Here is a 144,179-nt window from a genome sequence, read left to right as displayed (position 1 = left end):
GTCAGGAGAATGGACCAAATCCTTGGAACAAAGCATGAGAAACCTCTCTCAAGTTTGAAGACTTCCTTGTCTATGGGAAAGCGAAATAATTTTTGTACCCATTGCAATTTGAATGGGCACTGAATTGAAAGATGTTGGAAAGTTCATCCATAACTTCATCCCAAGAAGGAAAAAGAGGTCATGTGATCCATTACAGGGAAAGAGATAGGTGGCAAGGAGGAAACAAGTGTAGTTCCTAAAGCAACCTTCAAATCATAGTGGGTGCAGAAAGAGAAATAATAAGCTTGAGACAGGAAAGGGATGGGTAGACTATTTTGTACAGATTATTTGCTTTGTGAAATTGTAATTACTTGTTATAAATTTCCGTTGGGTACTCTGTAAAGTGAAGTCATATACAATCACTTATTTGTAACAAGTATGTTCTCTTTGACATGTCAAGTTATTTTGTCTTGATGATGATTCCATTTGTTTGAGGACTTTTTGGGATAAGCATTTGTATTTTGTCTAGTATCTCAAAAGTTGTGTCAATCATTCACTGATACAAGTGTTTTCGAAATGAAGCTTGTTTGTGAATTTAATCTTTTATAAATATGGTGTGGAAGATGACCGTGATTATTTGGACAAAGGCAAGTATTTCATTAAAAAAATGCAGCCAGTGTACCTAAGAGTACAAATGCAGCTTGAGGATAGTAAAGCAAAGTATGAATTAGTGCATGGAAAGCATTGAGTTGCTTATGATTTCTAGATTGAAGATCAAGTTTGTCTTTAGAAAATATGGAATTCAGGATGAAGTTTGTTTGAGCCAAGGAAAGTTTATTTTCGAGAGAATGTTCATATTCCATCCATCAAAGTTTTTGTTCCTACATGTTTAGAAGAATTGTGGCTTAATTCTTGGCAGGAAGATAAGGAATTCACACAGAGGCAAGGTCGAGTACCTTGATTGAAGCTTTAAGCCCCCAAGTCAAATAGGACAGAAAGGATTGAGATTGAGAAAGTTAATGATATTTTTCCTCACTTATTTACTGATACAAGATAAAATTTTGGGGTCCAAAAGTTCCTAGTGGGGAGGTATGATCCAGAGATCAAAAATAGGCTCAAAAATGAAAGTGCTCAGACTCTCCCAAAACTGATGTCAAGTCATAGTGTCTATCATCCTGATTCCAAAAATTCATGAATCGCCTCAATGCAAGGTTGCATGATGAAGTTATGACGTTCTAAATTTTTTGATCATCAACAAAAATTATGCAGATGGGCTGACCGAGCTACTAATTGGGCAGTCCGTACTACTAACATTATGTTGATGTCAGCATACCAACTAGGCGTACGAAGGGCCAATCAGAGCCCACCAAGTGTTTCTCCATATAGGGTGTGTTGGCATGATTTTATTGGTCGAATTGTTTGAGGTGGCCCAATAGGAGGCTCCATATGGCACCTCCACATTGGTAAAAAAAAAATCTATAGGCCTGAAGGCCTCAACTAGGTTCAAACCCTAGACTTTCCACACACAAAATCCACTCTCCACCATCATTCTACAGCTTTGGTTCTTAACCATATGGGTGTGGGTTAAATTTAAGTTTGATATGTTTCTGCATTGGAGGAGAAGGGTCAGGCGGTGAGCCCCGGCCCCTAGTCATCTCCACCATCCATATGCCTAAGGTGGAGGAGTAGTAGTAGAGAGGGGGCATGGCCCCTCTCTAGCCCTTGGTCATGGAAATTGGATACAACCATGATGGAGGTGCTACCGAAGGGGGGCAAGTATTTAGCCCCAACCCTTGGTGTTATGGTCTAGTGTGTAACTAACCGTGAAGAGATAGGGAGCTAGCCCGGCACGGGCAGGTGCTTGGCCCTAGGCTCCCATCGCGTCAGCTCCACATGACCACAACCTAATGGATAAGGAGCCAGTGCCAATTGGGGTGGACTTTTGGCCCCAGCCCCCGGCCTCATGCGCTCCATGTGACCCTAGTTTTGTGCATATGGGTTATTGGACAATTTAATGAGGAAACAAAATGCTCCATTTACAGCCAAAATTTTCACTCACCGCACTTTGAAAGGGGTGAAAATTTCACACAATTTGCAAGTTTGGCCAAATTGCAGGATAGATAGCAAAGCTTGGCTTGGAGAAGCATAACTTGCTCAATTTTTAACCTTTTTGAGCTTAAGAAGAGCCTAAATGGGGGTTTTTGAGCGTCTTAAACTTATTGGCAACCTAATTTTTTTATTTGATTACTTTATGATGGAATTGTTTTAGAATCAAGTCTTTTATTGCTAGAGACAATCACTATTTTGGAAGTCGTTTGAAGGAATTTTGAGGATGGAGAGAACCTATTCAGTGGTTTTCCAACCTTCTAATTTCATCGGCAGTAGTTTTTATTTCAGTAGAATAACTATTTTTAATCTTTTCTCATTATGTGTTCATGAGATAAGCTCTTTTCAGTTCTTCAATGTAGAATTGTTGTATGTCTTTATGCTTGGATTTCAGGAGGAGTACAAGGACCTGATGTGTGAGTCCTTTTTATGTTGAACTTTTCATTACTTGTTGTAGGGAGTCATTTAATGAGAATTATTTATAGGAGAATGTTTCTTTGTAGGAGAAACAAAAAACTCTAATGTTAACGATTTGTATGTACTCAGTTTCGACTAAAATCAATAGAGCGGTAAAGCTGTTGGAGCAAGCCCAAAGATGTACCCCAAGACAGGTGAACTTTGTCATCAAATGTTAGTTTCTTATCTTGATATTTTGTCATTTGAGTTGCATGTAAATGTTTTCTTTTTCAAGTTCATGTGAAAACTTAAACTAGCCATATTAAAGAGGTTGTGAAACTTTTTTAGCTTTAAAGACCCATTTGTTTACTTGAAAAGCATAAGAGAACAATCAATTTTTCAAAGGAGAATTTCTCCTCCATTTTCAGATAATTTATTGTCATACCTATTATAAATTTATAATACTTAGTTCACTCCTATACATGAATGTATATGTAAAGTTGAGTTTGGTGTGAGATTAATCCTATGTGCAAATAATTGTAAAAATAGACGTTAAACACATAATACAAATGTCATTAACTAAATACAAATGGGGAGGACCAAAAGAAAATAAGGGCCTATGAGTCCACAAGAGGGTAAGGTAAGGGGATATAAAGAGTCTACAAGACCCAAACCTAGGTCTTGACCTTCTACTCATGTTAATTTCTTACTTACCTACCTCAAGGAGAGATTTTCCTAACAAGAGGTATAAAGACATAGCATGAGGTTCATGGTATCGATTTTCAATGCAAATAAAAATCAAGAACCTGGGTAATTCAAAGGGGTTTCTAAATCAAGTTTTTCAGTCATTATTCTCAAGTTCCTTACACTCCTCCATGATTAGGTTTATTTATTAACTAGTTTCTATATGTAAGAGTCTTGAGGAAAGCAACTCTTATTCATGTCGATCTCCCTAGTTCCCTATAAAAGAAACTTTCTAGCTAGATTATAAAGAAATATAAGTGAAAGGTAAATAATGTGAGGAAATATTGTATAGTAAAATAGATCCCATTTTTTTGTTACATAGGAAATAGGGAAAAATATATTCGTTAAGTGGGAATTTTTTGTTTGAAATCTCCAAAGTATAACTATATTTCCCTTATGTATGTTTGTATAATCTGGGAATTAGGATAAATGTGAGAGAATTAGGTCCTTGCAATAGGAAATTTCTCCCTTGTGGATTCATTTCCCTAAGTCAAGGATAGCCTTCAAAGTAGAGTTTCCATAATTGGTTGGTACAATCCCTCTTTACAACTATTTGGTAAACAATTCTTAAAAAGATAAGCATTTCTTTATTATTTATGAATATCCAAAAGATATTTTTTCACTATTATGAGTTACCTGTTCATTAAATTTTTCTTCTAATATATGAATTAACTCTATATGTGTGGAAAAGATAAGTTAAATAGCTTGCTTTCATTTTCATATGTTCATAGTTGAATCATTTTTCTCTATTTTCATTTATTTCACTTTACAATGTGTTGTGGGAAGTTTGAATTTCTTCAAGAATGTTCCATTACCTCAATATTATTATAAATATGGCTAGGTATGTTACAATATGGTATCAAAACTTTGGTTTTAACATTGAGTTTGTATGGACCAATATTTTATATTACTAGAGGATACAACAATTTACACATGAAATGTTTAACAGATGTATTAATGAGAATAGTTGGAGAAAAGCCATCCTTGGGGGAAGGAATGACATTAAGTCTATGCCATCTTAATGACAAATATGCCTAGGTGATGGCAAGTAAAAGGTTGGTGAAAATTCCTACTATCATTCCATTCAAGTTAGGCTAGAAGTTGTTCCCAGGGGTGCGTCTTGTTGGCTAACAACGCACTGTTAAGGCGTTTGTGTCATTGTGCAGGTCACAAGTTCAAACCTCGACTTACCCATGCATAGTGCTTTGGGGAAATGGAGTTGCACCTAAAGGTTATAGTGGAAGACATTGGGGATCAAGCCCATGTCACGCGAGTATGAGAGTCAGTGCGTTACTGATTCTTCTTGTCATAAAATAATAATAATAATAATAATAATAATAAAAGAAGAAGAAGAAGAAGAAGTTAGGCTAGAAAGTTTACTCTTGGAGGAAAATTATAATTTTCTTACTAAGTGTTTGATATAAATTTTTAATGATTAAACTGAGAATATTGTCAAGATCCTTCAATTGTTGGATTAATGGATTCAGTTCTCATGGTGAATCACTAGAAAATAATGATCATAAGGATGATGGTTATTAAGCATTGCTATGCAAATTCATGGTCAATTCTATCAAAATTGAGTTAAAAGAATGGATAGCTGGTAATTTGTTGTACCATATTTGGTTTGAGAGGAAAATTGACAAAGGCTACAAATTGGATCAATGGTGGAGAAGGATATATATGTCAACCCTTCCATACCTTAAGCAATGGTACATCACCATGTATGGCATATATTTAATATACTGATCTAGATCTATGGCTTAGGCTTCCTTGCAATGTTTTATATACATGTAATATATGATTAGGATGTGTTTTCCATGACCAACTAGTATTGCATCGACTAAGGTAGACTATTAAGCGAAAATAACTTATGGTGGTTTGAGGTGAAAGGGAATAAAAGGTCCAACCTTATTGTCAATGGTTGAATATTATAAAGATGAACTCATATTAATTACTCCTAGTTAATCATGGCAATGCAAGTAATTATGCCTTAAATGTTGGAGTCTCACTATAAATAGTCCATATTAAATTTATAAGCAAGATTAATGGTCCATAGTTGTCCATGGTGATTAAGGTGATTGTAACTTAATTGGTGGTGCCTATCATAAATGGTTAGGATTGTTCTAATCTATATCAATAGCTCATAATTATTCATAATGGCTACAAAAAAGTTTTCATGGTAAATTATAACCATGGAATTAATGCTAAGGTCTCATCAAATAATCAAGATCAATGTCTATAAATTTATCATGCAAGATGGACAACCCTTTTTCCATGAATAAATGGGAATTTCTTTGGAAAAAGTTAATCAATGATTCAAAATCATTTGCATTGTTCTATAAAAGGGACAAGAGGGGAGGAACAACATTGATATGAAAAACCATTATCTCTCCAACTAAGAAATATTGACCAAACCCTGCCACATATGAGGAAGAACCCTAAGTGGAAAGGGAAGCATGGATGCCATGCATCGAAAGTATCCATTTATGTAAGATGATTAAATGGATCATTCACATTACTGGGGAAAAGTTTTTAGGGATGATAACATCCATACCATAAATGGCAATATTTGATGTGTGAATTTAGATTTATAATCTATGCTTATCATAATTGAGGAAAGGTTGAGGAAAAAAGTTTTAAATTTCTATAATGGGTTAAGGTCTCACCCCTGATTTCAAATTGATGGTCCAAAATACACCAATAGGGTTATCCCAAGTAGTTTAAAATATTTCAATTAGTAATAGTGGAATGAAATGGAACACTTCCCTATAAAACTCAAAACGAGTACCATATGATAGGGCCCACAAGCACAATAATTTTTAATGTAAATAAAAAAGATGAAAAATGAAAGGGGAAAGATAAAAAGAAAGGTGGTGAATCTTGAAAAAAAAAGATGAAGAAAATGAATAACAAGGAAATAATGACATGTAAAAACTTTGCCAGCTTGATAATGACATCTACTTTCCAAACGAAGTACATGTTGCTTGTTGGTAGGAAACATAAGACATGACAACGTGAATTAAGAACATACAAGAAACTTGGAAGTTACATAAATTTTTATTTGGAGTCCAATTGGTGAGTGAAGATAATCATTGGAAAGCTAGAGAAGAGGAGAATAATTTTTAAGCTTCCAACTTAAAAACAACTTGATCCTCCAAAGGAGGAAGGATTACTCTCTTCATAGAAAAATAGAGAACCTTGTGTACCATAGAGACATGAGGTTTATTAAATCATTGAAGAAGAATATCAAGAATGGAGAAGATATTTTAGACCATGAAAAATAACTTATAACATAAAAAGTTAATTTGAGCAATGAAGACATAGAATCTAATGGGAACAAGCAACTAGATGATCCTCTAAAATTGGTAGAAACCATTAGATGATTGAAGGTTGAATTTTATAGATGTCGAGTAGACAAAAGAATGTTATGAGCTTAAGAAAGGAAAAATCAAAGAAATATTTGACTAGTTGAAAGCTTAGAATAATTCTATATATAGAGTGATGCATGGACAAAAATTATTCAAGGATATTGAAACATAAATAATCAAGATTAAGAAAGAAATAAAAGGATACATGGAACATATAAAAGAGTTATACATATAAAGGTAGAATACATAAAACATTCAAAATCAGGGAGCATGTACTAATGCAAACAAAAGGATAGATAATTTCCTTAAAGTTGGGGACTTGCATTAAGATAGCAACTAACTATTTTGATCCTTTCAAAATCCAAAATATGATAATATTTATTGCATACAAGTTTTCTTTACCTAAGTGAATACATTCTCATAACGAATTTCACGTGTCTCTACTAAGAAAACTATGTTCACTATCCTAACCATGTTATTGATTGGGCTTTTATTTAAGTGAAATCAAAAGAATACTTCCATCTATAACTACTAAGCATCTTAGATAAGAAGGTAACAATGTCTTGGAATTATGTTATAAGATAAGCAAAGGTGCAATGGAAGCACTTCAATCTTGAAGAAGCAACCTAGGAGCTAGAATTGGGCTATAAGACAAGTAAAGTTGCAATTGGAGGACTTTAGTCTTGAAGAATCAATGTAGGAGCTATCAAATGCAAAGCGATGTAGGAGCTATAAGATTCAATGTGAAAGGCATACCCATGTTTATTTTGAAATTTTGGATACTGAAAATCAATTAAAGTTTCAAGTTTGATGTGATGCATAAAAGATGGATGTTGTGCATTGTAAATATATTTTGCACAATGTATATACAAGTTGATAATCACAATGAAGAAGGTACATAAGATAAAGGGGCTCTCGTGGATGTAAAAAACCAATTTTTCGCTAGACTTAAATGCAAATGTAATGTTGAATTGGGTATGAACTTGAACCTATGTGGAAAGAATTGTAAGAAAGAACATAGGAAATATATAATATAAATGTAGTCAACCAATTTTAATAAGGAAAAATAAAAGAGAATAGGGAGGGGAAGGAAACGAGATATAAGAATCCTTTCGAAAAGGGATATAAGAAGTCCTTAGCATAAGAATTGACCTTGTATTTATATATATTCATTTATTTCTTACTTACCTTGAAAATAGATGTCCTTGACAAGAGATATGAAGATTTAGTATGAGGAAGGTGGCCTCATTTTACCATGCATATAAAAACCAAGATTTTGGGTCATTAGAAAGACCGGTTCATTGTTCATTATTCTCTAATATTTTTACCTTTGTGATGAGACTTATGCCTTAATTTGATCTGAAAATGGAATGTACTTGATAAAGGGTGCAAGGTATCCATTTTTGTTTATTTAAATGAGTGCAAAAATACTCCAAGTTTAAATCTGCAAACATGTGTACTTCTTATTTCTAATACAAAGATAGACTGTAGGAGCATTTACTGGATATGTCACCTCTAAAGAGAGGATGAGATCTAGAAGCTACCTGGCCCTTTACAGACTCTGCCTAAAGAAATAAGGAAGTAAACACTCAGATTCAATCAAAAACAAGACCTTGCTTGAACTTGACGCTATGTGGAATTTTAGCTTGAAAGAGGTGTATGTCTTTTCTTATGTTTATGTGTTTTAACTTGATTTGTTTCAGCTGATATTAAACATATATATCAGACATATAAGGCAGCAAATAAACATCACACATAACAGCAAATTTAATAAGGATTTCACCCCAATCTTGTGGGATATGTCTCCTGTGAGCTCTAGTCAACCAGACTTAGCTCTTTGGGATTATGGCTTGAATTCTTTTACAAGTTCCACACTCAACTCCAAAAGGTTACTGACTAAACCTATGGTCTTAGAAAAAACATATACATCCCTATCATGGTTGTCCTCTTTGTGCAGGCAGATCTAGGCTTCCTTGGACTTGATTCCTTCAGTAGGTGCACTAAGCTTCCTTGAGCTTCTTAATGGCACAAAATCCTTCAGAATGCTTCAAATCTCTCTGAAACCTATGCTAATGTCTCCAACACATATCTTACATCAATAAATGATTGTTAATTTGCTTAAAATGAGCACTGCATCCCCAATCTAGGCCTTACTTTATGGTTGGCTGTAGGTTGCCTGAAACTTCTCTTCAGCATATCGGCCTTTAGAAGTCTCCAAATGGTTCTGAAAACACTTTCATTGGGTTCAGAAGGTTCATTAAAGTTAGGAATGACTGTTTTTTTTCTGAGAATGAATACTGGTAGCTCCTGCAATAGCCTCCAACCCCTGGTGGCCCTAAGCTCCAAAATCTCCCTGGATGAAAATCTCCTTGAAGATGGCTTCTTCAGCTTCTGTAGACTATTCCAATGGCTTTAGAAGGCCCAAATTAGTTTAGGTAGACTCTTGTTTCATCTTCAATGGCTGCACACAACCCAATGCAGCTCCAACACTGAATAGGCCCTAGTGGCTCCTAGAACTTCTCTAAAGCAAAACACCTGAATATGACCTCTATTCACTGTGAAACCTATGAAAATGGATCCATAAGGTGGAAGAGACCCAAAATCAAAAAAAATTCGTCCAAAAAGGACTTCCCTAGCCAAAGTTATGGCCATTTACTCCCAATTCCCAGTTGCCCCTAGAAGAACTCCAGTTCACTAAATGTAGAAGTCCAGTTAGGGGCGCCAAATAAGGCGGGCCCACCAATTTTGGTGTTCCCCGCCAAACTGCCTCCAACAAAACCGCGTGTTTAACTGGGAGTTTAATGCTGCATGTGACCGTTTGCAAGTTTGGCGGTTTGCTACATAAGATTGCGTGCTGGTGGTTATGACACGGGCAGTTAACTGTTTGTTGACTCCGGTTAAAATGCAAATGTGAACACGCACCATGCTACACAGTAGCTGTTTATGGAGCCGGCGGTTAGTGGGTGGCCCGTGGTCCCGGGTAGATGTCACGTGATAAGGGGGGGCTGGACCCCTACGAGCCCCGCCTAAAGTGATTTTAAACTTCATATAAATGTTTCCCCACCCATCTAATGAAGCTGTAATTGTGGCTCCACGGTAGAGTGTTTAGATCTTAAATGGGATGTCATGGGATCGAACTTCACCACCACCAAAATTTTAAATAAAGCACATACCACCTGCTGACGTCACTCTGGCCACGTGGCGGCTTCCTATTCGCTGCCCAAAAAAAGAACATACCATCTGCTGACATCACTCTGGCCACGTGGCGGCCTCCTATTCGCTGCCCAAAAAATTCTTTTAAAGAATATTCTGTGGAATATTTTTTTTAATTTTTCTGAAAAATATTCAAAAATTAAGGGCCATTGGGCGAATTGTTTTTGGCATAACTTCTGCATACGGATACCATTTTTCGAACCGTTTGCAGCACCAGAATTAGGAGGATGAGCTCTATCTGGTCATTTAGGTTTGAACCAGTTCTAAGCACTTTCATTTTTGAGCATTTTACGACACTTGATCTTGAGCTCCTGATCATAATTGGCCTATGGGTAAGAGTTGTAACTAAAAAAACCATTATTAATATTGAAGTTCCTGATTCCCAACAAATAGGATTCTAATTCCTTAGTTAGTATATATAATAATAGAAGAGAAAGAAAAATAACTCAGAAAAACTATGCTATAGTGTAGAGAATCTCAGTATTGATATTATACTAAGCTATGTAATTTAGATAAGATTTGAGTGGAATTGTTGTCATTAAATCTCGTTGACATATGTAATTCATTCTTTTCCATTCATACCAATAGAAGAGAAACACAAATAACTTAGAAAAACTACGATATAGTGTAGGGAATCTAATAGAAGATAAAGACAAATAACTTAGAACTACGATATAGTGTAGGGAATCTAATAGAAGATAGAGACAAATAACTTAGAATTGGTGTTATACTCAGCTATGTTATTTAGATAGGATTTAAGTGGAATGGTTGTCATTAAATCTGCCTGCATTAACTTTGAGATAACCTTTGCATATAATTACATATAAGTCCGGTGACCTTTGTTTATAAAACCCATTTATAAAGAATTCAAAATCAACCAACCCACCTTTCAAGAATATACCTAACGAACTTTGTTTTATTAAATAAATACCTATTAAACGAGTCACGTAAACTAAACTGAGTGTGGTGGACCGCGTGCCCTTAACCTGTTTTAGGAATCCAACAATGAACCTGCTAGCGTGGATATTCTTCTTATAATTAAATATAAATATTACAATAGGGCGAGAAACACCTTAGTCATTGGTAGAATATCAGGTTGCCATCGAGTGTCATATGCGCTCACTCAAATCACTGATTGAACCCCATCATCTCTATCCGAATTTTAACGTGAAGTATACGGTCACAATTCATTTCAAGCTATACCTAATTCGAACGTACCATTCATCAACCATTAAGCTTCGTAGGACATGCTTGACATGATGATGCCTGATACTAGGTCTATGGCCCTCCCTGAACCCACAAATGCCTGATACTAGGTCTATAGCCGACCACACGTCTCCGTAACTCGCTACCTCCCTCCCAATCCGCAGGGACGACATAATTGAGAAGCTGGTAGTGTATGCTATAACGGGTGAAGCGCTTCTAAAGATAAACCATACATGATCTGGAATACGCAGACCAGGGAATTCGGATGAAGAAATTAGGTTTTTGTTTCGTTCGCCAAGCCAGAAGCCCTCTGCATGTCATACATGTCTTCCCATATTAATTCCATGTTAGAAGTATATGTGCCTTCAGGCTTCCATCTGTCAATATAATTTTGTATCCCATCTAGTACAGAAACTGTCAAATATAATTTGGCATTCTTCTTTAGGATTCTGTATGCGGGCATGTGTGATGAATATGAAATTATACTGTTGGGTTTCTGTTTGGAAACTTGCAATTACAAAAGTGTTAGTGAGATTAGTTGGAGAAATGACATCCTTGGGGAAGGGAATGAGTTCAAATCGAAGCCATTTTAATGATAAATGAGCCTAGGTGATGGTAGGAAAAAGCTTGGTGCATATTCATCCTATCACTCCGTTCAAGTTAGGCTATAAACTCCACTTTTTGAAAATTCTACCTTTTTTTCTTAAGTAATCAATACTCCCCTTTTTTTTTGTTAAGTAGTCAATACCATTCGATGAAAGTTTTAATAACGGAATTGTGAAGATTGTTCAATTATTGAATGGCTCAGGGTGAATGACTATAAAATAATGAGCATTAGGAGGATGGTTATTAACCGTGGCTATATAAATTTAAATTAAATGCGGTTAAAATTGAACATAAGGAGGACCATTATTAAATATGGCTATACAAATTTATGGCAAATTTGATCAAAGTTAGAAAAAAAAGAATTGGTAATCGGTGGGAAAGGACAATTGAGAAACGACGTAAATTTAATTACCAGTGAAAAAGAACATATATTTCAACCCTTGCATACCTTAATGAAGGATACATTACCGTGGATGGTTTGGACTTAACATATTGATCTAGATCTATGGCTTAGGTTCCCTTGCAATGCTTTATATGCATGTACTTTATCATTAGAGGTGCATCCGGCCCCATTGTAAATCATTGGTTAAGAATCACTTATGGTGGTGTGAGGTGCAAGGGAATAATGGCTCGAGTCTTATTGCGAGTGGTCAATATTATAACCATAAATTTATATTGATGACTCGTTGTTAATCATGGGAATGCTAGTGATTTGTTTTAATTGTTGAAATTTTATTATAGATAGTTTAAATTAAATTACTAAGTAAGATTGATGGCCCATAGTTGGTCATGGTGATTATGGTGATTGTAGATTAATTGGTGGTTTCTATCATAAATGGTCAAGATTTCTCTTGCTAATCTATGTCAATAGCATATAATTATTCATAATGGCTAGGAAAAAGTTTGAAGGGTAAACTTCAACCATACAATGAATGCCAAGGTCTCATCCAAGAATCAAGATCAATGTCTAGCAATTGGCCATGCATGATGGACAACCCTTTTTCCATGAATTATAGGGATTCTATGTGAAAAAATTAAATAATGACTGAAAATCATTCTTAGTGTCGTGTAAAAGGGAAAAGAGACAGTAACAACATTGATATGAAATAAACATTATTTCTCCCACCAAACAAGATAAATGAGTAAATCCTCTAGCATATGAGGAAGAACCCTATGTGGAAAAAGATTCATGAATGTTATGGATGGTTGAGTGTCCATTTATGGAAGATGGTCAAATGGATAATTCACATTAGCTGGGGAGAAGGTTTGATGGCTAATAGCATCCCTACCACAAATGGATAAGAATTGATATATGAATCTATATTGATAATCTACCCTTATCTTAATCAAGGGAAAGTTGAAGAGAGAAGATTTAACTTGTTATAATTGGTCAAGATCTCACCCTTGATTTCAAATTGCTTATCCAAAATCCACCAATAGGGATCTCCCACGTAGTTTAAAATACTTCAATTTGCAATACTAGAATGAAAAGGGACATTTCCCTATAAACCTTAAAAGAGTGCCATGTGACATGACCCATGAGCATAATAATGCTTAATGTAATGAAAAAAGAGGAAAAGAGAAAAGGGTAAGAAAGAAAGAAAGACACTGAATCTTGAAAAAAAATACAAATGAAAAAGGAAAGACAAGGAAATAATGACATGGAAAAGCTTTAGGTTAGATTGATAAGGGCATCTAGTTTCTAGAAAAAATATTACACATTGATTTTGAGTAGGAAACATAAGAGATGACGTGGAGAATTAATAATATACAAGAAAATTTGAAGTGACATAATTGGGAGCCCAATTGGTAATGGAAGGTAGTATTTGTAGCTATAGTAGAGGAGAATAATTTTGAAGCTTCCAACGTAAGAAACAAGTTGATACTCCAAATGGAGAAGGATTACTCTATTAGCACAAAAATTGAGAACTTTGTGCACCATATACACATGAGGTTGATTCAACCATTGAAGAAATAATATCAAAGAAGGACAAGTTCCTTTTGACCCTAAAGAATAACTTAAAGCATTAAATGTTATTGTGAGAAATGAACAAATAAAATCTATTTGGAATAAACTAGATGACCCTCGAGAATTGGTAGAAAGCTTGATATTTTTGAAGGTTGAAGCTTAGAAATGTCAAGTAAACACATAAATGATAAGAGCATAGAGAAGGAAAAATCAAAGAAGTATTAGACTAGTTCAAAGTTTGAAATAACTTCAGAGTGATGCATGAACTAAAATTATTCAAAGATATTGAAAAACAAAGAATCAAGATTAAGAAATAAAGGCTACATGGGACATAAATCAATTATACATATAAAAGTAGAATATATTGAACATTCAGATGTAGGGAGCATGTATTAATGCAAGTTAAAGTAAAGAAAACTTCCTTAAAGTTGGGGACTTATATTAAGATGGAAACCAACTATTTTCATCCTTTCAAAATCTTAAATAGGATAGGACTTATTGCATATAGTTATGCATTTCCCATGTGAATAAAATCGTATAATGAATTTCATGTGTCTCTTACTAAAAACTCTATTTTCATGATTCTAACAATGTTATTGATTGGGCTTTGATTTAAGCTAAATCAAAGGAATAGTTCCATCCATAGCTATTAAGCATATCTTAAATAAGAAGGTAATTATGTCTTAGAATAGGGCTACAGACAAGTAAAGGTGTAATGGAAGGACTTCAGTCTTGAAGAAGCAACCTAGGAGCTAAAATTGGGTTATAACACAAGTTAAGATGCAATTGGAGCACTTTGGTCTTGAAGAGGCAACCTAAGAGTTATAAGATGCAATGCGATAGGCATATCCATGTTTATTTTGAAAATTTTAGCATTATAAATTAACTAAAGTTTCAAGTATGGTGCATAAAGGATGAATGTTGTGAATTTTAAATATAGTTTGCAATAGAAGTTGAGAATCACATTAAGGATGGTACATGAATTAAGGGGGGATCTGGTGGATGTTAAAAACCAATTAGTCCCTAGACTTAAATGCCACTGTAAATTTGAATTGGATGTGAACTTCAACCTATGTAGAAATAATTGTGAAAATGCACATTGGAGATATTTAATATAAATGTAGTTAACCAATTGCAAATAAGGAAGAACAATAGAGAATATCTACGTAGCCATGAGTAGGGGAAGGAAAGGGTATGCCAGAAGTTCTTACAAAAAGGGGTATAAGGAGTCCTTAACATAAGACTTAGACCTTGTATTTATGTTCATTTATTGCTTACTTACCTTGACAATAGATTTCCTTGACAAGAGATATGAAGACTTAGTATGACACAAGTGTCTCTTTCTTCCATGCATATATAAACCAAGATCTTCGGCCATTGGAGGGGTGTTACTAAAATGGGTTCTTTATTCATTATTATCTTTGATTTTGAGCTTTGTTTCGAGACTTCTCCCTTGATTGGTTTATGGATAAGGGTTATAACTAAAGAAACCACTACTAATGTTGAATTAATTTTCTAATTCTGAATGAATGAGATTCTTTAACTAGTATATGTAAAATAAAAGAAAAAGAAAAATAACTTGAAAATTTATAATAAAATGATAGAATTTTTTTTTAATATTATACAGATTATATAAAAAAAAAATATTATTCATTATTGTTTGTGATATTGTGGTTTGTTTATTATTTGTGATATTGTGATTTGTTTATGGACTTATACTTTGATTAGTTTGTGAATAAAAGTTATAACTAAAAAAACCACTACTAATATTGAATTTTATAATTTTTAATGAATAAAATTAAAAGTTATAACTAAAAAAACCACTACTAATATTGAATTTTATAATTTTTAATGAATAAGATTCTTTAACTAATGTATAAAAAAAAAAACCTTAAAACAATTATAATAATAAAATAAAAATTTAAAACAATTATAATAATAAAATGATAGAAATTTCTATTTAATATTATATAAATTATATAAATAAATAAAATAAAAAATATTTAAGTTGATGTGAAATTAATTCAAAGTCAATATATATAAATTATATAAATAAATAAAAATAAATAAAATAAAAAATATTTAAGTTGATGTGAAATTAATTCATACCATTGACTTTGAATAGCTTTCCCTACAAAACCTCCAATTAAGTCAGACCATTGACTTTAATAACCTTTCCATCCAAACCTCCAATTAAGTGGAATGATCTTTGTTTATAACCCATTTATAAAGAATTCTTAAACTTCAACCGAACAACCACCATTCTAAACTGGGGTCTGTTAAATAAATACCTATTGACCTAGTCATCTAAACTAAACTCTTTAACCTGTTTTATGCAATACAATTTTGAACCTGCTGGCGTGTATTTCTTCTTATTATTAAAAATAAATATATTATAATAGGGCGAGGAAACACCTTGGTCAGTCTTGGAATATCATGTTCGAAAAGGAGACCTATAGTCACTCCATCACTTATTCAACCCTATCATCCCCATCATATCTCTATCCGTTCGGTCACAGTTCATTTAATGTTATTTCCAATTCAAACGTACAATTAATCAGCCATTAAGATTCCCAGAACGTGCTTGACAGGATCATGCCTCATGCTAGGTCAATGGCCATCCCTCAACCTTCCAGGATCATGCCTCATGCTAGGTCTATGGCCCTCCCTTGACAGGAGTTCATTCAAGGAAACCGCCGGCTGGACACTCCGGTTTTCTTCGAAGAGGTCGCGGACTACATCCTAGCGCTCAAGATGCAGGTCCAGCGTATGCAGGCGCTCACACGAAGTTACAAAATTTAGAGTGCTTATGCTGCTTGCCAGGTCTAGCTATAACGTCGCAAGGTCGAATCCTGGGCCAGTCAAGCAAGGATGAAAAGCATTTTGCACGCAGAAGCTAGTAGTATATACTATAATGGGTATATATAGCAGAAACAAAAGAAAATATTACACCGTGCCTAGGGAGGAGCGCAGAGCAGGGAATTCGGATGAAGAAATTAGGTTTTATTTCGTTCGCAAAGCGAGCAGCCCTATGTTTGTCATGCATGTCTTTGATCGTATTCTTCCAATATTAATTCCATGATAGAAGTCTATGTATCTTCAGTCTTCCATTTGACAGAGAAACTGTCAATATAATTTTGCATTCCATCTAGTAGAGAAATTGTCAATATGATTTGGCATTCATCTTTAGGGTTCTTTACGCAGGGATGTGTGATGAATATGAAATTATAATGTTGTTGTTTAATTATGGATGTTTTTCTCATCTGAGATTTATTTCATGTTACATGGATGTTTTTCTTGTCTGAGATTTATTTCATGTTACTTTATATTTGTTAATGGGATAAAATGTTGTTTAGTTTATATGACAAAAATCTGGTGAATGCAAAAAGCTTCGGATCTAATGAATTATGCACTAATTTTTGTTTTATAATACAAATCTCAGAGTTTCTTTTTTTATAATTTTGGGCTTCTGTTTGGAAATTTGGCCCTTATTATTTTGTAGAACTGGAATTACAGAATACATACGTACTTTTAGCACTCTAGCATTCACCCACTACTTGCTCAGGTTTCCAATTCTTTTTCGGTTTTCTAACTTAAAAATTTCACATGCTCCAACAAATAGGCAGCCCTCAGCAACCGGTAAAAACAGCACCAGGAGTAATCCGATGATGTTGGGCGTGGTTACAGATTCTGAATTAACTGATGGATGCATATTGAAAATTAAATTAAATTAATGATAACTTTACATGCCTTTAAATTTTAATTTTATAAGCAGTGGAAAAATATGATAAGATTCTTCACATTAAAAAAAAAGTTGGAAGAAAAGTTGGGAGAAGATAAATAAAATATTCTTTATTAAATTTTACTGGTAATTTTAAATAAAAATTATCAAAGTTCTGCTCCAAAATAAACATATTTATCAATTTAATAATAGTTAATAATAAATTTAGATTTATTTTAGTTTAGATTAAATATATTTATCAATATAGTAACTTTTAATAATAAATTTAGATTTATTTTAATTTAAATTAAACATATTTATCAATTTAATGAGCAAAATTTAAAAGATTTTCAAATATTTTTTTAAGGTTAGAAAAATCTATAAGACATTCGATCCCTCAACAACAATCATAACCTCAGCACCAGTTTGGGTGAGATTGCCAAACCTACCCTTGAATCTCTAGAATTTCTCCTCACTAAAAGCCATTGGAATTGCAATTGGGAAATATGCCAGAACCACCTATATGCATGCATCTGTGTGGAAATGGATTTCAGCGCCGGATTCCCAGTTGAAATAAACCTAACAAGTAAAGACTATGTGTGGAACCAGAAACTCTATTATGAAAGTGTCATCTTCAGATATCGATCTTGCTTTGAGACAGGCCATCTAACCAAAAATTGCCCAAAAGCTTCCCAGAAAAATTCTGCTAGAAAGAATCACCACAGATCTACATGGGGGGAAGGAGCACAAAAAGAACATTACAGTGTCATCAAGGAAGAATACTCTCTAGAAAACTTTGAATCGTAAGAAATCGGGTAAGAAAGTTGTCAAGACAAGCAGGGGGAAAGCCCCACCCAACAGCAAAAAAGTGAAATCGACAACCCCTCAAGCATCAATAATTATGAGGATTCGAATATTGCACAAAATAAATCTTCATTTAACAACAAAGCAGATCTCCTAGACCAAACTTCTTCTCCGACTATCTTCAAAAGGACAAACACAACAGATCGCGAAGCTAGACACCAATGTCCCAAGGACTAGAAGAGATGAAGGAGATCCAAGATAAAGGAAGTTGGAAGACTGTAGAGAAAAAAAAAAAGAAAGCTATAGCACCAATCTCGCCAAGAAAGACAAGAAGCGAGACAATTAAGAACTAAGAAAATTATAGGTCCGATAGACCAATTTGGTCTCAGTGGACGTTAACCATCATTATCATCAATCAAATATTTTAATTCAAGACATTTATGCTCAACATAAATCTATTTTCATTCCTTATTCACAAATTGTTTAAAGAGACCAAATCTCTTTAGATATAAACCTTTTTCTAAACACAAAATATGAAGAAAGATTTATACCTCCAAGAGATTTAATTTGTGTAGACACTTTGGCAATCAAAAATTAAAATGAATCTATAATAACTCTTAATAATATTCTTTATATTTATATATTTTCACATAAATGTTCTTCTTTTTAATGTTATTAAAACCTTAGTAATACATATAGTTATATGTTTTATCATTGTTTTTCATTTATTTTTTTAATGGGATCTATATATATATATATATATATATTTCGAAATATGAATCAATATTATTTAAATTTAATTGTGATATGTATATTATGTTTTTTTGGGTGCAAAAAATTGATTTTAAATAATAATATAACAAATTGAATTGAATCAATTTATTATTATTATTATTATGTTAGACACTTTGAGTTACAAAGACAAAAATATTTATTTTATTAAATAAAGTTAAACCAATAACATGAGGTTGCTAAGACTTGGTGTAACTAGAGCATCTTGTAAACAGAAACTTATAAAAACAAATTGGCTTTGCTAGACCTTGACATACATTGACATGAGAAGACAGTTTGAGAGAAGAAAAAGGAAAAATTAATAAGAGATTCAAAATACAATATACATACATTGTTATTCAAGTCTTTAAGGCTAGAAATGATCATTCAGTTTTTCGAAGGTTTTCTATTCCTTTTTTCTTGTGAACATCAACCGATCCCAAGAAATTGTTGAGACTAGATGACATAGAGATAATGACTACATTTACTTCGGCATTTCCATTTCAAGAGGATTTGCAACAGTGCTTTCCTCCTCATCGCCATCCTAGTGATTTCAACATTAAGGCATTTATGCTCCCTCGTGGATGAATCCAATATCATGATTATATTTCTTTCTTCTCCATTCAAAGGATTTAGATGATAGTGGGGACATGGCAGAGGAGGAGGAGGGATCACAAAATTTGTGCGATGAGTTGGTATTTGTTGATCCAATATGGCATTTAACGTAACCTATATATGATTCAACACTCTGTCCAAATGTACAAAAATTAGGGACAGAGGGGCAATATGTAGTAGTAATTAATATAATGATCAAAGGGACAATATATAGCAAAGAATGGAAGGTGTTACTGTAGAATGAGATTAATTTTGGACCTGTGGTCTAATACCATGTCAGGCCAGGTTTTTAACTCTAAATGAATTAATTTTGCATTAATAGAAAACATGGATATATACAACGAGAGGAAGACTGTTGGGATTCATCTTCCAATGTTTCTTTATTTTTATATTTACAATATTTACACAGATTTCCCAATCCCTTAGGATATGTTACGTGGGGCTAAGCTAAGGTTGAAGGACTAGATTTGTTTGTAGATGTTTTTATTTGATGCATGTTGTCTTGCTTATGAGTTGACAAATTACTAGATCCTTTTGGGTCTTTCCATCCTCAATTATTTTTCTTAGTATCAAGAGGCTTTGAATGCCCTTGAAAAGGGAAAGAATTCTATAAATTACCTAGATGTTGAAAGGGCCTCTAGTGGAAAGTTGTATTTTTTCAATCCACCAGCTAAGAAAAGATTATCACATTCCAATTAATCAGGATCATATCATGCAACCTGTTATTGAGATCTATTTCAACATAGATGTGTGTAGAGGTTACAATACCCCTCCCAAATTTCTTTGTATCTATCTTACTAAAATGACCTAGAGAGTTTCCTAAAGATGCTAAGATATCTAGAGCTAACAACTAAATGGGCATATTAGGAATTCTTACCCAAACTAGAGTGGCCAAAGATCTCATGGATATTTGAGCAAAATCCCTTCCTGAATCTACCTACCCCAATCTAGGAGCCACATTGAGATGGAAGGGATTCCTTTTCAATATTGGATTCTAGCTACAACTGTATAGACAAAGACGACAACTTTCACTTACATACAAAGGGTACCTCCTAAGAGTGGCCTCATGAAGATCGAAAAGCTTGAGTGATATGAAGAAATGACATCACCTAGAAGGAGGGAAGAACCCTATGAAAAAAGAAATTCTTCACGGTTTAACAAATCTAGAGTAATGGCACTAAATGAGGGAGCTTCAGATGAATGGAAGAATCCTAAAACTGAAAATCCCTTTGATATAGAGCACCAACTAAAGGATTAAGGATTTCCATCACGATATTTTTTATTACTTTTTTAATTGAATCAAAATGATTCTTTATTATTATCTTTCCTTCATATAATGCTTCATTTTACTAACACTACAACATCTCTCTCATATTAGGATGAAATTTAAATGTTTACACTCATTTACAACCACTACAACATCTCTCCCATATTGAGCCAACATTTAAATGTTTATGCTCATTTGTGGACATTACAACATCTCCCTCATACTAGGTTATGGAGCACTTCTCAATGTCAATATGGACATTAGAGGAAATTTCAGCCTAAAAGTGCCCTTGAATTTTTCATGTAATTTCCATATCATAATATGTAAGCCAATCAAAATCCTTTAAATTTAAAAAGAGGTACATGTAAATATTTTGGAGGGAAAAGAAGAAAAACTTATTTTTTCAATTGTATTTTTTACTTATCGCCTTATAGGTTTACTCAAATTTCAAGTGTAAACACTCGTTGGATCTGGAGTTTAATTCCACATCCAACAAGTACCCATTATGTATACTTTCGAGAATATGCACATTGATAAAGAAAATGAAGATAAATTTATAAAACATTTTGAACACATTTTTTACTGTATCTTCATTTCTTATCATTGTGGGCCTTATAAAAATTATGCATAATGGGTACTCGTTAGATGTGGAATTTAATTTTGCATCCAACGAGTGTCTACACATGAAATTTGAGTAAACCTATAAAGAGATAAGCCAAAAATACAATTAAAAAATAAAGCAGTTTTCTTCTTTTTCCTCCAAAATGTAACATCTTGTCACATACCTCCTTGACACATTCTTAAAAACCACATATTATGTTCCTTCACTAAATTTAATTGTGATTAAATTTAGATTCAATAGTTATCCAATCCATGTATAATCATCTCATTAACACAAACAATTCTACTCATGCATAGTGGTCACATGCAGATTATTCCATTAGTCACATGTGCCATATAACTCCTTGGTCCAATATTAATAATTACCTACTATGCTCCCATCACTAAATCTACACTTGGATTCAATAGTGGTCACATGCATAAGTATTCAATCATCCTCATAAAGATAACACATACAACTATACACATATGCTGAGAGATTCAACAACATAAAAAGTAAGGAGTAAACATAAAGTACATCCCATGCAAGTGATTCATACAAAGAAATTTGAAATAAGATCACTTAGAGAATCGAGCACCACCACCCAACCTAGAACTGGCTTCCTCCAGTTCACTCCCGAGCCGAGAGTTCTTGCCATGGATCAACTGCCTCCTATTGATCTCTTCAATGGGTATTTAATACCCTCTTTCATGATATGGTTTCCATTAGCGGCGTCCCACTTTTATGGATCTTTTTTATCCATTTTCCTAGGCTTTTCCCAGAAAATCTCGCCTTTATCTCCTGCGAGGCTTTTCCTCATAAAAGCTGGCCTTTATCTCCCACAAGGCTTTTATGTTTTTTCTTAACTTAGCATCTTTCTCCAACTAAGTAGCGTAACATATATTTATCTCCAAATCCATTAAGCATATCTAGATTTGGATATAGAAGTCTTATCATGAAAGAATTATCCATTCCCATTCACCAATGGGATTTGGCAAGAATCTCATCTTTTTGTGTCTCGCTTTTCCAAGTGATTAAATTATTTTATTTAAAAATAAAGTATTCACTTTCATTGTTACATATCAGACCTAGCTTTTCTTAGCTTATGTCATTAGAGTGTTACATACAATAGAGGGGTGTTTCATACACCTCCCCTTAAATTTACATTGTCCCAAGTGTATTACTGCATCTTACAATTTATTTCCTCGTTCATAGGTAGTTGTTTCTGAGTTTTCAGGTTCCCGTGGCCTTACCATCTGAATCATACCTTCTGATACATCAGTTACAAAGGAGTTCTACCAAAAATCTCCTTCCATCACTACCTGTATATTTATTTCAATCAATTTGGTGGGAGATTTTCAGATGCAGAAACTAAATTTTATTTGTTACATAAGAAACCACTGGTTAATGTCTCCCACCCTTTAGCTATGATTCCTTAGTTTCCATATTAAATAATAGGAATAAATGCATGTTCTTCCAATGCATTTGTGTTCTTGTCAAACACTTGCTTCCTGTCATTTCCCTGCATTAGTCACAACAAGTCAAACTAACACATTTGACAAATCAACATGTATAAAATATCATAACAAGCTATCTCACACATAACCATAAAAATCGTATCCCATATGTAACCATCATAAATAATGATCATATGTCATATGTATACTAAGACTGAAACAAAATACTGATACTTATTCTTAATTTCCACCATTTTCTTGCCTTTGTACACACTCTAGATCGGTTCCCAGATGAGGCAATCATCTAGTGACTTCTCCTCAACCGTGTGCACCTACACATGGAGTGCATGACACACATACCACTATACATGTCATATATCATCTTGCACTTCATGCATCCATACTAGTACCATATGTACCATTTGTGCACAATACCACATGTACATGTCTACCCAATACTAAATGCCCATAGCATCACCTGCATGACATATACTTCATCCACATTTTTGCAACCATGTCAGTATTATGCCAAAAATTCCTGTAATTTTTCATTCAAACTACTTTTAGTAAGTCCAATCAAACCATGTTTGGTTTCTCGATTGGAGAATAAGGAATTCATATACCTGTTTGACTTCTGCAACCAGAGCATAACTGAATTTTTTTATGTCAAAGTATTCAAGTGTTTTTATTTAGCTAATCTTTTTCATGTATCTTGTGGTTGTTCGGAATTTTCAACAAATGATAACATAGATGCATAATACAACTTTACAAAACCTATAACTTTGAGTTTTGGGATTGAATCTGTCCCATAGACAATGTTTTAATAATAGTGGAATATGACCTCCACTTAATCATAAAGCATACTATTGACTCTGATATTTAATCCAGTATGGACTTCAATGTTATAGTTGAAGTCTAATAACAACATTATCTTTCTCTTTAGCCAAGAAAATAATTGTTTGGTACTCAAAGGTACTCCACACAAACTAGTTATGTCATACAATTTTGTTGTTTGCTCTTTTTAACACTACTTCCAACCTTGTTGGTCATTGATACTTCAATGTATATTCAAAACCAATAGAACGATTAGTATGTAAGTACATACACCTCCTATACATGAGTCATGAATGAATGTTACCATTTTTTCACACTCCTCAATCTCTTACTTTCCAGGGTACTATGTGTACCAAGGTGTGAACTTAGGTTCTTAGCATGTGGATACCCCACCTTAATACTAGATCATGACCAAATAGAATAAAATTCATCTCTTGGAAATCAATCAGTTATTAAATTCCTTAAATAAATTCTAGAGTAGTTTATGTAATAATTGATATGTTTTTATATCAATTACTGTCTGGTTTTGAATATGACAACACTATCCATGCACTCTAACAGTTATACTTCTCTTGATAGGAAATAGTGGTACAAAATATGCATCTCAATTGTACAATTGTCAATTGATTTGAATAGATTGCTAGATATCATTTTATCAAACCAATTATCTTTGTACACCACATTCTTGTTTACCAGTACCACTTAGCCATCCAATATGGTTAAAGCATCCTAATGATTTAACAACGAGTTGTTGCATGGTTTATTATTCTCTCTCTTCTAGAACCTTTTATATGTCACACCTTATCTGGTGCATGTATTATTTTATTACTAGCATAAGATCCTTAGATCATCATAAGTTGTATTAATGTGAAACCTTTTGGGTTTATCAAGAATTTGTCTATTAATTCAGACAATCATGTTCTGAATCTAGTGTACAATTCTTGTTATTCATTAGGCTGCTCTGAATTTCTCTATTTCTACTTCAAGTGCATTCAACACCACCATATCAAATATGTTTATCATTTCATAAAGCATGTATACTTTGTTTATATATAGTAGAAACATATAGATCATTTTAATCTTATCACTTCCCACAAGAAGTACATTTTCAAGATCTACAATCCTTTTGTAGATTTGAAAGGTTCCTATTTGTGAGATATTAACAGAACCCCATCTATATCTGGATGGATAAGCACATCAATGTTGTGAATGTTGAGGTTTCATACTTTGAGCTGCAATAATTTACACATTGGAATTTGAGTGAACTTTGAGCTTGTATTTAATATTGTCTTACTATTATTAATCAAGAAGCACCAAGAGTTGCTTTTACACTCCCATTATGTATTTACACTAGATGTACTTTTGGTGTCAGTCCCATTGACCTTCTTATTAGAGTCATAATTTATTAATGTATGATGTCTTCTCCAACATGCATGTAGTGAGTTGTATTGCATTTATTCATTTCATTCACAAATATGACCCTCGTTCCATCTAGATTGGAATATAATTTGTGTCTCTTATCTACTTTAGTTATAATTATTGAGATATTTCTTTACTCAAAGAAACTTGTAGGTTCCAAACTATGCATGTCCAATTAAATATGCATATTGCTATTGAATAACTGAATAATAACCTGGTAAGGTTTAGTTTCCTCCAATAGTGTATATTTGGAGCATTTTCCTACTAAGGGTGAATTAAATGATTCATCCATTGGAAAAACCATATAAAAAATGAATTGCATCATTACATGTAGATGCACCAATCAACACAACAATATTAAATCAAAAGATAATAAAATTACATAGTCTCATACTTCGTACAAGGACCTGTCTGTCATGAGTACAATCTTCAGAATTTGTTCTAGGATGGAACCCATCAACTTCTATTAATCTTAATAGTATGTCATGAACTTCTTTCCTAAAGATTTATATAGTTTCAATTTATACTTTTATTTTAATATTTCCTCGTGTTGACCATGATCTATGGAAAACGAACTTGTCATTTCATCTATTTTTGTTTGTCAATTACCTCATAAGAGTTCAACGTCTCTTCCCTTAAGATCTCTTATAAGCATAACTTCATTCTATTAAGATATTTCCTTGATTATACTATGCATAGCAATCATGCAAATAATTTTAATTTTAATATGAGCAAAGTAATATGATGACAGTATGTAAGAAAAGACCTATTGGCATGTAGTTTTGCATAGGATTGAAACTTTCCTTATCCACCTTTAATCCTTTCATCACTTTCTTTGATATTTATAAGCCATGGTGACCATACCACTAAAGTTCATCATCCCAAACTCTCAATAATTATACCTTACAATTAATACATATTTGTTCATTCATCAAGCTTGATAATGAACATCTAAAATTAGGTCTATTAGGTGTAGTTTCTTAAACCAATTTTAAATCATGGTATAATCATCTCATTAACACAGGAAATTCTACTCATGAATAGTGGTCACAAGCATATTATTCTATTAGTCACATGTACCATATAACTCATTGGTCCAATACTAATAATTACCTACTATGCTCCCATCACTAAATCTACACTTGGATTCAATAGTGGTCACATGCATAAGTATTCAATCATCCTCATAAAGATAACCCATACAACTATACACATCTGCTGAGAGATTCAACAACATAAAAAGTAAGGAGTAAACATACAATACATCCCATGCAAGCGATTCATACAAGAGAAATTGGAAAAAATGTGACTTTGAGAATCGAGCACTACCACCCAACCTAGAAATGACATCCTCCAATTCACACCCGAGCCGAGAGTTCTTGCCATGGATCAACTCGCTCCTGTTGATCTCTTCCATGGGTATTTAATACCCTCTTTCATGATATGGTTTCTATTAGTGATGTCCCACTTTTATGGATCTTTTTTATCCATTTTCCTAGGTTTTTCCCAGAAAAGCTCTCCTTTATCTCCGGCGAAGCTTTTCCTCATAAAATATTTCCTTTATCTTCGGCAAGGCTCTTATGTTCTTTTCTTAACTTAGCTTAACAGATAATTATCTCCAAATTCATTAAGCTTATCTAGATTTGGATCTAGAAGTCTTATCATGAAAAAATTATCCATTCCCATTCACCAATGGGATTTGGCAAGAATCTCATCTCTTGGTGTCTCGCTTTTCCAAGTGATTAAATTATTTTATTTAATAATAAAGTATTTACTTTCATTGTTACATATCAGACCTAGATTTTCTTAGCTTAGGTCAACAGAGTGTTACATACAATGGAGGGGTGTTACGCATCCCCTCATTGACTTTCCAAGTAAATAAAATACTACCAAGGTCATGAGACACTTATTCCAAGTTGAATGGTGAGTAAATATTATAATGGGCATCACTTGTGGTTCAATAATGGCTATGTAAATTGGAAAATGGACTGGAAAAGACAAAGAGGCAATAAATGGCATTTAAATATGATAAATAAAGGAAAATAGGAGAAAATTAAGGTGAAGAGACTCAATTTTTCATGCAAGGGAAATTAGAGGGAAAATGAAGGAATATGAAGAAAAAGGAGACATCAATGATAAAAAGGCATAAGTGAAACAATTCATATCTTTTGTTAGTTGAGGTTTGTTTCTCTCCTTCCACACTCTCATTATCTCATACTCTTACATGCTCAAAGCATTCTTATAGCATCCTTGTATATCTCTAGCATTCACTCGGATTTGGAAGAAGACATGCAAGAAAGAAAAGGGCAAGAAAATGAAAGTAAGGAAGCGTAAGGAGATAGTTGGTTCAACGGCTACAATAGACTTACTTTTCAGTTAGCAGGTTGCATGTGTGATCTCCTTACTAGTTTTCGGATGCATGGTATATACATGTGGTTCCTTGATTATGTTATGTCATTCGCATGGATATTTTCCTAGATTAATAGTGGTTTCAGCCTTGCCAAGTGGCATTTCCTATATAGCCATGGTGTAGCGGGTTCCCCATTTGGTTTTCTGATTGGTTCTCCAATTTCCTATGGTTGTGTGTTGGAACAAATTCTCTATAGCCCTGAAACAACTTGGGTTACTTGGAGGTTGTGTGCTGAGTTATTAGTCCCTGGAGCTTGTGGGTTGGGAAAAATTCTCTAGAGCCCTAAAATAGCTCAGGTTCCCTTGAGGTTTTCGGCTGGGTTTCTATTTCCTAGAGCCCTAGACATATTGGATAGGTACCAATCTAGTTGATGTTGTAATTTCTGGACTACATAGGTGATATCACTACGCTTGAGGGTTGAAGTGGTTTGGCCTCTAGAAGCCCTGGTTGGTTTTATTTTGGTTTAACCCTTATGTTCCCACATTCATGCTTAGAATATGGCGTGGGGATGATTGGCTAAAAGAGAGATCTGGTTCAACCCAATCTATGGTCAAGTAGTATGTGGAAGTCCCTGACTTGGTTGGAATTTGCATATGTTAATATGAGCTATTTTCCTATTGTAATCTATGAGCACTTGTATTGGTTATTATGGTGATCTTATGATTGATTTGTCATAGTTTCTATTCTGGTTATATGTTGGTTATATGTATGGTTTTATGATGTGCTCTAGTTATGGATCTTGTTTATGATTTCATAAGCTACTGGATGGTTAATAAATGCATGGAATAACAAGCGTTACTACATATAGCTAGAGAGGGCATAGTGCCTTCATGGTGATTCTTAGATGATTTTCAGAATTTTATGATCAGATATGAATTCATGATTTTTAGCTTCTATGTTTATCATGTGTTTGAAGAAATGTCTATCTTTCATTAGGCATGTCTAGGTCAAGATCTTGCTCAAAATTTGATTGTCTAGAATTTTTATGATCATTATCATGATTCTGGAAAGTTGTAGGCAGTTATGGGAAGTGGTTTAGAGGCTAGCTTTAAAAATTAGCATAGATCTCATGATCGCAAGCACTGAACTAGGTAATTTGGGTCATTACTACATGTAGGTAGGCTTATGGGTGCAATTGGAGCCTCATAATCATATGCATGAAGTGTTATGGGTGTAGTTGGGAAGTAAACCTAGTGAAAAAGAGTTCCAGCTCAGGGATTGATCACCTCGGGGCTTTGTAGGCTCGTGAGTGATCTGTAAACTTTGGGGGATATCAGTTTACTTATGGTTTGTAGGCCCCACTTCCATAACTAGAACTTGGAGGTCGAGTCATATCATAGTGACACTAAGCTCATGTTTACCATGGAGAGATTGTAAAAGTGGATAAATGTGGGAGGGGGTGGTTACACAAAATTCATAACTCTTATTTTATTATTTTATCTATTATTTTATTAGTTTTCCTTAAGAGGCCGCTTTTAGGTTGGAATTTTCTCTAATGGATTATTTTATTCAAATTAAAGATTTATATTATATTATTTTATTTTTGTATTTAATATTAAAATTTTATATTATTAAAATTATATGCCTAAAACACATTAGTGCTTCAAAGGTAGAAATATATATATAAGGTTGATATCTTCACATTGAGAAAACTCCTAGATTTCTATATAGAGGAATTAACAAAATTTCACCAACTTTAAGAATGTTTCCTTTATATAGCTTGTAATAAGACATATAAGATACAACATGATTTTCCCACCATATAAACCTAGATAGGAGTTGTGTTTGGAGCCAAACCCAAAGAAGAGATAGGCTTCATTATTGAAGTTTTTATATCAATATTGGAGAGAAAATAAATAGGTCAAGAAACAAAATTAGTTGTGGAAATAGGGGACTCATTACCCTATTTGCTAGCATGATTGATGTCCTCAATATGACTTATTAGGCTATTAATTGTTGAAATTGTTCCTTTGCAATTGTTGACATTTTTCCAAAAGGATATCCATTGTTATTGACAAATAATATGCTAATTTCTTGTATCATAATTGTTATTGTACAAATGAATCTGAAGGTTTAACAGGGTTTGTTGAGAAATTAGTGATTTTCATCCTTCTTCACATGCTGAATGTTGTAGTCCACGTGTCCATATTGCAAAACACAACGTCTGATGCCCCTCAACAAATGACCTTAGATCCCTAGGGGTGGGAATAAAACTAGTATAGAATTGTAGGCCTAAACAACCCAAAATTTACCCAAAATTTCCTAACTCCTAAACAAAAAGAGGAAAGGATAGAGTGAAAGACAACAACCAGCATAATTTCCCACTATATAGCTACTAATGAGAGAATTGTCTAGAATAAAGGGTTAGAATAGAGTGTTGCCTTTATTTCTTTGTTCACCACCTAATGCAATTCATTCATGAACACCATGTCACAAACCATCATGAAGGTAAAATGTGGAGATTTTTTTTCGTGAGTCTACATGATACTTCTCCTCCCAAGTTTCAACCATGATTTCCCTTGTTGTAAGGATTATAGCTCCATTACTTCCCTCATAATGCGGGAGTTCAATTAATTTGTTGTGAGAATAAAATTAATATTTTCTTGCATATTGGTAAAATTATGAGACCTGCACTTGTTCCTTGCTGATATCACCTTATGCCATTTTCAAGGGCCATGTGTCGTCATTTCAATGAATTAGAGAGGACAACTCCTAGTCATTAATTTCTAGGACCACTAGCTCCTGATGATTGGAATTATTTGGTAAGGAGTTAGCCTTGGTGTTATTTATCTAGAGTACATGTTCCACACTAAATGTTATCTCAATTCTCAAGCTCTGTGAGATCCAATTGAGTATAGCATTAATTTAATTTAAGGCAGTGAGGTGAAAAATACAAGTGTCGAATAATGACACTAAAATCGTCTACAATAAGCATTTTAGTAATGTGAAGAGATGTTGCCTTTAGAATGCATTGAAGCATAGCATAGGCATCAACATAATTGTTAGTAGCCTTGCCCAAGTTTGAGGTATAATTAAGATCGTGTTGTTGCATTTATTATTATTTTATATTTATTATTTTAATTGTAAAAATATCATATATTTTGGATGATGTAAAAAATAAATGTATAAATTTAACTTAATAATTAAGAAATATTTGTAACTTGGAAAGGGTCAATATTAATCAAATAAAATGTACAAACTACTACCCCATTTTATTTTGAACCTAAGATCTCCAAGAAGGAAGCACATTTTCTTGACCATTAGGCCACTCTAATTTGTATTATTATATTAAAAACTATAATGAAACTAATTAACAAGGACTAGGCACTAATAGTTACAAATAAATTTTTAATATTTAAATTTACCTCTTGTTTGAGTTCCTTCACATTCAAAAACTAACCATCAATCCCTATTCGCCATGTCCACGAGTGGAAAATACTTTAATGTGTTGCTCCTGCTTGCTGAAAATTTGGCCTTTTGGTGGCTAGTATCAACTCATTGCAAGAATCGCCTCAAATATTTTCTCACACATTTTGAGAAGAAGTTGAAATCTTCCCTAAAAGTAAAATTACCTCTATTTGTGCCATAGCTAAAAGCTCTAGCCCTTATAGAAAAAACTTTCCTGTTGATGGTGTTGGAAATTTGTCAACCAAGGGGGTCTCCCCAATGTGAATTCTCAATTAGACCTCACACCGTTTGGAATAGGAGCCCTATCCTAGATATCAACCCATATTTCTGTATTCTTACAGGTTTTCCTTGGCTACAAAGTTCATCACAAGAGAGTTATGCACAGGTAATCTTGGATCAGAAAGTGAGTATTCCTAATGAGTGTTCAGTTGTATGTGTATCAATATTCTTCTGCTGTGGCGAGAAAGGAAAGTGCCTCTACGAGAGAGGTAATAGTACCACCCTAGCAGAGACACACACACACCTAGAAAATATACATCTAACATCCAACAGAATAGTTCACAAATATGCGACGATTATTGCAACTATTATAAACAAGAAATATTTGTTTAACATCCAACTGAATAGTCCACAAGGATGCAACATTTATAGAAACCATTACAACACATTCTCAATATGATAAGTACTAAAATAATCGAAATAGTCCAACTACTTTAACACGGATGAAAGAAAACATGAATTGCAAACATCCACAGAATAGTCTTACAAATATTCATAATCCATGCAAGAATAATTTGTTGGTCATGAGGCTTTATGATATTAAGTAAAATTCACAAGACACATGTATACAACCAACACCACTAGCCCCCCTAGTGGAGCGTTGAAGCCACTCCTTACTCCCCAAAAGCACTAGCTTGACTCACTAATGCCTTACAGGAGGAGCCAAGGTGAAATGTGCTTTTCTCATACAATGAGGGTGTATATATAACCAATGGGGTGATGCTTCACCTACTTGTGACTCTTTGCATACCCTCATGACTATTTCACTTCCTGTGACTTTTCTACTTTACATGACTCTTCATATTATGTATGTGTCCTTTGGACTTCCACTTTACAATACATTTTGAATGTATAATTACATAATCCACAACAATGGTGTTGTATATGTTGAATCATGACATGACATGACATGATACTGCTGACATGGGATTCATGATGACATGGAAATGTCAAGCCATTATTTTTTCTCCTTACTATGTGTGTTCTTGAGTATGCTCTTTTATCCACCTCCATAGAGCTTAGAGGTAGAGGTAAGGAGTCTTCAATGATATCAAGTCTTGAGTTGTGGTTGCAAATTGGTGTCTCTTTCTTTTCTCTTGATTGATCAGCTTGCATAATCAGCTACAAACATGTCTTTCAGCATGTTTCCCTTCTCCATCTCCTTCTTCATCATCCTATCATGGTCTGATAGAGTACATGAATCTGCAATTTACTCATGACGAGACAACATCATTCCAATAAACCCCTAGTCTAAGATGGTCCATGTTGATCCACTGACTAAGCCGGAACTAGGTGGAAGGCTGAGGGAGAGGCTTAGTGACTACACAATTGTGAATCTTAAGAAGTCAGGGGTGGATCTTGAGCCTTGAGGCTGCGTAATGCATAGTTCAGGTTGGACATAGCAAGAAAATTGCACATTTTTAGGGCTCAGTGTTAGGATATTCCGACACATAGGATATAGTTAAGTTCAACTTGGTCTAGTATAGAGTTAGGTTAGAGTTAGGTAAAGTGTGTTTCTTTACCGTTGTACATTTTGTAACTTACAATCCGACGGTCACGATATGTAGTGATCCGACGGTTCACTCTCACCTCGGTATTACCGACACTTGATCCGTGGCTTGACACCCGATTGGTCCATGAGTTCTATTTAAAGCGCATGGAGGGTCATTGTTCGGGTAATCCGTGCATGAGAGAAGCTTATGTAAATTTTCATTCTTTGATTAATAAATTGCCTGTAGTACCCACGTTGGGACAGGCCGTGGACTGTTTCCCTCCTTGCACTCTGAGGGTTTTAACCACGTCAAAAATACTGGTGTATTGATTTGAGATCTGGTTGTGAGCGGTGTCCTTTTGGTATTCTTTCTGTGGAACTTACCCTGTAAATTCCTACATGGTATCAGAGCTATTTGAGGGCCGCGTCCGTTGGTGATCCAAATCTGAAGCCGGTAGAACTGCATGCGGCTGTCGTTTCCTAGATCTGCTGTTTCTGACTGCTTTCGGGCCGAGAGGACTGCTCTGTTGCGTTCGGAGCATCTGTTCCAGTGAGGAACCCCTTTCGTTTCACGCGAAAAGGTTTCCGGTAGCCCTAGTTGCGTCATTTTTCAGATCGGGAGGTATACAGTGTTTTTTTTTGCAGTTTACTGTTATTTTCTCTCTGCTTATTTCGGTCTCAGTTTATTTAGCTTTTTTTTTAACCGGATCTATACCTTTCATTTCTGCGTATGCTCTTTGCCCTGCGACTCTGTGCGATCTGGGCAAATCAGAAACAGAAAGGAAGGATTTTTCTCATGCGTATGCTCTTTTCCCTGCACCTTAGTGTGATCTCGGAAAATCAGAAACATTGAGAAAAATATTTAGTTTTTCGCTAAAGCTAACTTTGAGATTTTTTTTTTAAATTTCTAGTTTTTTGGCTAAAGCTAACTTCGAGCCGCAAGGTTCGTTTTTCTTTGCATGTTCGTGTTGGGTTTTGTGTTTTGTGTTTTGTAGGGAAAAAAAGCTTTCTCAAGGCAAGCACGCAAACCAAGCCCCCCCCCTCTCTCTCTCTCTCTCTCTCTCTCTCTCTCTCTCTCTCAAATTTTTTGTATAGATCAATTGGCTCAAAGCTATTTTAAGAGAGTAGAGGTCTTGGGTTCAAGTCTCCATTTTGTGGGGGCGGATTTTTTCATTCCCGCACATTCGCGCACTTTGCCGGCAACGTCAACAATTTTTTTTCAAAAAGCCATAACTTCTTCATCCGGAAGCCTTTTTCAGAGCCGTTTTTTTTAAAACCGCCTATTTTTTCGAGATCTATCCGTTGGAACACTTACTTTCAGCATCTTCAGCTTCAGTTTTTTTTAAATGGAAAGTCCATGCCAAGTCATTCTTGACAGCACTAACTACTTCCAATGGGTAGACTACATGGAAGATTTACTTAGAAGTAAAGGTCTCTTCAGAATAGCCACAGACCAAGAGAAGAAACCAAAAGATGAAGACAAGGCGGCAAAATGGGAAAATAGACAAGATCAAGCACGAGGTTTGATAGGGATGTCTATTTCTCCTGATCTTAGATTCCACATTGCAGGACTTGAGACTCCTCATGAAGCATTAGAAAAACTTGCTAAAGTTTTTGGGATTAAAAATGAAATTAGAGCCCATCAACTTGAAAATGAGCTGCTTACTTTGGATCCTAATAATTTTTCTTGCATTGAAGATTTCTTGTCCAAATTCAAGACCCTTAGATATCTCTTGGAAGGTGTTAAAGTTAAGAAAGAAGATGGTAACCTTATTTATTCCATCCTTACTAAGTTGGGACCAGCCTACTCTGTATTTGTTTCCACTTTCCATTCTACAAGGGAAGCTTTCATTTGTCAAGGACAAGACTACAAGGCCCCTTCCTTTGACTCCTTTTGTGATTCCTTAATAAGAGAACAAGAAAAACTCTTACACCTTGGTCTTCTTAATCTTGGAAACTCTTCCACGAAAGCGTTAGCCGCCCAACAGCAACCAAATTCAAAGAATCCTAAGAAGTCATATCCTCAAAAGAATGGTCCTAAACCATCTCAGCCTCAAAATGAAAGATCATTTCAGCAAAATGATAAGACCAATAAAAACAAATGGAAGAAGACTGATAGACATTGTAACTTTTGTAATCGAGATGGCCACTTAGAATCTAAATGCTTTAAGAAGATGGAAGCCTTGGAAGCCGCAATGAAGAAACATAACATCCATGTGGAGCCTACTTCAACTTCAACTTCCGGAATGGCACTTTCTGCATGTCGTTGTCAATCATCTCAGTCTGGTTATGCATTAAATGTATCTTCTTCTTCTTCTCATTCTCATGAGTGGCTCATTGATTCTGGAGCCTCTTATCACATGGCCAAAAACCAAGCCATGTTTTCTTCTTTAAATGATTGTAACACCAAAAATATATATGTTGGTGATGATAGATCTCTTAATGTTGTAGGGACTGGAACTGTTCATCTAGACAATGGTCAGTTTAATGATGTATTATGTGTTCCAACCTTATCCTGCAACCTTCTATCTGTCTATCAGATAACTCATTCAGGTGAAGGTAAAATTGTTGAATTTTCACCTCATGATGTTGTAATCAAGGATCTAAAAGATCCTAAACAGATTCTAGCTACTGGTCTTGCTGATGATTCCACAAGGTTGTATAAGTTTCACAACTTTGGGTCATCACATCTTCCCTCAGTATTTGTTGCTCATAATGATGAAGTGAGCAAACTTTGGCATGAGCGATTTGGTCACTTAAACTATCGCTCCCTTCAGCATCTATGTAAAGAAAATATGGTGACAGGTCTTCCTATGGTATCTTGCAGAGATGGTGTTTGTTCCGGATGTGTACTCGGAAAACATCATCGGGACAGTTTTGACAAACGTGCCTCTTGGCACGCCTCAGCCCCTTTACAGCTTGTGCACAGTGATTTATGTGGTCCTCTTCCTGTTGCTTCATTCTCTGGCTGCAAGTACTTCTTAACTTTCATTGATGATTTCTCTAGACGCACTTGGGTATACTTCTTAAAACTCAAGAGCGAAGTATTTAACACATTTTTGGCCTTCAAAGCCTTTGTTGAAAAACAATCTGGACATCAAATTCTTAAGCTAAGAACTGATAATGGTGGAGAATATGTTAAAAACACATTCATCAACTTTTGCACCGAAAATGGAATTCAAATGCAACATACTGTTCCATACACTCCACAACAAAATGGTGTAGCTGAAAGGAAAAATCGCACCTTAAAGGAAATGGCTAATTGTATGCTGCAATCTAAAGGACTCAGTCTTAGTTTTTGGGCCGAAGCAATTAATTGTGCAAATTATATAATCAATCGCACTCCTACTAAGGTTCTAGAGAATATCACTCCAGAAGAAGCTTGGAGTTCCATTAAACCAGATGTAAGTCACTTTCGTGTGTTTGGAAGTGAAGCATGGGCCCATATTCCAGATGAAAAGCATAAAGCTTTAGAACCTAAGAGTGAGAAATGTACTTTTGTTGGATATTCTGAAGATGTAAAAGGTTATAGACTTATTCCATTTAAGTCCAAAAATGTTATCATTAGAAGAGATGTAAAATTTGATGAAAATAAATCGGCCTGCGAGCCTAGTCCGGCGGATGTGCCACCTCTTCCTATCTCTTCTACTTTTGAAAACATTTCTTCTTCAGATGATGAAAGCGAGGATGATAATCCTCCCCCACCTTCTCAGGATCCTCAACTTCCAAGATGGGTCCGTGCTACTCGGGATGCAGCAGGTGATCTTGCCGGTGATCCTACAGATCAGCGACGTACACGTTCTCAGTTTGAAAGAGCCTCTTCTTTACTGGCTCAAGCTCCAGTAAATCATGATCCTGACACTTTTGCAGAAGCTTCAGGCCATCCACATTGGGAAGCAGCTATGAATGAAGAATATCATTCATTGATGACAAATGATACATGGGATCTTGTTCCTCTACCAAAGGGACGAAAACTTGTAAGATGTAAATGGGTTTACAGAACTAAGTATGGACCAGATGGCAAAGTTGATAAACATAAAGCTCGTCTTGTTGCTAAGGGCTTTTCACAGGTTGAAGGCATTGACTACACTGAAACCTTCGCCCCTGTTGCCAAAATGAACTCTATCCGCCTTGTTCTTTCCCTTGCTGCCTCTTTAAAATGGGAAGTCCATCAAATGGATGTTAAATCTGCCTTCTTGCATGGGGACTTGCTGTTTAGTCAATTTAGTGTTGTCTAAATTGCTAGTATTAATTGTCAACCCGGGGCTCGTAAGCTGATGAAGTGAAGGTGTACTATATGTACTTAAGTAACCTCTTAGAGTTTTCTTATCGTTGGGGGTGTTGTTGTGGTTAATTATGTTCCTAAGATGGAATGATGATTTATAAACAAGTGAGTGATGGTGTGTGTGTAGTGTGAATCCTAAATGGGTGAGAGTGTGTGATTAGTGATTTTTAACTACTTGCTTGAAAGGAAATGCTTGAAAGAAATAAATGACTTGAAAGATCTTGAAATAACTTTGAAAGCAAATAACCACTTCCAATGGCACTAGACACCATTCATGCAGCTGCAAATAAAAGAAAAGAAAGTCACTTTTAAAACCAAAGATAAAGATTATCTCTCTCTAACTCGCTGCTTCAAACACATGTACTGTGTAAAGCACGGAAAGAAAGTAGCTTAAGTTGAATTAGAAAAGTGATTAAAAATGAGAAAATCTGCTTTAAAGACTAGTGATAACGTTTTGCTCTTTCTAACTCTCTACTTCAGCCATATGTACTATGCAAAGTATGATTAGAAAGTAGTGAAAGAATAGTCTAAAAAGCACTCAAAGCCAGCTGCAAGTTAGTGGTATTTTGATCTTAAAAGATAACAATTTATGATAGAAGATCATTCATGTGTTAGCAGCTCTTTGAGAAATAAGATTAAAAATCAGCTATAAAAACAAAGGCAGCAACTTGAATCTGTCAACTTCAAATACCATTAGTTTGTAAAGCAAACACACACACATAAAAACAAATCCCGGGCTAAAAGAAACCTGCAAAGAAGTAATACTGATCAGCTTGAAAGAAAAGAAATCAAATAAATGAAACTATACATGCTTAAAGGAATGCTGAATGAGAAAATAAGTAAATACTGAACATAAAATACTTTACAGAGGCTAAGATGAACAGGGGCCCTCTATTCATTCAGCCACAAGAAAACTCAGAGATCTGGAAGCTTCAAAACAGCACTATGTCTATTCCTTAATTTGCAAAAGTGTACAAAACAGAGTGCTAGAATAGCACTAAAAAAACAGAGTTCACAACGCTCTTAAAATTAACACAAGTTCAGAAATTACAACTGATAAAAAGTCTGTTGAGCGTACGCAGACGCAGCTATTTATAGGCATTTCTAGGATAGCCTAACACGTACAGCTACTAACTGAAAAACAACTAACTGTAATGCGTAATTATGGTTCCTGGACACATCATACGGCTGCGTGGATGAGCTGGTGCTTCTGTCGTCATGGGCAATGAATCCCATGTTGGATCATGTCCCCTACCATCTGCAAAACGTGGACAAGTCACCGTTTAAGCTGACGTGACCTAGCAGCTCACAATCACCGTTAAACAGCCTTTAGTTGACCGTAACTTGACCAGCTTTGACCAGGGGTAAAGATGATGTGGATGGCTGGAAAAATGGGACAGGAACCTCGAGCACGTTGATACCTAAGTGCCCATGTGGCTCATCTGGCAAACTGACACGCGGAACCTTGCGTTTAACAAAAAGGCTGCAGGATCATCAGATAGCTGCGGGATCACCAGATAGCTGTGGGATTCCTGCAAGTATGTCAAAATCTAAACAAACAGTCACCCATTAGCAAAACTTACTTGATCATGCCTAATGACACCTAATGCAATGATCTGGGTGGTTTTACAGTGAAAATGAGGCAAAAGTGAAGAAAAGCTGAGGAAAAACTGAGGGAAATGATAGTCAAGTAGGTGTAAAGTAGAGACTCTACATACCCCCACTACGAGGGTATTGCATGTCCTCATGCAATGAAAACACAGCTCAATCCATCTGCTGGGATGCCTCTGCTAGGACATCCAACCTCCTCTTCTTCCTCTGTGTAGAGATATTGACTTTTGGTCTTTTGAACAAGCATCTGAATTTCAAATTGATTAGTGCTCTGTTTAGCCTTCTACATTTCTTCTTCAGTTCACTGCTTTTCTTTTTGCAGACGGCTAGGTGTAGCATGGTGTTATTATGAAGCATTTTGTCAATGTTTGCTTGTTCCTTCAATTTCTCATTTTCCTGCCTAATGTGGCGATTTAGCACTTCAAGTTCAAAGATCTCTTGTTTGAGTACATCTATTTGCTGCTCATGAGGTAGGATATTACTTGGACCAGCAGTGGTCTGCTCCAATGTTTCAAAATAATTGTATGCTTCTTGCTGCGCTGGATCAATCATTGGTGATTTTCTTGGACTGTGTGCATGCTCAATTTCTGTTTCAAACTCCTGCTGAAATGGACTGTCCTCCCTTGGAGGGGTAGCTTCATCATGTTGTGGACTACCTTCAAAATCTGATTTTATAGCACCCTTCTCAGGTGTGCTTAGATCAATGAAAAGTGTCCTTGTGGTTTTATCTTTATTCTGCAATCTGCTACTCCTTCTTACAGTGGCAACACTCTGTGTTTCTCTTTGTGCCTTTTTCCTTGGTTTTTGTACTTTTACTTTCTTGGAGAGGGCAATTTTCTCATGGAGTTTAGCTAACCTTTGTGCTAAGGGCTGGCTATCTCTCTCTTCATCACTAGAATGCTCTGGAGTCTGATAAGTTTCTTGAACTATGGATTTTCCCTTGTCTTGCTTTTGTTTCTTTTTATCTTCTCTTCTCTTTTTGGCAGCTTCTTTGGCAAGTTCAGAGAGGGTTTCTAAGATAATCTCTTGAGCACTGTCCACAGTAGGTTCAGGCTCAATCTCATGTTCAGGATGATGTACTTCTATTTCCTCTACAGTCTGTCCTTGGACAGTTCCCTCTAAGATATCAGTTTCAGGGGTATCCTCTTTTCTTTTTCTTCTACTTTTTCTAGGCACAGAGGTTTCTCCAGCTTCTTCAAAATGATTTCTCACAAGGAATCTCTCCCAGGTGTCTCGTTTGGCTTTTAATTGTTCCTCCACTAACAACTTGGCAAGACTATGATGACCAAGATATGCTTCAATGTTTCGTGGATTCTTTTGAGCCATGGAACACATTTTTCTAAGGCTTTGGAATAGAAAGTAGGGAAGATTTATATCATGTTCTCCTTGAAATTGCAGCATAATTTTACCATGATAAACGTATAAAACCCCAAATCTCCCTTCACATGTGAAAAACTTTTGCACTAACAATAGTAAAATTTTCCATTCTTCTTTAACATGAGAGACAGGGATTCCTTTGGTGAAGATACTTGTGTCCATACCTGGGTTTTTAAAAATCTGCTTCCATTGTTGATCCTGGACTGCCCGGTTTTTGAACCACCGTTCTCCGGTTTGTGGAAGAGATGTAGCTTTTGCTATGCTCCCCTCACTGACTGCAAATGTTAAATCACCCACCTCCACTTGACTGTCTTTATCTTTGAATGACCTTGCAAAGGCTTTTGTTACTTCCTTGTGGTAGCCTTTAAACTTCTTGATGCACTGTAGCCAATTGGCTTTTTGCAATGCCTCCTCAACTTGAGGATATGCCTCCAAGAATTTCGAACCTTCTGGTTCAGCCCTTAAAAGTTTTCCCATTGACCCTACGGCTCTGTCTTAAAACACGATTTTGATGGTGGCTTTACACAGAAAATCCTCGGCTCTTGTTCAGAATTTTATGGAACAGAGGATGTATGGGTTCAGCAACAGCCTTAGACTCAGAGAATTTACGGCTTGAACAGAGTTAAATGGTGGACAAACAGTGTGAACACAGTGAAACGGTGGCTTTACTGGCTATACGTATTCACTGTTTCTCAGAATGAGCAGAGAGGAAAAACAAAGTATGGTTTATGGAGGCAATCGTAGTGAGTGAAACGGAATGAGGGAGATGAGAGAATGGAACAGCGTGAAATGGAGTGTTATAAGCGTAGAGGGTTTCGAAATAATGAGTGAAACGGCTAGATTCTCAGATTTCGGTTGTAGGTTAACACATGGCTGTGGGATGAGGACTGAGAGAGTCGTAATACGGTAGGTTACGTCACTAGGGTACGAAAGCCTTAATGACAGAAGCAGCCGACGGTGATTTTCGAAATCGTGGTTATCATGAACTGATAGACGTGGAGGATTCGTGGATATGTGGTCGCATGGTAGAGAAAATGGGTAATCATTACAATTAGTGGCCAAAAAGACATAACCCAGAAAATTCTGCGTAATGAAATAACTATAGGTTTAAGATTTAAAACGTACCTCAGATCCGCGTTTGATTTGCTTTCTGATAATTTGCCACTAACCCTTTGTCAACTTTATTGCTATTACATGATTCTTTCCTACTTGTCATTGATGATTTTTGAACTGTAAATATTTCTCAGATAGACTGTGTTTCTCTGTGCAGGTGCAGAGGGCTGCAGAAAGGCTAAATGGCTGCAGAATTGCCAAATAGTTGCGGGAACTGCAATGGTGTCCTTCAGCTGCACAAAATAACTTTAGTTCCTAAAAAAAACTTTATTAATGAAATGAAATGGAATGAATGAATGGATGAATGGGTGGAAAACAGTGAGGTGAAGTGAGGATGGTGAGATGGAATGAGATGGAATGGCGAAATGAGATGAGAGAGAGAGATTTTTTTTTTTGGAAAACATGAGGTGTCAGGTGACCCTGATTTTCACCTTATGTTTTCTGCATGAGACTGCCAATCAGAGATTGGTTTTCAGGCTCATACATTTATTCTTTTCTTTTTTTTTTTTTTTTTTTTTTTTTTTTTTTTCATTGAAATTGAAAGAAACAGAGATTAGGCTGATGGAGGAGAAGAATTCTTCTCCACCAGCCTCATTTCAGAATCGCCTTGGAACAACTTAACAAACTCCTCTTTTGAGAGTGGCTTGTGGTAAATTTTCAACCGGTGGCCATTCACAATAAAGGGAGTTTGAAGTTCATCAATAGTCTTCACTCTAACTGCTCCATTATTAAAGACTTCATCAATCTCATATGGCCCAAGCCAATGAGTTTGAAATTTTCCTTTGAAGTCCTTAAATTTTGAATCAAACAAGAGTGCCCAATCACCCTTTTGAAACTTCTTTTCTTTGATATGTCGATCATGCCATTTGCTTCTTTGGTGCTGAACTAGATCGGTCCTTAGAATTGCATCTTGTCTCATTTCATCTAGTTCATTTAACTGGTCCATTCTGTGCTTCTGGGCTTCTGATAAGCTCATCCCCAATTGAACTGCTGTCTTGAAGGTCTTGATTTGGAACTCAATGGGAAATAGGACTTCCTTCCCATAAACAAGTTCATAGGGAGCATGTCCTGTGGTGTTCCTCCATGTAGTTCTATAGGCCCATAAGGCTTCAGGAAGCCTTTCCGCCCAATCTCTTCTATGAAGATGAACAGTCTTTGTGATGATGCTTTCAAGAACTTTATTTGTAGATTCTACTTGACCATTCGCTTGCGGATGGTATGGAGTAGATGTTCTATGCTTGATCTTATACTCCTCCATCAGCTTCTCCATCATTCTTGATGTAAATTGGCTCCCCTGATCTGTTACAATTTCTCTTGGGACACCAAAACGAGTGAAAATATCCTTAAAAAGAAATTGAACAACTGAATTTTCAGTAGCAGAAGTCAATGCTATATCTTCTACCCACTTAGTAACATAATCAGTACAAACCAATATATATCTGTTTTGCTTGGATGGCGGATTAATTGGTCCAACAAAATCTAGAGCCCATTTCTCGAAGGGTTCGATGCATACCTGTGGCTGTAGTGGCATTTCATTTGAAAGAGTTGGTCTCCCAACTCTCTGACAACTGTCACACCTTTTAACATATTGCTTTGCATCCTTAAAGAGAGAAGGCCAATAATATCCTAATGAAAGGATTTTATAAGCAGTCCTCTTATCAGCAAAGTGTCCGCCACAAGGTTCGTCATGACATGCCTTAAGGATGTCAGGCATTTCATCCTCCCGTACACATCTTCTGATCATCAAATCTGGCCCTGTTCTGAACAATTCATTAGAAATCCAAGAATAATGTGAACTATCCTAAATGATTTTCCTTTTCTCATTAGGAAATAAATGTAAAGGTAACTTTCCAGTAACTAAATAATTAGCAATATCAGCATACCAAGGGGTTTTGGTAGTTACTGCAAACAAATACTCATCTGGAAATTTATCCTCTACAGGAGAGTCCTCATTAGTGTTTTGGATTCTAGACAAGAAATCAGCTACTGTGTTCTGTTTACCTGGTCGATCTAACACAGTTATGTTGAATTCTTGTAAAAGCAAAAGCCATCTTGTAACTCTACCATTAGTGACTGGTTTGTTCATGAGGTATCTAATGGCAGAGTGATCAGTGTGGACAAAGGTTTCATAGCCGGTTATATAGTGTCTAAACTTGTTTATCGCATGAACAACGGCTAGAAATTCCTTTTCAGTAACAGTGTAATTTAACTCAGTGGGAGTCAAATTCTTACTTGTGTAATAAATGGCATAAGGGATCAAATCCTTTTGTCCCAAAACAGCTCCTAAAGCTGTATCTGAAGCATCAGTAGAAATGTGAAAAGGGAGTTTCCAATTTGGACCCCTTAGAATGGGTGCTTCAGATATTCTAGTCTTTAAGGCTTCAAAGGCAGATTGACATTCAGGATCCCACTTAAATTCACAATAAAGTAAGGAGTTTGAAAAGAGGGGATGCTATCTTAGTGAAGTTTTCAATAAATCTTCTATAATAACCAGTAAATCCAAGAAAACTTCTAACATCCCTTTGGCAATTAGGAATAGGTAACTTAGAGATGACTTCGACTTTAGATATATCAACTTTGATTCCATCTCCTGAAATATGATGTCCTAAAACAATCCCTTCAGTAAACATCATAAAACACTTTTCATGACTTAAAGAAAGATTTGTTTCCTTGCATCTTACCAGTACTTTTTCCAAATTTGCCAAAGCTTCTTCAAATGTATTACCATAAACTGTGAAATCGTCCACGTATACCTCTACACAATCATGAATCAGATCTGAAAAGATTCCTAGTACAGCCCTTTGAAATGTAGCGGGTGCATTGCACAATCCAAAAGGGAGTACTCGATAGGCAAAATTTCCCCAAGGACAAGTAAATGTGATTTTGTCTTGATCTTCAGGTGCTACCTGAATTTGATTGTAACCACTAAAACCATCCAAGAATGAGAAATACTTTTTTCCTGCTAAAGTGTCTAGTACCTGATCAATAAAAGGTAAAGGGAAATGATCCTTTAAGGTTGCTTTGTTCAATTCTCGATAATCAATGCAAACTCTCCATTTACCATTCTTTTTGGGCACTATAACCAAGGGAGAAACCCATTGGCTATCTGAAATGGGGTAAATGAAGTTTACCTTGAGCAATTTCTGAAGTTCTTCTTTCACAATTTCCCTAAGATTTGGATTCATCCGTCTTTGTGGCTGCCTAATAGGTCTGCTGTTTTCTTCAATATAAATGTGATGAATACAAGTCTTAGGGTCGATTCCTTTCATGTCAGTGTATTCCCATGCAAAGGCAGTGGAATGTTTTTGCAACAGTTTAGTTAATTCTTCTTGTTGTAGTCTTTCCAAGTTCTTGTTAATGTTTAATGTTTTTCCTGGAAAGATTTCAACTGTAGAACTACCAAACTCTTCCATTGAGAAGAGAGACATCTGTCTAGAGGAGAGATATTCAATGTCTGCATCTAACTGAAACTGTGAAGAGTCATATTCTAAAGGTATCTCAAAATTTTCTAATGTATTTAGAATTTGACTGTCCTCACTAATCTCAGAGATGGTTAGAACAGGTTGAAGGGTATCCTCATCATCAATCCACTCATCTTCTCCTATTTCTGTTATTGCCTTTGCCGGAGGATACAAGTTGAATTTCTTGGTAGAATTGCCATCTGATATGTACATGTCCCCAGACCTACAACTTATGAAAGCATCAGCTGTGGCCAGCCAAGGTCTTCCTAAAATAAGAGGATGTCCTCCTAGATTGTTCTTGGGAGTTAAAATCATAAAATCAACTGGATATTCCCAAGAATCTAGAGAGACAGGAATGTCTTCTAATACACCATCAGGTTTAATGATTGATCTATCTGCAAGTTGCAGCAAAGTAGGTGTAAAGAGAAGGTTAGGAAGCTTTAACTGATCCATGGTCTGTCTACTCATGATGTTGATAGCGGCTCCTAAGTCAATCAAGGTATTTGGGATTTCAACCCCATTAATATGAGTTTTGACAATAGGACTACTGGGATCCACATACTTTTGCATGGTAATCTTACCCATCATAATGTCTGCAATTTTTCCAACTAGATGTATCCTTTTGGTATCTCTGGTTCTTTTTATTGTTTTTTTCAAAATCAACTCCTTTATCGTCTTTGCTAGAATGGGAATCTCCTTAATGGCTGTTAACAAGGGAATCTTGATACAGACATTTTTCAATTCATCTAGAAAGCTATAGTCAGGCAACCAAATCTGCTTCTCCACTCCTTTGTCAATTTGCAATCTTTCAGGAAAAGGAGGAGTAGCTGAAGATGTGGGTTGCTCAACTAAGGGAGTTGATTCTTTTTCTTTTTGGGTTTGAAGTGATACTTCAGAACCTTTATTGATTTTGAGAGATTCTTCCTCAGAAATGCTTGGTTCTTGAACACTTGTGGAAGGTTGATCTAAGATTCTACCTAATCTGAGTTGTACTTCATTGAGAGGAACAACCATATAGGTAGGGAATGGTTGACCTTCCATCACATAAGCATTTTGAGGGTTCCTATTATTTGGGTTTGGTAATGGCTGAGAGGGAAGTTGATTTGACTTCTGCTGGGTGAGTTGAGAATTTTGATTTTGTGGAGGGGTTTGTTGTTGTTGAGGGTATGGCAATGATAATTGTTGACCTTGATTTGGAAGTTGGGGAGCTTGCTGATTCTGAAATGATGGAGGATATTGATAGAATTGAGCAAGTCTCGCATAAGGATTTTGCATGCTTTGCAACCATGCTTGAAAAGCATTTTGTGGTTGAGGCCAAGGTTGTTGCCAAGGATTCCAATTTGGTTGGGATTGAGAATTCATAGAGTTGTTAAACCCTTGATTCTGTTGTCCTTGCCAAGGTCTCCTTGCAACAAAACAGAGAGATTCAAGTGTGTTTGGATCCTCTTGAAAGACTTCTTTGAGGCCAGTGATTGAAGGACAATCCTTGGTCTCATGAGTTTCTGAGCAAATGACACATGTTTCTACAACATTTGCTTCCAAGGGACATTCCCTTAAAGCATGCTTCTTTCTACACTTCGGGCAAAAAATGGTCATAGCCTCAGCTTCTGCTTTTTGTTTGTTTTGGATCTTAAGGGTATCAATTTGTTCACTAAGACTCCCTAAGATGTCAGTTTTAAATTCATCAAGCATACTGCCGATTTCAGCCCTACTCATGGATCCTGTTGCAGATTTATTTGCCCTAAGGAGAGAAGGGTCTCTAGGCCCTTTTTGAGTTTTTGATTTGCCCCTTGAGAGATGGATACAAAGTTCTGCTATATCATTGAGAGAAAGTTGAGAGATATCCCCTTTCCCCGTCATGTTTAAGATATCTATACATTCATCCCTAATGGCTTTTAATAAGAGGGCTTTTAAGGTCTCTTCATCCAGGCTACTCATCTTTGCTCTTTTTAAGTTATATTGAAACCTTTCAAGCAAATCTTCTAAGCTCTCATCTTCTTTTTGCATCATTTTAAATACCTCGTCCTTGTGATTAGTAGGCATACAATAGTCCAAATACCTATCCAAAAAGGTTTGTTTCATTTCATCCCAAGTCCTAATGGATTGAGTAAGTAACCCCATGAACCATTTCAAAGCTTGATCTTTTAATGTTGAGGGGAACAGCTTGAGTTTCTGAGTATCATCCAGATAGTCATAGGTTCGACACACAACTTCAAATTCAAACAAGAATGTTTCAGGGTCCTCAGTTCTTAACCCATGGAAATTTGGGAGGACGGATGGTGATATGTTTTTCATAGTGGCTCGGGAATCCTCATTAACAATGGGAAACCCAAATGAATTATCCCCATCTCTATTTCCTCCTCCAATGGGACCTCTACCTCCTCCATTATTATTGTTATTTCCTCCTCCTCCTCTACCTCTACCTCTACCACCTCCTTCTTCCTCTGCCATGATGATTCTCCTAGGGATTTCAAAATCTTCTGGTTCCTCTACAAAGGGTGAATGAGAAGAGATTTCTCCTTCTTCTTCAGGTGAGTCTATTTCCTCAATTACAATTGGTTTTCCTGTAGGAGAAAGAGAAGAGTCTCTTCCTGGTTCAAACTCAATAGAAGGTGTAGGAGAATCAACTCTAGGCTCTTGAATTCCAAGAATTCTAGGACTAGGAGTTTCGGTTGGAGATAAGGGAGGTGTCTCTTGTCTCTCTCTTGAAGCAGATGGACTTGAAAAGATTGAACTTCGAGCTCTAGCTAAAAACCTTCCTCTAGAATCTCTAGCTCTATGCATGTCATTTTTTTTATTTTTCTTCAAGTCAAGTTAATAGTTCTTTTTCTGATCTTCCAGGTCACTCTAGGTGCAAGAAGAGAGCATACTCAAGAAACTACTAAATCAATAACTTTCTCCTTTCTGATCCTCCAGATCACTTTGAAGTGCAAGAGGAGAGCATACTTAGATAGGCTATTAACTTCTTTCCTTGAAAATTTTTTTATGTTTTTTTTTCTAAGAATATGGCTACTTAATTTCACTTCCCCGGCAACGGCGCCAAAATGTTTAGTCAATTTAGTGTTGTCTAAATTGCTAGTATTAATTGTCAACCCGGGGCTCGTAAGCTGATGAAGTGAAGGTGTACTATATGTACTTAAGTAACCTCTTAGAGTTTTCTTATCGTTGGGGGTGTTGTTGTGGTTAATTATGTTCCTAAGATGGAATGATGATTTATAAACAAGTGAGTGATGGTGTGTGTGTAGTGTGAATCCTAAATGGGTGAGAGTGTGTGATTAGTGATTTTTAACTACTTGCTTGAAAGGAAATGCTTGAAAGAAATAAATGACTTGAAAGATCTTGAAATAACTTTGAAAGCAAATAACCACTTCCAATGGCACTAGACACCATTCATGCAGCTACAAATAAAAGAAAAGAAAGTCACTTTTAAAACCAAAGATAAAGATTATCTCTCTCTAACTCGCTGCTTCAAACACATGTACTGTGTAAAGCACAGAAAGAAAGTAGCTTAAGTTGAATTAGAAAAGTGATTAAAAATGAGAAAATCTGCTTTAAAGACTAGTGATAACGTTTTGCTCTTTCTAACTCTCTACTTCAGCCATATGTACTATGCAAAGTATGATTAGAAAGTAGTGAAAGAATAGTCTAAAAAGCACTTAAAACCAAAAATCTACTTTAAAGACTAGTGATAACGTTTTGCTCTTTCTAACTCTCTACTTCAGCCATATGTACTATGCAAAGTATGATTAGAAAGTAGTGAAATAATAGTCTAAAAAGCACTCAAAGCCAGCTGCAAGTTAGTGGTATTTTGATCTTAAAAGATAACAATTTATGATAGAAGATCATTCATGTGTTAGCAGCTCTTTGAGAAATAAGATTAAAAATCAGCTATAAAAACAAAGGCAGCAACTTGAATCTGTCAACTTCAAATACCATTAGTTTGTAAAGCAAACACACACACATAAAAACAAATCCCGGGCTAAAAGAAACCTGCAAAGAAGTAATACTGATCAGCTTGAAAGAAAAGAAATCAAATAAATGAAACTATACATGCTTAAAGGAATGCTGAATGAGAAAATAAGTAAATACTGAACATAAAATACTTTACAGAGGCTAAGATGAACAGGGGCCCTCTATTCATTCAGCCACAAGAAAATTCAGAGATCTGGAAGCTTCAAAACAACACTATGTCTATTCCTTCATTTGCAAAAGTGTACAAAACAGAGTGCTAGAATAGCACTAAAAAAACAGAGTTCACAACGCTCTTAAAATTAACACAAGTTCAGAAATTACAACTGATAAAAAGTCTGTTGAGCGTACGCAGACGCAGCTATTTATAGGCATTTCTAGGATAGCCTAACACGTACAGCTACTAACTGAAAAACAACTAACTGTAATGCGTAATTATGGTTCCTGGACACATCATACGGCTGCGTGGATGAGCTGGTGCTTCTGTCGTCATGGGCAATGAATCCCATGTTGGATCATGTCCCCTACCATCTGCAAAACGTGGACAAGTCACCGTTTAAGCTGACGTGACCTAGCAGCTCACAATCACCGTTAAACAGCCTTTAGTTGACCGTAACTTGACCAGCTTTGACCAGGGGTAAAGATGACGTGGATGGCTGGAAAAATGGGACAGGAACCTCGAGCACGTTGATACCTAAGTGCCCATGTGGCTCCTCTGGCAAACTGACACGTGGAACCTTGCGTTTAACAAAAAGGCTGCAGGATCATCAGATAGCTGCAGGATCATCAGATAGCTGCGGGATTCCTGCAAGTATGTCAAAATCTAAACAAACAGTTACCCATTAGCAAAACTTACTTGATCATGCCTAATGACACCTAATGTAATGATTTGGGTGGTTTTACAGTGAAAATGAGGCAAAAGTGAAGAAAAGCTGAGGAAAAACTGAGGGAAATGATAGTCAAGTAGGTGTAAAGTAGAGACTCTACACTTGCAGGAAGAAATCTATATGGAACAACCCGTTGGCTTCATACAAACAGACTCCAGCCTTGTGTGTCGACTTAAGAAATCCCTTTATGGTCTCAAGCAAGCTCCTCGGGCTTGGTATGCCAAAATGGATAGCTTTCTTCTAGAATCTGGCTTTTCTAGGTGTCATTCTGACAATACTGTCTACACCAAGAAAGTGGGCAACTCTCTTATCATCCTTGTTCTTTATGTTGATGATCTTATCCTTACTGGTAGTGATCCCAATCTTATAAACCATGTGAAGTCTATCCTTAAAAGGAAATTTGAAATGACAGACTTAGGACACTTACACTACTTTCTCGGTCTTCAAGTCTTGCAATCCAAGGAGGGTATTTCCCTTTCCCAGTCCAAGTATGCTTGTGATATTCTTCGTCATTTTCACATGGAAGACTGTAAGCCAGCCCCTTCTCCCTTTCAGTCTGGAGTCAAACTTTCAGTCTCTTGTACTTCTCCTGAAGTTGATGCTACCTTATACCGTCAACTTGTCGGAAAACTCTTGTATTTAACCCATACTCATCCTGATCTTTCCTTTGCTGTTGGCCTTGTTGCTCGTTTTATGCAAAACCCCCGTGAAAGTCATTGGAAAGCAGCTAAAAGAATACTTCGTTATGTTCGAGGTACAGTACAGTTTGGGATTCATTACAGTGCCAAAGCAGCTCCTCTGTTAGTTGGTTTCACTGATTCTGATTGGGCTGGTGACCCTGATGATCGGAAGTCTACTGCCGGTTATGTCTTCACTCTTAGTTCAGGACCTATTACATGGGCTTGTAAGAAACAGGCCGCCATCTCTCTTTCGTCAGCAGAAGCAGAGTATCGTGGTGCCGTGGAAGCTAGTAAGGAAGCCTTGTGGCTTCGTCAGATCCTATCAGAGTTTGGCTTTGAGCAGCAGCATCCAACCACACTTTGGTGTGATAATCAAAGTGCCATTCAGCTATGCAAAGATCTAGTCCAGCATCAGCGCAGCAAACACATTGAACTACACATGCACTTCATCAGAAAGCTCATTCATGACCATGTTCTTGAAGTGCAATATTGTCCAACAAATGATCAGGTTGCAGACATCTTCACAAAGGCTCTCACAGAGGCGAAGTTCACTAAACTTCGATATATGCTTGGAGTTCAGGAAGTTGTCACTAAGGGGGGATAGGCTCTAGTGCCTCCTTCCTTCTCCTATTGTGTCATATTTGTAAATCCTTCAATCCTATCCCAAGTTGTTCTTAAGGGGGGATGTTAGGATATTCCGACACATAGGATATAGTTAAGTTCAACTTGGTCTAGTATAGAGTTAGGTTAGAGTTAGGTAAAGTGTGTTTCTTTACCGTTGTACATTTTGTAACTTACAATCCGACGGTCACGATATGTAGTGATCCGACGGTTCACTCTCACCTCGGTATTACCGACACTTGATCCGTGGCTTGACACCCGATTGGTCCATGAGTTCTATTTAAAGCGCATGGAGGGTCATTGTTCGGGTAATCCGTGCATGAGAGAAGCTTATGTAAATTTTCATTATTTGATTAATAAATTGCCTGTAGTACCCACGTTGGGACAGGCCGTGGACTGTTTCCCTCCTTGCACTCTGAGGGTTTTAACCACGTCAAAAATACTGGTGTATTGATTTGAGATCTGGTTGTGAGCGGCGTCCTTTTGGTATTCTTTCTGTGGAACTTACCCTGTAAATTCCTACACTCAGTGTGTCGGGTTGAGGGGTTTTTCACTGTTTCATCCAACTGCACAGTTTCAAGAGGCAGAGCGGGACTGGTGATTGCGCAATTGCATAGATCAGAATCTCAAAGACTGAGCTTGATCTTAAACACTGCACAATGTGCTTTTGAGGCCAAGCTAGAGTGTTGGATTGCATAATTCTGGGGGGCAAGGTCTGGGCATGAGCACTAGAACTGCATAGTGCATAGTATTGGGAGGAAGGTGTACATTGCATAGTTTCAAGGGGAATGGTTCCAGCTTGAGGGTTGGAACTGTACAATGTGTAGTTGAGGCCAAGCTGGAGTTTTGGATTGCACAATTCTAGGGGGCAAGGTCTGGGCATGAGCACTGGAACTGTGTAGTGCATAGTCTTGGGAGGAAAGTGTACATTGCATAGTTTCAAGGTGAATGGTTCCAGCTTGAGGGTTGGAACTACACAATGCACGGTTGGGGAATGTCGGTTGATGCCAATTTGCTGGGAGATTTCCAAAATTTGGCTAAGTGTGGGATTAATAAACTTATATGAACAATGATATAACTTGACTCTAATTGCACACTTAGAACACTCGAAAACACAATAATATATACCATCCATGATATATGAACAATATTTTTCCCTCAATGCGATGTCTTACGACAAGTGTGACACCAAGATACACTTTGCAACGACCGTGACGACACTTGTGCGACAGTGCTTAAAAAATTGGTAAGGATAGAAATGAACATTTACATGGTTATATCAACTCATTTACGCAAATATAACCTCTTGAAACCACCAAAACAATATTATACACATTATGCAACATCTAAAATGCCAAAAGACGACATTTTTCCTTTCTTGCAAAAGGGACCAAAACACTTAAATAAGACACATCGAATGGATTTCAATGTTTTTGAATACAATATACAAGACCAATGTAGGCTTATAAATTTGGTGCAGGAAAACATTTTGGAGGGTATTGTGGCAGCGAGAACACTTGGCGACACACTAGTAGAATTTCATCTTCTCTGTCTCTATTAACTCTTTATGCAGGCTCTCAGTTCTTCAGGGAGTATTGATTCATCATGCATATCACTTTGGCTTCCCCACTTACCCTATGAATAAAAATGGTCCCCTTTGTGCCTTTCTCAGTTGAACACAAGCATAAGATTTGACAATATTGCAATATTTCAAATTGGAAAGGGTACTGAAGTTTGTGAGCTTTAGATTTTCATTGCATAGTTTTTCTTCTCCAATGTTGCTTTGTTGCCAACAAGCCTAGACAATACACCGGTGGAGTCATTACAGGAACCCAAACATTGCTTCACTACCAACGAGCCTAGATAGTACCCCGCTAGAGTTGCTTGCTTCACCTCTTTGCACAGGAATCCTTTCTCTTCTTTAGGATTTATTTATATATTTAAAGAGGATTGTGCATTAGCACTTATTCATTTTATGGGCGGAAGAGGGACCCCGACTTATTGAGAAGGCCACATTGTATCTTGAAAAAGAGAGAATAAAATATTCAAGATGGTCTCTATAAGAAATTTGAAGAAGCTAAACTCCATCTAGAGGATGTGCATGTCAAATATGATGGTATTATCTCCAAGGATAAAGGAATCAAATAGGAGGAAAATAGGATATAGGAGGCCATTATATATGAAAATAATAAAAATTAAATGGATATGTAGGTGAATGAAATCCATCAAACATGAAACGATATCAACATCCTCATTAACAAGAAATATACGAAGGAATATAAGAATATTGATATCAAGATTTTCAAGAAATAAAATAAGATTTGCATCAACATTATTATGGAATAATATGGAATAGTCATCAATATTAATAGAGCATCACCAAATAATTATTCAAGAGGGTGTTATCAAAGAAAAACAACTACTACAAATCGGAGAATTCACACCAACAAGACATGGAATCAAAGGAAAGAAAACTATGCAACAACCAACCATAGAGGATTAATACCTAAAGGAACTAAGTTTGTATGGATGGATCATTGTCAATGTAAAGAAGAGTGTGTAATATAAAAAAGTCCTATTATTTTATTTCATCAAATGTAACACCCTTAAATACAAATATTTTAGGACAAATCTTTTCAAATGAGGGTACTATGTTATAACCCCAAAGGGGGCCTATATTGGGCTAAATGTACATGTAATATGCAAATGTATATGTGATATGGTTTTCCTCATGATGAAGAGGCCACATGGGATTTGTGAATAGGTATGTATATAGATCATATAGTCATTATTGAGGACATGTGATTTGGATTTATGAATGTATTTGGGTATTTAGAAGATTTTCTCCTATTATTATCTATATTGAAGTTGTGCTACATGCTCACATTGATGTACATCATTTGTAATTCTACTATATGCTTATAGATCAATGCAGAGTAGAGTGACAACTATACAAGAAAACATCAATTCTCCACTTTAGTATAAATTCACCAATGCTCCACATTGGTTTAGAAATACATGTGTTTCACGAATCATGTGAACTAGAGTGCCAAGAACCCAAAAAAATACCAGTGACCCACTTCTTTCTAGAGGCACCAATGTTCCCCATTGGTATAGAAGCATTGATGCTTATCTTCGATATCAAAGCACTAGGTATGGAAGAACTAGTTCTTCTCATTGGTATGGATGAATCAATGCTCCTATTTAGTACATGGGAAACATTAGTGCTCCTAACACACCAAACAACCAAACAACAATTTCTTCTATTTTAACTTATTAAAAGAGGAAGGAAAAACCTGAAGATAACTCTTATAAAGGTGATAACTATTATTCAAAAATTTTAGTTATAGTCAACATTCTCTAAAACCTTTATTTTCTTTGACATAGGTTTTGGTGGATGGTTTTTTGAAAATTTCATCCAATCTTATAACACTAGAAATATCTATTATTTGGTGTTTTCTTTCCGACATAATGTTTTAGTACTATTATCAAAATGTAGCTTGTACTTTGGCTTGCAATACATGCATTTAATGTCTAACTAAAAAGAAGGGAATATGTCCACATATTTGTTTATTTGGATGAAATCTTGGAATAATTTTCAAAACCCCACTTGCTACACCCATGGTATGGTATTTTCAATTCCTTTTGGTGAGAAAATATATAATCCAAAAGGTATAAATATATGCCCATGGATGAAGAACTATCTACCTTTCCATCTTTGACATGAGAAACCAAGCATCAAGAAAATAGACCAAACACATTTATATCAAAATTCCTATAAAACCCACACTAGGTACTCTTTCTAAAATAATTAAAGTTGTCAATAAAAATTGAAGGCTTAGTCACCTTGCATATCAACTATAGGGTTCAAGTGTGTTATGCTCTTAACCTGCAAGATGATACCAGAATACAGAACATGCGAAGAAATATACCCAGAACATAGAATAGTGAGAAACAACAACAAGTATTTTATTATTCAGAAAGCAATGTTCACTTGCCTCTTCGAGGGGGCAACCTCCAAGAGAGCAGAGCTCGATTACAAAATAAGACATGATGCTCCTCGCAGGGAGTCTCTATCCTTTATATATGACTCATACATGCAATACCATGGATCAATACCATGGTTCTTATTAATACCATCTATCTAATACCATGGCCCATTTGCAATTAACTGTGGTCCCGTCATTAAGTGCGAGTTAACCGCTTACAATTATTAATATGGGCTTTATTGACTCTTTACTTAACTATAACTAGGACTCGATCCTACTACATAAATAAGGGGGTTAGGGTGGGACCCTAACATGCCCTCCCCCTTAAGAATAGCCTTGTCCTCAAGGCTGAAGCTGTGGAAACTTCCGAAGAATAGTGGTTGGTTCCGAGGTTGCATCTTCCGGAGAGGTGTCTTTCCACTTGACGAGGACTTCCTTGATCATGCGACCACGCAAGTGCCGTTCTCGTGTGTCTAAGAACTATTCAGGTTGGAGCCAGATTGACCCTTCTTCATCCAATTTAGGTACACTGGTTTGAATTTTGCAATTGTTCCCAATCACTTTCTTGAGGCATAAGACATGGAAAACTGGATGGATTTTTGCAGTGGGTGGAAAAGCTAGCTTGTAGGCCACTTCTCCAATGCGTTGAAGTACTTGATACGGTCCGTAGAATTTTGGAGATAGTTTCTGACAACCCTTGTCTTTGAGTGATGTTTGCTTATATGGTTGCGGCCTCAAAAATACATGATCCCCTTATTGAAATTAGCACTCTAAGTGATGTTGATCTACCTGTTGCTTCATGCGGTTTTGAGCTTGATGAATATTCTCTCTAAGATGGGCGAGCATGGTTGTGCGGTTTTGTAGGAGTTGATCCACTGCTTGTACCTTTGATCACCCCTTGATATAAGACATAGGGGAAGGAGGGAGTTGACTATAAACTGCTTCATAGGGAGTCACTTTGGTGGTGGCATGACAGTTGGTGTTATACCACCATTCAGCTAGAGGTAACCACTGTACCCAAATATGTTGCTTTTCTGAAGTGAAACACGTAAGGTAGGTTTCTAGACATATGTTGACGGCTTCAGTTTGACCATCCATTTGTGGATGATAGGAAGTACTGAATTTTAGTTGGGTGCCTTGTAGCCTGAAGAGTTCCTGCCAAAAATTACTGGTGAAGATCGGGTCACGATCAAACACAATAGAAGTGAGCATGCCATGCAATTTGAAGATCTGATCCATGAAAGATCGAGCAACCAAATTTGGTGTAAAAGGGTGGGGTAGGGCGCAAAAATGAGCATACTTAGAAAGTCGGTCCACAACCACCATGATGACTGACTTGTTTCCTGACTTTGGAAGACCTGTAATGAAATCCATAGAAACCTCCATCTATATTGATGTCGAGATGGGCAATGGTTGTAATGTGCCTAGTGCTTTGACTGTCTCCCCTTTGTGGCATTGATAGATATCACATTCTGCTACAAAAGTAAGGATGTCCTTTTTCATGCCTGTCCAAAAAATGATCTTCTAGTGCAAGCATACGTCTTCTGAAAGCCTGAATGTCCTGCAGTGGGGGATGAGTGCAATTCCACCAAAATGCAGCTTTTAAGGGTGGATGTTGGTGACATTACGACTTTGTCCTTATAGCGAAGAATCTCACCCTACCACGAGTAGCCCTTGGTGGAATTTGGATCCGCCTGCAATTGAGTAATGAGTTGGGAGAGCCAGGGATGTGAAAACCATTCCCTGCGAGCCTCTTCAATCCATTTTGGAATGGGAAGGGAAATTGCGAGCAGGGTACTTTCCTCCTCAAATTGGCGAGATAATGCATCTGCTACAATATTTTCACGCCCTTTCTTGTAAATGATCTCATAATCATATCCCAGCATTTTGGCGAGCCATTTATTTTGTTGGGGGGAGGATAGGTGTTGCTCCAAAAAATATTTAAGACTGTGATGATCTGTGCAGATTTGGAAACGTCGCCCCAATAAGTAAGGTCGCCAGGTATCTACGACATGTAAGATGGCCATCATTTCCTTCTCATAGGTAGATTGTCCCAGATTCTTCCCACTTAGTTGTTGGCTTGTGAAGGCCAAGGGTTGACCTTCCTGCATTAAGACCTCCCCAATGCCTGTACCCGAAGCATCACTTTCAATAACAAAAGATTTGGTGAAGTCGGGTAGTGCTAAGACTGGAGTGGAACACATGGCATTTTTGAGAGCTGTAAATGCCTATTGTGCTTCCTCATTCCAGAAGAATGAATTTTTCTTGAGGAGTTGAGTGAGGGGTTGTGCAATGCGACCATAATTGCAAAAAAAATTGTGATAGTAGCCTGTGAGACCCAAAAATCCTCTCAGGCTCTTCAAGGTCTTAGGTTGAGGCCAATCCTCCATGGCTTGGATCTTTTTGGGGTCCACCTTGACACCTTCACGCCCCACAATGTGGCCTAGATACTCAACTTCTTCCATGCCAAAAGAACACTTGGACATCTTAACAAATAATTTATGCTTGTAGAGGAGTTGCAAGAGCAGATCTACATGCTGAAGATGTGCGGCCCAAGTGCAACTATAGATGAGGATGTCATCAAAGAAAACAAGGAACAATTTCCTAAGATATGGTTTGAGAAGGTGGTTCATAAGGCTCTGAAAAGTATATGGGGCATTACAAAGACCGAATGGCATTACCAGGAACTCATAATGGCCTTCAAGAGTTCTGAAAGTAGCCTTTGGAATGTCGACTTCCTTCATGCGAACTTGGTGGTAGCCTGAGCGAAGATCCAGCTTAGTGAAGAATTGAGCCCCATTGAGTTCATCCAGCAAATCATCAACAACCGGGATGGGAAATTTATCTTTGACTATCAACTTATTGAGGGCCTTGAAATCTGGACACATACGCCATTCCCCATCTTTCTTGAGAACCATGACCACCGGTGATGAATAAGGACTAATGTTGGGACAAATGATGCCTGCTTCCAAAAGTTCCTTGATTATTTTTTCTATTTCATTCTTTTGGGTGAACGGATATCTGTATGGGTGCACATTGGGTGGTTGGGCCCCTGGAACCAAGGTGATGCTATGATCATGTTCCCCTCTCGAGGGTGGAAGCTCATGAGGCTTGTCAAAGATTGGCAGATGGATATTTAAAATTGGTTGCATCTCAGGATGAATCGGTAGAGAATTGGGTTCGACACCCTAGATGGCATCAAATTGAGCTATAACTCCATGATGGCCCTTTTTTAACAATTTTTCCATCCTATGTGAGCTGATGATAGAGGGAGCTCCCGCCTAGAGTCCGTGGAGGGTATGTGTGGAGTTGTTCTGCTTAAAGCTCATATATAACTCCTAGAAATCTATTGTGATTGGCCCAAGAGTGCGAAGCCATTTAGCACCGAGGACAATGTCACACCCTCCCATGTGTATGGCAAACATGTGGGTCTTCAACTGATAATCCCCCATTTGAAGTTTGACATTTTCACAGTGGCCTTCACATTTCATTGTTCCCCCATCCACAATTTGGACTTGGAAGTTAGAAACTGCTCATACAAAACAATGCACTGCTTCCGCGACTCTTTGATGGATGAAATTATGTGTACTTCCACTATCAATCAAAACTACTATTGGGAGATGCTTAATAAAACCTCTGATTTTGAGAGTTTGAGGCGAAGAAATCCCTGCCAAAGCATGCAGCGAAATAACTGGTTCATTAGGGACATTGTCCTTTTGGTTGTCCTCCTCTACCTCCTCAAGTTCCTCAAGTGGCGGGGCTTCCTCCGATGAGCTGTAATCAGTGGCATCAATTTGAAAGAATTTGGGCTCCTTGCATTTATGACATGGGGAGTATTTTTCATCACAATAGTAACATAATCCCTGCTTTCTTCTTTCGACCATTTCTGCAAGTGACACCTTTTGAACCTTAAGTGTTTGAGTCGTGCTGTGAGACTGTGGGGGACGACCCTTGGTGGTGAAATTTGGGCGAATGGACTAGGCCACTAACGCACGTTCCACGTTACGAGCTACCTTGCAAGCCTCCGACCATGTGGGAGGGTGGTGCAGTCAGACATGGGCTTGTATGGCCTCTTTAAGACCACTGATAAAACATTTCATGTAGAACGCATCTGGGAGAGCCTTAGTGCGGAAAGCTAAGGCTTCAAAGGCTGTAACATATTCATCCACTGTGCCAGTCTGTCGGAGCTTAGTGAGACGACCCAAAAAAGTAGAGTCATGGTCATAGTGCTCTGTAAGAGCTTTTTTGAAGGCATCCCAAGTCAAAAAAAATCCATTGCAATGTTGATGCCATTGCCACCATTGCCATCTTTCATTGTCCAAGTACATGCTCCCCACCATAAGCTGAGTCTCATTATCTAAGATGTAATTCAGATTGAAATACTGCTCCATTTGTGCTACCCATACTTTCGGGTGAGAACCATCAAATTTATGCATATCCAGCTTGGGAGGTCGTGGACGGGATTGTTGGTGGGTGCCCCAAAGGTGAAGAGAGTGGCTAGACTCACCCTCACTGTGTTCATTGCCAATATACGCCTCCTCGCGGGGTTCTACCTTGCCCTTAGAGAGTGCGTTAGTTACTTTGTCGAGCTGATCTTGGATATCTTTCAAGGATTGATCCAGTTTTTCGATCCTCTCATTAGCCATAGCTTGAGCTCTACTTTCTACCATGCATCGATCCGATGTACTTGAAATTTGGGACTGCCCAATTTTTTTCTCACTAAAAATTGAATGGTACCACCTTGCTCAGCTCGTCGTCTTGATTCTTATTGGCTAGATCACCAATAAGCACCCCGGGGGGTCTCAGACTGTAATAGCTGAATCCCAAAATTGTCAATGCTGCCAAAAGTCCTGCGAAAATCACGCCCCAGTATAGGAACCCCACACAACTACTCGGATCTGGTGGATCTGAGAGATCTGAAAGGATGATCAGATAGCTCTGAGCAGCGGAACAGATTGTTGCTGCGGATCTGATGGATCTAATAGATCAGAATGCCTGTTATGTTAACTCGGAATTGCGGAACTGATGTTTGCTGCTGCTGCAACCCCTCTTGCGAGATCTGATCTGGCAGAGATTATGTGTGATCCCGAGATAGAAAAGGGAACTATGATCTCGAGGAGTGTCAGGTGCTACAGATCACAATATACATAAGGGTCTGACAGTAGTACTCGGCCCAATGTTTCAGGGCTCTAACTAAGGAGGATCAACCGTACCCTTAGCCGTACAACCCGACTACCCTATCGTACGGGCGAGTAATCTCTCTAAGTGCTGTTCTCGGTGTACTATAGCAGCAAGACGGCCGATGGTTTATCTATGGCGAGGTTTCAAAGGAGCTAGGGGGCTTCCGATACACCTAGAGGGTACTTGGAAGACAGTCCATGTGCGGTTCTGTCTAATGCACTACTACTCGAAGGGGTACCCACAGGGGTTACAAGGGAGTCCAACAAGCATGACCACCCCTTTTATTTCCTGCATGCATGCCTCCCCAAATCCGCAGGTTTATGCGCTCAATGACAGATCCCGTGGTTTAAAGACGCCGGAACACGTCTCTAGCCAAAAACATTTTGCTAAGAAATGGAGATCCCACCAGCCCTGGAAAGAGCTCTGATACCACTTGTTATGCTCTTAACCTGCAAGACAATACTAGAATACAGAATATGTGAAGAAATATACCCAAAACGTAGAATAGTGAGAAACAACAAGAAGTATTTTATTATTCAGAAAGCAATGTTCACTTGCCTCTTCGAGGGGGCAACGTCCAAGAGAGCAGAGCTCGATTACAAAATAAGATACGATGCTCCTCGCAGGGAGTCTCTATCCTTTATATATGACTCATACATGCAATACCATGGTTCTTATTAATACCATCTATCTAATACCATGGCCCATTTGCAATTAACTGTTGTCCCGTCATTGAGTGTGGGTTAACCACTTACAATTATTAATATGGGCTTTATTGACTCTTTACTTAACTATAACTAGGACTCTATCCTACTACATAAATAAGGGGGTTAGGGTGGGACCCTAACAAAGTGCATTTCATAACATATTTAAAAGTGTATTATTGCTAATAAAATTATGAATTATATTATCATAGCAACTAATCACATATTTCTTAATAACATTATAAACACCTTGTTATTGATAATGGTAATTATTGACATTCAATAATAGCACATAATTTTTCTACATACAACACTAACACGTCATTTTCCAACATACAACATTAACATCTAAAAAAAATTCAAAATAGTCCATAATATGCTCTACCATTATTATAAACTATTAAAAATAAGCCATTGGTATTTGGGTTATCTATATTCCATTTTGTTCGATGATATTATATTCTGTGCCCCAATTTTTGAATTTTCTACAAGATGAGCAGCGAAAAACGATTTTCTGATTTGATAATTACTATCTAATGATATTCAAACAATTTATCTCATGTCACTCATATGAATGAGAATTTATACATAGAAAATATCAACAGTAAATGTAGCAGAAACAAGAAAGATCATAGAAATACATCCATGCAAAATAGAGAAAAATTTTACCCTCAGAAATCCAACCTTGGGAGAAAACCCATCAACTTTTCTTTAAGAGAAATTATTCTTCAGCAAGGTTTACAAAATTAATAATTTTTTCTAAAAGATTATTCTAATAATCCAAGTCAAAATTTATTGTAAAACCTAGTCATAATCTTACAAGATAGCACTATTCAAAACCAGTGAAATCTGGTCAAAATTTGGACTGGTCAAATTCTACAGTCAATGTCCTACATTAATGCGGTTAATGGCTTGTGCCCCTAGGTCAATGGTGTACGGCCATGCAGTCAACTCCTAATACAATTATATTTTTAATGTTGAAAATAGAAACAAGAAATGTTAAAAATAACATCTACAAATTCCAATTTAATTTGTCCTTGAATTAAATTGTGAATTAAATCAAAATTTTATTCTCATAACAACTTGTAATAGTTAATTAAGATAAATTGACTTAATTGACATAGGAAATTCGAGTTGGAAGTCTATCTAGAGTCATGTAGAGTGATCTATAAATTTTAGGAGCCCAAGTTGAGTTCTTTTGAGTTGTAATTAGATAACTCAGTCTAACTGAGTTATAACTAGTTAAACTAGTTCTAACTGTTGGAGGAACTAGTAGAGGTCTAGTAGTGGAGCAGTGCACTAGTGCATCACTCATACCACACGATTTAACTGAGGATTCACTCATAAATAATTCATGCATGTCAGTTCAGAGGAAGACCCAGTTAACATTAGAGTTCAGGGACAGTGTACTATCAGTCATATAATTTTTTGAGTTGTACAAATGGTACATGTAATCATTTGAGGACCTATTTTTGGATTGCATATTTATGGAGAGGGAATTTCCACATTAAATAGAAGCTAATTCTCTCAAGAATGGGCAAGGAATCAGGAGCTTGGAAGGCTAGGAATTTGTCTTAGTGGCCAAAGGAAGTCAGTCACACAGAGGATAGACAATACTTGTGCAAGTTGAGCTCAAGGTTAAGTAGAGAATATTGTATTCATCGAGATTCATTGAAAAAGAGCACAATGAGGTAAGGGCTTGGAAGGCTATTAAATTGGCTAAGTGTTGGCCAGAGTCAGCCTAGGAAGCAGAGATATAGATTTTACTTGTTCATGAATTGTTTGGGTTGAACAAGAATTGTATTTTCTTCCCAAATCTTTTAGTTAATGCAATATAGATAGTTGAGGTTTTGAGTAGTTGCTTTCCCCAGAGAAATATTGTGTTATATGTGATTGATATTCTTCTGCTTTCTACTTATTTTTTTCATCGATCATTTTTTGTTTCCGTTGTAAACAATAGAGTAGCTTATTGTCTTGTGTTTTAGCATATCAAATAAGTTGTTGAATCTACAAGTAAAATCTACATGGTATCGGAGCTGAAGACAGTATAGAAGATAATAATTTGAAGTTGTCCTCGCAGATTGATAGATCTCTAGTTTAGGGCAGGTCCAGAAGACCTTATGTGCATACTTCTTAATGGAGCTAGAAGGATGCTAGTGGGTAGATCAATGAGCCAATGTTTAGTGACACAAAAGGAGTTGTGATCACTGATATATTGGCAGATTGAGGAGCAGAAATTTTTTGGGCAGCGAGTTTGCAGAGCATATATGAAATTTTTTGTTGGAAATTTTCAAAAACAAATAGCAAATCTAAATTCCTTGTGAAAAAATACCCAAATTCAAAAAACAAATCGGCTTAATTAAACTTTGGATGAGGGAGATAACGTTGATTTAAAATCAACTTTTTTTCGGAAAATTTTGTGACGACGAATGTGCGAGTCAAGAACATGTATAAACTTGAGGTACAAGATGCATGCAAATCATTGAGGAGCAAGGCAAAGGTTAGACAATTATTGGTTGAGAGGGATAATTAATTACCTCTCAACATGAAGCCCCAAAAGTAGTCCCATAAAGTTGTGGGGCATCCACAATTAGAGAAGTAGAGAGGAGACTGAGTGGAGAGGTCCACTCAAGCAGAGAAGAAGCAGCCTTAGAAGCTGACTCAGAAAGTTGTGGAGAAGCCACAACTGGAGAAGAAAAGAGGAGACTGAGTGGAGACATCCACTCAATAAGATACCTCCAGTAGGGGGAAACTTTGAGCCAGGTGGGCAGAGGGAGCACATGCAACCATACCTCTAGGTGAGAGGTGAAGTGATGTGAAGAAATAGTCCCAAGCATGTAGAAATTGGGAAGGGTCCATTGAGATGGTTTGTCTCATGGATCATTACCTTGCTACGAGAGCCCACAATACAAAGTAGCGGGATGGATCAATGGTGGTTGATGCAGTTAGATATCAGAGTGACAGAGGCAAAGGCTAGCAACAGTTAGATACTAGGGAGCATAGAGAAGAGTTGACAGCACTACAGATGGAACAGAGGCAGAGTTAGCAGAAAGCATAGATTTTTCAGTCGACAGAGGCATATCTAGTAGTAGTTAGAGACTCTGGTGACAGATGCATCATACTGATTCAGTTTGGATGCTTTTTGGTTGCAGATGTTGCAGTAGAAATAGGAACAGTGACAAGTGTTGCATGGAAAACATTCCAAAGGTACTCGATTGGGATAGAGTTGAATTCCTTTCTTGTTGAGAGGGAGTGTTGAAAATAGCAACAAGAAATGTTAAAAATAGCAGCTAGAAATTCTAATTTAATTTGTCCTTGAATTAAATTGTGAAGTAAATCGAAATTCTATTCTCATAACAACTTGTAATAGTTAATTAAGTTAAACTGACTTAATTAACTTAGGAAATTCAAGTTGGAAGTCTATCTAGATTCATGTAGAGTGATCCGTAAATTTTAGGGGCCCAGGTTGAGTTATTTTGAGGTGTAATTAGATAACTCAGTCTAACTGAGTTATAGTCATTTAAACTAGTTCTAACTATTGGAGGAACTAGTAGAGGTCTAGTAGTGGAGTAGTGCACCATTGCATCACTAGTACCACTGTCCCTATTAACTAAATATTCACTCATAAATAACTCATGCATGTTATTTTAGAGGAAGACCCAGTTGAGATTAGATTTTAGGGATAGTGTACTATCAGTTGTATAATTGTCCAAGTTGTACAAATGGTGCACGCAATCAGTTGATGACCTATGTTTGGATTGCACAGTTATGGAGAGGGAATTTCCATATTAAATAGAGGCTAATTCTCTCAGGAATGGGAAAGGAATTAGGATCTTGGAAGTTTATGAATTTGGCTAAGAATTGGCCAAAAGAAGTCAGTCAGGCAGAGGATAGAAAATACTTGTGCAGGTTGAGCTCAGGGTTGAGCACAGCATATTGTATACATCTAGATTCCTTGACAAAGAGCGCAAGGAAGTAGGGGCTTGGAAGGCTGGTAAATTGGCTAAGTTTTGGCCAAAGTTAGCCTAGGAAGTAGAGAGATAGATTGTACTTGTGTAGGAACTGTTCGGGTTGAAAAGCATTGTATTTTCTTCTCAGAGCTTCTAGTTAATGCAATATATATAGTCGGGGTTTTCAGTAGTTTCTTTCCCTAGAGAAATATTGTGTTTTGTGATATTGATATTATTCCTCTTTCTACTTATTGTTTTCATCACTCATTTTTGGTTTTCGTTGTAAAGAGTAGAGTAGATTCTTGTCTTGTGTTTTAGCATATCACATAAGTTGTTGAATCTATAAGTAAAATTCTACATTTAATTCAAAGGTTAAACAACCTTGTCAACACCTATTCAGCTCAATCAAAAAGAGATAAAAACTTGATTAACTATTTCTCCACATGTGTGGCCAAGAGAGAGACAGAAAAAATAGACATGATAACCTTTGAAAATAGATCTTATAATTTATTTTCATTGATGAGAGAATGAGCATCACAACATATATGTATGCTTGTCTAATGGGTGTGAAATAACCCGATTGACATACCCCTTCATGAGTTGTGTTGACTTCTCTTCCTGGGCCAACTTGATGCTCCAAAAATCAAATTTTATTTTAACTTTTCATAATTTCTAGGTCAACTTATGCTTGTAGGAATATCTCCCAATGCTACACAAAAAAATGAACACTCCCTTTTCTTGAGGGGGGTATTCTCCTTCATTGAAAATAGATTTCACCTTAGCTGAAATTTCTTCTCCACAAGGTTCATGAGTTTGCTATGATGTAGTTTCTTTTCACATGCATCTTTGTAGATCACTTCATTCTAGAATAGGCAATGTGACTCCTCACATTCACATTTATAGATCACTCCATCCTAGAGTATGTAATGTAAGTATCCTAGACCATTTACCCCTGGCCAAATCAATAAGACCCTGCCAAATTCCTTCATGGTTTCTCAAGTAAATCTATCAATCTCCTCTCATCAATTCACTCTGACCCAACCAAATTCCTTCATGGCTTCTCAGGAAATGATATTCCCCTAGACCATTCACCCCTGGAAAAATCAAGATGGCCTAACCAAAGTTGTTCATGGCTTCTCAAGTGAATTGCATCAATCTCCTTTGGTCAAATTAGCATGACCTTGTCAAAGTTCTTCATGGATTCTGGGAAGAATATTTATCCTAACTTGTCATTTCCCTAGGCCATTCACCCTTGGTCGAATCAACATGACCCATCCAAAGTCCTTTATGGCTTCTTAAGTGAATTTATTCACCTCCTCTAGTCAAATCAGAATGACCTAGCCAAAGCCCATGGATTCTTAGGAGATGGTCTCCCCAATCTTGCAAAGACATCAACACTCCCTCTCACTGAGGGAGACATTCTACATCATGCGAAGCTTGTATTTGAAGTACACAAACTTTGATTTGAATAGAGGCTTGGTGAGAATTTCTACAATCTGCTCATTTGTGGATATCTACTAGAGCTTCACTACACCTTTCTGCACCATGTCTCAAACAAAGTGACTTCTTCAAATAGTCATGCAAGAATTTTCTAAATCCACATTGCTTTGTGACTTCTGACATTGGCTATGATATCTTTTTTTGCATCGAGTGCAACATAATTTACTTCCTAATAAACCAGGATATCATAGTTGATCCTGAGATGAAGTAGCACCTTGAGGCATGGAAACTTTTAGGGGCTAATGTTCGCCTAGTGGGCTAATTTTCCATGATTTTTCCACAAAAAAGATTTGCCAATTTCCAATTTTGTAAAAGACGATTCACCCAAATTTTAGAATATAAAATTATTTTACCTTAAAAATTGCCAACATTATATAGAGACTATATATAAAATCATTATAAATTTGAATATTTTATAAATATATCAATAAACATTTTATAGTTTGCATATTAGGGATTAGTGAGATTCGCCAATGTTTTTAAACTTCAAGAAAATTTTCCATCCTTAAAATTTTCCTTGCCCTGAGGTGATCTTTCTATCCTTCGCACTCCTATCCCAATCCAAATTTGTATATCCCTGTGGCCTCACTTCACCACTTCAGCCATATCTCAAACCATATCCAACTATATCATGTTAGTACTTCAACACTTTACTAGGCTCAACCATAAAATGACTAGCTTCCTTCACTAGATCCATCACCATAGCTACTTTCTAGTTACCCTCACTAGGTGCTCCCTCTGACACTGAAGCATATACTCATATGGACATCTTGGTTTCTCTCTTTGTCATGAAAAAAATCCTCCTTCCACTACTGTTAACTTTTTCATTGAAGCATTCTTAATTGTCTATAATGGTCCCTTCATAGAAGGCATACAACTCCTAGATACCTTTTGTCTCTGAGCATATAGACTGACAATATCAATCCATGACATCCTCTTGGAAGGTTGCTCCTTCCACTCTTCCTTAATGTATGCTTCCTCAGAATTGGAACCTCTTCAATTCATCTAGCATGGTATTGGATGTCTTAGCAATCTATACAATCCTCCCTCTTGAAAACAAATTACTCTTGTCGAGTCTATGTTGGCGCCCAAGAATTTGACCATCTAGCAAGTGGAACGAAAATCTCCTCATAGTCCACTCCCTCTTCTTAGGAGAACCCTCTTGTGACAAAAATAACTTATTTGCTACCATCTTATGTGTGAATCATTTCCTTGTAATCCGCCACAATGGACCTTTTATTCCTTTGCCCATTCAAGAATCCATGGAAAAGAAAGGAAGAAATCATAACCAATAAGGACAAAAAAAATAAAGTAAGAATAATAATCAAGGGAGAAAAAAAATATAAAGGACTTATCTGAAAAATAAGGATTATAGGGAATTATCAAGTTCTTCTCTAACAAATCTCTAAGAGAGTCTTAGAAACTTGTCATCTTCCTTCTCCACAAACCAAACATCATTACTATTTGTAATAGTTCCTAAAGGAAAAAATCCTTTGAGTTCTTTGAAGTGAATTCTTATCATCATCATCATCATCATTGGTTGCTGATGCATGCTACTTTTTGTTCCTTTCCTTATTATAACATGGGGAGGCATAGTGTCCAAAATCATGATAAATGAAGCACTTGACCTTTGAAATATCCTTTGCCTTCTTATCCTAACCAAGAGTGGCTCTTCTACCTATTTTCTTCTTATCAAACTTTCCAAAGTTTCATGTTCCTTTTCCTTTCCTTGTATGAGCTACAAGGGCTTCAGTTTCTTCATCTTATAGATTCTTCAATTTGTTCCAAGACAACAATATGGTCTCCTATTGGACAAATTATTCCATAGTTTATCAAACTTGGGAAATTTTTCTCGTGCATAAATTCCCTGAATAAATGGTTCCCCTAAGGAAGGGAATCCATTGAGAGTCGTTGTAACAAGATTTTTATCATCAATGATATCTCCAATGGCTACAAGCTCATATTTGATCTAGGATACTCTCATAAGATACGAGAAAATATAATTTGATGTAGTCGTCATGATGCTTACAAAGATGATTTCTCAAGGTTAAATTTTTGTTAGTGTTGTTGCTCTAATATAACCCTACTAGATCATCATATACTTCCTTAGTAGCCTTCTATGCAACAACATGAGGAATCAAATGGTCCTTTATGGAATCTACCAAGACTCTCTTGGCTTCATTCTTCTTGTACTTGGATTTCTCCTCAACTCCTACTGGTTCTGGAATAATTTTCTTCACATGATCTTGAAGCTTATTCTCTTACATGATAAAGAGAATTTTGTTCTTTAGGGATCTAAAGTTAATGGCACCATCTAACTTGCCTTCAACTCTAAGACTTGGTGTCATGTTGACAAGAGATCTAATAATCCAATTAGGTTGTTGGACGCTTGTCTATTTGGTTGACTTGAATGGATACTCTTTCAACAAAGTTTTGATACCATGCTGGATTTTCTACAAGGTGATTAGTAGAATTAATTTTATGATATGATAATTACTACTTAATGATATTCAAACAATTTATCACATGCCACTGATATCATTAAGCAATTATACTAGAAAATCTCAACTACAAATGTAGCAGAAATAGTAAATATCATATAAAGACAACCACATACAATAGAGGCAATACTTTTACCCTCAGAAACCCAACCTTTAGAGAAAACCCCACAACTTTTCCTTAGGAGAAATTATTCTTCAACAAGGGTTACAAAATCAATAATTTTGTCTAGAAATCTATGCCAGTAATCCAAGTAAAAATTTCCATTCAAACCTAATCAAATTTTGGCAAGACAACACTACTCAAAACTAGTTAACTCTAGTCAAACTTTGGCTTGGTCAAATTTTTCGATCAAAGGCTCGCAGCATTGTGATTAGCAATGTATGACCCTACGGTCAATGGCCTATGAATCTATGGTAAATGTTGTATATTTTTTCATTCAATTCAGAGGTTAAACAACTTTTTCAACTCCCATTCAACTTAGTCAAACAAAGATAAAAAAATCAGTCAACTGCTTCTCCACACGTGTAGCCAAAAGAGAGAAAATTGAAAAAGATAACGTCCAAAAACAGATATTTGACTTACTTTCATTAATGAGAGAATGAGGCATCACATCATATATTTATACTTGTTCAATGGGGGTGAATTAACCCAAGGGACACACCCCTTCATGAGCTTGGTCGACTTGATGGTCCAAAAATCAAATTTAATTTAATTTTTCATAATTATTCTAGGTCAACTTAGGCATGAGGGAATACCTCCCAATACTACACAAAATAATCAATAGCAATCTCTTCTTTGGAATCCCTTTCAATAAACAATTTATTTAAGTGCATTTCACACAATTTTGCTTAAATTTTTATGAGCAATCAACATTACAAAAATGGTAAATGAAAAAAAAATAAACAAAGTTTGACAATATATCAATGGTGGTGGAGAAATTGTCAATGGAGTTGCAAGGTATTGACTTAAGCTCTTTTCAATCCATTTGTCATATATGGGAAGCCAAATTCTAGCATATTCAAGACATGAACCACCATAGAATTCAAGCAATTCAATGTCTTCCTATGCACATAGAATGGCACCATTAACAACCTCTCCATCCCCATTGTATTTAAATGTTTGGGACACTATTAACAACCTCTCCATCTTCATTGTATGTTAAATGTTCTTCATTGTATTTTAAGTGTTTAGAAATAGTGTGATACTATAGTAAAGTGTTTGAAAATTGGTAGAAAAAAAGGTAGTGATAAAATTTAATAAGCATATTGTTAGATTAATTTGTTTGTTAAATAGTTTCAGTATTCCACATTTTGTTTTTATTTAAAATTTAATAAAAAATAGTAAAATTGAAAATTTTATTTATTATATTTATATAATTTAAAGATGTTTTTTTTAAGTTTTTAATTGATTTATATATTAAAAATTGCAATTTAAATAATGAAAATTTATAGTTTCACAATATTAGTTATTAAAAATAATGAAAAACACCAAAATATAAAATGCTTAGATTTCACCGTTAAATACAATAAAACTAGCATTTGCACCTTAGGGTGCAAAGGGCACGTTGATGGAATTTCAAAATTACAGTATATGTATACACAACTTCGAAGCATGTAATCATACGGATGACTAAAAACGGAGGGCTAACTAAAAACGCCATGTGAAGTTTTCATGACCTCATCGAAATCTCTATACCTCATCGAAATCTCTATAGTGTCTGGCCTACCATCTCTGAAATTTCAACTCTCGAAGCCCTTTTCTTTATTTTTCAAGTATACTATATCATTCTATTGCATATCGGGACCACGCAGTTCATAACCGCTATTTTATAATACTTTTGAAAAATGAATCTTGTACAACAAAGTACTGGCCATTGTCTGCATTCTTAAGTTTATCATTCTTTGGACTGGTGTAAGTTCAATAATTTATTATTTTTCTAGGAAATAAATATATAGAAAATAACATTTAAAATATAAAGATAAGAATATGCAGGCTTCCCCCTGTGTAAGACTTATCAATGTTGAGGAACACAATAGTATCTTCGGAGAAAATAGGTGAATTCAATGATCAACTTTAAGGCAAGGCACTGAAAGATTTAATAAAATAGTAACTTTTCTCTATAACACATACAATCAAATTGACTGAGCCCTATTCAATATCTTTAGCTCAATGAAAGCGCTCAATGAAAGCGAGCATATTTATATTTAGAATCATAAAAAATCACAAGAAATATACATATAGATGCATGAGCCATGAAAGTTTCAAATTGATCTCATTGTTGAAATACTAAGGGGCTTACAATTGTTATTGATGTCAGTTAATATTTTTGCACAATTTGAACCAGAACATAAATAAAAGATTTTATTAATAAATATTGAGGACCCCAATCCTCTATTACAATTGTGACAAGCTCCAACTTGTAAAAAATGTTCTAGGACTAAAGCCCTAAGGAAACCAATCCTTGTTTTGAAGACGCTTTAGCACTCCAACCCTAAGGACACAAATCCCTTCTTTTGACAAAGTTTTAGGGATTCAACCCTAAGGACAAAATATCAAAATTTACAGAATCTTGTCCTAAGGACAAAATATCAAAACTTACAGAATATTGTTACCATACATCTTCAAATATGCACAAGTTTGAATGCTCCTCAAATTTGATATCTTTACTGCATAGGATCAAAATGCTTCCATATACAAATCTACCATAGGTCCTCCAATATGTCACTAGTCCAAATAGGTTTTCCAACTAGTTCTTCAACATATCATAGGTTTACAGATCCTTCAACTAATCACTGTAATTGTTAAGCCCTAAACAAATCAGTGAAGTGGCTTCAATCAATGGTCTCCAAACAGGCTTCAAACAACTTGAAAAGTCTCCATCCTTAGTTCCAAACAATCTCTAAAATTGTCTTCAAACTAGAACAAGATCACTTCAAAATAAATTGCAACAGGTCACTGAGATTCCTTCAACTTCCTTGCAATTTCTTCAAACTTCCTTGCAATAGATTTGTCACTGTCTTGACAGATCCACAATCCAATAAAAGGTCCAACGTGACACCATAATCAAACAGGTCACGCAATGTAATAGTTCATTGTAATTTTTGCTGCCCTCAAAGGATCTGAAGAGAAGAATTGTTGTTACAATAGCTCCACAATACTTCTCAAAACTCAATTTGCAATAGAAATGTTAAACGAGTCCGCAATTTAAAAAAAGGTTCCTTCACCAGGTTCAAGTTCCAAAAAATTTACAAGTCCGAGTCTATATGAGGTCTCTAACAATTTCAATTGTCAAAAACTTTTCCAAACAAATAGCAGAACAAATATCTCTTTAGGACGTGTTTTCCTTTAGTTCACGACATGTGAACTTATATGTTTTATTCTGTGTTTCTTGCATCGATACCTCTCTAAAACCGAAGTGATTCTTTTTCATTTTATACAATTTGATGAGGAAAACGTTACAACTGAAGGAGAGCCAACTTTTAAAGGAGTTGAGGTCGACTTGTAAAGAGCAGTGTATTATATTTCGACGGCCATTGAATATAGGAATAGTAAGAGAACTTTTTTATTTAGGAGATCTATACATCTTAAGGGATATGTGAAAACTTCCTTAGACGCTTAAACAATGGATGTTCCTGAAATGACCAAAATGTAAAGCACTCAATGCTTCTCACTACGAGATACATTATAAAAAATATAGTTTCAATAACCTGAAAGGTTCTACCAAAAGGTAATGAGAGCCAAAACAATAGTTCTAGGCCTACACAATCTTTAAACAAATCCAATAATCTAAGTGTGTTTCAGTTCAAACAAACATAGAGAAAATAATCCCTTTAGCTAATGATAGACAAACTTCAGTAAATATCCATTTTTCTGAAATCTTTCAGTGCTTCATCCATGCAACTCATGAAATAAATTAAAAGGTAAGAAGATAGACATACCCAAGCAACAAGATTGTGCTCCCCTGCTAACCTAGAATTGTCAATGGCTTTCCTACCTGTGATTAATTCTAACAAAACAACCCCAAGATTGTAGACATCTGATTTTATTGTCAATAGACCAGTGATAGCGTAATTTGGTGCACAATATCCATAGGTTCCCATCACACAGGTGGAAAACACGAGTCTTACCTTCAAGCAACCCAAGTTGGCTAATCCAAAATCAGATAACTTAGAATGAAACACTTCATGCATTAATAAATGATAAACTTATGCTCTTCTTCCCCATGTCCCTCATATTTTTCGTTGGCATTCTCTTCGTTAAATCTACTCTGTGTTGCATGACTTTCTCTTGCATGCCTTTGTGTCAAGTCTAGTCGGCACCTGTAGGATAGGGTGTTCCCCCAACTCGATGCACTTTAGTTAGCCTTTCAGTCCCCCTGTTTGCATTTCTGCCCTAGGAAAACATAATAAATTCCTCACCGATCCAGTATATACAATTGTTTCTTCTTGTTCGAAATTGGGGAACAATTATAGCCAAGCTTGCCAATGAAACTGAAGGTATGACAACTCTTTTTCCAAAGAATTCAATGTACTTTAGCATTCAATTAATCCATTACAGACAAAACTTGTCTCAATACTGTGTGGAGAATGCTTGAATAATGATTCGGTTCATTCACTGAGCTTAAAGATACCACAATGCCAACCTGCATCCCTTCAATTCTCATGTTAGGTCCCTATACTACTAGTGTAACCCCTTATTGTTATTAGTACAACCCCCTTATTATATTGTTGTACCCATGTAGTCCGCATATTGTTATTTATTGTGCCCCATAGAAGCCTACTATTGTTATTATTGTGCCCTTACATTATTATTGTTATGTCGACTCTGATTGTATTATGACCCCTTAGACTCCTATATATAGAAATGAAGTCTTGTCATTTGTATCATCTAAGAATTGTTCATTTGTGTAATGTAAATGAGGTTGCCCCATCAAAGAGGCTGATTTCTAAGGCGTTGATCTATCTTTTCTATATTTTTGTGAGCTGGTTTCATAACATTTGGTATTAGAGTTGTGGATTCTAGGGTTTCACTGCCCCAATAGGCCATCGTGGCATTTTCTCAATAAATTTTTCTCTACGAAGTTTCAGAATCTACAAAAAAAATCTGTTTGAGAAGAAATCAGTTTGAACATCGCATCCAAATTTCAGATCTTTTCACACTATACTTTTGGAGATATGATCTCAGGAAGTTAGGGTTTTTGCAAGCTCCAGAATTTCAACTAAAATAGGTCATCGTGGGATTTTTGCTATAACTCTTTCGCTACAAAGTTTGAGAAGCTAAAACAAAAACCCATTTGAGAAGAAATAGATGTGAACCTAGGCTCCGAATTTCAGATCCTGTCTCGTTATAGTTTCAGAGATATAGTCTGAGAAAGTTAGGGTTTTTGTAGACCCCCGAATTGAATTCCAAACAGGTCACCTTGGGAAAATTGTCATAATTGCCTCTCTAAGCATCAGATTGAAATTTCGTAAGAAGTTACAGAAAGAGAATGACTATAGTTTCTTTTATATATTTTTCAAATCCAAAGGTCAAAACAGTGACATGTGGCACTTCATACAAGTTCTCTCTTCCGAAAAGGTATATAATCAGGTCATCTTGGGAGATTGTGCATAACTCTTTCTTGGAGAATCCAATTTTGATCAGACTGGTGGCATTAGAAAGAGGACACAGAGGGATACTGCATGTCGCAATTTCAAAACTGGAAGAGTCGAAATCATAGAGTTATAGTTGTTTCAAGATCGAGCTCCTAAAATCAAGAAAAGGAGATATGATGAAGTTTGATGGCATGGATCCAGTAAATTGGATACTACATATGGAGAAATATTTTGATCTACATGAGGTGCAACTATTACAAAATGTACGTATTGCATCTTCATATTTAGAACCAAATCAATTTTTATGGTATAAAGGGCTTTGTTCTCGTAAACCACTTGTTACGTGGTCAATTTTCATGAAGGAAATGATAGCACATTATGAGGATACAAAGAGAAACACCTTCTTTAGCCAATTGATAAATCTAAAACAAAAGTTTTCAATGGCAAAGCACATTGAGGACTTTCAAAAATTGAATATAAGGGTAAATGGTATTCCAGAGAAGCAAAGGATTGATGTCTTCATAGGTACTTTAAAGGATAACATTCAACATGAGGTTCGTCTTTGGGAACCCGATTCATTGGAGAAGGCATTCAGGTGGGAAAGAAAAATTGAAAGCGAAATTATGGAAACAAGGAATCCCACCACTCACGACTATAATTATGGAAGTTTTTCTTCTCTTAGCCTTCGACAACCTACAAGGTTTACACCGCAACAATTGGAAGAAAAAAGAGAAAAAGGGCTTTGTTACAATTGTGATAGCGAATGCACTAAAGGTCATAAGTGTGCTGGGAAGAAATTATTTTACATAGAGTATGAAGAAGAGGAAGAAAATGATCAAGAAACATCAAAAGAAGAGGATATACGCCAGGACCCAACCCCAGATAAAGAAGAAATGAATCCGACCATATCTTGTAAAGCATTGGAAAGAATTACCACTCCTCAATCTCTCAAGATAGAAGGACATATCAAGAAGAAAAAGGTTCAAGAAGTGAAAGATCACATCGAGAAGGAAGAAATGAATCCAACCATATCTTGTAATGCATTGGCCGGAATTACCACTCCTCAAACTATCAAGATAGAAGGACATATCAAGAAGAAAAATGTTCAAGAAGTGAAAGATCACATCGAGCATAAAGAAATGAATCCAACCATATCTTGTAAAGCATTGGAAGAAATTACCACTCCTCAAACTCTCAATATAGAAGGACATATCAAGAAGAAAAAGGTTAAGGCAGTGAAAGATCACATCAAGCATCAACAACAAGTTCTCCAACTTTTAAAGGATAACGCCACTTTGGTGCAGAATCGAATGAAACAGCAGGTAGATCAACATTGTAGAGAAAAAAAATTTGATGTAGGTGATTGGGTATTTTTACGGCTACATCTCAAGCAACCTATTTATGAGAAGGAAATGTTGGCAATACTACATGCACTTAAGAAATGACGACCTTACCCAATGGGAAGACACTTCATGGTAAAAATGGATCATGATAGTCTTAAATACTTTTTAGAACAAATATTATCTTTAGAAGAATAGAAAAATTGGGTCACAAATATGTTGGGTTATGACTTTGGCATCATCTACAGAAAAGGGAAGAAATTTTTTGTTGCAGATGCACTCTCAAGAAATGATGAGGACGTGGAAGCATTGTTTTGTGCTATTTCTATTATCCAACCAGATTGGATAAATAAAGCAAGGGATGAATGGAAGAAGGACAAAGAAGTGTGGCCACTCATTCAAAAGTTGCAGAATATCGCAATTCAAACAATATTTCCAGAACTTGAAGAGGAAGGAAAAATCATATTGGAACCTGGAGCAGTCATAGAAACAAGAACTCGATAGCTACGAAATCGATCAATTTCAAAGTATGTCATCAAGTGGAATAAATTACCCACTAAAGATTCCACATGGGAGGATAAGAATTTTATACAGAAGCATCAAGAACTACTCAAGCATTGAGGACAACACGTTTTGAAGGAGAAGGGCATGTTAGGCCCCTATACTACTAGTGTAACCCCCTATTGTTATTTGTACAACCCCCTTATTATATTGTTGTACCCATGTAGTCCCCATATTGTTATTATTGTGCCCCATAGAAGCCAACTATTGTTATTATTGTGCCCTTACATTATTATTTTTATGTTGACTTTGATTATATTATGACCCCTTAGACTCCTATATATAGAAAGGAAGTCTTGTCATTTGTATCATCTAAGAATTATTCATTTGTGTAATGTAAAGCAGGTTGCCCCCTCGAAGAGGCTGAATTTTAAGGCGTTGATCTATCTTTTCTATATTTTTGTGAGTTGGTTTCATAACATCTCGGCACTTGCATCCCTTCAATTATGGGTCGGGCATGCTACGCCATTTCACACCAAATCACGCATTCCTAAACTACCTTGCAAGTAATTTGTCTATGGAAAGCAAGAAAACAACAAGTAACCTTGTTTCTAGCAAGAGAATAAAAAGAATTGTGGAAAATCAAGAAGCGGGTAATGAGGTTCGTTACGGAGGATAAAATATTTAGCGCATGTAGATCAAGCAGATCGAGCCGAACCAGATTAAATGCAGGGCTACCTACCTGTACATGCAAAAACCAGTACAAAAAGGAATTTTACCTTGAGCTACCTATACACACATAAACCAATACAAAAAATAAAAAGGAGATGACACTTGTATAGACGACACATACGAAACATGTAAGGGACAGCTGAAAGAAATCCATAGGATAGCTGGAATAAATCTTGTTGAGGATGACGAAAATCTCTACAGTGTTAGTAAGAGGAACCTCACAAAATAAAAATGTCCAAAATGATTTCATAAAAATTGGAAAATAAAGACCAAAATATAAAAGTAAAGAGCACATAGACATATAATGTTTAGACTTCACCATCTAATTAAAGAATGCTGACGGTTCTTTCTCACACCAAGTGTTCAAGAAGAAAACTCATACTAAGCAATATCTTCATGCCAGCTCCCATCATTTCCCTACTCAAAAGTTGGGTGTTCTCAACACGTTAGTGACTCGTGTGCTGAGAATCTCTAATGAAAAGAACCTTGATAAAGAGAAAGCCCATCCCCTTAACGTTTTTGTTAATAATGGTTATAGTAGGCACCAAGGTCTGGTAGCTTTCCTTAAAGCCAATAAAGGTCCCAAGGTTAAGAAAGACCCTAAAGATCGAGTCTCAGGGGTTCATCTTCCTTTCATCCAAGGGACCACTGATAAGATTGTGAGAATCCTCAAGAGGTATAATGTTCCCTCAACCTTTAGACCCCTTAACACCATCCGTAGCTCCCTTACATCGATAAAATACCCTGTTGACCCTAAGGACATGAAAGTTGTCTATGTTATCCCTTGTTCATGTGGGACCCCCTATGTTGGTGAGATTGGGTTCTCTATTAATCAAAGGATTCATGAGCACTCAACAGACATAAAACATGGGAGGACTCGGTCTTCCGCCCTGTCAGAACATGCCGAAAAGACTAAACATCACATATGCATTGAGGAGGCCCATGTTATTGCCAAGATTGCATCGTTCCATCACCGGAAGTTTAGGGAGGCCATAGAAATTGAAAAAAGGCCAAGAAATCCGAATAGGGATGACGGCTGGAAAATTAGCAGTTATTGGACCCCTACCCTTTTATCATAGATGGCCCCGTCTGCCCCCGCCGCTTGTGTTGTTCACTTAAATTTCTTCTAGATTATAATTAGTAATATGATGTTTTTATATGAATAGGTACTAAATTTATTCACTAATTTTTTTTAATTTTTTTTTACGCCTTAATTAATTGACATAATATATATATATATATATATATATATATATATATATATTAACCTAAACAAAGATGAAGGTAGTAGAAAGATAGGAACTAATTGTCCCATTTTATATATAAATAAATAAAATTAATAATGGAATTAACAAACTAAGTTGTAACAACTATATTTTTTTCCTTATTCTTCTATAACTTGAATTTAATTTCCAAATACATATTTAATATAGTTGGACTCCTTAAAAAAATTTAGTCATATATTTATCTAACTAATTAGGTGATCTTTTTAATAAACTTTTATTATTTTTCTTATTATTTCATATAATACTAATAATATAAGTTTTTATTATATTAAATGGAATTAATAAAAACTAATTATCTCGATATATCTTTAAAAATATAAATAAATTAGATTAATAAGGGATTTAACAAACTAATTGACTTTAATTTATTTGCCAAATGGGTTAGTCAAACATTTATCTAACTAATTAGGTTATCCACTTATTAAACATTTATTAACTTTTTCTTGTTATTTCATTTAATAGTAATGATATAAGTTTATATAGTCTATATAGTTTTAAATAGAAAAGGTCTATTAATCAATTATTGATTTATAGGTTACATTTAATCAAATAATGGAAATAAATATAACAAAAAACAATTAATTAACCAATTAATTCTCCATGTCCCTATCTCTTGGTTCGGTCAAGTTACCCGATCCAATATAGTCGTTTCCTGGTCAAATATAGTCGTTAGCCATTTCCTGGTCAAATATAGTCGTTGAATGATCTACTTTCTCTATTTAACTTGTAGCCATGATCTGGTCTTCAACTTGTCCTGACGATGAACCACACTTGTTGGTTCAAAACACATCGACAAATGAATTACGATGTGATTTTCATCGAAAACTCTTCTCTATAAACTTGATATGGATCATAGAAGCCTAAATTCAGCAAACATGAATAGGCATTAATCCATAATACACATTAAAAAACTCATTAAAATTAATATTTAAATGACTATAAAGTAAATGGTTGGTAAACATCAATAGCCATCAATCCATAACAATCATAAAAACACTCAATTAAAATTTATTAAAATTGAAAATTTGAGTTATTATATTTATATCATTTAAGTATGGGATTTTTAGGTTTTGAATAGATTTATATAATCAAAACTACAATTTAAACAATTAACAAATTAAAGCAGAAAAGAAAGACCAAAATATAAAAGTGAGAAACATTGAAACATAAAATGTTTAGATTTTACCATCTAATGATCATGATGATGATGGTTAACATCCACTGAGATCAAACTTTAATCTATGAGACCTAAAGAAACGAATTATTTAGTTTGATTTAAGATTTTATTCCTATGCTCAAAAAGCTTGGAGATAAGCTTCCTGAGCTCACTATAATTTTGACATTGTAAAAGGCTAGGAAGGTTAGTATTGCAACAAAGATTATGAAACTGAGATCTAATGTGGTTGTACATAGGGAATTCTAAGAGGAAGTGATTTTCATCCTCGATGTTCATATTCTCACAGAGATGGCAGATACTTTCCATCCATGGTGTTTTAGGAACTGCCCAATGACCCGTTTCACTATGGAGCTCATGAGAGTTTATTCTAATCTTGCCTATATTAATTTTCTTCTTTGAGTTAGTTAAAACAGAGAGATACTTTTGATCTTCTAGGGTGGGGTTGATGACCTCCTTTTAATATCTTAATTTTCTTTTAGCTGCTAAATCTTTCTCACACCACATTTTTTCTTTGAACTTAGAAGTAACAATATTTTTAATGTTATTAATGTTTTGCAATGCAACATTCTCGTCGATCTCCCAATGGTTTAACCAGGCCCTGGTGTCTTTATGCCAACCTCATTTGAGTCTTAGGTGGTTTTGGTTAGAATTTAAAGCTAGCTTAGGAAGTCTATGGTCTCATATGTTATTGAGTTTGTGCTTGTACAATAGAAGCCTAGTCATAGCTAGACTCTCGACAGGGGAAAGACCCACTTCTATAAGGAGAATATGATAGGATGTATTGCTTTTAATTTTGAGGTTATACATTATAAAACGCTTCTGGATTTGCTCAATATTTCTCCAGGATTCTCTAGAGATGCTGCAACCCCAAACCTCACATCCATATAAGATAACAGGAGTGACTAAAGTGTCAAATAGGAACTTCTTTCTATCCCACATTACAAGGTTTGTCGTTTTACAATTATTTTCAAGACCAAAATAAGCTTGCCACCCCCCATTAATCCTTTTCTCAACATTATAGTTCCAGTTGAGCTTGTGATGAATATCAATTCCTAGGTACTTGTAAGAAGACACTTCCTCCAAGTTACTATTGTCATGCATAAAACTAGCATAAGTGTCCTTTTTGGATTTGATAATCATAACTTTTGTTTTGTCAGTGTTAATAGTCATACCCATGTTAGAGCAGAAATCCTTAAGAAGTCTAAGTTTCTTATCAAGATCAGATGGGCAACTAACACAACCACGTAAATTAAATGGTTGTTAAACATCGATGCTAATCAATTCATGATAAACACCATAACACTCATTAATTAAAATTTAAATGGTGATAGAAATTAAATGATTGGTAAACATCGATAGGCATCAATTGATGACAAACATTAAAATACATTAAATTTAAATTGAAAAATTGAGTTATTATATTTATATATTCAAAATCGGAATTTAAACAATAAAAAATTACAAATATTTATTATTAATAATGAAAAAGACCAAAACTTAAAATGTTTAGATTTCACTATCAAATACAATAAAATATGTCCAAAATTATTTCATGAAAACTAGAAAACATTGACCAAAATGTAAGTGAAAAATATTCAAGTATTTACAATATCATGGTTTATTAATACCACATGCACAAAAAACTATAACTCATTTGGAAATAAATCTCAATTTTTTATTTGTGTATACTACTAAAAATATTCTAAAATATTTTAATTAGATTAAATCTCTACCATCCACTTAATAATTATTGATAATTAAATTAAATTTTTGAAAACTCCATTCACATATCTATCTACATAACTAAAAATATTCTAATAATTATTAATAATTAAATTAAAATTCTAGAAACTCTATTCACATACTTATTTATCTAACTAAAAATATTTTAATAATTATATTTAATTAAATTAAAATTCTAAAAACTCTATTCACATACCTATCTACATAAGTAAAAATATTCTAAAATATTTAATGGAAATTAAATCCTAATTATGATAAAAAACAAGGGCTACATAGTAACTATTACTTACTGCTTAACTTAAAGATAACTTAATTAAACTAAAAAATAATAAAAACAATTTAATCACAAAAATAAAACAACCTATAAAATATTTATTGTATTGTTAAATGTCATCACCAAAAATTAAGAAATGTGATTAACTAATATTGTTTATATTAATATGTATGTGTGTTTTATTTTTTATTAACATATATAACATTTATAATTAAAATATGTTTTTAATATAATAATAAGTCACTTTAAATTGAAAATATGAAGAAAAATTATAATTCACGTAAATGGAAATAATAAAAAAAAAAATCTAAATAAAAAAATAAAACTAAAAGTAAAATATTAATAACTAACAAAAAGGGATATTATTAAACAACCCATGATAAGACCTCAACCAATCATTTTAAAGATAAATAAATTTAAATAAAATAATAAATAGCAAAAAATGAATTCCAAAGTTAAACTATGGAAAAGCGACATAATTTTTTGGTCAAAGACAAACTAATACACAGTGAAAGGCTAAACAGCCCATAATAAGACCTCAACCAATCATTTTAAATAAATAGTAATAAAAAATAACAAAAAATGAATTCCAATGTTAAACTATGGATAAGCCACATAATTTTTTGGTCAAAGACAAACTAATACACAGTGAAAGGAAAAACTAAATGCCTAATACGATGCCTCTGGAGCAGGCATAATAACCTCACCATTTGATAAAAGTGAGAAAACAAATGATAGTCAGTCTAACCACATTGTTTTTTTGCCTTGAAAATCATGGAAAATTTGGCAAGATTTTGATAAAATCCGACAGGGATTTTTGTAAACCCAGGTTTTAGCTGTCAAACTTGAAAATGTTGGATGCCCTAAGTTTTTTTGATGGTGCTAAATCCATTTCCACCATGAAAAACATCATTCAAACTCTGCCACTGCAAAAATTCTACAAATTTTTTTGTCAAAACTCCAACCACTTTTGACCATTGACACAATTCCTCCGCCCAACACTTCCCAAATGATACATTCCTCAAAACTGTCAAATTTAAAAAGCTGCTTCATTTTCAAATTTCAACGCCCCGCGATTTGGAGAGAGGACTGGGTAACTACTGCTGAATAATTCCATAGGATTGTTATTGCTTGGTATTTGCTCCCGGCCACCAGCTATCAATAAAAAATTAGAGTACGGACATGAAGAGTCGGCTAAATGCTGTGGCGGTGGAGCGAGCGCGCGTCACGTCTGCTTTTCGCGTAGAATAAAAATTGGCTCTGCGCAGCCACGTCATCAACGCGCCGGAGCTAAACCCTATTTGCCCAGAAAAACCGCGGTCGGCTTGCCACGGCATGCGGGGGACGTTCAGGCAGCCGTCAGCCGTCAGCGGGAACACAGGAGACCCTGCCCCCAAGGAAACCGTCAGCGGGGACAAAGGAGTGAGTCCCGGCCCCACGTAGAAAACAGGCAGCGAAATGACAAGCACGAGACCAGGGCCGGGGTTGAGGTGAAATTCAGCATTTAGAATTTTGGGTGCGAGCCATGTGACCGGGGACCACCCGTGCGATGGCGATGAAGGAGATCCTCGCAGATTCTCTCACACCTAATCATGATTTCTTTCATATTTTTTAGTCTACTCAATAATGTGGGGGCGGGACATACCTTCCATAATCATGTGCACTCTGCATTTCTAATAATATCTTCTTTCACAAAATTGTTCGCCATGGTGGCGGCATGTGCCCGAGATCAAGACCACAAGAAAACACGGGAGCAGTTTCCCCTCCGGGATGTGCGGCAGGTTACTTGTCCAAACCTCAATATTTCCCCACCAGGATATTTTTCATTTTCTATTATAGCGTTTGTATGAAGATATATATATATATATATGTATTTATGATATGTTTGTGTATATATATATTTATGATGTTGCAAATTTTATGTATATATAACATAGGAGAATTAAAAATGTGTATTTATTATAATACTATTATACCAAATTTATTTACTCAACCATTAAATTCTAACCATATTAAAAGGGCTTACAAATAAGGTTCAAAGTCATTATTTATGGTAATATTCTGGTTCAAAGTCATTATTTATGGTAGGTTCCAAGTCATTATTTATGTAATATTCTGGACAAAAATATGGTGTAGTATTCGATTTAGACAAAGCCAAATAGTAACCACATATCGTACTTTACCTTTATAATTAACCATTTTAAGTCCCTAGTTGATCCACTTTATAGAATTCTATAGCCTTGCATCCATCTAGTCTAAAATTGTTGTTCCTCTTCCCTAAAGTAATGACCATATGTCCAATCCTCGCCATTATTTGCTTTACGTACATATTGACACACAAGTTGAATTTACAAGCTCTGTGACACGTGGATATGTTATCCATCAAACTTTTAAAGTGATGGGCATTGATGATGTGCACTACATAGTCTCTTAAAATATCTTTCCTACAAAGTCACTTTTAATATCGCGGTTAAGGGTACTATATGATATATAATTTTATAGTTTGAAGTTGTTTTTAGTATGATTTTTTGGATTTTATAGCGTTGGAATTTTGTTGAAAAATTTGAGACGAAATTTTGATTTGTGTTACTTAAATTGGTTTTTTAATTGTATATATGAATTGTGAATAGGTTAGCGATCAAGTTTGTCATTTCAATAAATTCCTCACCGGAAAAACCTCCAAAAATTTTCACTAAAAATAACTCATATTTGTTTTATGTACTTTTAATTTAAATTTGAATACATTAAATACAGAAAAATAAATTTCTCATATATTAATGGTGCAAATCTAAATTTAAAATGAATTCACTGTATATTATATATATATATATATATATATATATATATATATATTGTTTAATTTATTTTAATTTATTTTTAAACGCAATATTTATTTTATTTCCATTTTTCTTTTAAATGCAATATCTTGTATTTTTTTATTTATATTTTACAATATTTTTCTATATCAAATTATAAAACATATATCCAATCTAAAATATATTTATTTATTTTATTTGTAATATTAACTAAAATCTTACATGTGCGGGATTAAGAATAAGAATATACAATTTTTTTAAGCATATTACTAATTTGTATTCTCTTTTTAAATTTGTTTATTTGATTATATTTATCTAAAGATTAATGAAATGTTAAATGCTATTTAAATTCAGACAGTAATAACTTTCAATTTATAACATAGAGCATGTGTTAATTAGATATGAACAAATACCTTTAATTTTATGATATATTAGTAAATATCTTCCAAAATCATTTTATTGAACTCTCTGTCAATTTATCTTTTTAATTAAAAACTTCTATTTTTACTATACACTCTTTTTTATACCTTACCCAAATGCATAATGTATGTTAACTTTAGTTTCCACAAATTCTAAAATCCTTTTATGAATGAATATGATGAGATATTGACCAACAAGGTGAACCTTCTATGTTCGAAGCCCTCAATTACATTAGCATATTATTGTCTATTACAGTTTCATCATTGTGTTTACTTTAGTTTTCACAAATTCTAAAATCCCTCTAAAATCCCTTTAAGAATGAATATCATGAGATATTGACCAACAAGGTGAACCTTCTATGTTCGAAGCACTCAATTACACTAGCATATTATTGTCTATTACACTTTCATCATCTTATTTAGAGAAAGCAGACACATAGTATGACAATAGCTAAACAAAGTTGTTCATCTCTTTTATACCTTTTAAAGTATATATTTATAAATTAGAGGAAATAATGTTACACATATTGGGAAGTTTTCATGGTTGCTAACTCTTTAGAGTCTCCATTTTTATTTTCTTATTTATAAATAACATTTTCCAAAGAGAGCTTGACATCTTAGTTTTTTTTTTTTTACTCATAAACTTTAAGCTAATATTGGCAAAAAAAAAAAAAAACTCATGGCCTTTAATATCCATAAAAGAAAGGTAAGTAATGTGATTCTTACTTGTAGACTTAAGATTGTTGAGGTAGTATTTTATATGCATATTTGGCAGTCCTCTTATTTAGACAAACTTTTAGCTTGACTCCAACAGTGGAGGTTGGATTGGATTGAGGGTGAGGGCTATGTGGTTATCACCTCTCTTAAAAAGAAATATTTTTAATTTTAATTTCAAAATATTCAATCAGAGGTATGTATCTTTCTCTCATTGGTCACACATACCTTCTTGTGTCACTGTGGACTTGGTAATCATACCTTCAAGGAATAAACCAAATCAATATATAGAAAGAATGTTTGTCACAATGTTATCCAAACATTTCATGTTAAAATATAAGTTCTACATGATATCATTCTTACAGAATTTGGCATATTCACTCTCACTTCTTTAAATATCTTTCATGTTGTGACACAAAATCTCAAATGGATGGCAACTCACATAATGGTCTTATTATATATATCTCTTGCTCCCAAATCTTCTATGGAGTAGGTAGAATATGAGATCAATTGATGTTTGTATGTCAGAGTCTCTTATGATTTATAAATTGTCATGGATATTCCATTAGAATAGTTTGTAACAATAAACCTTGTAATATTCTAAAATATTTCATTATTTAATTTGTTTTCTTACTCTAAAATATTTCGGTATTTAATTTGTTTTCTTATGTCCCATTTTTAATATTACTAGCTTAATACTCAAATTTATGAAAATAACCAAAATACAAAATGAAAGAACAAACAATGACCACAACATCCACATAAATAAGTACAAGATATATCTCTTAAAACTTGATACAAAAGAAAATCCAACTAGAAGGTGAGGTCTATGTTCTAGTCTCTTTAGATTAGTTATGAAAATGAAAATACAAATAAAGGGGGGAGTTACCTATGACATTGTGGCCTAAACGACTATTACAAATATTCTTATTCCTATGTTATTCTCTCAAATCCTACTCCTATATCATCTCAATTATGGAATAAGTACAATACTAAAATAATAGAACCCCTCTCTTCTTGGTAGCCCAATATTTAACATAGACTAATATCCATTGAGGGTTAGGGATTTTGCATGACTCAACCCTTTATAAATGTCAAGATGTTAGACAGTCTAGAATATTCTTGAAAGTTTGCATATGACTAGCCCCACACATGAATAATGAGGGTTGACATGATATTCACTTACTACCATGGTGGCCAACATGGTAGGTCAACTTATAAGAGGAGCATAGCCCAATTGAGGTGATTTTCACCCTATCAAAAAAATTTCTACATGTATAACAACATTGAGGTGATAATGACTACACTTGCAAAGTTTGACCCCCAAAAAGTGTTATGTAATGCCTCAAAATGATTCTAGAAGGTAATGGCCCCGAGATCTTGAAACTATGATTTACCAATAAAATGAGCCCTACAAGAAAATTCTTCTAATTTTCCCACCAAAAAGGTAACAATAATATGATAAATTATATAATGATCCATTCCAGATTGTCTTCATTGCTTCACCTTATTAACTTTGATATCAACTTACCAACTTCCCCTAACATTTTAATAGATGCTCCTAATTTCTTAGAAGATGAGAAATTATATTTGTATTTATATTTATAAAGGGTTCGTCTTTCCTAGCTTAGAGTTTACTCCCTCTAGCTTCACTTTGAGTTAGATCATCATATTCCTCAATAATTTCATCATATTAACATAAGAGGTTATTTAATTGGTACCATAAAATTATGGAAAATTTCATTCTCTTATTGGATGTTGATAATTTTGTTGGGAATTTAGCTACTTTTGCATCAACAAGTTCTTGGTTCAAATCCATATAAGAAATGTGCACTAGTGTACGCTAATGAGATTTTTGTTAACACATGTTTATTTATCCTTGGGTAAAGCACAATAGTCTATGCTAATGTGTTTACTAGGGATGACATCCACAAGAATGTGAAGAAGCATCCTTTAGCATTCTATGCAATGTTCCATGAATATGAATAAACATCCCTTTGATTTGTGTGTACACTTCACTCATTTTATAATATTTTAAGCATAAATTTCAGATGAAGGTGGGTTTTGGTTATTGTGACAACACTTTCATTGTAGAATTTTTTTGGTAGTAGAATACAAATATCTAGAAAATTAGTTGAAAACTTTCTCTTATCAAAGATGATACCAACATAAAAGCCTACACCAACTAAACTAAACCTAATTGATAAATTTCATTATAAGAGTTAAAAACATTAATCCCTTATTGGAAAATTTATTTATAATATATCAACTTCCTCATATTCTCAATTTTACATTCTAAAATGATTTGTAGCATTTAATATTATAAGTATAATTAGTATACATTTTTATGTTTTGTTTTGTTTTAGCAAATTTGGCTATACAGTTTTTTATGAGATCATGATTTTTTACGGTTTAAAATGTTTTTTTGAATACATAAATAGATTACTGGCCTGAAAAAATCCTGGAATACTTGAATTTTTGCAAATTTCCCACTTCAAACTTGTGATTCCAACAAATCCCTATGAAACTATCCCCAAAAAGACCAAAATACATAAAAGTGAAACATAACTTAATGTAATGGTCAATTATATTGCACTAATAAAATTAAATTTAAACCAATTTAATTTTTAAAAATTCATCTCTTTTTTATCATTTTCAATAGTAAACTATTGAAAACTCTTATGTTGAACTTTTTATAATTGTCGAGTAAAAGATATATCCCAAAATAAATTGTTAGTCATATTTTTTTTCTTAACTTAAACAAAAGGGTTTCGTTCTAAAGACAGAGAAGGTTATGTTGAAGTTCTTAACTTAATTGATGAAGACAAAGAAGACTATGTTGAAGTTTTTGTCAGAGGTCAACACTCCAACTCGCTTGGTTCCACCCCAAGTCCATTGGTTTTGCATCTGAATCCCTTACATTTGGTAATTTGGTATTTAGTCTACACAAATATTAACAAGGACCAGAATCACTTTAAGTTAGATTGAAGGGGTGTGAAGCAATAAACATTTGAAGGTGTATCCTGACTTATGAGACATCGAGTCATTTGGATACAGTCGTTTTTAGCAGAGAGAGGGTTTGGAGCAGCGAACGAGTGAATGAGTCTCGAGTAGCAGGTTTCAACGACGATGAGTTTTAGCCAATGGAGTGCAGGAGCAGTGCTTTCCAAGGTTACAGGAGCAACGATTTTCAAGGCAGGAGCAATGGGTTTCAGTAGGATTTTTAGAGTGCTTTGTGGGACCACTGTAGGGTTATGTTGGAACAAGCAGTAGGGGCGAGACAACAAATAAAGGGACCTAGTCTTTGCAGGGGCCAGTATTACCTCAACAAGCTGAAGTCAAAGTAACTAAATTAGGGTTTCAAAACTATTAAGGAAGGTTTTCTCCTTTCTTTTCCATCTCTTATGATTTAATTTGTGTTATCTCATTTAAATTGGTACAAATTAATTGAGATCAATATAAAACTAAAGAAAAACACAATAAAACAAATATGATGGTTAATCTGGAGGACCCAAAGGAAAGGTTGCCACTGTTGAGAGAGGATTCCAACATAGAGGAGACACAAATACCACTACTTAACACAGCAGGAAACAAATTTGCAAACTATTCGATTATTGTGGGCAGGGTAGGGTACAATGGTGGTTTGCAATCGCAAGTGAAGGGTTCACTTCCATGGCTAAACCTTGTTCATCAAGTAGGTGGGAGATCTTATTGGAAACATAACCTTCAGCTCATTAATGGACCTTCATTTCCTCACCCTGCCATAATAGTGGAGGATTCAACTTGATCATGGGGTTCTTATATGGCATATTTTCTTCAGAAGGGCACTCACAGTATAGGTGAGATATTGGTCTTTATAAATGAAAAACAATATAAGGGGATTTTAAGACGTGCGAATATCCAAAAACTAAGACAAACACCTAAGAAATAATTCAAAATTATCCTTCCAAAAGCAAACAACATATCTACCAACGCATCTCAAGACAATGTAGAGCAAAGAGAAGCTATGAAGGGTATCGAATCAAGTTGGAACAGAACAAATGGTTTTGTAGAAAACAAAGAAAATAAAAAAGTAGATAATTATGACAACAAATGCATATATAGTCCCACATCAACACCATTAATGTGGTCATCGGGGCTATATGTGGAACAACTCATGAGCATGAAAAGGAGACTCAAAATTTTAGAATTGAAAAGGTGGTATGAAGGAAAAAAATTAAATGAAATTGTAGAGTTCAAGGGAAAATTAGAGAGAGAAAATAAAGCTCTTAAGGAACAAATCACAAACACACAGGGTAAAATTGAAGAAAGGCAACAAGAGGTGGTTGCCTTGAAACACGACTTAGAGTAGATAAGGCTAACTGACCTTGAGAAGTTAGAATTGGTAAAAGAAGAGGACACACCACAAATAAAGGAAATTCAATTAGCATTGGTCGAACTAGAAACTAAAGAAAAACAACTAAAAGATTGGATAGAAGAGGCTAAATCACGGTCAAAAGTTGTATGTGGATCAAAAAACAATAAAAAAGGAATCATTGAGAAGGAAATCAAAATTCAAATAAAAGAAGAACAAGAGAAACAAGACAAGGCTACAAATATCATTATCAAAGGGTTGAGAGACTATGGTCAAAACTAAAGGACCGACATCTTAGCAAGGGACTTCCTTAAAGATCATTTGAAGTGGACATGATATATTCATCAAGCAAGTAGGATCAGAAGGAAGGTAGAGGGAGGAAGAGATAGACTTGTAAGACTTATCTTGAGGAGTATATATGATAAGAATATGATCCTTATAAATAGAGGATTGACTAGAGGCACACACATCTCCCTAGATGAGGACTTAACTCTTTCTCAACAAGATCAACAAAGAAAGGGTGGGAAAAAATGAAAGCAACAAGGGATGAGGGAAAGTGGGCATGGTTGAAGAATGGGAAAGCTCATATCAGTGATCTGTTCCCAAATAATAAATAGGAAATAGGGGCCCCACTCAACTACTTATAGGTAGTAAGTTGGAATTGCATAGGTTATCCTTGGAGAAGACATCCAAGTTTGGGGCCCATAACAGAGGGGAAGGATATTAACATTCCTGTAGAAACACATGAGCACAATGAATGCAAGGTTCCACTCTCTCGAGCGTTACAAGAATATTTTAGCTTCAAACAAAGGGAACAAGATAGACAAAGGACACAGAGGGGTTGCAGTGCTAATAAATGAAAAATGGCATGGAATTGTAAAAGTAGAAAAAGAGAATCGGAATAAACAATACATTTGGCTGCAAATAACAGAGAAGGAGGTTACTTTCAGGTTGGCGGATTGTTACTTTTCCCCAAAAAACTCAAATATATATAAAAGAAGAAATTTAGAAAACAAAGGCCTATATGCCTCATTGAAGAAAGATATATATTTATTTATCCCTTTTGAAGAAATATTGTTAATAGGTGACTTTAATGCAAGGATAGCTAACAACCAATCCCTTTAGCTGAGCAATGATACAAGAGGAGAAAACAATCCCTTATGGTTGGAATAAGGGGGCAATCGAGCTTGGGAAAGGGATTTGCAAGATGAAAATGGGGGTGTGATGTACTTTGGGGTAGAATTATTGGGGCTTTGTAGTTTGTTTGGCATTGTTATTTGCAATGGAATAAGAAGGTGGCCAACTTCAAGAGGTATCAAATGCAAAACTTGAAATTGTCAAAGTGTGGTAGATTATGTAATTTTCTCTCAAAGTTTCACCTCTAGACTATTGAAGTTTGATATTGGGGATTGTCCTATCAAATGAAATCGGATCATGCCCCTCTATTTGTTAATTTGAATCTTGCCCATAGTAGTCCACAAAATAGGAAAACTTTTGGAATACAAAAGAAAGCTTTTTACAAAGGAAAAATCCTCATAAATAAGGAAAACATAAAAAGATTCAGTGTTGCTCTTAAGCAACAATTTTAGACTATAGAGCATGGTGTGGTAGATAAGACAACCAATGAGGTGGGTTGTCATGTTCATTGCAGTTTGTTGATCCCAACAATTCATGATGCCTTAAGTGGATGCAAAAGGTCCCACCATAAGAAGGGATTTGCAAGTACTTTTCAACAAATCCATGGTATGATGAAGAATGCAAGGCAACCATTAGGTCTCTAAAAGAGAGAAAATGGAGCAAAGAAAACAAGAAAAAATATGAAAATTTAGTACAATTGAAAATAGAAGAATATGTAAATGGAAGAAGAAAGGAGTTAATCTCTCTTGGAAAGCACAACCCCAAGGAATTTTAGAAAGAGTTACAACAAGGGAGAAAGCATATTGAAAACAATATTACAGGTGGCCAATGGCTGGAGTATGCGAGGCTCCTCTATGAACGAGTGCACAAGAAAGATACTTCCCCCATAGTGAACACTTCAGTGGAACTATTCATAGAGGATAATATCAAGAAGGGAATAAAGAATTTAGCAAGCAGTAAAGAAAGGACATAGATAGGCTTAAAGTTAAATTCCTAAAATGGGGAGTTGAGCTCCTTGCTCCTCACTTAAAAGGAATTTTCAATGGGATCATCCAAGACATCTTTCTAGGAGAGTGGACTACTAGTGTGGGAATTCCTCTCTTTAAGAGTGGAGATATCAATAACCCTTCTAACTACCACACCATTATGGTCAACCCCCTCATGGGAAAGCTTTTTGGGATCATGATAGAGCGAAGAAACAATAGTTGGGTAGAAAGTGAGGGAAAAAAGGGAAAAAGGGCAAGCATGCTTTAGACCTAGACACTCTACCATTGACCACTATGTCACCCTTAGACATTTGTTAGAGAATGTTTGGGATAAGTAAGGTGAAACAACATATTATTGTTTTGTTGACTTCAAGAAATCCTTTGACATAATGCTTAGAGAAAAAATATGGAACATAACGAAAAAGTAGGGTATCCCAAATGAGTATAGAGCAACATTGCATAGATTGTATGAGAAGGTTAAAGCTAAAATCAGAGCAAGTGAAGGAATGTCTGAATGTTTTGGTAGTGATATTGGTGTTAAACAAGGATGTCCTCTATCCCCCACCTTATTCAGTTTATATATTGATAAGCTAGAAGCTTGGTTAAGCAAGCAGATGAAGAAGGGGTTCATATAACAAGCTATGTGGTAAAGTTGCTTCTATACACAGATGATCTTATTCTAATCTCAAAAAACAATGAATGGATTAAGAGAGCACTTAAAGGCCTTAGAACACCTTGCCAGGAGGTGGGGATGCAAGTGAACATTAACAAGACCAAAATCATGATTTTATCTTTAAACAGAAAAGGTAAACCAAGCACTTTTCTTTTCGAAGGTAGTGCTCTCGAGATAGTGAAGAACACAAGTATCTTGTGCTTGACTTCCACCATAAGCTCACTTGGGAGACGTGTAGGGAAAAAAGAATTCAAGGAGGATGGAGAGCCTCATACTTACTCCAAAACAAGTGCAGGAAAGTTGAACTTTGGGATTGGAAAACCAAGAAAATCCTTTTTGGTTTGTTGGTTATGCCGGTTGTTCCCTATGGTTGTGAGGTATGGGGAATATCTGACATGTCAACTTGTAGTTGGAGACAGTTAGAAAGAATAAATAAACAACTAATTACTAGCAATCTAAAATTCAAATCCATAGTCCTATATGAAATCCTTTTGGTTGAAGCAGGTACTTTCCCATTGGAGGCAACAATGATGACTAGGTTAATAAGTTATTTAAAAAAGGCTAAAAGCATGGATGACCAATTCTGGCCCAAGATAGCTATGGAAGAGGAATCAAATCTTAGGAAGAAAACTTGGATGAGGAAAAACAAAAAGTGGTTGAGTAAGTCGGATATCAAGTTGCATGAATGTCTTATTACCAATGAAGAAATACAAAAATTTGTGATGGAAAAATTTAGGACTGCCATGTGGACTAATCACGATGGGCGTAAAAAAACATACTACATCAAAGAGTTCAATCCAAGTTGTGAGCATGGGGAGAAAACATATTTAAGGGAAATTGTTAAAGGAAAAGCAAGGGTGCTAGTGGTATAGTTGAGGATAGGGTCACATCACCTTAGATGTGAGACTGGTAGGTGGAAGATTCCCAAGGAGGTTTGGGAAGAGAGAACTTGCATTTTCTATGATAAGGATGTGGTGGAGATGGAATGGCACTTTGTCATGGAGTGTGCAGCCTATGAGGATATTTGCAGTTAGCATGAAAATAATCTAAAGGTTGACATCACGCACCATATATTTGATGAAGATAAGATCAATCACATTGCTAGCCTTCTAGTCAAGACTCATAGCAAAAGACCTAACATCGAAAAGAATATGAAGATGAGTTAAGGTTGTTATTCTCTTGGTCCCTTAGGTTGTTTATCCTCATGGACATCATTAAAATCATTCATTCAACTCATTTAGAGTTATCTCTCACTCGGAGGCTAGCAGAAAGCGGGCGACTGAAACTTGGTTCGTTAACCTCAAAACGTCTCCTTTAATAACTCATGTATTTTGTTTGTGGAGTGTAGATATTGTGGGGGGGATGTTTTATTGTCTTCCTCTTCATCTAGATTATGATATGACAACCAATGAGGCGGGTTGTCATCTTCATTGCAGTTTGTTGATCCCAACAATTCACAAGGCCTTAAGTGCATGCAAAAGGTCCCACCCTAAGAAGGGAGTTGCAAGTACTTTTCAACAAATCCATGGTATGATGAAGAATGCAAGGCAACCAGGAGATCTCTAAAAGAGAGAAAGTGGAGCAAAGAAAACAAGAAAAAATATGAAAAATTAGTACAATCGAAAAAGAAGAATATGTAAATGGAAGAAGAAAGGAGTTAATCTCTCTTGGAAAGCACAACCCCAAGGGATTTTGGAAAGAGCTACAACAAAGGAGAAAGCATATTGAAAACAATATTATAGGTGGCCAATGGCTGGAGTATGCGAGTCTCCTCTATGAACAGGCGCACGAGAAAGATACTTCCCTCATAGTGAACACTTTAGTGGAACTATTCATATAGGATAATATCAAGCAGGGAATAAAGAATTTAGCAAGCGGTAAAGTAAAGGACATAGACAGGCTTAAAGCTAAATTCCTTAAATTGGGAGTTGAGCTCCTTGCTCCTCACGTAAAAGGAATTTTCAATGGAATCATTAGGGACGCCTTTCTGGGAGAGTGGACTACTAGTGTGGGCATTCCTCTCTTTAAGAGTGGAGATATCAATAACCCTTATAACTACGACACCATTATGGTCAACCCCCTCATGGGAAATATTTTTGGGATCATGATAGAGTGATGAAACAATAGTTGGGCAGAACGTGAGGGAAAAAGGGAAAAAGGACAAGCATGCTTTAGACCTAGACACTCTACCATTGACCACTATGTCACCCTTAGACATTTGATAAAGAATGTTTGGGATAAGCAAGGTGAAACAACATATTATTGTTTTGTGGACTTCAAGAAAGCCTTTGACACAATGCCTAGAGAAAAACTATGGAACATAATGGAAGAGTAGGGTATCCCAAATGAGTATAGAGCAGCAATGTATAGATTGTATGAGAAGGTTAAAGCTAAAATAAGAGCAATTGAAGGAATGTCTGAATGTTTTGGTGGCGATATTGGTGTTAAACAACGATGTCCTCTATCCCCCACCTTATTCAGTTTATATATTGATAAGCTGGAAGCTTGTTGAGCAAAATGGATGAAGAAGGGGTTCATCTAACAAGCTATGTGGTAAATTTGCTTATATAAACAGATGATCTTATTCTAATCTCAAAAAATAATGCATGGATTAAGAGAGCACTTAAAGGCCTTAGAACACCTTGTCAGGAGGTGGGGATGCAAGTGAACATTAACAAGACCAAAATCATGCTTTTCTCTTTAACTGGAAAAGGAAGACCAAAAACTTTTCTTTTCGAAGGTAGTCCTCTGGAGATGGTGAAGGAATACAAATATCTTGCGATTGACTTCCACCATAAGCTCTCTTGGAATACTTGTAGGGAAAAAAGAATTCAAGGAGGATGGAGAGCCTCATACTTAATCCAAAACAAGTGCAGGAAAGCTGAACTTTAGGATTGGAAAACCAAGAAAATCCTTTTTATTTTGTTGGTTACGCCGATTGTTCTCTATGGTTGTGAGGTATGGCGAATATTTGACATGTCAACTTGTAGTTGGAGACAGTTAGAAATAATACATAAACAACTAATTACTAGTAATCTCAAAGTTAAATGCATAGTCGCATATGAAATCCTTTTGGCTGAAGTAGGTACTTTCCCATTGGAGGCAACAATGATGACCAGGTTAATAAGTTATTTAAAAAAGGCTAAAATCATGGATAACCAACGCTGGCCCAAGATAGCTATGGAAGAGGAATTAAATCGTAGGAAGAAAACTCGGATGAAGAAAAACAAAAAGTGGTTGAGTAAGTCATATATCAAGTTGCATGAATGTCCTATTACTAATGAAGAAATACAAAAATTTGTGATGGAAAAAATTAGGACTGCCATGTGGACTAATCAAAATGGACGTAAAAAAAACATACTACATCAAAGAGTTCAATCCAACTTGTGACCATGGGGAGAAAACATATTTAAGGGAAATTGTTAAAGGAAAAGCAAGGGTTCTAGTGGCACAGTTGAGGGTAGGGTCACATCACCTTAGATGTGAGATTGTTAGGTGGAAAATTCCCAAGGAGGTTTGGGAAGAGAGAACTTGCATTTTCTGCGATAAGGGTGTGATGGAGATGAAAGGTCACTTTCTCATGGAGTGTGCAACCTATGAAGATATCCTCAGTCAGTATGAAAACAATCTAAAGGTTGACATCATGAATCATATATTTGACGAAGATAAGATCAATCACATTGCTAGCCTTTTAGTCAAGTCTCATAGTAGAAGACGTGAGATTGAAAAGAATCTAAAGAGGAGTTAAGGTTGTTATTCTCTTGGTCCCTTAGGCTATTAAGCCTCGTGGACGTCATTAAAGTCATTCATTCATGCATTCAACTCATTTAGAGCTATCTCTCACTTGGAGAGTGACAGAAAAAGGGCGACTGAAAGTTGGTTTCTTAACCTCAAAATGTTTCTTTTAGTAACTCATGTATTTTGTTTGTGGAGTGTAAATCTTGTGGCGGGGATGGCTTGTTGTCTTCCTCTTCATCTAGATTATGATATGCTAATATTTAATGCAATTATCTATATTATTTTTTTGAAACAACAAACAAATGTTCATAGACATAGCTAATATGATCATATTGATACAATAACCTACCTTAAAAAAACAAATATATATTTTATACAAGTATGTCTTGAATATATAAAAATTTCTCAACCAAAAAGTTGAAAATTTATAGACATATTTCTTTATTTATATACATATATTTTGTTTTGAAATATTTTATATATTAAAAAGCTTGCTTTTTGGAGTATAATCTAAAATTATTAAATATGGTTTAAAATTGTTCTTATTTAACTATAAAAGTTTGGCTTCTTCAAACCTAAAATAGAAATAAGTTAACCCTTCAAAGTCCAAAGGCATTTGCTACTAATAAAAGTATGATTTCTTATCAAACTAATAGGTCAACCTAAATATAAAAGTTTGGTTTCTTCAAATCTAAAAAAGAAATAAGTTAACCCTTCAAAGTCCAAAGGCATTTGCTACGGGTAAAAGTATGATTTCTTATAAAACTAATAGGTCAACCTAAATTTTGTTATTATTATATGAGAATAAAAAATAAATATTAATGTGCATCACAAAAATCAAAGAACCTAAGAATTAACAGTTTTGAATACATTCAAGTAGACACTGGATCAAATCATGGTTCCATTCATGACTTGGTCTTCCCTGTCAAATCATGGTTCCACAAGAAGAGTCCGGATAATATTTGTCCTCTCGCCTTGGCCAGTGGTCAAAGATTTTGAAAAACATAAAACGTTCCATTAGGAGTATTTAATTTCTTAAATAATGCGTTCAAAGTTGCCGACCTTGATAGAAAATGTTAATAAAGCCTACCAGCTTTATTATTAATCGGAGAACATGGCTGGACGCGTGAATCTTTATTTATTATAGTTTTTCCTAACCCTTGGGGGTCCTTGGTGATCTTCGCGGCACGGCACCGTCTGGAATTTGAGGAGGTGAAAGTGACGGCCTCACATGATGAAGTGGGAACCGCGTACGGTCACAGGAAGTTGTTTGAAGGGGGGCCTGCCTGCCATCCTCGGTGCATGAACCCACGTCTCATTTTCTCTTTAAAACGCAGGAGCAGGAGCAGGAGGAGCTGGCCACATTCCAGCACCACATTCTTTCTTGCGTATCCCTGTCCAATTACACGGGAACGACAGAATTGCCAGGAATTTTTGTTGAGTTGCCGAGCTTCTATGGAACGGCGTTTTGGAAGTTGCCTGGAGGGGGCCGCATGGAGGGCCGGTTTTCAACGGAAATATCTAAGTCGGTTGGTTTCTGTTCTGCGCCGGAAGAGATTCGAACCTGCGACCAGCGTCTCAGCTCGAAGTCGAGCCGTGAAACTGGCTGCGGATCTGTCGCTGGCCATTACGGCGCGGGGTCGAGCCGCCTGGAGTCGGGCCATCCTCCGGAGATGCCTTTTCAGGTTCAACAAATCCCGGTGCCAACGGCGCTCTGTGGAAAAATCAAGAATGAATTCTTCAAGATCGGCGTCTGCCAAGAAAAGAAGGCTTTGCAAAATGACCTGTGCCAGCAAGAAGTCCGCCATGTCAAGGTCGGGGACAAGCACCCGGTCATATGGCAATGAAGAACCGGAAGGCACGGTAGCTTCTCGTATGCAAATCCTCAGGACGCTTGTGCCTGGAAACAGTGGATTAGACTCCCCAGTTTTGCTGAAAGAAACCGCGGACTACATCCTGGCGCTAAAGATGCAGGTCCAGGCAATGCAGGCACTCGCAGACTGGTACACAAATCATAGTGCTTGAGCTGCCTGCCAGGTCTAGACGTAAGGTCGCAAGGTCGAATCTCGAGCTGGCTTACAGGTATTTGCTCGCAGCCAATACGGTAATATGTATATGTTGTTAAAAGATCATAAAATACTACACGATGTTCGAGGCTGGATCGTACTTTCTGAAGATACATTCCACATGATCTGGAATATGCAGACTACAGAACTTGAATTTAGAAATTTTCTTTTATTTTTTTAGCAATGCAGGAACTCTCAGACTGGTACACAAATCAGAGTGCTTACGCTGATTGCCCGGTCTAGGTATAAGGTCGCAAGGTCGAATCTCGGGCCGGTTGACTGGTATTTGCTCAGGTCTAGTTATTAAGGTCGCAAGGTCGAATTTCGGGCAGGCTGACAGGTATTTGCTCGCAGCCAATTGTATATGTTACTAAAAGATCATAAAATGCTACACGATGTTCGAGGCTGGAGCCTTTCTGAAGATACATTCCTAATGATCTGGAATACGCAGACTAGAGAACTTGAATTTAGAAATTTTCTTTTATTTTGTTTTAGCAATGCAGTAACTCTCAGACTGGTAAACAAATCAGAGTGCTTACACTGCTTGCCGGATCTAGGTATAAGGTCGCAAGGTCGAATCTTGTGCCAGCTGACAGGTATTTGCTCAGGTCTAGGTATAAGGTCGCAAGGTCGAATCTCGGGCAGGCTGACAGGGGAGCCTTTCTGAATATACACTGCACATGATCTGGAATATGCAGACTAGAGAACTTGAATTTAGAAATTTTATTTTATTTCGTTGGCAAAGCTACAAGTCCTTTGCATATCTTATATGTAAATCATTATATTCGTTCCCATATGAATTCCATATACAATTGTGTGTATTCTGCCTTCCAACAAGCTGAAAAACTGTCATTACATTTTTGCATTCTGCGTTCGGCTTCTGTATACAGTCACCTGTGACGAATCTTTAGCATGTATTCAGGACTTCTTATTGGTTAAATTTTATTATGGGTATACGGCATGCAATTATAGCTAGATTTTACGGTTTTTTAAGTACCCATATGTGAATGATTTTGCTATAAATTCTTGTCAGTATATCTTGTTATGATTTCTGTTACCAGGATTTTTCCAGCCTCTCGATATCTACTTATCTCTTCATATGCAGCTATCAATTTACAGTAGAATTGACAGTTCCATGGCGCGTAGTGTATCCATGTGGTCGCTATTATTATTGTTTATAATTACAGATCATAGAGGTACGTTCAGGGATGTAGCTGCCCTGGCGTTCACACCAGATATTTTCAGATCGCCAAGTTTGATTTTTTTTAATAAGTTCTAAATGTTCCCGGGATTGATTTATGGCTTTTAATACAGAAATATATTTATTTTTAATCATATCAAATTTACGATTAATTTAATAGGATTAATTTTATTAATTTTTATTTTTACTGAAATAAAATATGGTGAAATTAATTAATTAAATTATGATAAAATATTTTCCAACATCATATATAACCGGTATAGGAATAATTATTTACTAACTGTTTTCTTAATCCAGCATTTATTTTATAAAATATCTACAATATATATCTTTATATAAATATAGATAATTTTCGGAGTAGTATGATCCGGATTATCCACACTATCATGTTCATGTTTATTCTGTCGATGTTTCAAACCCCAAAAAGGCTCCATCATCAGAACTAATTTTTAGAATATAAGTAATTTTATATAAATTGAGGAAAATACTATATAAATACACTCCAAGATCCAATGGACAATGAAAACTTATGAATTGTTAGTTTTTATTCTTATAATATATTAATAAATGGTGTTTTTTTATCAATATAATAAATTATTTACTATATAAATATATTTATATATTTATGATATCAGATATGATTTATGATAACATAGTGAATAATTATTTATAATATGATATATTATATTTATATATTTATGATATGATTTATAATAATATAGTGAATAATTATTTATAATATGATTTATGATAATATAGTAAATAATTATTTAATAAATTGTTTTTAAAAATAAATATTTTTATTTACATAAATATCTACCACATATAATTTTATATAAATATTTTGTATAGATTGAAAAAAATATATATAAATATATACTCCAAAATATATAAATATTTCATATAGATCAAGAAATACTACACATACACTCCAAAATCCAATGAATAATGAAAACTTACAAATTGATTTTCTCTTTTTTATCTGAATAATGAAAATTTATATATTAATATAATATAAATTTATTATTATATAAATATATTTATGATTATTTTGATTATATATTTATTAAAATTTAATTTATTTATATAATATTTTATTTTAATTATTAAATTATATTTAAAATTATTTAAATTCTAATTATTTATTTTTTAAATGATTATTTATCAATTATAATTTTTAATATTTTTCTAATAAATTATATAAATAATCACTGACATTATAAATTTTTACCAATTACATAAATATAATCAAAACTTTTATATAAAACAAATAAATAATAACATATGCACCTTACTTTCCCAATCCTTCCAAATATACTTGCAACTTGTCATTTTAGACACAATATTGACTTAGCATAAAAAAACTTTTAAAAATATAAATCCAAATATCGAAGCCAACCTCTCAAATTTACATTTAAATTGCACTAAAAAAGTCTCTGAGTTCTTAGGGATTCATTTAAACTTGGAATGGAGATTAAAATGCTTGGAATTTATATTTATCTCTGTAATGTTTGCAACTATATATTTGTAATATATATATATATATATATATATATATATATATAATATATAACATTACAATATAAGATAGGTAGTTGAGTTATTGAAATTTTGTTTAAATTACAAAGGTCTCACAAACATCCATTTATATTCACTCTCATGATTTGAGTTTTGGTTATAAAGTAAATTAAAAACTAAATTTAGAAATTTGGTGTTTAATAAATTGAGAAGATACTTTTCTAATGTGTTCAAATGAATTAATTATAGTACAAATTAATTTATCTAATTGTAATACGTTAATTTGGTTATTATAAGAATGAGTTTATGTTTTCATTGACAAATGTTGCTTGGTAACATAGTATAGTTGAAAGGAAGCCTAGGTTTGCATTATTGCAAGTGGACAATTTGTGTTTGTGTTGAGAATCACAAACTCAAATTATATTATGAACTATTTAGTTGAAAGAACCCATGACAAAAGAAGAGAAGGAAGATAACTCCCATGGGTAGAACAACCATTATAGAGGGTAACTCCATTTCTTTGTGATGACCTTAGTTCAATCTCAGTCATATATTTTCTATTCATATCTCAACAATATAATATATTTTCACCAAGGAATACATGACCAAAGCACAAAAACCATTGGTTGTTATTTCATAATGCCAAAGATTTCAACAATTCAAATTTTACACAACGTAACACACTGATGGGTGGTCACTATCATCTTCTACTCATTGAGAGCTTTTTCATCTCATTATAAGCTCTATGAACAATGTTATGGAACTCATAAGGTATACCATTTTAAGTCACCTTAACATTCATACAACTAACACATGGTAGTCTCACACCCATGTCTCATCACGATATCCCACCACATTTGGATGCCAATGCCAGACACATTGGCTTGTTAGATCATATCCAAATATTGGTTTCTATTTTATTCTTCTTGTAGTCGCGTCCAGTTCTTTTAGATTTTTGAAACATCGAGACTTCCATGTCATTTGCCATGGAAATTGCCACTTGGCCCTAAATATCAACACTGTTAATCTGGATTGGATCATTATATTTTTGGTCATCCATCTCAATGCTTTTAGAGTGGAAAAAGTAGAAGAATCAATTCATGTGACCTTTTTTACCGCACGACCCAGTTTGGCAAATCAGAGTTTGAAACCTTCCAAGAGCATTTTGAGGCATCAAATGACATGTTTTTGGGGTAAAACATTTCCGCTTTAGTGCCACACCTTATTTTGATATTTTGCTTATAGAGACCTTTTCAATGGTGTAAGAATCACCTTAATAAGAGTTTGTATGCAAAAGTTATGCCACTCAGAAGTTGACCTTCCTTTTTTCACCACCATAATTCAAGGGGATGCTACATCAACCCCCATTATTCACGGCAAATGGGCTAGTCACATGATTAAGAAGACTCTAGAAGATTTTGTATTTTAACTCTGGCTAACAGTTGAGATAGTCAAACCTAACCAGCAGTGAGCTATCAGGGTATTTCATAACTGGGCCACTAGGAGGAAAAGGGGTTCCATTCTTTTCGAGTGCATTTGTTCCATAGATCAACAAAAATAGCTGAGAGGGATAAGGGATAGAGCACATAGAGAGTATTTGTGTACTGTAGCAGCCCACAAGACACATGCCATACTTTTTGGAGAAAGAGAGCATAACAACCTCAACTTTTGGTTGGCCTTTCTTTGGAAAAGGGTTTCCTAGGTCATATCTTGTGTCAAATCATGGTTTAAAAGTTTTCATTTCATTGTCCTCTATTTTTTGAATAATTTTAATTTGCATGTACAAATAATTAACAATAATATACAAATATAGATATCTAGAGAAAAATAAAACCCTAATAATGTAGATTTTAGATTTTTAAATATAATTTTATTAGATCTATTGTAACAAACTGTCAAATGGAACATCCACGACAATTTACAGATCAATTATAATGATGTAGTTGCCCTGTCATTAATGATAGGTTATCTGGCTACCAGAGCATCATCAAAATCGTAAAAAATTAATGCTTTGAGATATCCAAACCATTTATATTCAAGAAAAACAAGTGTCATTTTCAAGAATTTTTTTATCTTGGACATTCAATCTTCATGTCATGCAACATTTGTCAATTCCTTCACACCATCATGCGATATCGGCGTGCACGTTAGCATTCCATGTCATCTTTTCACCATGTGTCTCATCCACTCGTCATTTAAATCCATGTTTTTATTTCTGGTTCAACATCTTCGTTTAAAAAAAAATATTTTGGATTGTTGTGTATCTCCATCATTATTAGGGTTCCTTCTCACAAGTTTATGTCACCTCAAGGTTTCACCCATTCTGGCCATTTGACACTTGGATTTTTATTAGGATCCATTTAAATACTTCTTCAAATGCCAAAATATACAAATATGCAAAACATCATATCTTGCATTTAAAAAAAACAATATTTTGGATAGTTGTGTTTCTATGTCATTAGGGTTCCTTCGCACAATAGGTTATGTGACCTTAAGGTTATGTAATCCAAAACATCATATTTTTTCCACTATTAATTGTGCAACCAAACATCATATTTGTTCTGCTATTAGTTGTGCAACCAAACATTACCAGATGTCTTAATATATAATATCGAAGACATTCTTCCTCCACTAGAAATTTTAACTTGAACCCTTTTCTGGATTGCACTAGGTCTCGGTTATGACTCACATCTAGCCCATATGACAAGGTGTCAGGGATAAAGCAATTACGTTCCGAAATAAATTTTAAATCTTTTGCCTTTGTTTCAATACAATTCCAAATGGATGTACACTTTGCTAGAATCCTTCTAAGGATATTGAGATCCATTCTAGCTTGTAAATCATGCTAAAATCCCTTGATCTTTAGTTATAAACAAGATTGTTTCCATGGAGCAAAAAATAAAACCTTAAAGTTAAATCCCCAAAATTTACCAAAATGGATAATCTCTCTAAATCTAAAAACTTATTGAAGCAAAACTTAAAGTTTCCTCCTCATGATCACCGCCCTTCCTAGGATTTCCTTCAACTAATTACAAACATTCACTATCACTTATAGAGGCAAAACTTAAGGTTTCCTACTCATGATCATTACCCTTCCTAGGATTTCCTTCTGCTAATTACAAATCTCAATCATCAATCTTAAGGATATTTGACACTCAAGGGAATCCACGAGCTTTCCCATTTCATCTTGTGTCTTTTGCTTAATATCAATCCTAACTCTAAGACTTTTCCTGTAGCCTTCTGAGGCATAGTTATAAGAATACCTTCGAGTCTTCGTTAGCCCATACAGTATTAAGTTCTAGTTGCTCAACTACATAACTATCCACAAGGAATTAACATTTACATTCATTTTAATAAAATCCCAATTAATCCTTTGAATATAATTCTCCATCAGTTTACATGTTAATTAAACATCGTGGCGCTGAAGAATCAGGTCCCGGCAATGCAGGCACTTGCAAACTGGTACACAAATTAGAGTCCTTACGCTGCGTCCTAGGTCTAGGTATAAGGTTGCAAGGTCGAATCTCGGGCAGGCTGACAGGTATTTGCTCGCAGCAAATACTGTAACATATACTGTAATATGTATATGTTCCCATAGGAATTGTATATTCCATATACAATTGTATGTATTCTGCTTTCCAACAAGCTGAGAAACTGTCATTACTTTTTTGCATTGTGCGCTCGGCTTCTGTATACAGCCACCTGTGACGAATCTGAAGCATGGATATTGGTTTCTCATTGGTTAAATTTTATGGGTATACGGCATAGAATTATACGCTGGAATTTACAGGTTTTTTCAGTACCCATATGTGAATGATTTTGCTATAAATTTTGTGACAGGATCTTTCCAGCCTCTCCACATCTACTTATCTCCTCAGATGCCGTTATCAATTTACAGTAGAATTGACAATCCCATGGCGCGTAGTGTATCCATGTGGTAGCTATTACTATTCCTTATAATTACCGATCATAGATGTACGTTTAGGTCACTAGCGCCCGCGCACCAAATCAAATTGTCAACGTTGTTTTTTAATTATTATTTTTATTTTAAAGAAGTTTTAAATATCCCAGGAATTGCTTTTTTTAACCATCTTATATATATATCATATTTAATTTAATTAATATTTTTTCAATATTATATTACAATCCGATAATAGTTATATAAATTAAGTCGATGGTAAAATATTTACTAAATAATACGTTAAAACTGTTAAAATAATAACATAAAATTATTATTATTATTAAATAATTAAAAATTTTAAGTTAAAATAATATATATATTATATTTAAAAAATATGGAACAAGCTTTTTAGCTATGAAGATTTAACGTCATTTTATATTGTTATAATATCATGGGAGGATATCATGGGCCAATAACATGACTTATCAATACCACATGCCAAAAAATTATTTGTTTTTAATTAATCAATTTAATTAAAATGTCAAAAATGAAATAACTATTTTGTTGATAAATCTCAACCTCTGATTTGTGTATCCTATTATGAATATTCCATATTATTATTTATAAATTAAATCTCTACTATTCACTTAATAATTATTAATAATTAAATTATAATTCTAAAAATTTTATTCTAATATAGACACATCTATGAAGGTAACGAACAAATAATTATTTAACTAGCACAACCATATAAATTAAATAGGCGTTTATAGATATCAATCATGATAAACATCAAAACAATTAATAAAACTTACTACAAGATACATCTCAACATAAAAATTATAAAAACTCACTAAATTATAACTTTATTATTATTATTATTAAATAACCAAAAGAATTAATATATTTAAGTTAAATATATGTACATTAAAAGAAAAGATGTAAGATTCTTAACCATGAATATTTGCCCCCATTTTACCATGGAAATTCTTAATATGTAAATAGACTTTGTTAAAATATCTACTTTTAATATCTTATATAAATAAGAAATATATTTCTTTATAACTAATTATTGATTCAACAAATTCAATTTATAAGTTTTTGTTGTTTTTTTATTAACTTAATTTATTTATTGTGTTGATAGGTATGCTTATTTTGGAATAGATTTTTCACAATTTTAATTTAATTGTGAATAATTATTAAGTGGATGGTAGAGATTTAGAGGAATATTTTAGAATAAATCTATTCCAATTAAATTAAAATTGTGAAAAATCTATTCCAAAATAAACACACCTATCAACATAATAAATAAATTAAGTTAATAAAAAAACAACAAAAACATATAAATCGAATTTGTTGTATCACTAGATAGTTATAAAGAAATATATTTCTTATTAATATAATATATTAAAAGTAGATTTTTTAACAAAGTCTATTTACATAGTAAGAATTTCCATTGTAAAATGGGGACAAATTTCCATGGTTAAGAATCTTATTCCAATTTTTTATCAACAACTTAAGGTGGCTGAGGATCTATTGTCTTTTTTTCTTTAATTGATTAGATTGAATCTCAAGGGAATATGATCATCATATACTTAGTCTTAATTCTTATCAATGACTCTAGTGTATTGCAAAATTTGTTAGGTTGCATTCTAATAAGTTCATATATAAACAAATTTTATCTAGCAAAATGGTTCATTTTACAATAAGATGTGTAATTCCTTTTTTTCTCAAATTAAATTAGATTGGTGCCCACCAATTTCCTAGGGATTTGAGATTATTCCAATTCTAATAAATTCATATTCTAATTAGACGGAGAAATTAATATATAAGCAAATTTTATTTAGCAAAACAGTCCATTTTACAATAAGATGTGTAATTCTTTTTTTTCTCAAGTTAAAGTTGACCCATAACCTTTTTATACATGGTTAATAAGTAAATGTGTACATTGGTAAGACATTCTCCATGTTGCAATAGATTTTTTTGTTATATTTATAAAACCTTCTACTATATCAACCACATTAATATTTCTAATGTGGTTGTGCTAGTTATATGAACAAGTGCCATATGAAGTGAGTTATCATCTTTTGACCATTTGATATCATAAGGCACGGTATTTTCCCCATGCCTTATGATATCAAATGGTCAAAAGATCATAACTCACTTCATATAGCACTTGTTTGTATAGCAAGTTTTTTTAATTAATCAAATTAAAAAGGAAAAAAAATGTATAACTACTTTGGAAATAAATTTCAACCTTTGATTTGCATGTACTATTATGAATATTTTAAAATATTCTATTAAATCTTTACCATCCTATTGGCAATGCTAGACATGGAAAATTTTAGGGGCTAATATTCGCTAAGTGGGCTAATTCTCCATGGTTTTTCCACAAAAAAGATTCACCAATTTCCATTTTTTATAAAAGATGATTCGCCCAAAGTTTAGAATATAAAATTATTTTACCTTAAAAATCGCCAACATTATATAGAGACTATATATAAAGTCATTATAAATTTGAAAATTTTTACAAATATATCAATAAACATTTTATAGTTTGCAAATTAGTGATTAGTAAGATTCACCAATGTTTTTAAACTTCAAGAAAATTTTCATCCTTCAAATTTTTCTTGGTGCTAGACTCACCAACATTCAGGGGATCTCCCCAGTATGAAGTCCCAATTAGACCTCAAACTTTTCGGTGTAGGAGTCCCATCCGGTATGACGGCCCGATTTCCATTTACTTAGATATTTTCCTTAGCTCTTGTTGTTTAACACATGAGAGTGTCATATTGGTGTCTTAAAAAATCGAGGTGAGTATACCTAGTGAGTGCGAAATGTAACTCGTGTCTCGATTCTCTTACTGCAAATGGAGAGAGTAGAGTGAACCTCTAAGTGAGAGGTAATAGTACCACCCAGGAAGAGACACACATGAATAAAAAATGTCTGTCCAACATCCAACAAAAAGTCCACAACGGATGCAATAGTCGTTAAAACTGAAGTGAAGGGGACAACACATACACCACCCAGTGGAGTAGTCCACACAGATGTGACGGTCATTGGAAGCGGAACACAAAGATGGTCTATCGTGTACCCTGCGGAGTAGTCCACAAGGATGTGAAAACGATGATAACCAATACAAAAAGGTAGTCTGTCTAGTATCCCGCGGAGTAGTTCACAAGGATGAAACAATAGTGATAACTAGTAAAACACATTCCTAATAATGTAAGTACTAAAACAACCAAAATAGTTCAACTATCTTAGTACAGATGAAACAAACATGCATTACAAATTCCAGAAGAATATTCTTACAAACATCTACAAAACGTGCATGAAAACGTGTTGGTCTTAACATGCTTCTGTATTAAGCACAAGTCCCAAGACACATCTGTACACCATACATCACTAGTCCTAGTAGTGGGGCATTGGAACCACTATTGGAAGAATACACAAAACCATGAAACCAAAATTGAAAGACAAGACAAAAAATGACTAAAGCGAACATGCTGTGAAACCAGAATAAGAAAACCAGAAAGAACTACCGGGGATGAGTGCAAGATGAGTGCAAGGAAAGGAAAACTAGGATGCAACTAACCATACTCCTATCCTAACAACTAGACGGTTGGGGGTTACATGTACTGAAATTTCCAATGAAGCCACCGTAGTCATTCCTAGCCTTCATCCAAAAAGATATGAATGATTAAAATAGATAGACAGTGATGTGTAACAAAAAATACAAAAACTTGAAAATCTTTCACATGGGAAGGAAAGTCTTCCCTATGGGTAGAAAGACGTGTCACAACGACTACTTTTACCCAGTGCACATGCTTACCTCTTTGATGGATACTTCTTTTCAACAAATCTTGGAAGCCTCTTGTGGGTGCGTCCTTGTCTTCACAAAACTTCTTAGCAAGCGCGAGGAAGGATTGAAACCTTTTGTGTACAACAGAGCTTTCCAAGTAAGATTGTTCCAACCATTCAATGATTGGATCATAAAATTCATAATGCCTCTTTGGAAAGACTCGTGATCTTTGAAAAGATAAATTTTTGATTGGAGAGACAGGATCATGCTGAGAATGTTGTAAAGAAAAATAGATCTGATCATTCTCGATGGTCATGACGAGACAATGCGGACCTGCCATAGCTGTTAGTGAAGGCTGAAGTGCCTCACTTGCTTGTCAAAAGTCTTAAGAGAGAGATGTTAAACGATAAATATCAGAGAGCGCCAAAGCACTATCATCAGATGTGTTGATGGGAAAATGATAAGCTAAATGACTGTCACCCAAGACAGACCAATGGTCAGATGAACTAATTGAGATGTCATATTCCTAGTTTGCAATGAACAAAGAAAAACCCATGTGAAAAATCTTGCGAACACTCTGAACAATGGAACCAAGTTCGCTGTGTGTAGATATGACAGACATATTTGCAATGCAAGGTTCACAAGAAGGACAAGGAGACCACCATGAAGAGGGAAATTCGATAAGTATGATTGTGGGCAAAGATAATATTTGAGATGATCAACTTCACAATTTTATGGCTTCATGAGAGATGAACATTCCTAGCTCGATTTTGACGTGAGATATTTGCATGAAGATGTATGCACTGTAACAGATTCATGAATTCAATGATAAGTGAAATTTTAAATATTTGAGCGAAGACACTCGAAATACCAAACATTTTTTACACAGAAATTCACATCGAGTGCAACCATGCAGATAGATAGATTGTGCATGAGGAACCAAATCTAAGTTCGTTCAAGGGGCTTACCAGAGTCGCGAAGTCCTGACATAACCATCAACGGATGTTGAAGTGCTTCGACTCCCTGACACGTCCCAAAACTTTCCAGAATTACAAAATCACATTTTGAAGCTTAAACTAGATCATGCATGGCTTGAGGGTGGCTGCTACTGTTAATTTCAAAACTGCTTTTTAGATGGCAGCCCTCTTTGTCGTCAGTTTCAACAACAATCAAATAGCTCAATTGAGGAGGTTCTTCTCACGGTACGTCCAAAGATGAATGAATTGGTGAACTTGCATGAGTAAGCTAATTTGATAGGTTGTCTTCATGCAACATAAGAGACGATGAGGGGTGGAAGAGTCCTCTGTGATTAGGCTATTTTCAATTTTATCATGGACAACCTCACCATCTTGTGTCAATCGAGGAGATAGCTCATCGAGATGAAAAGGAAAGAGAACATGGAGCATCTATGTTGCATGTAGACACATTGCGAATGGTAGGACACTAGCTTAGATCCATCTAACACCGGATCTATCCTGCATCGAGAGGGATCAAATTCCTCGAGGTGCAAACCTTTTTTTTTTAGTGTAGAACTTGATGAAAGGTTTGCACCTCGAGGGATTTGATCCCTCTTGGTGCATGATAGATCCGGTGTTAGATGGATCTAAGTTGGTTCCAGTTGAGGGAAACATTGTTACATTTTTAGATCATAATTATTAGGTATATGTTTGAGATTAACTTCAAGATTCACATTATGTTATCTTTGCTTGGCATGACCATATCATTCTCTTCTTTAATTTAGTCTGTGTTGATTTCCTTGCATGGTTTGTACATATGTTTTTGGATGTTCTCAGTGGTTTGTGTGTTTACATGTGTGGATTTGGATGATAGTGTTTGTGAATGTTACAATTGTTGTGTTATATTTTTATATGTATATTTAACTGTCTATTAATAACTAGCTAGTGATGAATAAGAGAAAATATTTTCAATATTTTACAGGACGATTGATATTACAAATCAATTTCATTTAATTTTAGGTATCGCAACTTCTAACAAATAATTAATTCTTAATAGTGTCCCTCTATATATATATATATATATATATATATATATATATATATATATATATATATATATATATATATCTTGATGAGTAGTTTTAATAATTTACTACGTCAAGATTACTCTTGAAATAATTTGTTTCTTTGCTAATGTTTGAAATAATTTATTTCCTTCAAGAATATTTTGATGATTTTTTTTTAATCTATAGTCTATTTTGCAAAGTCAAGAAATAATGTATTTTTGAATTTTTTTAATGAGTGGCCAAATTTATAAAATCTTTACATCCAAACAATTATCACATCTCTTTCAAGAATATTTTGATTTTTTTTGAATGCTTATAAATATATATTTTCCTCTTATAAATATTTTGAGTACATTGTTGTACACAATTATCTACTAGTAATTTTGAATATATGTAATTGTCTATTTGTAATTAGTTGGTAGTGAAGAAGGGAGACGGTCTTGTCAAGGATTAATTTTCACTTTGTAGGAGGATTGATTATGCACATCTATTTCATTTTAATTCTATGTATCCCAACATTTGATAGCTAATTAATTCTTAATAGTGTCCCTCTCGGTATTACTAAGTATATCTTGAAAATAATTTTTTTAATAATCTATAGCCTCAAGATTAACATCTAATGCATCTAATCCAAGCAATCAAATAGGATTAGACAACAACATCTACATTGAAATCAATTCATCTAATGCAAGAAATCAAATGAGATTAGAAATCAACATTTACACTGAAATCAATGCATCTAGTGCAAGAAATCAAATAGTATTAGAAATCCATATCTCCACTGAAATTAATGTATCTAGTGCAATCATACAAATAGGATTAAAAAACAACTTTTATACTAAAATCAATATATCTAGTGCAAGAAATAAAATATAACTAGAAATCAACATTGCACTGAAATCAGTGCATCTGGTGCAAACAATCAAATATGATTATAAATCACCATTTACACTGAAATAAATGCATCTAGTGTAATAAATCTTCTTCCCTCACCCCCCCCGCTCCATATAATCCTGAAATTCTTTTAAAATAATTTATAGCCTCAAGATTAACAACATCTAATCCATCTAATGCAAGAAATCAAATAGAATTAGAAAACAACATCTACACTTAAATCAATGCATCTAATGCAAGCAATCAAATAAGCCTAGAAATCAACATATACACTAAAATCCATGCATCTAGTGCAAAAAATCAAATATAATTAAAAATAAAAATATATGATGAAATCAATGCATCTAGTGAAAGCAATCAAATAGGATTAGAAAATGCCATCTACACTAAAATCAATACATCTAAAGCAACCAATCAAATAGGATTAGAAATCAACATGTGCACTGAAAATCAATGCATCTAGTGCAAGCAATCAAATAGGATTAGAAATCATCAGCTACACTGAAATTAATGCATCTAGTTCAAGCAATCAAATAGGATTATAAATCATCATCTATACTGAAATTAATGCATCTAGTGTAAAAAATATTCTTCCCTCCCCCCCCCTCCATATATATCTATATCTCCCTCCATCACTCCTTCCTTGTTACACTATCTCACCACACCCCCCCCGCAAACACACACTCTCTCTCTTTTCATATATATCTATCTCTCCCTCCCCCTCTCTATGTCTCTCTTCTTCCCTCTATTCATCTCCTATATATATATATATATATATCTCTATCTCCCTCTTTCTCTCCTTTGTCTCTCTATATCACCCCCAAAACATACACAATCCTTGTCCATATCTATCTATCTCTCCCTCCCTCTTCATCTTCCTCTCCCTCTCTCTTCCCCTTCTCTCCCTATCTCCCCCTTCTATCTATCTTCCCTCCTACTCTCCTCTCTCCCTCTCTCCCTATCACCCTTGTCACTCCCTCTATATCTCTTGCCACATTTATCTCTCTATGTCTTTCTTCTTATCTAACACTCTCTCCCCCTCCCTCTCTCCTTCTCTCTCTCACATCCTCTCTCTCTTCCTTCCTCTCCCACCTCCTTCTGTCTCCCCCTCCTCTCTCTCTCTCTCTCTCTCTCTCTCTCTCTCACCCTCCAACTCAGTCACTATCTCCCTAACTCTCTTGTTTCAACCCCCCCCCTTCCTTCTATCTCTCCTTATTTGTCTTTATATTTGAACCCAAAACATTCACTCTCTCTCCATATCTCCCTTGTTAATCCCTCTATCTCTCTCTCCACTTTTCTCTCTCTATGTATTTCTTCTTCACTCCCTCTTTCCCCCTCCAACTCCATCTCTATATACCTCCATCTCAAGTCCTCTCTCTATTCCTTCTCCTCTCTCCCTTTCTCTCCTACCTCCTTCTCTCTCCCCCATCTCTCTCTCTCTCTTCCCTCCAACCTTGTCACTATCTCCCTCCCTCTCTCCTCCTCTCTCCCCCCTCCATATTTGTGTCTCCATCTCTCTCTCTTACCCTTCTCTCCCTCTCTCACTCCTCTCTTTCTCTCTCTCTCTCTCTTCATTACTCCTCTCCCCTCTCCTTCATTCTATCTCCATCTCTCCCTTGTCACTCCCTCTATCTCTCCACCTCTATCACTCCGTGTTTGTTCTTCCCTCCGTATATATCTAGAGTTAATTATATATCGTGATATATTAATATGTAATATAATATAACAAAATGAATATTATATTAAATTTAATACTATATTAATCCAAAGTTATTAAATTTAATAATATTAATATTATAATATATTAATATTAATACTAATATTTTAATATCAATATTAACCTTAATGATGTTTTTTACATAGCATGATAACAAGATTTATAATAAAACTATATCAAATTAATCTATACAGTTTTTCCTTTTAAATATTCATTTTACAAATATTTAATGAAAATAAGTATTAAAAGATTTTGGAGAATGATTTTAGATTCTTTGTGTTGAATTAACCTTTTTTCTTTTGATTTAAGAAATGGTATTGGCTTGAGTAAAGTGTAAAGATGTGTAAAATTTTACCTGATTTGGAAATTTAATGTCGTAAAAAAATTGTTAAAGGTAAATTTATGATCCATCGCGTATATGATAAAAAAGCTATTAAACACATTAGCGATTAAACATTGAAGTGGATGTTTTGGCAGACATTGGCGAAAATTAATTTTATTATTTTTGGAGGACGTGACATACTTACACATTGGTTCATACTAGGTTGTCGAATGCACCTCTCGGCACGACCAACTTTGATCCATCTAACACCGGATCTATCCTATGCCAAGAGGGATCAAATTCCTTCAGGTGCAAACCTTATTTTTGGAGTGTAGAACTTGACGAAAGGTTTGAACCTCGAGGGACTTGATCCCTCTTGGCGCATGATAGATCTGGTGTTAGATGGATCTAAGTTGGTTCCAGTTGAGGGAAACAATGTTACATTTTTAGATCATCATTTTTATGTATATGTTTGAGATTAACTTCAAAATTCACATTATGTTATCTTTGCTTGGCATGACCATATCATTCTCTTCTTTAACTTATTCTGTGTTTCTTGCCTTGCATGGTTTGTACATATGTTTTTGGATGTTTTGAGTGGTTTTTTTGTTTACATGTTTGGATTTGGATGGTAGTATTTGTGAATGTTACAATTGTTGTGTTATATTTTTATATGTATATTTAATTGTCTATTAATAACTAGTTGCTTATGATGAAGAGAGAATATTTTCAATAGTTTACAGGAGGATTGATATTACATATCAATTTAATTTAATTTTAGGCATCACAACTTCTGACAAATAATTAATTCTTAATAGTGTCCCTCTAGGCATTACTAAATATATCTTGACGAGTAGTTTTAAGAATTTACTGTGTCAAGATTACACTTGAAATAATTTTCTTCTTTGCTAATGTTTGAAATAATTTATTTCCTTCAAGAATATTTTGATGATTTTTTTTTTTTAATCTATAGTCTATTTTGCAAACTCAAGAAATAATGTATTTTTGAGTTTTTTTTAATGATTGGCTAGATTTATAAAATCTTTACATCCAAACAATTATCACATCTCTTTCATGGATATATTGATTTGTTTTGAATGCTTATAAATATACCTTTTCCTCTTATAAGTATTTTGAATACATTGTTGTTGTACACAATTATCTATTAGTAATTTTGAATATATATAATTGTCTATTAGTAATTAGTTGGCAGTGAAGAAGGGAGACAATCTTATCAAGGATTAATTTGCACTTTGTAGGAGGATTGATTATGCACATCTATTTCATTTTAATTCTAGGTATCACAAGTTTTGACAACTAACTAATTCTTAATAGTGTCCCTCTATGTATTACTAAATAGGATTAGAAAAAAAATCTACATTGAAATCAATTCATCTAATGCAAGAAATCAAATGATATTAGAAATCAACATCTAAACTGAAATCAATGCATCTAGTGCAGGAAATCAAATAGGATTAGAAATCCACATATACACTGAAATCAATGCATCTAGTGCAAGCAGTAAAATAGGATTAGAAATCAACATTTATACTAAAATCAATACATCTAATGCAAGAAATCAAATATAATTAGAAATCAACATGACAATGAAATCAATGCATTCAGCGCAAACAATCAAATAGGATTAGAAATCACCATCTATATTGAAGTAAATGCATCTAGTGTAATAAATATTCTTCCCTCTCTCCCCCCTCCATCTAATCTTGAAATTAATTTTTAATAATTTATAGCTTCAAGGTTAAAAACATATAATCCATCTAATGCAAGAAATCAAATAGAATTAGAAAACAACATCTACACTTAAATCAATGCATCTAATGCAAGCAATCAAATAAGCCTAGAATTCAACATCTACATTGAAATCCATGCATCTAGGGCAAACAATCAAATATTATTAAAAATCAAAATCTATGCTGAAATCAATGCATCCAGTGAAAGAAATCAAATAGGATTAGAAAACGCCATCTACATTGAAATCAATACATCTAAAAAAAACAATCAAATAGGGTTAGAAATCAACATCTTCTTTGAAAATCAATGCATCTAGTGCAAGCAATAAAATAGGATTAGAAATCATCATCTACACTTAAATTAATGCATATAGTTCAAGCAATCAAATAGGATTAGAAATCATCATATATACTAAAATTAATGCATCTAGCACAAAAAATACTCTTCCCTCTCTCCCCCCTCCATATATATCTATATCTCCCTCCATCTCTCCTTCTTTCCTTCACTATCTCACCCCCCCCCAAAAAAAAACACACACACTCTCTCCCTCTTCATATCTATCTATTTCTCCCTCCCTTTCTCTCCCCCCCCTCTCTCTCTTCCTCCCTCTCTTCATCTCCCATATATATATATATATATATATATCTTCCTCTGTCTCTCCTTTGTCTCTCTTTATCACCCCCAAAACATACACACTCTTTCTCCATATCTATCTATATCTCCACCCCTCTTCGTCTCCCTCTCTCTATCTCCCTTGTCACTCCCTCTATCTCTCTCTCCACATTTCTCTCGCTATGTCTTTCTTCTTATCTCCCTCTCTCGCCCTCCCTCTCTCCCTCTCTATCTTCCTTCCTCTCCAACCTCCTTTCGTCTCCCCCTCACCTCTCTCTCTCTCTCTCTTTATTTTCGCCCTCCAACTCAGTCACTATCTCCCTAACTCTCTCCTTTCACCCCCCCTTCATTCCATATCTCCTCCTTTTTCTTTCTATCTCAACCCAAAACATACACACACTCTCTCCATATATCCATTTTCAATCCCTCTATCTCTCTCTCCACTTTTCTCTCTCTATTTATTTCTTCTTCACTCCCTCTCTCCACCTCCAACTCCATCTCTATGTCCTTCCCTCTCAAGTCCTCTTTATGTTCCTTGTCCTCTCTCCCTTTCTCTCCTACCTCCTTCTCTCTCCCCCACCCCTCTCTTTCTCTACCCTCAAAACGTGTCACTATCTCCCTCCCTCTCTCCTCCTCTCTCCCCCCTCCATATTTGTGTCTCCATCTCTCTCTCTTACCATTATCTCCCTCTCCCACTCCTATGTTTCTCTCTCTCTTCATTACTCATCTACCCTCTCATTCATTCTATGTTATGCGACCAGTTCACAAAATAGAAGAAAAGATAGGTAAACGACTTCAAAATCAACCTCTTTGAGGGGAAAACCTCCTTTACATTACACAAATGAACAATTATTGGATGATTCAAATGAAAAAAACTCCTTTCTATATATAGGAGTCTAAGGGGTCACAATATAATCAAAACAGACATAACAATAATAATATAAGGGCACAAAAATAACCATAATGGGCTTCTATGGGGCACAATAATAACAATGTGGGGACAACTGGGGCACAATAATAAAAATAAGGGGTTACAATGACAATAGTAATGGGGGAATCAATAGTATTATAGGGATCAAGCACATATACAACCTACATGCATACATGACAACCACATACCGCTCATCTAGTCCAAGGGGTGAACCATACTCTTATACCTCTCTGTGGTATTAGATATCACCCAAAGAGAATGAAACCAACACTAATAGAATTGTGTAACAACCTCCTCCCACATTTACCCAAGCTAACTAGTCCACCAGGGTAAATATGTGATGAAGAGTTACTATGATATGATTCAACTCCCCATTTACAGTTAAGTAAGTGGAGGCATTACACCAAAAACCAAACTAACCTTCCTTAGGAGCTAAAGGACCCCTAGAGATAACCAACCACTCCAGGTTCCCAACCATTGAGTTAACATTCTTTTTACTAACCTAAACCCCCACTTTCTAAGCCTTACATGCAACTGAAAGTCTTCAGTTGCTCTCACATCCAGGCATCCATGTGACTGCAGTATTTTCCAAGAAGTTATGTCCCAACGACCATGAAATATGAGCCACATTTTCAAGGCTAGGACTCAGGCCTCTACCAAGAACTTGATGAAATCCTAAGAAATGATAAATAATAAGAAAACAAGGCATCTAATGCAATTTAAACTTGAACAAATAATTGATCATACTCATCCTAACCATGACAGTCATTTTGTCAAACACATCATAAACATGTAATGTCCAGGTCATATAAACACATATGAACATAGGGAACTCACACTTATCTGAGATTCATCAAGAAGGTTTGATTCCCTCTCATAATAGTCGCATTATCATTTATTAGGTTATACATTCATTAACATTTCAATTACTAAACCAAACATGATGAGAGCCAAAACCAAAGTCTACCATAAACCATGCTTATAACCAACATATAACCAATAGATTAACAATGTTATAACAACCATTAAAATCACATAGTAACAAGCATATTTACTCATAAAACTAAAGAGGAAATATTCTTATTATTAATATGCAAAAGCCAACCAAGTCAAGGAATTCCATGTACCACCTGAACATATATTGGTCTGAACCAAATCATTCTTTCATCTAATCACCCTCGTGCCATATTCCAAGCATGAATGTGTGACTTAAAACTAAATTGACCATGCTTCTCGGGCTTTACCACATATCCTTCCAAAACCGATCAAGGCTTTCTAGGCCCGAAGCAAGCACCAATATAACCAGGTTTTACTGTATATCCCGCCAAGAAATTCTTAGGCCCAAAAAATAAATATACACTACCAGGCTTTACCGTAATCCCACCATATACCATTCCATGGATCACTAGGCCAGTACAAGCATGAATGCCTCCGGATCTGTCCACCTAAACCACAAGGAATTTGTCCATCACCACACTCTAGGATTTACCATATATCCCACCATTTATTAGACAATGGTTCTTAGGCCCAAAGTAGGTATACATAACCAAGCTTTACTGAAATATCACCTTTACAGTTCCAGGGATTCCTGAGCCTTGTGATTTTTCCTGAGACCACCCACTCAATTTCAAAACCATCTGGCAATCCAACTCAACCAAGTAAGAGAAACCCCATCACACCATGGTTATCAAGAAATGACAAGGAAACGCTAAAAACCATTGTCACACCTAGTAAAACCCATGTCAATGACAGAAAGAAAACTAAATACACACATCTATATACCATTCATGCCAAAAATAGCAAGGAAATCATACATGCAACTCATTAATTGCAAGTAATCCGACTGTAGCCACTTGATCCAACTCTTCATTGCTTGATCTTTGCTTCCCTCTTTGCCTCATTGTTCTTATTTTTCCTTATTTTTTCCATTGCTAGAGTTCTCCAAGAATGTTATAAGTGTGCAAGAGTATGAGAGAGTAGAGAGAATAGAGAGAGCTCCAAAACTGAACTGGAAAGGGTTAAAATTGACAAAAGTTGTGAACTGGTCCTCAGAGGCCTTTTTATTATTAAGACCTCTAATTTCTTCAATTTCAATTAATTTTCCTCCTCACATGCAATCTATGACATTTCACCATCCTTTTCTCCTAATTTCTTTTATTTTCATAAAAAAAATTCCAAAAATTCTCTCTCTTGGCTTTCTAAAGCCATTTTCATTGCCTTTTGCCAATTTCTCTTAGCCATATAAACCAAATGAACACCCACTAGGATGTGTTTCCCAACATTCAACTCAAAATATGTGTCCCATGACCTTGGTCTTATCTTGGCTTTATTAACTTTATTACATGGATTTTTAACATGGGGTTGTTACAAATTCCATAGCAGTCGGTTCAAATAAAAATACGCATTGTTTCAATAAATTCTCATTGCTTGAGACAAGAAACAAAGGAGTGCCCCTCTCCCCTTGTCTAAGAGCTCCCCAAAACACAACCGAGAGGTCATCAAAGCCCCATCTCCTCAGCACATGTGTGGTTAAACAACCCGCTCCAAATGGATGCAAATTAATCCCACCCTATCTCAAAGCCCGTTAGAAGCCCTAACCATAGAACCAGACCCAATTGGGTTGATGTTGAAGAGGTAAAGCAACCTCGTTCCTCCCACAACGAGATGAGGCCAAAATTGATGGAAACCAAGAAAACCAATTAATTTGTTTTTTGATTTCGCTCAATTTGAAAAATAAAGTGCATATCCACATACATTCAAATATATGTTTAGGGATATATCAAAAGGTATACTAGTGAGGCTTGCATATTGGTCCTCTTCTCGATAAATACACTAAAAATGGCCTACACTGGTTTGGAACAGAGCAAAAATAGTATGATCAGTTATTGAATTATATATTATGCAAGGACTTCATCAAGCAAGTCGAATAATAAACATGTGAATTTGTCTCTTCGACAATTCTTATTAAATTGATGACTAAACTGCACATTGTACCAATCTTAAAATTGAATTCTCTATTTAAACATTTTCCATAAGAGAGAAAAAAAAAAGCATGAAGCCTTTAGTTTCTCATGCTGGGTGAATATGAATATTTTCATTGTCTAGCTAGCTCAATTATTTGAAAATTCTTCCGAGTGAAATTTAAATCTCAAAGCAAATATGAATTTTTTAGCTTTCAGCGAACTGATAAGTATTTTATTCAATGAAGCATTTGATGTTATCATTAACATGGTTTGAGTTGAGTTACAAGAAAATATGATAGAATATTAACAAACAAAAAAATAGTGTGCTCTGACTTTGTAATCACCATAGCAAAATGGAATTAGCAGGAGAAAAAGAAAGTAAAAGCACTATGGAAAGTGGAAAGTTATTGATGGTCACAAAGAGGACCTCTTAACCTTGTCATTTTGTTGAAATTAAAATTCAGGAAGATCTTTGCTTCCGTCCACCTAAATGGTTTTCAAATACACAGACAGTGATAGGGATGACACGTGTATTGTTAACATGCTACTAACCTATACAACACAGTGCACATTCTTAGGCAATTCATGTCATGAGTGAAGCTTTGCAATCTACACTACTAACCTATACAACATGTTGCAGATTATTAAGCAATTCATGGCACGAGTGAAGCTTTGCAATCTGCACTACTAACCTATACAACACAGTGCACATTCTTAAGCAATTCGTGTCACGAGTGAAGCTTTACAATCTAAAAGTGTAGGAATTTACAGGGTAAGTTCCTCAAACAGCACACCAAAGGACACTGCTCACAACCAGATCGTAGATCAATACACCAGTATTTTTGACGTGGTTAAAACCCTCAAAGAGGGAAACAGTCCACGGCCTGAGCCAACGCGGCCACTTCAAGCAATTTATTAATAAAAGAATGAAAATTTACATAATCTTCTCTCATAGATGAATTACCCTACAAATGACCCTCCATGCGCTTTAAATAGAAATCATGGACCAATCGGGTGTCAAGCCACGGATCAAGTGTCGGTAATACCGAGGAGAGAATGAACCGTCGGATCACTACATATCGTGACCGTCGGATTGTAAGTTACAAAATGTACAAGGTAAAGAAACACACTTTACCTAACTCTATACCTAACTCTATACTAGACCAAGTTGTACTTAACTATTTCCTATGTGTCGGAATATCCTAACATCCCCCCTTAAGAACAACTTGGGATAGGATTGAAGGATTTACAAATATGACACAATAGGAGAAGGAAGGAGGCACTAGAGCCTATCCCCCCTTAGTGACAACTTCCTGAACTCCAACCATAAATCAAAGTTTAGTGACCTTCGCCTCTGTGAGAGCCTTTTTGAAGATGTCTGCAACTTGATCATCTGTTGAACAATATTGCACTTCAAGAACATGGTCATGAATGAGATTTCTGAGGAAGTGCATGTGCAGTTCAATGTGTTTGCTGCGCTGATGTTGGACTGGATATTTGCATAGCTGAATGGCACTTTGATTATCACACCAAAGTGTAGTCGGATGCTGCTGCTGAAAGCCAAACTCTAACAAGATCTAATGAAGCCACAAGGCTTCCTTACTAGCTTCTACGGCACCACGATACTCAGCTTCTGCTGAAGAAAGAGAAATGGAACCTTGTTTCTTGCAAGCCCATGTAATAGGTCCTGAACCAAGAGTGAACACATAACCTGCAGTAGACTTCTAATCATCAGGGTCACCAGCCCAATCGGAATCAGTGAAGCCAACCAATAGAGGAGCTGCTTCAACACTGTAATGGATCCCAAACTGAACTGTACCTCGAACATAATGAAGTATTTTTTTAGCTGCTTTCCAATGAATTTCACGTGGGTTTTGCATAAACCGAGCAACAAGGACAACGGCAAAGGAAAGGTCAGGACGAGTATGGGTTAGATACAAAAGTTTTCCTACAAGTTGACGGTATAAGGTAGCATCAACTTCAGGAGAAGTACAAGTGACTGAAAGTTTGACTCCAGACTGGAAGGGAGAAGAGGCTGGCTTACAGTCTTCCATGTGAAAATGGCGTAGAATATCACAGGCATACTTGGACTGGGAAAGGGAAATACCCTCCTTGGATTACAAGACTTGAAGACCGAGAAAATAATGTAAGTGTCCTAAGTCTGTCATTTCAAATTTCTTTTTAAGGCTGGACTTGAAATGGCTTATAAGGTTGGGATCACTACCGGTAAGGATAAGATCATCAACATAAAGAACAAGAATGATAAGAGACATGCCCACTTTCTTGGTGTAGACAGTATTGTCAGAATGACAGCTAGAAAAGCCAGATTCTAAAAGAAAGCTATCCATTTTGGCATACCAAGCTCGAGGAGCTTGCTTGAGACCATAAAGGGATTTCTTAAGCCGACATACAAGGTTGGAGTCTGTTTTTATGAAGCCAATGGGTTGTTCCATGTAGATTTCTTCATGCAAGTCCCCATGCAAGAAGGCAGATTTAACATCCATCTGATGGACTTCCCATTTGAACGAGGCAGCAAGGGAAAGAACAAGGCGGATAGAGTTCATTTTGGCAACAGGGGAGAAGGTTTCAGTGTAGTCAATGCATTCAACCTGTGAAAAACCTTTAGCACAAGATGAGCTTTATGTTTATCAACTTTCCCATCTGGTCCATACTTGGTTCTGTAAACCCATTTGCATCTAACAAGATTTCGTCCATTTGGTAGAGGAACAAGATCCCATGTATCATTTGCCAATAATGAATGATATTCTTCATTCATAGCTGTTTCCCAATCTGGATGGCTTGAAGCTTCTGCAAAGGTGTTAGGATCATAATTTACTGGAGCTTGAGCCAGTAAAGAAGAGGCTATGTCAAACTGAGAACGTCTGCGTCACTAATCTGTAGGATCACCGGCAAGATCACCTGCTGCATCTCGAGTAGCACGAACCCATTTTGGAAGCTGAGGAGCTGAAGGAGGATCCTGAGATGGTGGGGGAGGATTGTCATCCTCACTTTCATCATCTGAAGAAGAAATGTTTTCAAAAGTAGAAGAGATAGGGAGAGGTGGCACATCCGTCGGACTAGGCTCGCAGGCCGATATATTTTCATCAAATTTTACATCTCTTCTAATGATAACATTTTTGGACTTAAATGGAATAAGTCTATAGCCTTTGACATCTTCAGAATATCCAACAAAAGTACATTTTTCACTCTTAGGTTCTAAAGCTTTATGCTTTTCATCTGGAATATGGGCCCACACTTCACTTCCAAAAACACGAAAGTGACTTACATCTAGTTTGATTGAGCTCCATGCTTCTTCTGGAGTGATATTCTTTAAAGCCTTAGTAGGAGTGCGATTTATTATGTAATTTGCATAGTTAATTGCTTCTGCCCAAAAAATAAGACCAAGTCCTTTAGATTGTAGCATACAATTAGCCATTTCCTTTAAGGTGAGATTCTTCCTTTCAGCTACACCATTTTGTTGTGGAGTATATGGAATAGTATGTTGCATTTGAATTCCATTCTCAGTGCAAAAGTTGATGAATGTGTTTTTAACATATTCTCCACCATTATCAGATCTTAGCTTAAGAATTTGATGTCCAGATTGTTTTTCAACAGAGGCCTTGAAGGCCAAAAATGTGTTAAATACTTCACTCTTGAGTTTTAAGAAGTATACCCAAGTGCGTCTGGAGAAATCATCAATGAAAGTTAAGAAATACTTGCAGCCAGAGAATGAAACAACTGGAAGTGGACCACATAAATCACTATGCACAAGCTGTAAAGGGGCTGAGGCGTGCCAAGAGGCACGTTTTTCAAAACTGTCCCGATGATGTTTTCTGAGTACACATCTCGAACAAACACCATCTCTGCAAGATACCATAGGAAGACCTGTCACCATATTTTCTTTACATAGATGCTGAAGGGAGCGATAGTTTAAGTGACCAAATCGCTCATGCCAAAGTTTGCTCACTTCATCGTTATGAGCAAAAAATACTGAGGGAAGATTTGATGACCCAAAGTTGTGAAACTTATACAACCTTGTAGAATCATTAGCAATGCCAGTAGCTAAAATCTGTTTAGGATCTCTTAGGTCCTTGATTACAACATCATGAGGTGAAAATTCAATGATTTTACCTTCACCTGAATGAGTTATCTGATATACAGATAGAAGGTTGCAGGATAAGGTTGGAACACATAATACATCATTAAACTGACCATTGTCTAGATGAACAGTTCCAGTCCCTACAACACTAAGAGATCTATCATCACCAACATATATATTTTTGGTGTTACAATCATTTAAAGAAGAAAACATGGCTTTGTTTTTGGCCATGTGATAAGAAGCTCCAGAATCAATGAGCCACTCATGAGAATGAGAAGAAGAAGATACATTTAGTGCATAGCCAGACCGAGATGCTTGACAACCACATGCAGAAAGTTCCATTCCTGAAGATGAAGTTGAAGTTGAAGATTGCTCCAAATGGATGTTATGTTTCTTCATCGCTGCTTCCAAGGCTTCCATCTTCTTAAAGCACTTGGATTCTAAGTGGCCATCTCGATTACAAAAGTTGCAATGTCTATCAGTCTTCTTCCATTTGTTTTTATTTGTCTTATCATTTTGTTGAAATGATTTTTCATTTTGAGGCTGAGATTGCTTAGGACCCTTGTTTGGTTTAGGACCATTCTTTTTAGGATATGACTTCTTAGGATTCTTTGAATTTGGTTGCTGCTGGGCAGCTAACGCTTTCTTGGAAGAGTTTCCAAGATTAAGAAGACCAAGGTGTAAGAGTTTTTCTTGTTCTCTTATTAAAGAATCACAAAAAGAGTCAAAGGAAGGGGACTTGTAGTCTGTTCCTTGAGAAATGAAGGCTTCTCTTGTAGAATGGAAAGTGGAAACAAACACAGAGTAGGCTGGTCCCAACTTAGTAAGAATGGAATAGATAAGGTTACTATCTTCTTTCTTAACCTTAACACCTTCCAAGAGATATATAAGAGTCTTGAACTTGGACAAGAAATCTTCAATGCAAGAAAAATTATTAGGGTCCAATGTAAGCAACTCATTTTCAAGTTGATGGGCTCTAAGTTCATTTTTAATCCTAAAAACTTTATTGATTTATTTCATTGCTTCATCAGGAGTATCAAGTTCTGCAATATGGAATCTAAGATCTGGAGAAATAGACATCCCTATCAATCCACGTGCTTGATCTTACCTATTTTCCCATTTAGCAGCCTTATCTTCATCCTTCGGTTTCTTTTCTTGGCCTGAGGCTATTCTGTAGAGACCTTTACTTCTAAGTAAATCCTCAATGTAGGCCAACCATTGGAAGTAGTTGGTGCTGTCAAGGGTAACTTGGTATTGAATTTCCATTTCAACGGAAACTGAAGCTAAAGATGCTGAAACTAAGTGTTCCAATGGATATATCTCAAAAAATTAGGCTGGTTTAAAAAAAACGGCTCTGAAAACGGCTTCCGGATGAAGAAGTTATGGCTTTTTGAAAAAAAGTTGTTGAAGATGCCGACGAAGTGCGGGAATGTGTGGAAATGAAAAATCCGCCCTCACAAAAAGGAGATTTGAACCCAAGACCTCTACTCTCTTAAAATATCTTTGAACCAATTGAGCTATAAAAAAAATGAGAATGAGAGAGTGAGAGAGAGAGAGGGAGAGAGAGAGAGAGAGAGAGAGAGAGAAAACCCAACACGGACATGCAAAGAAAACAAACCTTACGGCTCGAAGTTAGCTTTAGCCGAAAAACTAAATATTTTAAAAAATGAACCTTGTGGCTCAAAGTTAGCTTTAGCCAGAAACTAAATATTTTCCTCAATGTTTATGATTTTCGGAGATCACACTAAGGCGCAGGGAAAAGAGCATACGCATGAGAAAAATCCTTCCTTTCTGTTTCTGATTTGCCTAGATCGCACAGAGTCGCAGGGCAAAGAGCATACATAGAAATGAAAGGTATAGATCCGATAAAAAAAGCTAAATAAACCGAAACCGAAATAAACAGAGAGAAAATAACTGTAAACTGCAAATAAACACTGTATACCTCCAGATCTTAAAAATGATGCAACTAGGACTACCAGAAACCTTTTCGCGTGAAACGAAAGGGGTTCCTCACTGGAACAGATGCTCCCAACACAACAGAGCAGTCGTCTTGGCCCGAAAGCAGTCAGAAACAGTAGATCTAGGAAATGGAAATCGGATGCAGTGCTACCGGCTTCAGATTTGGATCACCAACGGACGCGGCCCTCAAATAGCTCTGATACCATGTAGGAATTTACAAGGTAAGTTCCTCAGACAGAACACCAAGGGACACCGCTCACAACCAGATCGCAGATTAATACACCAGTATTTTTGACGTGGTTAAAACCCTCAAAGAGGGAAACAGTCCACGGCCTGAGCCAATGCGGCCACTTCAGGCAATTTATTAATAAAAGAATGAAAATTTACATAAGCTTCTCTCATAGACGGATTACCCTACAAATGACCCTCCATGCGCTTTAAATAGAAATCATGGACCAATCGGGTGTCAAGCCACGGATCAAGTGTCGGTAATACCGAGGAGAGAATGAACCGTCGAATCACTACATATCGTGACTGTCGGATTGTAAGTTACAAAATGTACAAGGTAAAGAAACACACTATACCTAACTCTATACTAGACCAAGTTGTACTTAACTATTTCCTATGTGTCAGAATATCCTAACAAAAAGTGTGTAGAGGATGGGTTGTGTGGAGGATGGTGAACCATCCTCTACATCTTAGCATAATACAAGTCATTATCAGCAATATTTCATTGATGGAAAGATTTGGTTAACTACAAAGATACATGAGGTCAAGTTAACAAAGTAGTGGGTAGATGCGTTTAGCGAAAGTTGATGATGAGTGGACTAAGCAACTGGTAACATTTTTTGAAGTTTAAGGAAACAAATTCGGGGGTTCATTTACCCTCAAAAATCACAACTCTGTTTCCAGTTATAATGTTATATGTATGAAAATTATGACTTTCTTTCCTTAACGATAGTGCCAATGTTGATAAATGAAGAGACATAAGACACCTCTGAAATATTGAAGATTTCTCTTATATATATGTTTGTTGAATGAAAGTTATTTCTGCCTTATTGCACTTTTTTAAAACTGGAAGGTATACTTAGTGGGATAGTTGTATCTCTTGAACAATAGGATCAGAATCTCCCAAGCATCATTATCTCTATTACAAGCATCTGTTGGATCCACATCTTGTTCTCAACAAAAATTGGTGGGCCTTGCTTTCGATCAATCAAATACACATCTACTGGAGCACTAAAAAAGCTTTGGTTTCATGAAACTTTGGTTAAAATTGCAAAAACAATACAAAAAAATGCAACACCAATGTACTTTGATCGCGAGGAAAATGTTACCTAGCAAGGCAAGGACTAATAATGAAATTCACTTAATTTTATTGTGTTTAACACATCAAGCACATTGAAAAATCAACTTCCTAATTTATTGAACACCAAATACCAAATTTCTAGACTTAGCTTTGAATTTGATTTATAATAAAAACTAAAGCTATGAAAGTTAATATATGTTTAAATCTTAGTGTGACCTTTGTATTATAAGTAGAATACTTGTGTTTTGACAAGGTTCGAAAACTCAACTAAGTTTTTGCACTGAGGGGCACATAACTATGTCACGTCCTCAAAAATAATAAAAATAATTTTCGTTAATGTCAGCCAAAACATTCACTTGAATCTTAAATTGCTAATGTGTTTAATAGCTCTTTTATCATATACATGATGGATCATAAATTTACCTTTAACAAAAAATTTACCACGTTAAAGTTCCAAATTAGGTAAAATTTCAAACATCTTTACTCTTTACTCAAGCCAATACCATTTCTTAAATCAAAAGAAAAAAAAAAGTTAATTCAACAAAAAGAAAATAAAAGCTTTCTCCAAAATATTTTAATACTTATTTTAGTTAAATATTTGTAAAATGAATCTTTAAAAGGAAAAACCATATATATTAATTTGATATAGATTTATTACAAATTTTGTTATCAGGCTATGTAAAAAACATCATTAAATCTAATATTGATATTAAAAGATTAGTATTAATATTAATATAGTATAATATTAATATTATTAAATTTAATAACTTTGGATTAATACATTATTAATTTTAATATAATAATCATTTTGTTATATTATAGTATATATTAATATATCATGAGATATAATTAACTCTAGATATATACAGAGGGAAGAACAAACATAGAGTGATAGAGGTAGAGAGATAGAGGGAGTGACAAGGGAGAGATGGAGATAGAATTTTAGTTCTCTATAATACTATTGATTCCCCCATTACTATTGTCATTGTAGCCCTTTATTGTTATTGTTGTGCCCTAGTTGTCCCCACATTGTTATTATCGTGCCCCGTAGAAGCCCACTTTAGTTGTTGTTGTGCCCTTATATTATTATTGTTATGTCGGCTTTGAGTATATTATGACCCCTTAGACTCCTATATATAAAAAGGAGGTTTTGTCATTTGAATCATCTTAGAAATGTTCATTTGTGTAATGTAAATGAGGTTTTCCCCTCGAAGAGGCTGATTTTGAAGTCATTTACCTATATTTTCTTCTATTTTGTGAACTGGTTGCATAACATTTGGTATCAATGCTTTGGATTCTAGGGTTTCACTGCTCCAAATAGGTCATCGTGGAATTTTCAATACAACTTTTACTATACAAAGTTTCAAAAGCTAAAACAAAAACCCATTTGAGCTGAAATCGTTCTGAACCTCGGGTCCAAATTTCAAATCTTGTCTCGCTATATTTTCGGAGATATGATCTGAGGAATTTATCGTGGAATTGCCGGTATATTTTTTTTCTATGAAGGTTCAGACTCTGAAATTAAACCCATTTGAGCCCAAAGCTTGTTGAAGCTCAGGCCCCAATTTCAAATCTTTGTTCACTGTATTCTCAGAGATATGGTCCAAGACATTTAGGGTTTTTGCAGGATCCCAAATTACATCCCAAACATGTGACCTTGGATAAATAGTCATACCTTTCTCTCTAAGCATCAGATTGAAATTTCTTAAGAAGTTACAGAAAGAGGACGGACTGTACTTTTTTGTCTATCGTTTTCAGGTCTAGAGGTTGAAACAGTTACACGTGGAACTTCGTACAAGTTCACTCTAATGAAAAGCGTATAATCAGGTCATATTGGGAGATTGGGCATAACTCTTTCTTGGAGAAACCAATTTCGATCAAACTGGTGGCGTTGAAAAGAGGATGCAGAGGGCTACCACAGTTCGTAATTTCTGACCTTTGAGATCTGAAATTCCAGAGATACATCAGATTCAATATCAAGCTCCTACAAAAAGAAAAAAACAAGGTGTGTAGTTTTTTTTTTAAATTTGCATAGGTCTTGTTTGAAAACTTAGTTTGAAGTGATTAAAAGGGAATAGTGAAGAAAATTGCCTTTAGTTGATTCACCGAAAAAAGAAAATGGCAACAACTAGTAAGAAACCTGGAAGCTCTACTATGACGCATGAAGAAGAGGAAGAAATGCAACATGATATATCAAAATTACGAGACCAAGTGCAACAAATTTCTCTCTCGCAAAAAGTAACAGAAGCTAAGATGGATGGTTTGAAAGACAACATTGAAGATTGGAAGAAAGACATGGATGGTTGGAAGGAAGGTTTGACAAAGTTGCTACAAGAAAGGCTTCCTAATGACGAAAAGGTAGTAGAGAAAACTCATAATGAGAACAAAAGAAATGTTAATCATGATTCGAAGAAGGACAAAATTGAAGATTTGAAGAAAGACTTGAAAGGTTTGAAGGAAGGTTTCACAAAGTTGCTACAAGAAAGGCTTCCTAATGGCGAAAAGGTAGTAGGGGAAACTCATGATGAGAACAAAAGAAATGTTAATCATGATTTCATAGTTTCTAACTTTGGAATAAATACCCACCATGTTCCAAAGATCGATATGAGGAAGTTTGATGGCAAGGATCCCATAACACGGATACTAAATATGGAACAATATTTCAATCTCCATAATGTGCAAAACACACAAAAAGTATGCATTGCAACTTTATATTTGGAACCCAATCAGTTTGTATGGTATCAATGGGTTTTCTCTTATATACAAATTGTCACTTGGTCAATTTTTATGTACGAAATGATAGCACATTATGAGGATAAAAGAGCAACATCTTCTTTAGCCAATTGATAAATATCAAACAAAAGGGTTCAATGGCGGAGCACATTGAGGACTTCCAAAACTTGAATATAAGGGTAAATGATATTCCAAAGGAGCATAGGATTGATGTGTTCATAGGGACTTTAAAGGATAACATCCAACATGAGGTTTGACTTTGGGAACCTAATTCATTGGAGAAGGCATTCAGGTTGGCAAGAAAAATTGAAAGAAAAAATATGTCAACAAGGAAGCCTACCACTCACAACTATAAAGATGGAAGTGTTGCTACCCTTAGCCTTCCACAACCTACAAGGTTTACACCACAACAATTGGAAGAAAAAAGAGAAAAGGGGCTTTGTTATAGTTATGATAGCAAATACACTAAAGGTCATAAGTGTGCTGAGAAGAAATTAATTTACATAGATTGTGAATAGGAGGAAGAAAAGGAACAAGAAACTTCAAAGAAGAGGATATACATCAGGAATCAACCCTAGAGAAAGAAGAAATGAATCCAACCATATCTTGTAATGCATTGGCAAGAATTACTAATCCTCAAACTCTCAAGATAGAAAGACATATCAAGAAGAAAAATGTAATAGTGTTGATTGATTTGGGTAGTACCCATAATTTCATTCATTGTAAGATTGCCAAGGAATTTAATTACCTCCTATATCCAACACCAAAGTGTCAAGTGATGGTTGCAAATGGGCGAACCGAAAACTGCTCTGGAAAGTTCCATAATATCAAGCTATCCATGGGAGAATATGTATTGAATAGTCCTATGCTTTCTATTCCAATGGGTGGTGTTGATGTTGTACTAGGAGTCCAATGGCTACAATATTTGGGTACGATAGCTTTTAATTTTCATGAAATTTTGTTGGGAAGGAAAGGAAGTTGAATTAAGGGGTATAGCAGGCAAACCAGGAAAAATAATCACCTCTAACAACATGACAAAGCTTCTAAAGAAAAAACAATGGGGCATAATTGCACAATTATGTTCACTAGAAGTTCCCACATTGAAATCATTTATTTCTCCAGATCTCCAAAAAGTCTTGGGTGATCGTTCCAAGGTGTTTGAGACTCCCAAAGGCATCCCACCTATTGGTGATCATGATCATGCTATTCATTTGATTCCAGGAAGTGTTCCTCCAAAAGTCATGCCTTAAAAATATCCATATGCCCAAAATATTGAAATTGAACGTATGGTTGCAAAAATGATAGAGGTTGGTATAATTCAACCTAGTCAAAGTTCTTTCTCTACTCTAGTAGTATTGGTGCACAAGAAGGGTGGATCATGGTGCATGTGTCTAGATTATAGGGAGCTCAACAAGCTCACTATTAAAGATAAATTTCTCATTCCTGTCATTGACGAATTATTGGATGAATTGCATAGAGCAATTTACTTCACCAAGTTGGATCTTCGTTCAGGATATCATCAAATTAGAGTGAAGGCTGAAGATATTCTGAAAACAACATTTAGAATTCATAAGGGTCATTATTAATTTTTGGTCATGCCTTTTTTCCTTACCAATGGACCTTCTACATTTCAAGGTTTGATGAATTCCATTTTCAAACCCTTAGAAAATTCGTGTTAGTATTTTTTGATGATATACTAATCTATAGCAAGTCTTGGGAGGATCATGTTCAACATGTTGACAGGGTGCTCAAACTATTGGAGGAGAAACAATTATATGCAAAAACCTCCAAATATTTCTTTGGAGTACAGCAGGTGGAATATCTGGGTCATATTGTATCTCATGACGGTGTTAAGGTAGACCCTAGCAAAATTAAAGCCATTAAGGAATGGAAAATCCCCACATCCATAAAGCATCTACGAGGATTTCTCAGGTTGATAGGGTATTATCAAAAGTTTGTTAAGAATTATGGGAAAATAGCAGCACCTCTAACAACATTATTGAAGAAAGATGCATTTTCTTGGACTCCAGAAGCAATGAAGGCCTTTGAATATCTTAAAGAGGAAATGTGCCAAGCACTGGTATTAGCTATGCCAGACTTCACAAAAACCTTTATTGTGGAATGTGATGTTTCAGGAAATGGAATTGGTGTTGTTTTAATGCAAGAGGGAAGACCCATTGCTTTTGAAATTCATCCAATCAAAGGAAAGTATTTACACAAAGCTATTTATGAGAAGGAAATGCTGGAAATACTACATGCACTTAAGAAATGGTGACCTTACCTAATGGGAAGACATTTCAAGGTAAAAACAGATCATGATAGTCTTAAATACTTTTTATAACAAATATTATGTTTAAAAGAGCAGCAGAAATGTGTCACAAAGATGCTGGGTTATGATTTTGAAATCATATACAAAAAAGGGAAGAAAAATGTTGCTGCAGATGTACTCTCAAGAAAGGATGAGGATGTGAAAGAATTGCTTTGTGCCATCTCTATCATCCAACCAGATTGGATAAACGAAACAAGGGATGAATGGAAGAATGATGAAGAAGTGTGGACACTCATTCAAATGTTGCAGCAAGATCCCAGTACATATGATACATTTAGCTGGAAATATGATTCATCATTGTAAAAGGGTCGTTTATACCTATGGAATAATTCCCAACTCAAACAAAATATTCTTCTGGAATTGCACACCTCTCCCTTAGGAGAGCACTCAAGATTTTTAAAAACTTACCATAGGGTTAAGAAGCAATTTTTTTGGTACGGCCTTAAATCCGATATTCAAAGGTTTGTGGCAGAATGTTTGGTTTGGCAACAAAATAAAGTTGAGACAATTAAGACCCCAGGTCTTTTACAACCTTTATTCATTCCAAGTCAACATTGGGAGGAGGTTTCAATGGATTTTATCACAGGTTTACCCAAGTCCGAAGGAAAAAGTGTCATCATGGTGGTAGTTGATAGACTTACCAAGTATGCACACTTTTGAGCATTATCTCATCCATTTAAAGCCAGTACATTTGCTATTGCATTTATGAAAACAACTCAAAAGATACATGGAAACCCAAATATTATTGTAAGTGACAGAGATCCCATTTTCACTAAAAAAAATTGGACTAGATTATTTTCTTGTCTAGGTACTCAGTTAGCTCATAGTTCATATTATCATCCTCAATCTGATGGGAAAACTGAGATAGTTAACAAATGTTGGGAAGGATGTCTTCATTGCTTTATATCTGATAAACAAACACAATGGGTCAAGTGGTTTCCTTTGGATGAATGGTGGTATAACACTTCCTTCCACGCTGCAGCAAAAATGGCACCATTTATGGCACTCTATGGATATCATCCACCGTACATCACAACATCTTTAAGAGAAAATTATAAGGTTCAAGTAGTGGAAGATCACATCAAGCATCAACAATAGGTTCTCCAACTCTTAAAGGATAACCTCACTTTTGTGCAGAATAGAATGAAACAACAAGCATATCAAAATCGCAGTGAAATAAGTTTTGATGTAGGTGACTGGGTATTTCTACAACTACAACCATACAAACAAATGTCCCTCAAGCAAGCTAAGAAGGATAATAAATTATCACCAAAGTATTATGGTCTGTACAAGGTGTTGCAAAATATTGGTAGTATGGCATATTGTTAGGTCTTTACAATACTATTGATTCCCCCATTACTGTTGTCATTGTATCCCTTATTGTTATTTTTGTGCCTTTTTATTATTATTGTTGGGTCAGCTTGGTTATATTGTGACCCCTTAGACTCTTATATATAGAAAGGAGGTTTTTTCATTTGTATCATCAAAGAATTGTTCATTTATGTAATGTAAAGGAGGTTTCCCCCTAGAAGAGGCTAAATTCTAAGGCGTTGATCTATCTTTTCTATCTTTTGTGAGCTAGTTTCATAACATTTGGTATCAGAGCTTTGGATTCTAGGGTTTCCTTGCTCCAAACGGGTCATCGTGGAATTTTAGCTATAACTTTTTTCTGCAATGTTTCAGAAGTGTAAAATAAAACCCATTTGAGACACAATCGTGCTGAACCTCGTATCCAAATTTCATATCTTGTCTCACTATATTTTCGGAGATCTGATCTGACAAAGTTATGGTTTTTGCAAGCTCCATAATTTCATCTAAAATAGGTCATTGTGGAATGTTTGCTATAATGCTTTCTCTATGAAGTTTCAGAAGCTAACAAAAGAACACATTTAATAACAAATCGGTCTGAACCTTGGCTCTGAATTTCAGATCATGCCTTGCTATAGTTTCAGAGATATAATCTGAGGAATTTAGGGTTTTTTCAGACCCCTGAATTACATTCCAAACAGGTCACCTTGGTAAAATTGTCATAAATTCCTCTTTGAGCATGAGATTGAATTTTCATAAGAAGTTGTAGAAAGAAGACGGACTATAGTTTTTTGGGTACTATTTTCAGAACCTAAGGTTGAAACAGTAACCCGCAGCACATCGTAAAAGTTCGCTCTACTGAACAAGCCTATACTCAGGTCATCGTGGGAGATTTGGCATAACTCTTCATTGGAGAATCCAATCTTGATCAGACTTGTGAGGTTAGAAATATTACTCAGAGGGTTACTGTAAGAAGAAATTACAGACCTGGGAGATCCAAAATTACAGAGATACATCAGATTCAATATCAAGCTCCTACAAAGTGAAAAAATGTGTGTAGTTTTTTTTTTAATTTTTGCATAAGCTTGGTTTGAAAAAATAGTTTGAAGGAATTCAAAGGGCATAGTGGAGCATTATTATCGGTTATTGATGCCCTAAAGAAAGAAAATGGAAACACCTAGTAAGCAATCTGAAAGCTCTAGCATGACTCATGAAGAAGAGGAAGAAATGCAACATGATATATTAAAATTACAAGACCAAGTGCACCAAATTTCACTCGCACAAAAAGTAACAGAAAACAAGATGGATGGTTTAAAGAAAGACGTAGAAGCTAAGATGGATGGTTTAAAGAAAGGCATGGAAGCTAAGATGGATGGTTTAAAGAAAGGCGTAGAAGCTAAGATGAATGACGTGGAAGCTAAGATGGACGGCGTGGAAGCTAAGATGGATGATTTGAAGACAAATTTGAAGACAGATTTGAAGACAAGCATGGAATATTTGAAGACAGATTTCACAAAGTTTCTATAAGAAATGATTACTAATGGCGAAAGCGTAGTAAAGGAAACTCATGATGAGAATAAAATAAATATTAATCATGATTTCATAGACTCTAACGTTGGATCAAAGAACCACCATGTTCCAAAGATCCATATGAGGAATTTTGATGGCAAGGATCCTGGAACATGGATACTACAGATGGAGCAATTTTTTGATCTCCATAATGTGCAAAACACACAAAAGGTACGCATTGCAACTTTATATTTGGAACCAAATCATTTTGTATGGTATCGATGGCTTTGCTGTCGTAAACAAATTGTCACTTGGGCTATTTTTATGGATGAAATGATAGCACATTATGAGGATACAAAAAGAAACACCTTTTTCAGCCAATTGATAAATCTCAAACAAAAGGGTTCAATGATGGAACACATTAAGGACTTCCAAAAATTGAATATAAGGGTAAAAGATATTCCAGAGGAGCATAGGATTGATGTGTTCATAGGGACTTTAAAAGATAACATCCAACATGAGGTTCACCTTTGGGAACCAGATTCATTGGACAAGGCATTCAGGTTGGCAAGAAAAATGGAAAGAAAAATTATGGCAACAAGGAAGCCTACCACTCACAATCATAAAGATGGAAGTGTTGCTACCCCTAGCCATCCACAACCTACAAGGTTTACACCACAAAAATTGGAAGAAAAAGAGCAAAAGGGCTTTGTTACAGTTGTGATAGCAAATACACTAAAGCTCATAAGTGTGCCAAGAAGAAATTTTTTTACATAGATTGTGAAGAGAAGGAAGAAAAGGAACAAGAAATGTCAAAAGAAGAGGATATACACCAAGAACAAACCCTAGAAAAAGAAGAAATGAATCTAACCATATCTTGTAATGCATTGGCTGAAATTACCACTCCTCAAACTATCAAGATAGAAGGGCATATCAAGAAGAAAAAGGTAATAGTGTTGATTGATTTGGGAAGTACCCATAATTTTATTCATTGTAAGATAGCAAAGGAATTGAATTGCTTCCTATATCCAACACCGGTGTCAAGTGATGGTTGCATGTGGAGGAACCATAAATTGCTCGGGAAAGTGCCATAATATCAAGCTATCCATTGGAGAATATGTATTAAATAGCCTAATGCTTTCCATTACAATGGGTGGTGCTGATGTTGTACTATGAGTTCAATGGCTACAATCCTTGGGTACAATAGCTTTTAATTTTCAAGAACCTTTCATGAAATTCTCTGCTGAAGGAAAGGAAGTTGAATTAAGGGGTATCGGAGGGAAACCGAGAAAGATAATCAGCTCTAACAGAATGACAAAGCTTCTAAAGAAAGAATAATGAGGCATAATTGCACAATTATGTTCACTATAGGTTCCCACATCGAAATCATCCATTTCTCTAGATCTCCAAAAAGTCTTGCACAATCATTCCAAGGTATTTGAGACTCCCAAAGGCCTCCCACCTATTCGTGATCATGATCATGCTATCAATTTGATTCCAGGAAGTGTTCCTCCAAAAATCAGGCCTTACAGATATCCCTATGTCCAAAAGAGTGAAATTGAACGTATGGTTACAGAAATGCTAGAGGCTGGTATAATTCAACCTAGTCAAAGTTCTTTCTCTGCTCTAGTAGTATTGGTTCACAAGAAGGATGGATCATGGAGCATGTGTCTAGATTATAGGGAGCTCAACAAGCTCACTATTAAAGATAAATTTCCCATTCATGTCATTGAGGAATTATTGGATGAATTACATGGATTAAGTTGCTTCACCAAGTTGGATCTTCATTTAGGATATCATCAAATCAAAATGAAGACTGAAGGCATTCCAAAAACATCATTCATGAGGGTCATTATGAATTTTTGGTCATGCCTTTTGGCCTTACTAATGCACCTTCTACATTTCAAGGTTTGATGAATTCCATTTTCAAACCCTTCCTTAGAAAATTTGTGTTAGTATTTTTTGATGATATACTAATCTACAACAATTCTTGAAAGTATCATGTCCAACATGTTGACATGGTGCTCAAACTATTGGAGGAGAAACAATTATATGCAAAAATATCCAAATGTTTCTTTGGAGTTCAAGATGTGGAATAACTGGGTCATATTGTATCTCATGAAGGTGTTAAGGTAGAACCTAGAAAAATTAAAACCATTAAGGAATTCAAAATCCCTACATCCATAAAGCATCTATGAGGATTTCTAGGGTTGGCAGGGTATTATTGCAAGTTTGTTAAGAATTATGGGAGAATGGCAGCACCTCTAACAACATTATTGAAGAAATATGCATTCTCATGGACTCCAGAAGCAACAAAGGCCTTTGAACATCTTAAAGAGGCAATGTGCCAAACACCAGTATTAGCTACACCGGACTTCACAAAAACCTTTATTGTGGAACGTGATGTCTCAGGAAATGGAATTGGTGTTGTTTTAATGCAAGAAGAAAGACCCATTGCTTTCGAAAGTCGTCCAATCAAAAGAAAGTATTTACACAAAGCTATTTATGAGAAGGAAATGCTGGCAATACTACATGCACTTAAGAAATGGCAACCCTACCTAATGGGAAGACACTTCAAGGTAAAAAAAAACCATGATAGTCTTAAATACTTTTTAGAACAAAGATTATCTTTAGAAGAGCAGCGAAAATGGGTCACAAAGATGTTGGGCTATGACTTAGAAATCATATACAAAAGAGGGAAGCAAAATGTTGTGGAAGATGCACTCTCAAGAAAGGATGAGGATGCGGAAGCATTTCTTTGCGCCATTTCTACTATACAACTAGATTGGATAAACGAAGCAAGGGATGAATGGAAGAATGATGAGGAACTGTGGGCACTCATTCAAAAGATACAACAAGATCCCAACACATCTGATACATTTAGCTAGAAAAATGATTTTTTATGGTACAAGGATCGGTTATACCTATGTAAGAATTCCCAACTCAAACAAAATATTCTTAGGGAATTGCACACCTCTCCCTTAGGAGGGCACCCAGGATTTATAAAAACCTACCACAGGGTTAAGAAGGATTTTTTTGGGGTGGCCTTAAATCGGATATTGAAAAGTTTGTGGCAGAATTTTTGGTTTTCCAACAAAATAAACTTAAAACAATTAAGACCCCAGTACTATTACAACCTTTATCGATTCCAAGCCAACGTTGGGAGGAGGTTCCAATAGATTTTATCACAGGTTTACCCAAGTCTGAAGGAAAGAGTGTTATCATGGTGGTAGTTGACAGACTTATCAAGTATGCACACTTTTGTGCATTATCTCATCCATTTAAAGCGAGTACAGTTTCTACTGCATTTATGGAAACAATTCAAAAGCTACATGGAAACCCAAATATTATTGTAAGCGACAAAGATCCCATTGTCACTAGAAATTTTTGGACAAAATTCTTTTCTTGTCTTGGTACTCAGTGAGCTCATAGCTCATCTTATCATCCTCAATCTGATGGGCAAACTGAGATAGTAAACAAATGTTTGGAAGGATATATTCGTTGCTTTGTATTTGATAAATAGACACAATGGGTCAAATGGTTGCCTCTGGCTGAATGGTGGTATAACACTTCCTTCCATACTACAACAAAACTTACCCCATTTATGGCACTTTATGGATGTCATACACCATCCATCACATCATATTTAAGAGAAAATTCTAAGGTTCAAGCAGTGGAAGATCACATCGAGCATCAGCAACAAGTTCTCCAACTCTTAAAAGATAACCTCACCTTGGCGCAGAATAGAATGAAACAGCATGCAGATCAACATCACAGCGAAAGAAGTTTTGATGTAGGTGATTGGGTATTCCGACTGTTACAACCATATAAACAAGTGTCCCTCAAGCAATCTAAGAAGGATAATAAATTATCACTAAATTATTATGGTTCATACAAGGATTTGCAAAAGATAGGTACTATGGCATACAAATTGGAGCTTCCTGCAACTTCTCGAGTGCACCCAGTTTTCCATGTTTCACGCTTCATGCTTAAAGAAGATTACAGATGACAAGGTTCCAGTTCAGACAATATTGCCAGAACTTGATGAGGAAGGAAAAATCATATTGGAACCTAAAGCATTCAAAGAAAAAAAGAACTCGACAGCTATGAAATCAATCAATTTTAGAGTATCTCAGCAAGTGGAAGAACTTACCCATTGAAGATTCCACATGGGAGGATGAGAATTTTATGCAGAAGCATCTAGAACTACTCAAGCGTTGAGGACAACACTTTTTTGAAGGAGAGGGACATGTTAGGTCCCTATAATACTAGTGATTCCCCCATTACTATTATCATTGTATCCCTTATTGTTATTATTGTGCCCCATAGAATCCCACTATTTTTATTTTTGTGCCTTTATATTATTATTGTTAGGTCGACTTGGTTATATTATGACCCCTTAGACTCCTATATATAGAAAGGAGGTTTTGTCATTTGTATATTTAGAGAATTGTTCATTTGTGTAATGTAAAGGAGGTTTCCCTCTTGAAGAGGCTAAATTCGAAGGCGTTGACCTATCTTTTCTATCTTTTGTGAGTTGGTTTCATAACACATACAAATTGGAGCTTCCTACAACTTCCCGAGTGCACCCAATTTTCCATGTTTCATGCTTAAATAAGGCTATAAGTGACAAGCTCCCAGTTCAAAAAATATTGCCAGAACTCGATGAGGAAGGAAAAATCATATTGGAACCTGAAGCAGTCATAGAAACAAGAACTCGCTAGCTACGAAATTGATCAATTTCAAAGTATCTCATCAAGTGGAAGAACTTACCCACTGAATATTCCACATGGGAGGATGAGTATTTTATATAGAAGCATCAAGAACTACTCAATCGTTGAGGACAACACTTTTTTAAAGGAGAGGGCATGTTAGGTCGTGTATGTATGGTGATGATCATTGTTACAGTTGTGTTGTCATATAGAAGTTGATGACATTGTTCTTAGGATGTGTTTGTCATGAATGCATGTCAGTTGAATATGCATTTTTTGTGTATGTTTGTTGTCTATGTGGATGTCTGCATGAATTTCCATGGTTATATTTTTCATGCATAGTAACTGGATAATTATTGAGATGATGTTAATATATTGCTATGATTACACATGTATCATGCTAATCTGGTTGATCTTGCATATGATATATTGCCCACTGAACTATACTTTGGTATGCTGATTATGTTTATATTTTGGTTTAGCTCACATGATATACATGTAGGAAGAAGAAAAAATATGACTAGCATGAAGGTAGGCTACATTTCACAAGATTTTCCCTATAGATCAAATGAGTAGCATGGTTATGGATACTCTCTTGGCATAACAGACACATTGAGAAGTTTGAAGGTAGAAATAAGAAGTTAAAAAATAGATAATGTCATAATCATTCAGGCAAAAGAGAAACAAGAAAATATTAATGCAATTATCCTTCAGAGTTTGTTAGATTTGCAAAGACAGGGACCACTTAGGATCAACCATGGACTCGATGATAGGACTAATGGGGCATATGGACATTTTTCTCATGGTGAGTACAAGTCGAATAAGGATGATTCCGTAAGGGATGGCAGATTCTTGGACACACCTAATGGGAGAGGCAATGGGCATGGTCATTATTCTAGTTCTGGTTTAGACATGTACCATGGTCATCATCGTTATCACCTTTATAGGAGAAATGATAGGGTATATTTTCTAGATGAGGTCAAGAAAGCCAAGCTGCCTACCTTTGATGGGGATTTGAAGAAGTCGGAAGATGTAGAGGCATGGTTACTCAGGATGAGGAAGTTCTTTGAGATGCATGATTACAAAGATAATATGAAGGTTTTTGGGTGTGTGTTATATTCTTTCCACGACTAGTCGCACATGTGGGGGGGTGGGGGGGGGGGGGGGGGGGGGGACCCATCCTATTCGTTGCGTTGGGTGCAATAGGGGGGTCACATGGTGGTAGTAGCCCTCTTGCATAGGGTTTGGGGTAGTGTCCTGAGAATTTTTTTTCCTATATATATGCAGACCCAAGGATGGGGCTAGACCCAAAGATGGTGGGAAGACCTACCCATGGTTTCGTGCATGGGTAAATTTGCACATGGTTTTGGGCATGATGGTTTCCCGCCCATGGTATTTTGTAAATCGAGAGAAGGGAAATAGGGTTATGTTATAATCTAGGGTTAATTGGTTGGGGTTTATGAATGCTTCAACATGTATATATATATATATATATATATATATATATGTATGTATTGTAACATTGAAAGGAAAATAATGAAAAATTAATCTGGTAGTCTTGGTTTTGTGATCCAGGGGAAAATCTTTGTGTATTTGCTTTATGTTATCGCCATTGTATATTTTTTTGTTTTAAGGATTCATTTGTAGGTAATTGTTGAACAACGTTAAAACCGACATTTGGTATTATATTTGTTTTGGCTTCAATTGGACGCCTTTACTGCTGAGGGGTTTTTCTTGGGCCTATGGTAGACCCTGTTTAGTGAGCGATCTGTGGGATCGATTCTTGTAGTGAAAGAAGATGGCAAGCAGTGGAAAGATAGAGATCAATAAATTTAATGGTAAAATTTTGAGTTGTGGAAGCTCAAGATAGAGGATTTGCTATGTTGGAAAATTAAATATTACAAAGCAATGAAACACATAAAATATTGCAGAAACACAAACACTAAAAACACATAAAAGAAGAGACATAGATATATGTGGTTCACCCAATTTGGGCTACGTCCATGAAGAAACAATTAGTCCTTCCTTTATATTATCCAACAAAATGAAGATACAAAACCTACAAAAAATCCGCTATAATTTCCTCTTTGCACTCACACAATATCCTCTCTCTTTTGTCACTCAAAATATCCATCTACATAGCAACAATAAAATTCCCTCATATATAGCAAGGGGTTTTATTTTAGGGAAAAAGAACCCTAAATTAAACATAACTTATATCGCCTAATGAAAGACTCAGATTGACTACAAAATTACAATATTTTACAAGGCAATTTTACATCTATTTTTAGCTTCAAGGGTGCTTCCCCTGACCCCTTGCCGGGGGGGACTCATAAAATCATTTTACCCCCCCTTATACGCCCCTGGCGACAATTAAATGACGGGTGAATTTGCTGCCCCCTTACGAGCTAGGGTCCAATGTGGAAATACCTCTAAAGAAAGAAGATAATCAGGCTCCACACCCAACATGTTGGTCGACAAAATATGAGTGGATCGCAGTAGATTTGGGTATTAAACCAACGAAAATGCCAGTAGAAGACTGGGCAAAGTTGGATCAGAAGGAAAAGAGCACAATACTGTTTTGTATCTCAAATTCAATATTGTTGAATGTATAAGGGGAAACTACGGTAAAGGATTTGTGGGTTAAGTTAGGGACTTTGTAGCAATTTAGGTCTCTGGTGAACAAATTGTTCATGCAAAAAAAGCTATATAACTTGAGGATGAAGGATGGAGACTTGGTGAGAGAGCATATGAACACCTTTAATACTATGATAAGCCAAATGTTATCTTTTGATATAAAAATTTCAGATGCAGATAAGTGCATAAGTTTGTTATGTTCTCTACCAAATTCAGGGATATTCTGGTTGTTGCTATAGGTAGCAATACAACTACCTTGAAGTTTGATGAAATAGTCTCATCCTTGTTGTTGGAGGAGATGAGACGGAAACATTGGAGAGCCATAAGGGAGATTCCTTTTCTATACAAGGAAGGTCCTATAATAGAAAAAAATGCGTCCTCAAGTGAGAGATTTAAATCTATAGGGGGATCTAAATCTCCAAGAAAACCTGTAAAGGTATGTTTGAAATGCGGAAAGGAAGGGCACTACAAAAATGATTGTACATCTAAAGCTCCTGAGAAAGGAAATGGATATGATGATTCTCCTTTTGCAGAGGCAAAAACCACCTCAGATGAAGGTGGGGATGTGTATTTGTATTCTTCTTTAAGTACACATGTAGATCATGATGCATGGTTGATTGACTGAGGTGCAACCTTTCACTTCACTCCCAATAGGGAGTGGTTCTGCGAGTATGAGAATTATGATGGTGGTGATGTCTTCTTAGCAGATAATAGGAAGTTCAGAATCGTCGGATGCATAAAATTCAAGCTGAAGTGCAAGGTGGAAGGATTAGAACACTTCCTAGTGTTCTACATATTCTTGCATTGGCCAGAAATCTAATTTCTATAAGCAGGATGGATGATGCAGGTTTAAAAATAGTGTTCAAGAAAGATACCCACAATATGGTTTGGGGAGCACTAGTATTGATGTGGGGAGTTTGGTTTGGAACTCTGTACAAGCTTCTTGGTAACGCTATTATTGATGGGTGCAACAGTTCTGTGGTTCCTAAAAGTGGAGAAGAAAACCTAATGGTCTATGGAGAAAACACCATGTTATGGCATCAAAGGCTTGGACATATTGGCGAGAAGGGCCTTCGAATACTGCATGGTAATGGTATGGTAGAAGGTATGCATAATTTCTCTATAGATTTAGATTTCTGTGAACATTATGTATATGAATAAGAATCGCATGAGTTTCCCCTCTTGTGCTAAGAAGGTAAAAGGGATATTAGAGCTTGTGCATAGTGATGTGCTTGGACCTGTGTCGGTTCCATCAATGGGTAAGTTTGTGTACTATGTCTCCTTTATGGATGAATTCTCAAGAAATAGATGGATATATTTCCTCATGAAGAAATTTGAAGTATTTGACAGGTTTAAAGAATTTAAGGATCTGGTGGAAAATCAGACAGAAAGTTAATGACCAAAACTACCAACTATGGAAGATGTAGATGGAAGATTATTTGTATCAGAAATATATGTACCTACCATTGAGTAGAAAGACAAAGAAGCCAATGAGTATCACAAACATGTAATGTTATATTCTCGACAGGAAGGCACCTGCAACGATACAGTTGTGCCTGATGATGTCGGTAGCCCTTAACATTTCAAAGGGAATGACAACAGAGGGTTTAATGCTGACATTGACTAAACTATATGAAAAATCCTCAGCCTAAAATAAGGTATTTATTATGAAGCATTTATTTAATATGAAGATGTCATAAGGTGGTTCTGTTGATGATCATTTAAATGAATTTAATACAGTCTAGTTAGTTAATTTATGTAGGGGTAAATTTTGATGATGAAGTTAAGGCTCTGTTATTTCTATTCTCATTGCCAAAAAGTTGGAGTGGCTAAGTTCTGGAAATTAGTAACTCTGTCTTTGGATCTAGTAATTTAAAGTTTGATGATGTTGTTAGTGCCATCC

The 144,179-nt window shown here is 35.3% G+C and overlaps 1 protein-coding gene across 2 annotated transcripts; it reads left to right on the top strand.

Annotated features, from left to right (window-relative positions):
• Positions 1-97,160: 97,160 nt before the first annotated feature.
• Positions 97,161-98,987, top strand: LOC149231251 (transcription factor IBH1-like). 2 transcript variants are annotated; one of them, XM_089376244.1, is made up of 2 exons: positions 97,161-98,061; positions 98,227-98,987. In XM_089376244.1, exon 1 carries the CDS (start codon positions 97,282-97,284, stop codon positions 98,002-98,004), a length of 723 nt encoding a protein of 240 aa, XP_089232370.1. In that variant the 5' UTR covers positions 97,161-97,281; the 3' UTR covers positions 98,005-98,061; positions 98,227-98,987. The 2 variants fall into 2 exon arrangements, with proteins under 2 accessions (XP_089232370.1, XP_089232371.1); XM_089376245.1 differs by having other exon boundaries at positions 97,162-98,061; positions 98,235-98,987.
• Positions 98,988-144,179: the final 45,192 nt, after the last annotated feature.

Source organism: Pinus tabuliformis, chromosome J, assembly GCF_031772625.1.
Source record: "Pinus tabuliformis cultivar Carrire ecotype Pingquan chromosome J, CPIR1, whole genome shotgun sequence".
Taxonomy (NCBI): Eukaryota; Viridiplantae; Streptophyta; class Pinopsida; order Pinales; family Pinaceae; genus Pinus; species Pinus tabuliformis.
The sequence above is the reverse complement of the archived record's forward strand: the minus strand, read 5'-3'. Positions and strand labels throughout refer to the sequence as shown.

Coding starts and splice junctions, on each gene's coding strand:
- LOC149231251 (XM_089376244.1), top strand. CDS start 97,282: ATGAACCCACGTCTCATTTTCTCTTTAAAACGCAGGAGCAGGAGCAGG.